General features: G+C 48.2%; 10 protein-coding genes across 26 annotated transcripts in view; 3 read left to right on the forward strand and 7 right to left on the reverse strand.

Annotated features, from left to right (window-relative positions):
• Nucleotides 1-27563, reverse strand: part of LOC120955325 (putative polypeptide N-acetylgalactosaminyltransferase 9) — a 63348-nt gene extending 35785 nt beyond the window's left edge. For 4 of the 7 annotated variants that reach the window (XM_040376136.2, XM_040376131.2, XM_049608469.1 and 1 more), the window contains exons 1-2: nucleotides 27425-27563; nucleotides 24214-24360 (exon numbers count right to left, since the gene is read on the reverse strand). The gene's annotated coding sequence lies outside the window, so the exon portion shown is untranslated. Of the gene's footprint in view, nucleotides 1-16616; nucleotides 16638-16701; nucleotides 16857-24213; nucleotides 24361-27424 lie in introns of those variants that run through there. The other 3 variants (XM_040376135.2, XM_049608470.1, XM_049608471.1) reach the window with 3 other exon arrangements.
• A 1657-nt stretch (nucleotides 27564-29220) lies between these two features.
• LOC120957972 (neuroglobin-like) lies at nucleotides 29221-35545 on the forward strand. Of its 4 annotated transcripts, none has more exons than XM_049609811.1 (4): nucleotides 29221-29367; nucleotides 31507-32062; nucleotides 34082-34313; nucleotides 34604-35545. In XM_049609811.1, exons 2-4 carry the CDS (start codon nucleotides 31860-31862, stop codon nucleotides 34814-34816), a joined length of 648 nt encoding a protein of 215 aa, XP_049465768.1. In that variant the 5' UTR covers nucleotides 29221-29367; nucleotides 31507-31859; the 3' UTR covers nucleotides 34817-35545. The 4 variants fall into 4 exon arrangements, with proteins under 4 accessions (XP_049465768.1, XP_049465767.1, XP_049465769.1 ...); XM_049609810.1 differs by lacking the exon at nucleotides 29221-29367 and adding an exon at nucleotides 29396-29863; XM_049609812.1 differs by lacking the exon at nucleotides 29221-29367 and adding an exon at nucleotides 29396-29813.
• Nucleotides 35546-41977: 6432 nt separating this feature from the next.
• On the forward strand, nucleotides 41978-46465 carry LOC120958911 (lysophospholipid acyltransferase 5). 3 transcript variants are annotated; one of them, XM_040381982.2, is made up of 6 exons: nucleotides 41978-42083; nucleotides 43003-43219; nucleotides 43855-44079; nucleotides 44152-44646; nucleotides 44713-45017; nucleotides 45096-46465. In XM_040381982.2, exons 2-6 carry the CDS (start codon nucleotides 43138-43140, stop codon nucleotides 45429-45431), a joined length of 1443 nt encoding a protein of 480 aa, XP_040237916.2. In that variant the 5' UTR covers nucleotides 41978-42083; nucleotides 43003-43137; the 3' UTR covers nucleotides 45432-46465. The 3 variants fall into 3 exon arrangements, with proteins under 3 accessions (XP_040237916.2, XP_040237914.2, XP_040237915.2); XM_040381980.2 differs by lacking the exon at nucleotides 41978-42083 and adding an exon at nucleotides 42090-42695; XM_040381981.2 differs by lacking the exon at nucleotides 41978-42083 and adding an exon at nucleotides 42090-42354.
• LOC120958910 (box A-binding factor-like) lies at nucleotides 46329-58084 on the reverse strand. 4 transcript variants are annotated; one of them, XM_040381978.2, is made up of 10 exons: nucleotides 57692-58083; nucleotides 52788-56704; nucleotides 52619-52718; nucleotides 49475-49683; nucleotides 49281-49401; nucleotides 48352-48716; nucleotides 48147-48287; nucleotides 47792-48083; nucleotides 47225-47703; nucleotides 46329-47144 (listed from the first exon to the last, which is right to left on the reverse strand). In XM_040381978.2, the coding sequence occupies exons 2-10, from the start codon at nucleotides 56505-56507 to the stop codon at nucleotides 47061-47063; spliced, it is 5511 nt and encodes a 1836-aa protein (XP_040237912.2). In that variant the 5' UTR covers nucleotides 56508-56704; nucleotides 57692-58083; the 3' UTR covers nucleotides 46329-47060. The 4 variants fall into 4 exon arrangements, with proteins under 4 accessions (XP_040237912.2, XP_040237910.2, XP_040237911.2 ...); XM_040381976.2 differs by having other exon boundaries at nucleotides 52619-56704; nucleotides 57899-58084; XM_040381977.2 differs by having other exon boundaries at nucleotides 48352-48704; nucleotides 52619-56704; nucleotides 57692-58084.
• Nucleotides 58085-58468: 384 nt separating this feature from the next.
• On the reverse strand, nucleotides 58469-60325 carry LOC120958913 (UDP-glucose 4-epimerase). The gene is made up of 4 exons (XM_040381985.2): nucleotides 59969-60325; nucleotides 59759-59884; nucleotides 59147-59685; nucleotides 58469-58985 (listed from the first exon to the last, which is right to left on the reverse strand). Exons 1-4 carry the CDS (start codon nucleotides 60206-60208, stop codon nucleotides 58841-58843), a joined length of 1050 nt encoding a protein of 349 aa, XP_040237919.1. The 5' UTR covers nucleotides 60209-60325; the 3' UTR covers nucleotides 58469-58840.
• A 333-nt stretch (nucleotides 60326-60658) lies between these two features.
• On the reverse strand, nucleotides 60659-62868 carry LOC120958912 (uncharacterized). The gene is made up of 3 exons (XM_040381984.2): nucleotides 62425-62868; nucleotides 61700-62361; nucleotides 60659-61582 (listed from the first exon to the last, which is right to left on the reverse strand). The coding sequence occupies exons 1-3, from the start codon at nucleotides 62864-62866 to the stop codon at nucleotides 61295-61297; spliced, it is 1392 nt and encodes a 463-aa protein (XP_040237918.2). The 5' UTR covers nucleotides 62867-62868; the 3' UTR covers nucleotides 60659-61294.
• Nucleotides 62869-63624: 756 nt separating this feature from the next.
• Nucleotides 63625-71588, reverse strand: LOC120956324 (uncharacterized). The gene is made up of 9 exons (XM_049609031.1): nucleotides 71388-71588; nucleotides 70173-70879; nucleotides 68513-68733; nucleotides 67357-68440; nucleotides 66722-66745; nucleotides 65075-65707; nucleotides 64783-65003; nucleotides 63891-64708; nucleotides 63625-63828 (listed from the first exon to the last, which is right to left on the reverse strand). Exons 2-9 carry the CDS (start codon nucleotides 70814-70816, stop codon nucleotides 63628-63630), a joined length of 3846 nt encoding a protein of 1281 aa, XP_049464988.1. The 5' UTR covers nucleotides 70817-70879; nucleotides 71388-71588; the 3' UTR covers nucleotides 63625-63627.
• A 493-nt stretch (nucleotides 71589-72081) lies between these two features.
• LOC120957927 (calpain-11-like) lies at nucleotides 72082-110388 on the reverse strand. Of its 3 annotated transcripts, none has more exons than XM_040380391.2 (11): nucleotides 110168-110388; nucleotides 103110-103962; nucleotides 78344-78376; nucleotides 77847-78085; nucleotides 77560-77762; nucleotides 74396-74536; nucleotides 74161-74314; nucleotides 73203-74084; nucleotides 72664-73126; nucleotides 72544-72599; nucleotides 72082-72473 (listed from the first exon to the last, which is right to left on the reverse strand). In XM_040380391.2, the coding sequence occupies exons 2-11, from the start codon at nucleotides 103165-103167 to the stop codon at nucleotides 72447-72449; spliced, it is 2256 nt and encodes a 751-aa protein (XP_040236325.1). In that variant the 5' UTR covers nucleotides 103168-103962; nucleotides 110168-110388; the 3' UTR covers nucleotides 72082-72446. The 3 variants fall into 3 exon arrangements, with proteins under 3 accessions (XP_040236325.1, XP_040236326.1, XP_049465467.1); XM_040380392.2 differs by lacking the exon at nucleotides 110168-110388 and adding an exon at nucleotides 109836-110114; XM_049609510.1 differs by lacking the exon at nucleotides 78344-78376.
• On the forward strand, nucleotides 74543-77288 carry LOC120957928 (glycoprotein-N-acetylgalactosamine 3-beta-galactosyltransferase 1-like). Its single transcript, XM_040380393.2, has 2 exons — nucleotides 74543-76730; nucleotides 76795-77288. Exons 1-2 carry the CDS (start codon nucleotides 76064-76066, stop codon nucleotides 77214-77216), a joined length of 1089 nt encoding a protein of 362 aa, XP_040236327.2. The 5' UTR covers nucleotides 74543-76063; the 3' UTR covers nucleotides 77217-77288.
• A 15642-nt stretch (nucleotides 110389-126030) lies between the features above and the next one.
• LOC120958308 (somatostatin receptor type 3-like) overlaps nucleotides 126031-140043 on the reverse strand; it is a 14669-nt gene continuing 656 nt past the window's right edge. Inside the window, exons 1-2 of the mRNA XM_040381013.2 lie at nucleotides 136996-140043; nucleotides 126031-127531 (exon numbers count right to left, since the gene is read on the reverse strand). The exon at nucleotides 136996-140043 is cut by the window's right edge and continues 656 nt beyond it. Of these exons, the coding sequence (XP_040236947.2) occupies nucleotides 137088-139064 (1977 nt within the window). The 5' untranslated portion in view covers nucleotides 139065-140043 and the 3' untranslated portion in view covers nucleotides 126031-127531; nucleotides 136996-137087. The remainder of the gene's footprint in view (nucleotides 127532-136995) is intronic.

Below are 140043 nucleotides of genomic sequence, written 5' to 3' on the forward strand. Positions count from 1 at the left end.
TAAAGTGCATCTCATTGTTTCTGCTGGAACGACGCGGCTAAAAATAATAACTCACTTTATGGTGCGATATTCTCGTTCTACCTGAGCCATTTGCTCACGTTTCGATAACTCATTCCCCCTTGTCGACCGCCTAACCGATTCAACAGTATATGTACAGTCCATGTTAGCATCTTCCAATCAATCACAAAGACGAGCACGGGCCAAACGAGCTGTCTAATGCCGGACTCATCAAAGTACTACCGAAGGCGAAACCGGTTCTACTTGGAACCGTTGCGTTCGACCCGTAACCAAATGTAGCGCGCACCGTTTACGCTAATAGTCCGAGATTCGTGTACCGGGACGGCATGACACGCATGTTGATGATGTTTCATGCTCTTCATGCGGTCCGTGCTCTTTCTTTATGTTTGCTTACCCGGCATGAATCGAAGCGTCATCATGCAGCATCGTGTGTCCTCATTAGCGCCAGCAACCTTCAACATCCGAACCTCTAATGGAGTTCCCATTTGAAGAGAGCTCCGGTGCTCGGTGTGGCACCGGTTCTACCACCGGAGCAACGGTGCGAACGGATATGACGACAATGATGTTAATTACGAACTATCGGTGGAAGACTTTCCGATGAAACCTTTCACTATCGCACCTTGGGCACGTCGTCTGGGTTGCAAGAAAAGGGAGATAACTCTCCCATTTCTACACGCCGGCCCATCAACAGGGTGGTCTGGAGCAGAGAGGTACATCATACAACATCTTTAATCTAATCACGGAGATTACTAGAGAAATTGCTTGCTGTTGATGGAAATCTTTTCCCTAGATACTGAACCTTGCTGAAGTGCTTAGATGACTTCATTTACCGAGATTGGTATTTGGTACTGATTCGTATTCCAGGCTGGTGCCGATGATCATTATAGCACACAATTTATGAGCCTTTTATGCCCAAAACGTTAGATACAAACATTGATGTAAACATCTGAAGTTCTTTCGGAGCTCAAACATTGACCCATTGTGTCTCAATATCTGATGCGATCTGAGCAGATACGATTAGATTCAATGTAAGGCTCGCAAGCACGTTAGGTCACGATCATGCTGAATTTGTTTTCTGATCCAAAATACTGAGCTTGTGCCTTGAATTCAGAAAGAATCCTCAGCATGCAATTCCAGCGTCGCTTGTCTGTACGCTCTCCGAAACCAGTTCCCTGCACAAAACCATCCCCGAGAAGGCCCAACGGCCAGTCCCACTAATGACTTCTCTTTCAACTCCCTTCCAAAGCTATCGGTTGTTCTCATCGTCCAAGGGAACTCTCCTATCTCTGCATGTGGATAAATTGGACCGGAATTTCACTCTTCCCTCCGCCGAAGACTCACCCCCTCAAAACACACACCCTTAGGCACCATTTTGATATTCGCGTTCACTGTCCAGTATAGTCCACACACACACAAAGCTTTCCGGTAAGAAGGGAACTCCCCGGACCGATCGAACTCAGGCTGCAATGGCCTTAACTCTCAAGTTCAAGCAAATAGACTGTCAACGTGTCTCGCTCTTTCTCTCTCTCTCTCAGCTTCTCCTCTCGAGCCGATTTCGAGGCCAACATAGAATGCATCTGAACGTGTACCACATGGACTGTCGTCCACAGTATCGGCCGATGTATCAAAAGCCGGTACCTCAAGTCCAAACCGGATGATCGAACGCAGCTTTTGCTCGGAGCTCCCAGCAGGGAATCAACGATCTCCGGACGATCGGGGCTCACCATCGTCACCATCGTGCTAATTTTATACCTAGCAAACGATGGCGTATTTTTATCCGTACTCCCTTTTTCGACCACCGGGTATGATCGCGTCTCCTCCCGCTTCTCTCTTTCTCTCGCACTAAGCGCACCACCAGCGAAAAAGAGGTGGCATAGTTTAGCGATGACGATGTTTGATTAATCGCACAAGCGCGGCTTTCGATGGGCATTCGGTTGGTGACGGTGGCATAGAGACCCAGCTGCGTCGCTCGACAACACAACACTCGAACGTTCCACGATCGTGTGTTGTGTGTTCATGCTGCTGTCGTCTGCAGCGCAGCAGCTTAGCGGTACACGACCGTCGCGCACCTTCTTCGATTGGCAGTTTGGAACCGTCGGAAAACGTGACTTTTTTCAACAAATAATCTGTGCTTTGCTGTCTTGTACCTTCTTGCTGTCTGCTCTCTTCGGGGGTGTTGCTTTCGTAGGGACAAAGAGGCACTGCTAACAAGCGATTGAAAACATTCTTCCGATCATGCACGGCCGCCCTGTGGAAGGGTTTCTTTCTGCGGGCGTACTTCAGCATTCTGCATGCGTACTGCACTTCCCAGACGTTTAATTTAAAGCTCTTTCACTATTATGCTTCAATTCATGCACAGGAATAAATATCAAATTTAATTTAACTCCTACTCCAGCTGCTAAATTTTGCAACATTCCAAATTACAAACAGGCCGAAACTCATAAATTCTATTTCACACGTTGTAATACCCATACGAAAGGGGGAAATTGCGCAGAAGCGAGAACTTCGCCTTCATTTCACAGCTGTTATCAGATTAAATTTCAATCTACTCCCCACTCCCAATGGAATGGGAAGCTTTCGGTGCTAGATCAAATCTCGTTCGTCCGAGTTTTTAGCAGCAGCAACAGCAGCTTCCGCTTCATCGGCTGATTATTCCTGCGAGAGCCGCCGCGAGATTGTTTCTGGACAACGGTGGAACTAATCAAAACTGTTCTATTACCACCATCACCACCAGCTGGAGGAAGGGGGTTAACCTTTCCTATTCTCTTTCGGCATGTCGGCACTCAGAGATACGGGGATCTCCTGCTGCTGTTCTAGCGGGAGGGTTCTAGCGTAGATTCGCCGATAATCCAATCACTTCACCAAATGCCCACGTGTGTTGATTATCTACATACGGCAAAGCACAAGTGAAGCCTTCCCCATGTTCCCACCTGGAGAACGCTACCACTTTTATCCATGCTCGCGAAATCATGCTTCACCTTTTCTCCCCGCTGTTTGATCCTCCCGCAGCCAATTTGATTATTTCTATCGAACACATTTCCCTATTTAACAGCTCCATCCTAACGGAAGCACTTTGTTAATCTGCTCTTTGTTCTCTCTTCGTGAGCTTTCCCAGCCTGTTCCGTGTCGTTTTTCCATTCCTGAAATTGCTTCTTTTTTACGTCAGCTTTTGCGATGTTTGCTCCACTTATGCGATCAGAGCTGGACACAGCTGGGCGCAGACAAACAAACCCCAAACAAGAAATCCATCAACAGAAGGTTGGCTGCAATAAACCAACAAAAATTTACAGTAATTTTGGCGCAAGTGTGCACAACAAACGATCAAGTTCATTATCAGCAATGGCAACCTAAAAAAAAGCAACGCAACATATGCTTCAACATTGCAAAACGAACAAGGTACAGACGAAAAAAACACACATGAAAAGTGGCATAGAAATCAACGAAAAAGAAGCAAAAGCAATTCGAAATAGAGAGGAAGAGAGTGAGAGAGAGGTAAAAACCAACACCATGATTTCAAACTCATGATAATAGAATGAAAAATTAGACCATCCGATACAGAAGAAATAACAGAATGAACAAATCGGCGTAACGCGACGAACCCCCCCATCCGGCGGTGGCTCAAACGAGGGGAAGAAATAGTGCGGCCGACAAAATGACCACCAAAAGTTAATGTATGAGGTTAGGAAAAAACGGAAAAGCGTGACGAATGTGGTTGAGCAACATTTCGCCCTCTCCCATCCTCTCCATCGACCCATGGAATAACATGGAACATGGGCCGCACTTGGGGCGCACAAGAATGCGCTTAGAACTACTCGGGGGGACGGGGCAGGCCGGGAGAGGTCAATTAACCGTTTCGAGTTGTGTTCCGCTTTTCCGCTGGGGTGGTGGCTCAGTCGTCTGCCTGGTTTTCACCCTGCACCCCCGTTAAAGCGTGTGGCGCGGTCAATTAATTTCGATTTTCCCGATGTCCGATGCACGCCAACCGGTACGCCGCCGTTATGGTCAGGTGTACACCATCGTAGTTGCGCGTAGTTTAGTTTCGACATTTCGGTGCTTCTTCTATGTGTGTGTGTGTAATGCTATTTGCCCCCACTTGTGTTATGCTTCGGCTATGGGCTTATTGTCTCCGGCCTCGAGAATGTGTGTGGTACGAGGGGAAATTCCCAAAGAACAAAGCACGTGTGTACGTGCGCAACGGAAAAGCTTCACGTTCTAATTGCTTACCGGTGGCATAGATTTCTATCCGACACCATTATCGTTAGCCCGCGCGGTGGGGGAGTCGTAAGCACGGCGGTCAGTCTGTTCATACATTCTCTATTGTGCCCACTGGCAGTTGGATGCAGTGGGTCAAAGTTTATTTTTAGAACATTTTTATTGATTAAAATTATTAAACCATTAAGTAGCAGCCATGTTTACAGGGACCAAATGACCAGGGCGAGAGACACTTTTCCGCTTTTATTTGAGTTTCTACTTTCAGCCCAAAACAACAAGCTACAATCGAATGAAAATGTTTGCCCGATTCGAACACGGGGAAAACTTTTACTATCCTCTCACCCAAAACCGGTTGCACGCGCTTGTGTTCGACCACTCACATATGACACCGTTTTACCCTCCCCTCCCCATTCCGTTTTTCATCACGTTTTCTCCCGCGCTTGAACGGAGCTTTGTACCGCTAGCTACACACTTTTTGCTGCTGTTTGGGAATTTATAATACCCCACGCTTTCCCGAGTCCCCGTAGGCGCCAATCCCATCCATCGAATGTGCCGTTGGCTCTACCCAAATTGCTGACCCGAACGGAGGTTGAGTGAGTGAACGAGCGAGCGAATGATGGTCTATGGCCGCTATAGATAGAGGATAGTTCGGTATAGCCTCCCGCGGGAGCTACCGCAAAATGTGCCATTTTATCATCGGCTTCGGCACGTCGTTCGCGTATCGTACCACTTTTTCAAACACTTTGGCCAGCCTGGCCACACTTCCGTGCATTATAGCCGTGCTAACGGAACTATGACACCTTCTTTACGAGAGCGAGAGAGAGAGAGGTTTGGGGGATTTTTCTTTATTTATTTGTTTTCGTTGCCTCCCTATGCGACGGAGAATAGTTTTTCGGACCATCCAACCGACCTCGAGGCTTATGGAAACTGGATAGCAGAGGAGGACGAGCACACGGTGCACTTGACCGCGAGGAACGAACCTTCGCAGCCTGTGTAGGCTCTCGCCCCTCAACACGAATCTCGAGAGAGTTTTGCACCTTTTTGACACAATGACTTTTCGGTACAGTATGTGGCGCTGCTTGACACTTGACTTGGTTTAAATTATTTACAGTGACAAAGGTTCGCAGCGTCTGCTTTGTTGCTAACAAGAACGTTTTCAATGTATAACTTTTCGGTCTGGTTCGTTGGAAAGATTCTTCAAAAACGATGAACAGTGAAACATTAAAAGAATTCTTAAATTTCATTCAAGATAAAACATATCAATTTAAATCTCCCTCCAAGCATTGAAGGGAAAACCCTTTTTACCTTTTAGTTGAGATCGTCACACACATAAGCATGCTTTTCACATTTATTTCTTTTAGCAAAGCCCTCGCTGCAATTATGGCAACAGATTCAAATGCAATAAAACTCCTGGGTTTTTCCTGCCGACCGCAATACAACGGGATTCGGCTATGAATTTCTGCTGACTGACAGCAAATGATTTTCCTTTTCCAGCTTGGTCCGCTCTCATTTGCAATTCGAGACCACTCGCCCCCCACACACACACACACACACACAGACAGCATCCCCTGTAGCACATAGTAAGGGCCTCGACGTAAAAACGCCCCCAAGGGTTACGGAGGAAACCCCGGGAAAATCCAAACACCGAAATGAAGCTTAATTCTATTAGTCCTTCGTCTCCATTTGTGTTTTTCGCACGAGCTGTCTCGCCTTGCCTTGCCCACCGTTTGCCCTTCCCCTTTGCGCCAGCAACAGCAGCAGCAGCAGCTGGTACAGCTATTTCCGGTTTTGATTACTTCGTCCCGGTGCCGGTATGCGGTAGAATTTGAAATTAGAACGCCCGGCGCTTGCTCGTGAAAAGCCCGGCAAAGGGGTGTGTTGCCATTTTCTTTCCTTCTTGCCCGAGGTTTATAAATCCTGCATTGCATTCCACTAAAGCGGTAGTGTGTGGTGTGTCCCTGCAGACGCTTTTAGAGGATAAAAAGACCCAAACACACACACACACACATTTAATCACGAATAGAGAATCAACCTAGCACGGAACGAAAAGTCGATGAGGAAAGATCGCCGTTCACTTCAAACCATCAGTATAAACATTAGCAGAGCAGTTTGTAATAAAAAAGGAAAACTTACTAAATTGAAACTCATCCCGCCTTCTTCATTTCGAGCGAACGTTTTCCCCACAACACACACACACAAGGTTCCGGGTCTTCCATTCTCACGCCGAGACTCCGGGCACAGGAAACGGGAAATGCCACTCACTGAGCACGTGCTCAATAAAGCGAGCTGCTGCCCGGTAAGCAGCCACCCTCAATCCCACTTCCGGTGGCAAGAAAATGCAAGAAAAATTACTTCCCATCGATCGGTGACGCTTCAGGCAAGGACGGGAGTTGCAGAAGGCAAGCATGGGGACGTTCCTGTGTGACGCTTAGCATTTCATAATAACAGAGCATTCAAAACTGCAAAAAATCAACACCCACTATTGCTGACAGTGACAACAGCAACAAAAAATGCTTTTAACAGCAAACGACGGGCAAAAGAAGTGAAAACTTTCCTCGGAAAAGCTATCCGGAAAACGCAAACAAAGAAAAGCATGGAGCCAAGGATGGAGGACGAACAGGCCGCTGCCGGCGCCATATTAAAGGACACTTCAAGTAGCCGGCAGGGTGGAACGCGGGTGGAAAAAAATATGAAAACTCTTAGCATCAAAAGTTTCCACCATTTCCCCCCCATTTTTCTTCCTCTCGTGGCTTTTTGTGTCGCCAGAAAGCGAGGTGCCCTGCATCCCTATACTATCGTTACTTCCTGACGTCCTGGTGGGAGGGTTTTACATTTTCTCAGCTTGCCGTTTGCAACATTCCCGTTCACATTTCCTTAAGATTTCTGTCCCCTTGTACGCCGCGCGTCCCTGTCAATGTTTCCTTTTCAATTTTCTTTCCACTTCTTTTTTTTCACCATTTGCATCTCGCTTCGCAACGCACTTTTCTTGTAAGAACAGCTTTTTTTCAATAGATGTGAAAATCACACCAGACTGGAACCACTCCAGGGTTTGCTCCAGGGCTAGCCTTCCGGTTGGTTTTTCCCGCCCTCTACCTCTTTTTCTACCGTAAGATGGATGTCGAATGAAAGAGCCTGCTTAAAAAAGGCTGTTGCTATGGTTGAGTTGCCCTTGGTTCCTTGGAAAAAAGAGACGCACACACACACACCTTTATGCTTTCATGTAAGCGCATTATTGAATGTGTGTCATTCTTCGATGTAGTCATAGCCGAGCTGCATGGAAAATTGTGCACTCTTACCCATCCCCTTGGCGACATCCTTTGCCACGGTTCGTGTGAAAACTTGTGTGACCTTCCCGCCACTGTTTAGGGTACAAAAACGGGCTAGTGTGCGAGAATGATTTTCACCCCCCACCCCGAACCCTTAACCGAGGCCTAATCATTCTCAAGGATGCAGAACGACAACGACGACGACGACGATGGCGTCCTTGACGATAAGTGGGCAAGCAGAAGTGCAATCGGTGCATTTGCGATGCGCTTTGGAAAATTCTCGCTACCAGTGCGCGGTGAAAAATCGCATTAGAACATGAGACACACCGACGCAATGACATCCCGGGTGCCCGGGAAGATCCCACCCGACCTGGGCTGGGGCTTGTCTTTGGAAGCGTTTTACGAGCTAGCGGCGCGAAAAACGAATCCAACCAGGCAGTGCACTTGATGTCGCTTTCGAGCGGGAAATTTTAACGACCTAATGGGGGGGGGGGGGGGGGGGATACGGGAATGAACGAAGCAGAAACAACCCGGTGCAATAGAAGGCGTCAGTGGTAATAAAAACCCCCTTTAATGTGAGTAATTTTAGCGTGCTCTAGTATGCTGTTTGCATTTAATGTACTTTTGATTATACACTGCGAGTGAAAAAGTGTTCTAAATGGTGTCCAAAGATGTAGATTTGACGAGGATGGGTGGCAAGATGTTTCTTATTGGATGATAATTACTGCCACGAAGGGCTGCTTGAGGAAATAACTTCTTATCTAGAAGTTATCTTCAGTACAAGGAGCATCAACAGTTCAAAATTAGAATTTAACAAAATTACGGCATGATTTCAACCTGCTCCTGAAGCATTAGAAGCGGGCTATTTTCATTTTGCAATTTATTATTCTTCCCCCTCAAAAACCGAAAACGAAAACAAACATCATAATTAACACCCTTTGGCTTCTGGCGTAATCACTTTTCCTGCTTTTCCGCTCCAAAAAAAAAAGCAGAGCACGAGAGCAGGTTCTGGCGTTCGTGTTGCTGTGAGGCGAGCACGGAAATTTACCTTCACTTGCACCGTCACGAAACCAACGCGTGAAGCGTGAGTCTCACCTTGCTCACCCCAACCTATTTTCCCGCGCCATGACACGTAATCAAATAAAAAAGACGAAATTATTTTACACCTCGACGGTGCGTGAGCGGTCCCCCATCGCTGCTTTTACTGATCTAAGTGATTTTCCATACTACGCACACACACACACAGGGGGAAGAAACGTAACGTTTATGTGTATATACAACAACACGCTTTTCATCCCAGCGCACGGGCGCGCGCACCCGGGAGTGGAATTTTCTTCCGGCAATTGAATTATCAAAATAATGGTGCAGCAATCGGCGTACGCTTTTCTTTTTCACTTACACTTACATCCACACACCTACACGGGGAAGACGAGCGGACGGCCACGGGGCGGTGGAGGAAAAATGAAATTAATTAAACGAGAGTGAAATTCGCACAACCAGCTTTGACACCCCGGGTCACGCTAACGAGCGCCAAGCGCCGCCATAAAGATAGGGAAAACTGTTACATTATTTGACTGCTTTTTCGCCCCTATTCCCTTACGCCCGGCCGGTCTCGTTTTCGCTCCGCCCTACAGGAAGCTAAGAAAATGAGCCCAGCACGGGCCTGATGCTCGACAGCAATCTCGACAAATCTGCGCGACCTCGCGACTGTCTCACTGGGGCAAGGCTCGGGCAAAGACGCGCTGATTTCGCAAAGCGCAGCGGGCTGGCTCTCGGCGGGATGGAAAGTGCAAAAGGTTATTGCGGCCATTAATTTGTTTTGCCTGCAAGCTTCTTCTTTTTCTTTGCTCGTTGGTTCTTCTTCTTCCTGGGAAGAAGTCATTTGGTGGTTCGTTGCATCGCGCGGCAATTTAAATATTTCTTCCCTGCTTGCGCGGCGGTTGCTTCAATATTACTTTCGGTTTTATTTTACGCTTCACCGAGGCTCACGGGTGAAACGAGATTTGGCCCGGGACCCCCTGTTTGGGAAAAGAACTGATCTCCCGTGTGGGAGAAGAGGGTGGTGAACTGTATAATTGATACCCTTCTGCTGGGTGGTTGGATTATTTTTATGTTTCCGCTGTTGCACGGGCGGCCCACCCCACAATCTGTTGCTGCCAGTTGCTGGTTCCTCCAACTAACGGGGGAGGTGAATCTAGCTTTCCAGAGCGGAAGGGCGAGGAAAACTCAGTCTAATTTGGGAGTTTTAATAAAGGCACAAAAATTATTACCCCCGTGTGGGCGATGTAAGCACAGCGGAGAGTGAGAGAATGAGCTCGGTTTGTCGCAAACAGGATTTCCTTGTTACGATTTATCCGAGGGCTTTGCGTTGAGCTTATGATTTTTAATTACCAACGGAGGTTAAATTAGATTTTTCTATTCGATTACATCCAAAATTTTGGCAACAGTAGCATGAGAAAAATACATATTGGCTTGCTTGTGCGATCAGAAGACACTTTAAATGCAAAGTCGAATTAAAGCAAGCGTCTTGTGTACCGGTTACACTCCACTTCCACTTCCAAGCACCGTCAAGACTGATCGAAACATCGCGAACAGCAACGCAAACCTTCAACGATTTAACATAACCGAACGTTGCCCCAAAACCTGCCTTCCAAAACAGTGCAAAAAGGTAACCTCGTTCGGTTGATTTATCTCCAACCAGCCCGCGACTTCTTTCCGCTAACAAGCTTTCCTCGCCGTTGGCCTATCGATGCCGACAAGCTGGAGAGCTTTTTCTTGTCCGTCAGCAAAACAGCACCATTTATCTAGCCTTTTTTTCCTGCCCATCACTAGAGAACCCTGGCGCAAGTTCATGTAAAATTTGATTACAGCACACGCGGCCCCGGCCTCGTGAACTTATCAAACTCCGAACCGAAGTATTCTTTTTTTAAAACCGCGTGGCGCAATCGTCACCATCAGCTTCTCGATTCAGCAGTTGGCACAGTTGGCATTTTGGGCTTCTTCATTTCGGTTGGCATTCAGTGTGGCATCCCTGCTTTGCGAACACCGCCTGGCATCGTCCCCGTGCCATACCGTCGATCTGAATTTCGTGAGGTGTGATCGCACGACACGGATGTGGGCGAAGCTTACCACGAAAAGCTCGCCAGCAGAATATGGTTTGTTTGAGCAGCTGGTTTGATCGAGGCCATCGAAGAACGTCGGGAGAAGAACATCTTCGCGTGGCGGGCCAGCGCTATTGAGGTCGCACAGACGTTTCGAGCACATTCGCATTATGTAGTGCTTGTTTGTTTCATTTCAACTCGTAACCAACCCCGTGCCAGAGGTGAAGATGCAACTCCGAGCACGGATAGCTGACAAACAGCACAAATGTACCAAACCTCGGTTGTCGATTTGCATCCCGAGCCGTCGCGTGTGCATGACTTTTAACCACACCGGCTGTATCTGTTCGCCAGAAGTACATCTCATCGTGCAGCAGCCTGGGAACTGAAAGACCCAACCCCCAATGAGAAGACCTCCCGGTGCGAAAAGCGAACAAAAGCTTCATCACTCCCCAACCAGTCACCGACGCGGGCACTCCAGCTTACTGTTTTAGTCGGTGATTACGTGACATCGAAACCATCGCATCATCATCGCAGGAAGGGTGTGAATATTACGTTTGAAGAACATCTGTAAATCATGACGCAAAAAGTGCGCCAGACGCCTTCATCTCATCACTGTTCTCACCTCATTTACTGGTCCACTTACTGCCCCGGTATTATCACAGATGGTTGTGTATCTTTCACAAAACTGTTGAACCAAGTGCTGCTGAATTTCAAACACTCCAAAGCCAAGCTGTCCCACATTCTTACCCACTGCCTCCGCAACCCCCGAGGGGTGCATTGTTCCTGCCACCGCTCATCCTGCACCCCATCATTCTTCGGCGTCGCGTCAAACCGATCTGATTACAACACCGATCGATTCGGTGCACACCACTCGCGATGCCCACGGTTAATACAATTGAATCGCCCACGCGGCACAAAACCCTTTTCGTTTCGAAACCGAAACCGATTGTTTAGCTCCGGAGTTCATCGGAGCTCCGGAGTTGGCGGTGTGCGGTGGCTTCCGGTTGCCGGTTAGCTCAATCCATTCATCCCACCCACCGCCGACTCAATCCGACTGCGAGTACCGAGAGCGGTTAAGATGATCCACCGACTGCGGCACGGAGGGCTCCCCTGCCGGTGTGTGCTTTTTGTGCCAATTTCCTTAGCGTGGCCCTTTGTGCCTACCGGGCTGCCCGAGCGAAATTTGCGCAATCGCGTAATCAATGAAAGTGAAAGGAACCACTAGCGAAGGGAAACGAAACTAACGAACGAGGATGAGTCGAACGATCTGCCACGATCTACGGCTTCTGGCATTGTTTAGTTCGCAGCGGTTGGCAAATTATAGGTCTTACTGGCTTTTTTTTGTAGATTCCTAATGAATGCGAAGCTTCTCAATTGGTGCATGAGGGAGATTTCATCAGATGCAAATATAGTTGCACTTTGTTTTTTGGAAGGTTGGATCTAACAGTCGCTGCTCGGATGGCACAACAAGCCGGATGACGCTCGGTGTATGTGCTAGAAATCATTCCATTGGATTTCTGGGTCGTGCTCGAAGCAACTGAAACCCTGCTTGGCCCTGCAAACTAGCTGCATAACAAACCGCCAGCACTGATTCCATCCCATCAGCAGGAGATTTTATCGGCACCGAACCCAATGTTACTAATTAATGAAAAAAGTTTTCGGAACAACCACGCTCCATTTTTAACAAGCACACTGGCAACTGACAACCGTCCGAGCCATTACATTTTCCCAGAAATATCTATTACATTGCCAATACTATCACCACAAGCTACACCTCCTACGCGTCCTTTGAAGAGCTTTTTCCCTTATTGATCGCTATCAGCGAACGAAAGTTTCCTATCGAAACCCAAACATATTAGCAGCGGCAACCAAATCAACTGTCAACCCTGGGACGTCGAAACTCCGGGTCATCCGACAGCTCCACCGAGGAGCACCGTCCTCGGGTGTTTGGGAACGCTCGGGCGGCAGCAGAAACAGAACTAATTAAAATCAGTTCCTTTCCCGCAAAACATAAGGGTGTCCTAATTAACTGCTGCCGAAAGTTCGCCCAACAACCACCACGAGAGGACCACCACACACGCGCCTTCAGGAGTAGTGCCATCTGCTCGAGCACGAAGGTAATTTTAACGTGTCCTGTTCGGTGCATTCCTTTCGGTAGCTTCCTTGCTTCGGTGGCGTCACCGCAATACCATTACGTAATGTGTTGCAGGGAAGGAGGCACTCATACCCCGCGGTATGGCACATGAGAGTGTCATAAATTTGGGGAACCTTCCTCTGTTTAGCAGCTTCACACACGCGCGCGCCCGCTGGCTGGAGGGTCCCGTGGGGAGTTCATCATTACGCTAGCTGTTAAAATTTTCCAAAAGTTTCCCTTTCACCGCATCGGAGTACGAACCGAAGGGCAAAACATACACACACACAGATGAAGATTATGGTGAGGCAGATATTGCACCTTATGGAAAGTGTACTTCAGGGCATAGCTTCTGCGTTTTTTTTTTGAGAGTGCTCTTCTGGCGCTTCCAAAAATTTGCACACTTTAAGCGGTCCGTTTTGGCTGCACATATTTTCAACATACAAAAAGGTACCGATACATGAAGTGTACAGGAAGCAGAAAAGGCAAGGCTCAGTGCATTTTGTTTCCCATCTCGTAGCAGATGGTAAATCATCCTCTAACTTCCGATTAAATACCGTACAGACTGCTTCAAGCGGTAAGTTTTCTCTCATTCCCTACTGTCTTCAGTACGGGTAAGGGTCAAACAATCTCACAACCAATACGGTCCAAAGGGAAAGTTTCACCACTAGATAAACACTATGGCTGCTGCTGCTGTGCTGCAAAAACGGAAAACAAAACGGCAAACATACACGGCGAATGAAGAAAATAAACTGTGTGTATAATGATTTCCTGTCCATTACGATTGAATCGAGTTTTGATGGTGGTGATAATCGATTAGCGACGACGATTGCTCGGCGGAGGAGATGGGAGCACACAAGCAATTTTCATCGTGTTACGGTTTTTTCCACTAGAGTATGTTATTTCATAATGTCAAATAATTGTGTAATTTCAGTGTGTGCAGTACAAAACGATGCCATTTTCAACGCAACTGCAAAAGGTAATTTGCACTGCTTTGTGGCGTCAGCCGCAATTTGAATCGTTAACCTTGAATGTTGTGTTTGTAAACAAGCTGTGGGATTTTAGTTTTCTTTTGCGAGTTGTAAAATTGACCCTCATAGTGGCAAAAACATGATTTGCTAGGCATTTTAAAATAGAAAAACAAATGCTTTACAAACAAGCATCAACTAGAGGCTGTATGCTTATCAATCACCTCTGTTTTAGCTACAAAAAAACGATCATTTTGTGAAAACTCTGCCATCGACCCTCAAAGAAAGCCACTGAACAGAACCAGTGTGGATTACAGACAAACAGTAAGACGCCCAAAGGAACTGCCCACTGGAATGTTGTAGCAACATGCGCGTACAGATCGAACAACGACCGTCTGCAGTGTGTGAGCCTTCTTCATCAGTCGATCGAGCGAAAATCAAACAATTTTATGTGCGCATTCGCTTTGCCTGTCCACAGCGCCGGCTGCTGGTGCAGTTTAGAAAGTGAGCGCAGTTTTCACGTTTCCGGTCCAACTGCAATTCGACCACACACACACACCTTCACACGTCCTAGTACCACCACCTAGCGGCCTGGCGATCGATCGAAACCCGTGCGTACGACGATGATGTCGTGGAAATCGTACTAACTCAAGTGGAAAAACGCAAATTCCCCTTCATCCGAATCGAATTCTTTCCCACCCCGTTTGCCATAAAACCATGAAACCGCTAGCAAATAAACAGCAACGAAAAAAAAAACCCTTGGAACAAGGGAGGAGGTTTTGGCTTTCATTTGCTTTACTTTCGCGCTCGAACCAAAAGTGGGCAACACTAACACCACGCTGCGGTAGCACGATAATGCTTGTGCTCATAAATTATAAGCGGGAGGATGGATGAGCTTCGCCGCAGTACGTGATGGATGGCAAAAGCTCTTCACTATTAGTCGGTAATGTTGCAATTCGTCACTTTGATGGTTGATCTGTATACCAATCTTGATGTCGAAAGGATGAAGTCGTATTCTTACATCTCCACGTAACTCCAACCTTATCTAAGAGATTGTACCATACTTTATCTCACATTTAAGCTACCAACTCAGAATCATGTCAAGTGCCTCCGTGATGTAGACTATCGATTGCTTTCCTATAGTAATTTCTCCCATAAATTACACCATCGACTGCTGGTCGTAATCATACATCAGTAAAAACAGACACCTTGTGTTGCGGTTTTGAAAGTTTAGTTTCGTTTTCACACCTTACCAAAGGACGGCTCTCCTTGCCTGTCGTCTACTCTCCCGCACGCGGTTAACCACTTCCACCAATTAAGATGACAACTGTGACAAGTGTTGTGCCTGAAGTGGTGTCCCCATCGATCTACCCACAATGTAATGGGTTTCCTTCGTTCGATAAACATCAATACTGCATCCAGCCTGGGAAGTGCGTTCGCAAATCATTCGCACCTTCTTTTACATCTCGTAAGCCCCGCTCGCAATCAGAAATTAAGCACGCGAGAAAGTTTCCCTTTTTTTCGAGAGAGAGAGAGAAAAGAAACCACCGGCAATCTGTCAACCGCAGAGCAAATCATTAGGCCGTCGATTAGGTCCACGGGGCCCTAACGAAGCAATAAAAGCCATCGTACTGCCCAAATCTGACCCTTATTGAGTTGTGGTTTGTGCTGGGTTGTTGGAAAGCGCTCGCTTATCGCTCGCAGATACAACCCGTACTCGTTCCGTTTCCGATAGCCGAACCAATTAGACACCTTGCCCAATTACGCACCATTACGATGGGACAGTGTTCTTGCACGATTGCTAACAGCTAGCAGATCCAAGAGACACACCCAAAAACCACGTCGACGTGGAGCCGACAGAGCCATCTGTCACCGTTATCAGAGCATTACATCGTTACAAAAACACCCGTCCCGTGCAGCGATCGGAACAAGCGATAAAGCCCGACCAGACACGACCAATGTCGCCCAGACATTGTCCTCGAAAAAAAACGCCAAAATTCGTAACAAAATTCGTTTGTTTTCCTTTTTTTTATTTTCACTTCCCGGTACCGATTTCAAGGTAAGAAGGGAAAAGCACAACATGAATCGTGCCGAACACGACAAATTCAAGTGAAGCCAGCTAATGGACACATTATGATCGATCAAGGGAAGCTGTTGCTGTTGTCGTGTACTGTTTTAAACTTACAACAGCCCCCTCCTTGGTAATGCGAAACGAAACTAGAAGTAATGTCATTAGACACAGAGGGGCTGGCTCATGCTCGATTTCCGCCTCGTGTCGTTACTGTTGCAGATAGAGCTACGTTTGTTTTAGCACTCTGCAACGTGGAAGTGGCTAGAAGCGAGGGTTTATTATACTTTTTAAGTTTAAGTCACTTGCGTCATCGCCAAAGCCTATGCGAGATGTGTTCAGCCATGGAACTCCCAAGAATAGACAAAGCGTTTCGATTGATGATTTTACATTTGGATACTGAGAAGAGATGGTGGGAGCTATTTCGGTGGCAATTTTGATCCCTAATTAGACTGTATGAGCCCATCTTGCGCGTCATTTTCGATACAAACACGTGGAAAGTTTTGAAAACAAATGAGGTTTGCTTGACGAGCTGTGTGTTACACATTTACACATGTCTGATAAATGAACTCCAGGCGCCTTTTTGCATGTCCGAAGGAAAGCTACACCTTTCCAGAGGACACCTAATTGATGGACTTCCATCCACGTTGCATGGGCAACCGGTTATGCGCCACCAAATGACGCCATCGATAACTCCGGCCACGCAGACCTCCTAGGCCAGGGTAGATAAATGAACTAATTAATACCAGCACTGGGCAGCAACGCACACAGCTCTACGCCTTTGCTGTTATCACACCGGTCGGTAGCACGAACAGTGTACCCCGTAGAACCCCGTCATGCACTCACACTAACCTAAGTGCTGCCAGCGAAGTAATTTCTCTTCCAACCAAGGCACTCCACGTTGCTGGAGCCGTTGTTACACCAGCTGTTATCTTACCACGCTCGCTTACGAAGATGGCCTCTGTTCGCTATCACTCGCCGGGGCTCGAAGAAGCAAACTGGGTACACGTTCTATGGCGTGGAGAGTACACCACTGCTCCACGTTGTACACTCGTCACTAAACTAACAACGCTACTCCCCACGCGTCGCAAGTGTTTCGCTTGCATTGCGTCCCATCCTCCCGCACATGGAACCGCGTAGACTAGCGACTAGCCTGGTTGCTGATAACGATAACAGACACACACACACACACGCATACGAAACAGGCTGTCGCCGAGACAAATGCGTTTTTACTGTTCCGAGAGCTCCGGGAGAGCCTCATTTACCACTTGCAATGGCAGTCGATAGGCGACCGGACGGCCTCCGGCAAGGTACAGACATTCCAAGGAGTTACTGCCCCGTCCAGAACCGTCCCTAATGGGGTCTGTCTTGTACCATTTCAAATGCCGTAAAACATCGTCGTCGACCTGTTGTGCTGTGTGTTACGGTCATCATGGAGCGAGCAGGCTACGCAAAAGCTCGCACGAAACCAACAATTAGTTCTTATCACGCACGCAGGCTGGCCTTGTTTAGCTGCAGACAACTGTTCACCAACAACAAGTTACCTACCCCTACCCGACAAGTGCTGTATCATCTCGGTACCGAGGAGACCAGGAATACCACCACCGTGAATGTCACTGGGGATTATGGCTTCGCGTGATTGATGCGGTTCGATAAACCTGTGCACCTCACCATCGCCACCTTCTCAGGCGGACAAGCTGTTTTGTACTTATGCAGCAGGAAAAGGATCTAAATTGACACCCACACCGGCAGGATTATGCGGAAGGAATCGAGCTCATATCCGGTAGGGCGTTGTCGTTAGAGACATGCATAAGCTACCGGGTTGCTGGCTTACTGCAAGTGACATGGAGAAGTGGGCGAGGCACGAAAGCACAATTTCCTACGAACAGCCGGAGCAAAAGGAGATAAATCGTGTCTCATATTTACGATGGATAAGCCGAGCGATTGGTAATAAGCGGTATCCGATACTGGCAGCAGATTGAGGCCTCCCATCGTTACAGCACGGCTCGCTCGGGAGAGAAGAACGAGATAAAAATCCAAGATGTCACAGCCACTGATTACACTCAGACTCCACGCCCCCCTGAGCCGGAGCCCATTTCTGAACTTCCAAGAACAGCGCCCAAAGGACCAAAGCCAACAACAGAAAAGTTGATGCGCCTATAACAAGATGGAGATGGCTTTCGCATTCCTCTTCCCCGGATGTGAAGAGAAAATCAAATCAACTGCGACCTTCCTTCGTGGCCGCGGGTTCCGATCATCGACGTGGTCGTGATTGACGAAATTATCAGCGATTGCTGCTGCCCCAAAAGCCCCTCATCGCATTGCCAAAGGAATGATGAAGCATTTAACATCTTCGCCGCCACTTCGCAGCCCCGCCTATAGCCTCGCGCGGAGCAGGATTCTTGATTACCCTTCATAAATCGCGTGGCGATTGGAAAATTATGCAAACAATTTAACGAAATTATGTCGATCGGCACCAACCCGGCACCGGAAGCTGTCGTTTTTTTTTTCTTCTGGTGACTGTGACGGTGTGCGTTATTTCTATTTATTTATTCGGGGAAGAGAATGTCAAGATGGCACCAGCAAAGGGCGTATGCTTTTAATATTTATTCGCTTCCACGCTGTGTTCCCCGGGCGGCTTTATTCGGGGGAATGGGCGATTTTGGGGACGAGCGAAATGATAGACTTTGACTATGCCATTATCCGTTAAATAAGGCGTGAAAATGTATAACCTGTTCCGAGCAGCCCTGTGCTCTGCCGGGCTATTCGTAACTGCCTAGATTATGGCGTCAATATTGACCCTAATAAAACATTAGCTGAAACAACAGCAGCGGCGGCGGCTATACGGTGACTGTCCACGCAGATATCGATAAGATAATGTCTCATTTCTGACACGTTTCTATTTGCTTGGGTATTGTGCAGATTCCGATACAGTCAAATAAAGATGTGGAATTAAATAAATTGTCCCAGTGTCCGAACCTTCGCCTCTGCAAAATACTATTATACGTCGTTATCTCGCATGATAGCTATCGCTATATCCCAGCGCATTTCGATATGGTGATGTAGCGAATATTCCCGACCCAGGTCTGCACCATGGGGGAGGACATCGACATCGGGATGGTTCCGGAATTTAAATCTCCTGGGGAAAATCTAGTTTCCTGAGTATGTCCTAAACCAATTCCGTTTTTTCCAGATTCCTAGAAACACATCCCAATTTCATTCCAAAATACCCCAGAGACTTGAACAGCGGATCTTTCGATCTTCTTTTATCTACACAATGTAAGCCTGTGGAGAACACACTCCAAACCCCAGGCCCCCGTGTGTCGTTTCACCTTGGCGCAGCAACTCCGCTGCGCTTGCGGAGGGATTAAATGTGACGAAGCAGCACGAGACTCATGGCGGGAATCGTTTAATCGGATATGAGAAATTGAACCATTCAAACGATGGAACTGACGGCGAAAAAGCTCCGCCAATAAAGCAGAAACAGTTTCTGGGGAGTTTGTCGCATCATCCTCTGCTGGTGCGTGTAATGCGAAGCGCCGAACTGAATCCGATAGCGCCAACCGAGCGCGTTCGGCGTTCGATGTTTGACGCTTGTTTGCGCTTATCTACTTTGCGCGCGTCCCGTCTTAGTGTTGTCCTCAGTTGATTGCATTCCTTTCGAAAAAGGGAAATAAATCTTGCAGATTAGAAGCCCGTCTCCGTCTGTGTGACATTGTGCAGACAGGTTAAACGTAGACGCTTGGTCGATAATATCACCCCTTCTAATCAGCAGCCGTTTTATTTCCACCTCGTCCCATGCTCTGCAATCCTTTGCTCATCCTTCCTCTGCACCGGGTGCGACGATAAATAAATTACGCTAGCTTTTCCCATATTTTCACCCCAGCAGCCTGCAGGCAGCTAATCTCGAAAAGTGCACGGTGAAACAGATTATATTGAAAAACTTTTTCGGAAGCGCTCGTCGTACACGGCGTCGCCGTTCAACATACTTTCCGGAGCAACTAACCGCCGCACCTACTGTGAGCGAAGAGCGAACGACGACCAGGAAAAACGACGAGAAAGTCGGGAGAAAATGTGAAATAAATTTCAATTGGCGCTTCAGCATTTTGAACTCGAAACAAGCAACAAAACAACAAAAAACACATGCAAGTCGTCCTACAGCCTCGAGCCGGGATGCTGGGTCACACGTCAAATTAATGTCGCCCTTTCCACCACCGGCTTATCGGTGTTTTAGAAAATCACTTTAACCTTGGTTGGGAGAGGAAAAAAATGAGGATATTCATCCTACCGAAAATCCTGATCGATCGATTTTCTTCCCAAGCAGAGCCTTTTGGTTCGGAAGGTGAGGAGTGCAGGAACAATATTTTATGCCATTCTACGAAAAAGCAGAAAAAAGTAACTTCTCTTCACGGACCGGAAAGAACATTTCCATGTGATTCTTTTAGCGTTTGTAGAGCGTTACACAAGAAGGGAAAGTGGCGTGGAAACACGATAACAGAGAAAATACATTTGTAACTTTTCACTCCGAGTTAACATCATCCGTGGAGGGACTGACAAGCTTAAAGCTTTAGGCAAGTTTTTGGATTTCAGAAATTCCTCCCTACCTGTATGAATTTAGAATTAAAAGGAAATTTAGATGTTTAAAACGTTTTGGACAAAACAAAACGCCACTAAACCGTTTTCTCCACAAACATCTCCCTCGAGTAAGTATCCTATTTTGCATCGCACTTTTCCCTATCGACCCCCGTTTGGTAAATGTGATGAACATCGAGAGCAAAGTCATCAAAAACTGCCGTACGAATAACGAGAAATTGCCAACAAAAATGGCGTCTATTACATATTTGCCACTTTCCATCCGGACACTTGCCAGACGTTTCACCTTCGATGTACGTCAAGCAGCGGCAAAATCCCTTTAGCATCCGTCCCCAGCGCTCACTGTGACACGTCGCGGGCGTGTGTCGGCCATACCGAAGGAACCAATCCCGCACCAGCCCCAGCCCGGGAAGCCTTTCCCATTCGGGCAGGTAATGGGTTTTGGTGAGCTTTTTTCTCGTCCCAAAAATGCCGAAATTCGTTTCCACCTGCGACGAGCCAAGCGAACCGTGGCCCGCACAAATGAAGTCGCAATAAAACTTGACAGCTGTCACCCACCAGCGCCACAACCGGCCGGCAACGTCCCAAGACGTCTCCCGACAGTAAAAGTGCCAGGCAACGTGGGGCAATGTCCCCATTACAGTAGGGCTTTCCATGGCTGCTCTCGGTAAACAAATCACGTACGCGACCAGAACGACACCAGGACGACTTTGCGAGGCCCCGACATCGAACACGAAATTTCACATTTACGCGTGCAAAGCGAAGATGCGCTGAATTTTATATTCGTTTACATTTTATTTTCCCCCCGGTAGGCCATTTTCTGCCACCCTGCACGGTGGCGTTCGCGTTTCCGTGTCGTAGGCCCGAGATTTGCATTCCAAGGCAATTTCTCCGCGGTTGCAAACAGCACACAAAAAAGAGTAAAAGTAAGTGTGCTGTCGCTGTGTGTGTGTGTGTGTGTGTGTGTCCCACATTTGTGCTCTACAACGCTGCCGATGTCCCAGGGAAATGGCAAATCCTTGAACCACTGGAGAGGTGCAAAGGGCGCAAAAAGAAAACACAACTTCACTCGGGCAGAAGGTGTAATTTCCTTGATGCAACAAAGTGAAAGAATGGCCACGGCAGCAAGGGTAAATTATGTTGCCTGCGTACTCACCTGAGTTGTGGGATACCCTACGCCATAAGCACCTACACCATATATCGCTCAAGTACGTTGAACCGAGTCCTGCTACGGTGGTTGGTATGGAGATATTTTAGCACTCGGCTACGGAGCTCGGTACAGCTAAAAGTACTCAACGGCAACGGTCTAATGCCAATGTTCTGCCATCTCCAGAGTGCTGCTGCTGCTGCTTCAATCGAGGCAAGTTTTACGCCCGACATGAAATTTTCTCACCGCTTAATAATTCAGCGTCTTCCAGTCCTTTGCCCCGTACATTCGTCCATAGACAGCAAAAGCACAGCGCAGCACACGGAAGAGTCGCCCCAAAAACTGTATCTTTGTTGCACAGTAGTGGTTTTACTGGTGGCACGAGAAGGAACCCCTATCCGTTGCTTATTTGAAACCTTGACGTATCGCCACCAATCGACCGGTTAACCCTTGAGCTGACGGGAGCTTGCACATAAGAGCAAATTTCCACACAACCATCTGATGCTGTTGCCTTCAAACTTCAAGTCTTCCTTCCCTGGCTACCTGTGCTACTCGAAAAATCGATGACCATCCTCTTATTCTACTCGACTCGACACACTCACTCCAATACGGTTGTGGTACGGTCCGAGGGAAAACTTTTCGCCCTGCTTGCCTATTCATAACCGATCACTCAGCCCGAATTCCAGCAGATGCTTCAGGTCGCGCCCGCCGCCCAGCAATGCAAAACTTTTCACGAATGTGCTGAGAACCGAGCAGCTGCGCAACTATTATTGGAGGACTGCTGTGCTCTGTTAGAATTCCTGTTCTGGTTGTGCAATTATAACTCATACATGGGAGGTTCAGCAGGGATGGGCCGCACGTGTGGAGTGTCAAGTGGAGTTTCGCGAATATGTTGGGTTGCATTCCGCGGAGGATTGATTGTTTCAGCCACTGTAGCGCTGTATGAAAGCGAACCCTTATCAACTGGTCGATGAAAGCTTTCTTTTTACAGCAAAAAAACAAACCCCTTTTGCCCATTAATTACTCAACGTGCCCAAACATCAGAAGTTCGCGGCGATAACATGAGTCCAGTCCCGGAAAAATTCCACTCCCATTCCACCGAAAAACCACTGAAGTACGTTGGGGTGTACGTGCCGAAAACTGTACCTACTGCAAGGCTTTTTGCCAGCTCCTAGGGTCAGCCGATCGACGAATTCGAATACGCGGTTCGGCAGGAGAGGAACTCTACCTTCGGAACGACTTAAATCGCCAGGTCAGGTTCTCGATCGAAAGGCCCCGATAAGTCACGTCCGTACCAGACCGGGCAGACCCCGAGCGAACAACCAGACACGTACCGGGTTTTGATAGATAGACGGCCGCCGTTCGCTATTTGCTTCCCGGCCACTGCTCCAAATCTTCTCCGGGTGCGCGCGTGTGTGAGGAAAGTCCGAAAGCGCATGACATTCACATTTCGCTATTTTGTGCACGTTTTTTCACGCTTCTCTCTCGCCCTCTAAGGTCGATATACATCGCTTCGATGGCCTACCCTTACCCATTTCCCGACCCGACAGCATCGCTGGTGCCGTGGAACAAGCAACTCACAACACCGAGCGATTTGTTCGGCCGAGCACACGGTCTACAATAATCGCTCCAATGACGGATAAATGTGATTCCTGCACGTTCTAGCCCTTCGGGTGAACAAAAATATATATTCGAAGCGTTAAGAGGGGGCGGTGTGAGGTCGTGACAAGTTAGTCGGAACACCAAAATGCATGCCAAACACGAGATTTTACCGCTAGCCCTCACGACTCCCAACCATCCCCCAGCAGTGCCTGGGTTGAAGATGGGAAAACATCTTGAGCTAACGGCGGCAAACATGTACACGCCTACGAACAGATAAAATCAAATCCCAACAACATTGCCCAAGACGGTACACAAAGGGGGAGTACACACACTTCCCCGTCGAAACAATCCTTTTGGTGCTCGTGGGTATGTTTCACCCGCGAAAAGGAGGTAACCATCTCCAAGTCCAGCAATGATAACATGAAATTGCTTAACATAATCGCCTACAGGGCGATCACAGGCGAGGGTGGTGGCACGTGGGCAAATTTGATTGACAAGCAGACGACGATGACGACGACGTCGAGCTTTCTGACATTGGGTTCATCGTGGGCTCTGTATATGCTCTCCATCTTCTACTACAAGTACTTGTAATACAGCGGCCGAAAAGTGAGCGGGTACCATTGCCAACGGGCACGACTAACCTGTTCAAGAAGGGTCACCCGATGATTGCCAACAATTCGGCAAAAGGAAAGTTGCTCTTTGCCGAGGGCATACGACAGTTCCAAATTGGAAAAGAATGTCGAAGTTCTCTACCCCAAAAAAAAAACAAGTCGCATCCACCTTTCACAACGGTACTTTTTGGGGTATTCTGAAGCATATGTGGTAGAGATGGACTTTCTAAAAGCCATTCTCGAATGTGATTGTGCACCAGATTAATGGCTGCGTTCGCAGAACCTTTCACTTAACGGTTCTGATCAGCATTGTAATGTGCAAATCGAAGGGATGGTGAAAGTTCAAATGCACCAAAAATGGATACGAAAAATTGTGTTCTTGCTTTATTGCTTTCTTCTCCATTTTCCATTTGACATCTTTAAGGTGGGAGTTGATAGCATCTAGCAATCGCGATGCCCATTCTACAACTAATTCAATTTGGCGACATACACTTACCTCTTATCAGTGCCGCAAACTACCGCGCAGGATGCTTTCCTCCTTTGCCCGGAACACACCGATCTTCGACACCGCTACCTGCTTGGCCACTTGTCACACGTTATCTGTCACCTCTCGGCACACACACACGCTCTGATGGTTTGCTTCCTATTACACACGATAATACCGTTGGGATTAAATATGATATGATACTACGGGGGAGGGGATTTTTCTGTTGTTACTGTTGCTACTCCTGCCTACCATCAGCCATCGAGCTTTTATTGGAGGTGAATCGCTTCTTCACCGCTAGGCTAGAGCCTCCCTATTCCTACCACACACACAACCTACAAACACTAAGTGGCGACCTTTCTGAGGCTATGTCAAGCTGTTGCCCACACACACACACGAGCGACTCGCTGAGCAACCGGTTTCTCTTTCACTTTACACTTTTGCACACAAATCGCTCTCGTCAGTGCTGCAACCTTTTGACATTTTTGCCGTCATAGCGAAACGGAACCGACTAGACCCAGGGTGTGTTGTGATGAGGGTGAGATCTTCAACTTTGAAATGGGTGGTGCAGCTAAGGCGCGAGACGCAAGAGACGAGACTTTGATCGCAACAAAAGGTGTCTCGTGGATGTTGGGATGCCTCCACTGTCGGTTGGAGTCGTCTTTAGTCTTCTGCTGTGTTTTTTTCGTGTGTCATTGCTGTGTTCTTGGCTATCCAATTCATTATTGACTGCAGGTGGTATCTGACACCGCTCTGGGGCGTCCTAGAGACGGTGGTTCACCTTTGCAATAAGATATCGCTTGGGTAGAATTCTATCATTGACATCAACCCAACTGTGTCAGAACATTGCTCAATCTCTTGTGTACCGTTGAAGATGTAACCTGCGGCATATCTTAGGCTACCTTCAACTCCTCCCATCTAAACATTCTCAAATTAAAATTTCTTTGAATTTCTTAGAACTGTCGCTGTCTCTTCCATCTCAAAACTCCAAGGATGAGCAAGCAAAAAATACCCAGAAAGCTGTTGTTTTACACGATCTCCAGACAAGGTCCCGCGGGAATACTGAAAGGAATCAAAACTTTCAAGACGACGGTTGTAAAGCAAGCACACAGTGTACACACAACACGAAGACTACCACCTTTACCAGGAAAGCACAAGCTAAATCTTTCCCTGCCCGAGACAATCTTCGCCTTCGCCGAATGTCGCCAACCGAGATCTTGGAAGATGCTTCGCAGGGCACGCAAATTTCGGTTCCCAGGAACAAACGTTCAACTTCCCGCAAACTTCCCGTGCGTGCCTTGTGGGGGAAACCCATGTACATAACATGTTCCAGTACGGTACATGCAAAGCGTAGTAGTAAGTGCTGCACGGTTCCACCGTTCACTTCACCGACTCTCCAGAACTCCGGCCAACACAATGTTTGTGCTTTTTTTGTTGAGGGGAAACCGCCACTTAATGTTCCTTGTATCCTTCGCAAACAACACGTGTAGTGGGAAAAGATGTAGAAATTTGGGATGTAACTGGGACGATGGGAGTTCCACAAAACCAGGTACGCACACACCTACTCGCGCAAAGAAGGTCATACGCAAACAACGGCAATAATACACGGCCTGCGAACCGCCAAACCAAAGCAGGCCTCGCAACTAACCGTCCAAAAATTATCGATTACTTCCCGCACGAAGCCCTCTCCGTTACCGTTTCCTTCCCCTTTGGCTTCACCTGTTTGTGCGAAGAATTGTGAGGCAACGTGTTACGTTGCGTTTTTGGGGTTGGCGCGTGTTCGGGCCATGCTCCCTCTACAGAGAACAACCTGCAAAAAGCGAACCAATAAATTGGGAATAGATAACGGGTTCCGCCGCAGTGAAGAACGGCGCAAGAAGCGCTCGGGGAGTTCTTCATTGCCCCGGCAATGAATCGGCCTGCGCTTAAAGGCCCCATCATCATCAACGTTGAGAGAGGGTGAAACGTCAGAATTACAGAGTTACAGTAGGTCGCGTGGTGTTTTTGACCATCACAGTAGGCCTCATCTGTGCCTCATCTCTCTTGGGGAAGACATTCTTCTGTATCCTTGGCAACAGAACAGAAGCTTCAACAAAGTATAGTGGGTCACCGCCGAGGGAGCATCACACGAAGTGATTCCCCGTGATTCGCACTGCCTTCTTATTAGGTCACAACTCTGGAACAGCAATCGTAATCCAAGACTGCCCAAGTCTGCCCAAGACTGCCGCCGACAGCTTTCCAAAATCCGGGGAACTATCGCGAAGCATCCCTCACTGCAAGGAATGCTGCAGAGAAAGCAAGGCCAATTCCCTTCTCGTTTTGAGGCTTCATCGCACACACACACAGCCGACCAAGGCAAGAAAAAACAACACATTTTGCTCCTGGCCGAACACGCTCATTCACCTGCAATCACACCTGACGCATTATATCGCTCTCCGTTCTCCGTTCTCTCGGTGTGTTTGTCTTTCTCTCTTCTTGAACGGCCAATCTCTTCCTTCCAAAACGCCACGGCCTCTGCTGCTCTGCTGAAGCTTACACACGCACAATCACGACCGGTGTTCGCATTCACCCCAACACACAACAAACCATCAAACTGGTTCCTTTTCTGGTGGAATGTGTGTTTGGATTGTTTGCGTGTGCGGACGTGGTTAGGATGTTTGACATTTTGGGTTTTGTTTTGTCTTCCTGGGGGGTGTGTGTGTGAAGGATATTGGGCTTTGGCGCTAGCAACAAACTAGTAGACAGCCTACTATATCCTGGCAAACACAGTGGCACAAACAAAAGGTTACATCAATCACTCAGAGACACTCACACACGCACACCCATACACCAAGGAGCAAGTTTGGTCAAACAAACACACAGCAGGATGTCATTTCGCATACAGTTCTCGGCTGGTGGAGAGCAAATCCCGGAAAATCCTAGCCTCCGGAACAAGCCAGAGTTTGTTGCCTGGTGTCAATCGACAACCACCGACCGGAAGGCACACTTACACACCGTTCAAACACCCACACACACAAACACACACACACACTGAACGGTGAAGCCACACTTTGTTTTGAAATTGACGAAACGCGAACACCGAAACGCGCACGTATGTTTACTTTTACATTACATTCTACATTACACCGTACCGAAAGGGCGAAACAAAAGCGTGCCCTTTCGCCCGTTTGTTGTGGTTAAACGGGTTTGTGGTTACGATGCTAGTAACTCTGCTGCTTTGTACCTTTGCGTAACGTAGAATTTAACACCCGAAAAAACCCAAGAGCAAGCGTTGTAAGCGCGGACGCAGCAACGACACCGCACGCACGCACTGTGCACGTCCGTTCGCTTCGAGTGATGAGAGAGAACTTCGTGCGAGCAGCCAGTCGACGTTTCTCGTGAGCACCAAGCGCGTTCGCTGCCTGCTCTGCTGCTTCATGCGCCCATTGGTGGTTTTGTTGTTGTTTTTCCCTTTTCTCCCCCTTCGCTTCTATGCTGCGCTATGCTGCGCGCACTGTGGGTTAGAGACGCGGCGACGCGTTGGCTAAAAAGCAACAGCGTTTGATGCAACAAATGAGTTATTTTGTCATTTTAGTTAGCATTTAAGCAGGCAGATTTTCTATTTCAAGCAAAAACTATTTCTATTTTACGCTACAACGCGATATAAATGGAAAATCCAGCCATTTCGCTCGGATACTTTCGGTTTGCGTTTAACGAAACATACGTCACCTTGCTGCGTTTGTTTAACGAAGCTTCATTTGCAGGGGTTGCTGTAGCTTTCGGAAATAGAAACATTTCAATATTTTTTTTTTCAAATTATATAGTGAGGTATGCGACTTTCTGGTATTAAAACGAAAAATACTCTGCATTTCTTATGATCTTACATACTCCACTTCTTATTATATATTTTTCTTCTCCTCACATCCTTCTTTTTATATTCTTCTTCTTCTCGTTATCTATCACATTCTTCTTCTTTTTTTTGTAACAAAACACTTAGTTGGTCTATACCCTTCAAAGTTACTTTTATGCTTACTAATTAAAAAATAAGATTAGTTTGTTAGATTCAATAACATTGGACTACGATTAAAATTTTTCTAATCCAACATTAACACGTGACCAACGGAAAAACCCGGATCATTTCAATATTTCAAATTCAAACCTCTATAGATACATTTTACGGCTTAAACTAAAAAATACAAGGATTCGAATGAAATATAACATAATCTGCTAATAAACAAAGCATTTAAGATCACTTGATCGCTGAAACAAACAACTCAAATAATCCTTCAATGTCTTTTTTAATATAATATAATTTTTACCTCGAATTTTTACAACGCATATGTTTGAATAAAGTCTTAGGCAATCTGCTGCTAAAGCATAAGGATCTACCTCAAGTCGATCATTGCTTTTTTTAATAAATACATTCCATATTTCCCGATTTACTAAAACAAGTATAATGCCATTGTCAGACGAAATAATAAACCAAAAATATCACGTGCTAACGATTTTGTAACAAATTTCCGTCGATTCGTCCTCCTTCATTATTACCGTTCTAAGTAAAAGGGGGCAGTGCCCTGGGTACTCCCCAGCGATTAGTTTCCATGATCAAATAGGTTACAAATATGTTTTTCCAAACTGCCGGTAATCATCAGTTTTTTTTCTCTGTAGTGTTTCATTCTCTCTCTCTCTCTCGCTCTCCCCGAACTTAACGATAACCCTTGTTTGCACAAAGTCCATTAAGACGAAGTGCGAGTGGTGGAGCAAAGCAAAGCAAAAAGAAACGCACATGAGTCTCGGATGTGTATGTGTGGCTCGCGCACGCTTCTAGATGTGTGTGAGCGGTGAGCAAAAGCTTCAAAAATCAATACTCCCAGTTTTTCCACCTAGCGGGAAAAACTGCTGCTGCTGCTCGTGAATGAATCCCTGCCCCTGTTGGGGATGGGTAAGGTAGCGGTAGGTAAGGTGAGCGTAACGGCCAGCCGAGAGCCAGCCAGTAAGGTAAACGTTCCACTGCTGGGGAGCGCAAGAGAGAGAGCGAGAGAGCGCGCCAAGTGAGCGCGAATCTTCGAACATGCGCCCTCAGTGTCGCCTAGGATTTTTCCTCCACCGTAACACACATTGAATAACAAAACCCGCTGGTGTGCAGTGGTGGCCGTGCCGTCGTCTATTCGGCCCTCCCTGTGTTTGGTGAGTGTGGCCAGGGCCTCCCTCCCATTCTTCCCCCCTCCCTCCTCGGTTTTATATAGACAGCTCCCGGAGTGGTGTGTTTCCTTCGGCTGGTTCGGGTTTTCCCTGCTGGAAGAGACAAGACAGACGCGCACACACACACACAGAGAGGTTCGCGCGCGCATCCAACACGACGACACTGGCCTGGCCTGTGTGAGCAGTGTGTTGCAAGCGAAACCTCCCGGAGTCAGCCTGGAAGGCAGCAGCAGCAGCAGCAACGGCAGAACCAAACACGCCACGGGCCACAGCAGAGGCCGTTGCGCCCCAGAGGGTATAGTGTGCACCAGTGAATTGATTTCTGCGTCGTCCAGTGCGCGATCCATGCCACCGTGGCCTTCCCATCCGTGCAGCAGGAGCTCGTTTGTCAGTGGATTGGTCAGTGGGAGGAAGAAAATCTCAGTGCTCAGGTTGGAAAATTCTGTAACAGCGTGCGGTTTGCTCCCAGCAGTGAGGAAAGGTGGGTTGTGCGACACTGTGCAATAGCTGTGCCTGTTCTGGTGCTGGTGGGAGTTATCGTTCTCGTGTGAAACGGTCGTTAAAAAGCGTTGTCGATGGTGAAACGGGGCCTGGGAGCTCAGGACCTCCGCGTGTGAAATCCTTGAAGCGAGGAGGAGAGAGACGAATCCTTTACCGACCTGCAAGTGGCACATAAAGTACTCCCTCAAATCCCTCCTCCCTACTTAGTTCCAAGTAACCAGGGCACAAGTAATGTTCTCTTAATCCAGGGGAAAGGCTTTAAGACCGAGCAACCGCTCCAGGATAGCCAGGAATTGGACGCGTAGAATTACTACCGCTGGGCACGCGCTCGCTCTCTCTCTCTCTCTCAGAGGGTTATCACGGCGGGTGGTGGGGTTGAGGTTTCGGGCTTCGAAGGACCACACACATAACAAAAAAAACGGGAACATGGATGGCTACACAGCAACATCGAGCAAACGCAGATAAGACCCCTCAAGTAGGAAACCTCCCACCAACCCCACGGTTCAAAGTTGGTTTTTTTATTACAGTTGCAGAGTGTGTCCTAGAAAAAACGTGTCACACTTATATGTCGCAAGCCACTCGCAGTGAGTGGGTGGGCCTGTGTCCCTGTGTGTGTGTGTGTGTGCATAATTATGTGGATGGGTGGATAGGCAGGCAATCAGATAAAGGTAGCTAAGTGTATTACATCAAAACTCGTGCTCCAGGACCCTTGAAGCGCTTGTCCAACCCCGACGAGCTCAAGTGGCCGCGCACACTGTGTCTCTGTGTGTGTTTGTGTGTGCATGTGTGTTTATAGCGAGCGTGTGTTGTTGTAGTGTACCGAAGCAGCAAATGTCCTGCAGGCCTGGATGGTTGCTTCTCCCCTTTTTTCCCCGTTTTCACATCCCTTTCCTCCCTATCTGAGGATGAGTGCTTTATTTTTTGTGCTCGTTTCTTCCTTCTTTGTGCATCCTTTTTGTTACCACTTCTTAGTTCGTTGTCCAGCTCCCCCCCTCCCCAACCACCCCCCGTATATTGGCTCCATTTGGTGAGCACACCAAGGATAATAGTGCCCGTAAATTCCCTTTCTGCTCACCTTTGCAAACAGCATTTACATCACGTTAGGCAACGGTTTTGTGTCGAAGCCGAAGAGTGGGGCAACCGAACGAACTACTGTGTGTGTTAGTGGCTCTCTGCAAGTGTGTTAGTGTACCTAAGAAGAGAGAGAGAGAGAACGGAAGAGAGAGAGAGATACATAGAGCAAATCGCGGGATTCTGCAATGCATCCGGGAGGAAGCGAAAATAATAAACCCCGAACGAACCGAAGCGAAAAGTGCTCCCGGCTGGCAAGAGTGCAAAACAACGTGGTTGAAACAATAGTGCTGCTGGCTGTTGTTCGAGGTTGTTGGAGCGCTTGTTGTTTAGTGGTGGTAGTAGGGGATCGGTGGTTCGGGGGGCTATAGTTGATCCACATATGTACGGGTGTGCTCTTGTTGGCGGTGCCATTTCATCATTTGTTCGGGGAGGAAAAATGGTGGAAAAAGCCGGTCTGTGGTTGGGATCAAAACCTGATTGTGTTTTAGTGATTTAGAGAAAAAAAATGGGGAACGGAAAGTACCATGCTAATAAAATTGTTTGTTACAGCTTGTACACTGAAGAAAAAACAGTGAAAAAGTGAAATAAAACAGGAATTAAAAAAATTTGGTAAAAGCAGTGTAAAAAAGTGAAAAAAGGCAATAAAAAACCCAAAAAGAAAGCAAGAGAGTTGCAAAAAGTAAGAAAAAAGTGAAGAAGTAAAAAATGGTAACCAGAATGCGATAACTACTCATCCCTCCGCGGTTCACCCCGTTTGGGTGGTTTGGGAAACGAACGCACAAAAGCGAGCAACAAAGTTGCACAACAAGACCAATACAAAACAGTTGCAAAAAAAAAAAACAGACACATTCACACTTACACACAGACTTCACAAACAGATAGAACCAAAAAAAAAAAACGCCATGGGTTGTGAGCTAACGAAGCTGGCCAGCAGTAGCAACGGGGGCAACTCCAAGTCGAACAATCTCCCGAGCCTGGACGCTTGCGGGCCCCCGCCAGTGGACAGCCGGTTGCCGCTCACCGCCAAGCAGAAGTACACGATGGTGGCCTCGTGGAAGGGCATCAGCCGAGCGATGGAGACGACCGGGATCACCATGTTCATCAAGTGAGTCCTCCCCTCCCCCCTGCCTTCCCAAATGTACCAATGTCCTTCCTGCACGTTTCACGCCAGTCCTTCCGGCACAGGCAAATCGAGTGAGATCGATTCCTTTTTTCCATCGCATCCCCATCCCATCCCTCTTGTGTGTGTGTGTGTAATAAGCACCGATATTGGACAGGGCAGGAGGAGAGAGAGTGAGTGAGGGAAGGGAGGGAAAAATGTTCGCTTCGACCACAGGGCCGGGGCGTATTAGTTCCGGCCAGCACCCATCCATCTAGCCGAATGGCGCTCGATGATGTTTTATTTCATCGGTTTTATGTTTCCGTTCCGGAGACCCGCCCTGGGGTTTCCGCACCCCCCCCATAAACAAGGATGGTCCTGCCGCCGCTGCAGGTCCTCCAATAAATCAAGCCGCCCGGCGTTGGTGGAAGCCCCCTGGTTATGGTTCGGTTCGGTGGGTGCCGGTGAAAAATTAGCATGTAATCAATAAGCCTGCTCATCGGCTGTGGTGGGCTTTGAATGGCGAGACGGCTGAGACCGTCCTCCGTCCAAGTGGTGTGGCGTGTTGTTGGCGCATCTTTTCTCTCTTTTTTTACCGTGTCCAATACCCCATAACCACCTTACAAAAATAAAAACGAGCGAAGCAAAAAGGTAAGGACACACACGATGGATGGCCACGCGAAGGAATATCTCTCCCGGTGGACCGACGTCATCGGGTCAGCAGCAGCAGCAGCAGCAGCACCGTCGTCGCCGGGTGTCATAAACAAAATTGATTTACTATAATTCGACTACGGGCTCTCCCGCGAGGGGTCACCGGAAGGAGCCGTTTCGTGCGAAAGAAGGAACCGCCAAGCCGAGGAAGACAAAAACAAAAAGGCAGCAGGAGCAGCAGCAGCACGAACCGTGACGGGGGTCCTCTTTTTACTCCTTGCGCTCTGCTTTATGAGAGGGCCGCTTCGTCCTCTTTTCATAGGGGGGAGGGGAGGTGGTGGAGGGTAAGGGAGGCTTTATTTTTTTGTTTTATCTGCACTTGCGTTCGCCGGTATTCCCTCGTCAGTGGCTACGTGAAAAGGACCTTTTCCGACGCTGGTGGGCGCCCATCCGTACGATGGGAGGTCTTGTTCGTGAATATGTCCACACGTTGGTCGGGAAAGGGGATGTCTATTTTTATTTCTCTGCTCTGGCCTGCTTTAGAGGCTGTCGGCCTGCTGCTGCTGCTGCTGCCTGGTTTGTGGCCTGAAGCATTACGGACAGGAAACGGAGGCCGAAAGATGACGTACGAGAAAACTCAATCTCTGCCCGGCCGTTTGTTCTAGCAATCGTTGAGGAAGCGGAGAGAGAGAGAGAGAAGGGAGGGAACTTTTTTACACTTTTACCCCTGCTGTCCCTCCCCCCTTCTTTACCGGATCAAATGACAGCAAAGGAAGCAACGAAATCTGTTCAATTTGTTACTGAAAAGAAACTTCCTTGTTGTCTTGTTTTGTTTTTTGCCTCTCCATCCCGATAGTAAATGGAACTGATTTATGCATTTCAACCTGTGCTTCTGTCAAACAAGTTCAACTTTTGTGGAGTTTTTTTTTTTGTTTTGTTTTGGAAGCCCCAGGTAGCAATTGGTAGTTGCCCTCGTAATAAACACCCGTTCGCTGTGAGCCGAGCCCAACAAAACGCCTAAAACTATGCAATCGGCGTAACAGCACTTTCGCATTTAGAATGAGCTCGTAACATGCAACCGTTACACAAATAGCTCATCATGTTGTGTGTGTATTTCCAAAGTGGGAAACTTGTGCCTTTGGTGCTTTCTGTCAATTTCCTCCCCTTAAACCCCCGCCCAACCCTGCCCTCTGCTGCTTTCCCCCCCTGCTTTTTCTATCCATCATCCATCAACCTAGATATACACGCGCTCGGTGCTGATAAAATATTCACAAATCCTTTTTGGCACCTGTTTCGACACCCCTCTCCCTCTGTACTCATACTCTCTGTTTTTCACACCCTCCCACCCCCCTTCCACTACATTTCTGATTCCAGATTGTTCGAGGAGCATGCGGACCTGTTGAACATGTTCGCCAAATTCAAGGAGCTGAAGACGAAGGAGGAGCAGGCCACGTCCGAGGAGCTGCAGGAGCACGCGAACAAGGTGATGAACACGCTGGACGAGGGCATCCGGGGGCTGGACGATTTGGATACGTTCTTCGAGTTCATCCACCAGGTCGGTGCGTCCCACCGGCGCATACCCGGCTTCAAGCAGGAGTATTTTTGGGTAATTGCATTACAAACACACGCACAGACACCACCATCCGAATGGAGGGGGGGGACAAAAGTGGTGTGAAAGCTTTCAGACAGCATACGACAAAAAAAAAACCCACCAAAAAGGACTTCTCTGTGAAGGGGACTCTTTTTTGCTTGAATTTGTCGGATCGATCGCTAATTGAATCATGGGCGTTGAATTTTCCTTTCGCTCCATCTAATTTCCTGGCGTCTAATTTCGTTACTAATTGTTGACCCACGGGTTTCTTTCTGTATTCCACCGCAACCTGCCCGGCACAACAGCGCATCGAGGAACCGTTCCTGTCCGCCGTCTCGACCACGCTGGGCGATCGGTACACGCAGAACGTGGAGGGAATCTACAAGCTCACCATCAAGTTCATCATCGAAACGCTGGTAGCGGGCTACGAAGCAAGTGCCAACAACAATGTCGACAACACCACCTCCAGCAGTACGCCCGCCACCAAGCTGAGCGACGAACCGAACCGGGCGTCCTGAGCGCCCACCTAGACGCAGGGGCACCTCCTAGATGGCTAAGGGCTATAGTCACCACACACACACACACACACACACACACCAACCCACACAACAGTGTCGCCTAGTTTTACGTGGGCGAGATGATGATGATGGGACACATCAGCGGAGTCCTCCATTAAAGCTTCTCCATTGCGCATCCCTGCCTGCCAATGTGCAGGTCCTTGGTAGGGGACGTGGACCCAACTCCCGACACAGCAGTCACTCCAAAACCCTCTTCTGCTGACCAGCGTGCGCGCACGTGTGTGTGTGTGTGTGAGTGTGGTATATGCATACATATACATTATCGAAATCGTCGTCGTCGTTGTCGTCGTTAGACAAAAAGAGCGCCATTTGTAGAGTTAGCGTGTGGTGGGTAGAACTAATCCCGCCGTGGAGGATAGCCACGGCAACCTGTTAGAAAGAAGCAGAAAGGAGCTACAATGTCCCTGGGACAGCTGAACAGCAGTATTAAGCAGGGGCGAGAGGCAAAATATCATTTTATAGTGAGAACATACCAAATCGGAGGTCGGAGGCTGTCTCCAGCTCCCTCTCCTCAAGCGGGAAACCTATTATCCCACAACCGCTCCCCGTTCTTCTGGAGGCCGGGCAGGTGAGTTTAAGGTATTTACATCCAAAGAGTGTCCGGCGAGCAGATGGGACGATGGTGCGCAGGATATTGGGAGCCTATTAACGGTGTTTTGTTGGGGGGGGGGGGGGGGGTTTCGACGAAGCCGTTCTGAAATTTCGATAAAATATTCAAACACGATAAACTAGCCGAGACTAATTGCAAGCTGAACTCGACTACCATCGTGCTCAGCGTGTGATGATGCGAAGAGTGGACTCCTAAGAATTGATCGTACGACCAGGCAGCCTTAAAGTGAAAACACAAAATGGAAGGAGAAAAGAATGTCTCATAATAATGTATTATGATTAAAGTAATAATAGTGCAACCTAGTGGTAGTGATGCAGTGTAGTAAACGAGAGCAAAGGAAGTAAATCCCAACCGAAGAGATGCATTAGTAGATGCGTTTGCCATAGCCCCCATTCGATCGAGAACGGAGAACTCATTGTTGACATTGGCGGGAAGAAACTGCTCGAAAGACGACGAACAGTTGCATGGAGAAGCTTGTAAGAGGGTAATTTTGTCATGCGAATGGTATACCTTTAGGCGTATTGACGGTGCAGTACAATTCGTGGCACAGAATTACCAAGCCAAAGACGAACCCATCATCTGTTCAGCATCTTTTCCGACTCCAGTTTCACCCTGATCAGACAGGCAGAGTAAATCCACCAAGCTTTTAGGCTTTTTTCCCCGGAGGCCGGATTCGAGACTAGAGTGATAGTGGATTTGCTTCCAAAGAAGTCGTGCATTCCGTAACGCTCGAAAAGTGATTTGAAGTGAGTTGGCTGCTTTTAGTTTAGATGTACCCTGTGTTGGATTGGAGGGAAGGAGGCGCAAGCAAAGGAGGCCATTACCATTACATAATCAGAAATACTAAGTGATCCTTGTCTGCTTAAGTAGCTTTATGATCGGTTTTATTCGGCCGCTCGGTGATGTTGAGCGCAACAGCGCAACAGAAAAGGGTCAAGTCAAAAGTACTTGGCATTTGTTTTCCTCCCCCAAATGTATTGGCAGCTTGAGAAGCGGAAGAGCAAACGTTTCGGTTTCATTGCAATTGGTCAAAGCGAAATACACGTGACTGTCCGTGTGCGTTAAAAGGTATTCATCTTGTTTGTTCACAACTGTTCGAAATTGTTATGCAAAAAGGAAAACACAAGACAAGAAAATACACACCCAATCGCACACAGGCACACGCACAAAAACACAAAAACACACATCGGAGAAACAAGTTACGAGTGAGTGTAGTTGATCCTTTTATATTCGCGTAGTGCAAATTGTCCAGTTTCCGAGCGCTTCTAACCCCAAAAAAACACGACGGTCTCGTAGTGCAAAAAGCGACAGTTAAACGTACTAGTAACAGTAAGTGTTGAATGGGGAGGATTGTAGGAATTAGAAGCAAAGAAAAGGGGAAGCCCTCCCCCACTAGATCCGTGCTAACCCTTAAAAACTATTTCATGATCATGGCGGAAGGTCTTGCCGGAGAAAGGGAGTAAGCCAGTTGTTAGCCGATGCTTCGGGGAACCTTTCTCACACAAACCGCCTAACGGTATGCAACCCGTATGACAAATTGATCTTCCTGCCACATTTGGAGGGCAATTTGGATGCTCCCCTTTCATAAATCAGGCCTTCCCGGTTCCATCAATCATCATCCATGTTGCGAAGGGGCAGGCATACTAAGTAGTTAAATCGATCATCTAAACAAAACGATACCCTGCAGAAAAGAAAGATCGGAGCAGCGCGAAACAAGACATTGATCTTAGCGCCCTCGTGTCGTGTCAGCTTTAGTGTAGGGGACGTGAGTGATCGCGTCACTGCATCAGAACAAACGGTAGGGTTATTCGTTACCCGTAGTGCAAACAAATACATGAATCTTTGTAGTGTTCGATCCAGCGGCGCTAAACACGGTGTTAGAGCAATTTGCGATCAGAAGCAGCTGAGGAAGAAGAAAAAAAAACTCGTGCGTAGAAAAGTAGCGAAAGAATCATACTAAAGAAATATTGTTCCAGATGGTTCGGAGAAAAGGAAAAGAGAAGAAGTAGTACAGTGCGGCGTACAGTGACGAATCAAAAGCAAAAAAGAAATATTATACATAGCAAACAGGTAGAAACAGTACTGTAAACTGTAGTGAGACAACCATTGTGAAGCTGAGGGATGAATGTTGAACCATTTTTATACACACAAAAATACCCCCCACAATGGCAGCAAATTCACAACAAGAACAAGCACAAGAAGAAGAACGCATCAAGGGTACACGGGGGTTTGTTTGGGCGCTCCATGTTGGGCGAGATGGTAAGATTAAGCGATCAATTGATCAATCTCAATCTCTTCCCGATCGTTCCGTTGATCGATGGGCGCGCTCTCGTTTGAGTGTTTTTGGGGTGGTATGATTGTACAATAAGCAAAACAAAACAAAAAAAAGGGGGGAGGGCGATGGACAAAAAAAATGCAACGGCAGACAACCGATGAGGCAAACATTAAATGAAAACCGTTTTCCATTTTTATAGCGAGACGAGCTTCGAGACGAGTAACACAAATTGGCAATAATAATTAAAAAGAAAAGAAAATCATCACTTTTTTGTTGGATTTTCCTTTAGGAAAATGGCGAGTCGTCGTACGCGCGTGTTTGGAAATGTTTAGAGAAGCGATAGCCGCGTGGCAGCATAAAAAAAGAGGAAAATATTCATCTAAAAAGAAAACACACAAAGAGAGACAGAGAGAGAGGGGAGATACACAGTAAAACAAAAGTAGCACAACTAGTGATGCCCGTTTTAGTGATATGAGTTAAAGCTGTGTGGGTTTATTCGTTTTGTTAGTGTATTACCTCTCGATACAGAATCACAATCAATCAGCAAGCAGCACAAAACCAAAAGTGGAAACCAAACTGCGCCGAACAAAACGTAGCAGCAGCAACAAGGCAGACAAATCACACAAACAAAACCTACACCGAAACCGAACACTGCAGCGATCAAGGCGGCGACCAATTTTGCGCCAAAAGTTTGCGAACGATCAGGAACACACGGAACAAAATCCCGCAAATGGACACAACAAACATCAAGGCTGACGTTCACTTTCCTTGCCATTTTTTGTGAAGGAAGTGATCATCTTCAAATCGAACCTCAACTACTATTTTCGATTTTCGATTTTACTTTCTACCAGGCGTCCCCATATGCCCTGATTGTAAAGCAACAATGGAGCACATCCAACTCCGCACAAAAACACTCTACCGTTAAGACAAATCTCGCACCCCTCCCCCTTTTTGGTAGTTGGACACCGTATTTCCGTTTCGATCTTTTTACCAAAAACGCTTCAAATCAAACCCAAACATATAATAAGGTCAATTAGATGGTATAACTATAGCCCGATGAGCATGATCGTACACAGGGACGATCGCTGATCGTTCCGGGATTGCCTGGACCTTCGAGGGCCCACTAATCTCCCGCTATTCTCCTCTTTCCCCACTAGTAGTACTACGATCCTCTTACGATCCACACCAACCAAGAAACAAAAAGTAATGGCACAACCCAGCAGATATACACACTCTTTGCGTATTTAACTCTCCAGCAAAACTAGAGGCTACACACACGTACAAAGGAAAAAGAAAGAGAGAGAGAGAGAGAAATAAAAACAAGGGTTACGCCGGCTGAGGTGCGGAAGTCGCGGTGGGGAGAGATCAGACAGTGGACAGTAAACACTCGGACCACCAACATACAGTATTCCATGGTTTCCGGAAGTGGCGAACAAACAAACAAACAAACAAAATGCGCATAATCCGATTGCATTACCAGAAACAAAGAAAACGAAGGAGAGACAGAGCAACAACCGCGCAAAAGAACAGGTTTTGGGTCGCCGAGAACAAATATTGACACTTGACGCATGAAATATTGTACCGATTAAAGCAAAACAAAACAGAAGAAGAAAAAGAAAACATGAAAACAAAACGGAAAAGAAGAAAAAAATGATATTGTATTGTACAAGAGTATAGTAATAAAAATATTTCGTAAATGTGCTTTAAACCACTGGGCGTCCGCTTTGCGTTTTTCTTGGCGTGCAACACGTGATTAGTAGTGAGAACAATTCAAACAAAGCCAATGCAAACTATGTATCTAAAACTCACTAACCGAATTAGTTGGACTTCTTTTCGCCTAAAGAACCTTCTAGATTGGGTCAGGACAGATTCGTAGATGGATACATGACTTGCCCTAGCCATTATTTGCTGCTGGTATTTTGTTTTATTGTAATTAATCTCAAATCTCACCAGCATCTACATCACCGAAAGAAATTAGAATGATGTTAATAAGTTGTTTTTAGAAAATAATTGTATAATTTCAGAATACGAGGCAAAGACCAAGCAGATGATGGCAACATCAGCGGCTCTACCAATAAATAATCCAAATCTACGGAGGCGTGATGTACAGATAGGTGAACGCACTTTTGAAGTCGTCCCAGTCTCATACGCCTTTGAGACATGGCAACAGTTCAGTCCTGACGAAAACCTCTTCGTCAACTCGTAAGACTTAATAACAACATGACCGTCAAGGGTTTAAGCCTCAACTGGACCAAGCTTCCATGCATAGGACTGACTATACTGCTAAGGGTAATCAATGAGTCACTGAAAGCCAAGCCCACTAGTGATACAGGCAGTCCTTGACCGACCTCACTGTTATTATGCCATAGAAGAAAAAGATATAAAGAAAAATACATTAAGCTCGCCAGGTTCCGGTGGGCTGGCGATGTTGTACGAATGGAAACGGACGAAACCAGTCCGTAAAATCTTTTTAGGCCGTCTACAAGGACAGAGGAGGCATGGTAGGCCCAAATTGAGGTGGCAAGATGCCGTGGAGGCGGGATAACGGATTGGCAGACGAAGGCGCGAGACCGTGATTCCTGAGACAAGCCACGACCGTAAAGCGGGTGTAACGCCGGATAAGTAAGTAAGCCAGTAAGTCTCGATGCAAAGTCACGAAAACAATCATTTACATTGTGATTGTTACAAAAGTCATGCACACCACTGTAAAATACCGTTCATCCAAGGTGGATTTAAAAATATCAGGTGGTGGACTCTAGTGCATTTTGACAATTCGTCACTTGACGTAAGGTCCCCAGGATTCAAACTTTGTTTACATTTATTAAATTTGTTCATTAAATTTATCTACCCAATTTTTTCGATTAAATATTCTTAAAAAATATATTTTGGACTTTGCGAGTTCTTATTAAACATTAAAACATGGATTAAAGTGTGTTATTTTGTTTTATTCCGTGAATTTATTCTATAATTCATTGTGTTTTCGACATTTTTGGAGATAAAAATTAAGAAAACCATTATTTTTTCAATTTCCACATTGATTCCTTATTATCGACGAGCCGCATGGACAATTTACGCGAGATTAGAACTCTTACTCACATGATTTTAAATTTCGTACATAAACAAATCATCAAATCTTTTGTTAATATATCTAATTTTTTCGATAAAACCAATAGACACACAAAAATACACATAATAACAAAGAAATCTGTTCTATTTGCTAAGCTTTGTGTGCGGAAACCAATGGTTAACGGTTCAAAAATGACGTAAAGTCCCTCAACTATGGCGACCCCCCAAAGGCCCTAATCCACCACCTGATATTTTTAATCCACCTTGCGTTCATCTCAAACAACTGTCACTCCCGTGAAACTGAACGTTTGACAGTTGATGTGTCATTTGCCGCATGTTGCACAACTTTGGCCACAGCTTAACCATCGCGCACTCACGAAAATGTAATTTTCCAACTTCGGTTGCACAAAATTACAATTATGAGCTACATAAACACATCATTTTTCTTCTTTTAACAAGAAACTACCGTTTTCTGGTGTCTAAAAGCCATATTTGTATTCCATTCGTACCTGCACCGTATCCGACACCTTCACGCTTTCATGTGGCCACGGCTTCGATTGTTTCGTTTTTGCAACACGCATTCTGTCGATTACCAGAGTGACCAGAAATACCGATTTACCTGTATTCCCATCGATTCACAGAAGACCACTCTAAAACTACCGATTTTTCATTTATCCATCGCCACAACTACTTAAAAAACCATCGCCAAATGCTCGTAATCGGTGCGATTTTCCCTCGCTGGCGACGTTTTTTTTTTAAGTAGTTGTGATGGTTTTTGACGTTTCGAGCGAGGGCTTTTGAAGGGTGGCCGCCCAAGGACCGTAAAGATATCAGGTCAAGTTATAAGCCCGTTTTGACAGCTAGGTGGAAGAAGAATCGACGAAGAAAACTGACAGTTAGTTTTCCGCTTTTGACGAACGCTTCAAGTTCTCGAAGAAAAATTTCCATTTTAAATCACGGACTGTGTTCTAATAAACTAAAATATTCACCCAAATTGATCTCCACCAAATATTGACCATGCACAACGTAAACAATCCATCAATACATATACAAGCGGAAAACCATCTGTCAAAATCGGAGCCCAGGGGGGGGATCGCCAAAAGCGCTATAACTACACCTCATTATACATTCCACCTTGGTGGCCGCCAGAATGCTCGCCTTGCCCTGCGGGCAGAGTGGCTCCTCCTTGGTGCTCCTACCGAAATCTGCCAAAATAATCTGGCCACACTGTTGATTACCACCGACGAGTTGTATTCGTAAGTGTTCCTCCTCCGGAGCTGTGAGGGGGTCTTTTTCGGGCAAATTTGTAACCTTTTTCGCGAATTTGTACCACTCGCATCCGTACATCGAACCCCCGCTGGCCGCGGCGGGAAGCGGAATTTGCATTGCAAAAACACAGCAAAACCTGGGACTGACTAGTGCAGGTGCAAGTGGTGCTACCTTAATTCGATTAGTTTGTCGATTTTTCCACCGTGTGCAGTACCGCAGAGAGGGGGACCAGTTTTATGAATGAACCAAGTGTGAAAAGTACGTTTTGTGGCCGGAAAAGTGTGTTCCACGCGTTCGTGAAGGTTCCATTTGTTTAGCTGTTTACTGTCGGTGCCGTTCAAAACACAGGAGAAAAGTGTGTGTGTGTTCGTTGCGAGGCCTTGTTTTGCATCTTGTGTGCCATCTCCCTTCTCCTTTGGCTGGCCTCGCATCTAGGAGCCGTTTTACTACTACGCCGATTTTACGCTAGCCCCGTCGCACACAGCCACACACAGCATCATCAGTCAGTCGTGTTTGTGGTGCGATAGCGCACGCTGCGTGTTGATCGAGCCCGAGCGCGCGTCCGCGTTTTGGAAACTGTGTCAAACCCCGAGCGCTCTGTAAGAAAAACATTACAGCACGTCGCAATAACTGCAAGCCACGGTTGAAGAAGGGTCAGGCCGTGAAGGCGAAGGCCATCTCGCAGGCTCGCACACACATACAAACACACTCTCTATCGAAGGATTAAGGGTTGGAAAGTTTAATCCAAGGCCTCCTTGTTGTTGAACTGTGTTTGTTGTTGAGGCATGCGTTGCACTCCCTCGCTCCCCTCGCTCCGTGCTGCTGCCACTGCTGCAGTGCGATAAACTACATAAATTATATAATTTTTTGTTTTGTTTGCTCGTCTCTCTTTTGGGTGTAAATCAGGTTGACGGCGCCGCAAGTACAACACCTAAAGGCCCGCGTGAACGTGGCATTTAACGGCCGAGAAGAAGCAGTGGCGCCCATCGCCGGGGGAAAATCGTTGACTTTTACCGCAACCGGCCAGGAGCACGCAGCAACATGATCAACCCGGTGGAAGCCCTTGCGAGTGCGAGCGGTGCATCCGTACCCGCCATTCGGCTCATTCTTTCCGTTCTCTTTGGTAAGCGTTTTTGTGTTTTTCTTTTTCGGTGCAAAAGACACGTGTGCGTACCGCACACACACGCGCGTAGCAGATACGCAACAACATTGCTAATTCACCATCATGTGTGCAAGGGAGGGCAGCCTCTGTCCGCGTTACGAAAAGCCCCTCATTCGATAAGCCGTGATATAACTGCGGGCTGGCTGGCTGGCCGGCCACACTTGCAACATAGCGCACGGCAACATTAGGGGTGGGGTGGCGAATCCCACAAATTGCATGCACACACCACAAGGGCCTTTCGCCATTTCGCGTAATGATGGAGTGTGTGGTGGTGGTGGTGGTGATGAGGGAAGAAAGCAGGTGGCGGCCTATACCGGTCTATCGATTGAATGTAGTGGGCCGGCCCCACGCGGAACGAGGAGACGTGGGGGGGGGGGGGGGGGGGCATATATTTTTAGCCGTTTTATATTTAACGTCTGCTAACATTTATGTTTTCTTTCTCGCTTTTCACTCTGCACTTTCCTTCGCGCGCGCGGGAATGAACAAAAAACGCTCCACCACCAACGACCACGCCGCCGCCGCCGCCAATGAATCCCTACAATCATGTTGATGATGATGATGATTGCGTTGTGCCCCCGCGCGCACACACACAACAGCCTATCCGATCGGGTCGGTCTATCGACAGCTCAAGGGTGGCGCGACGCAGCGCAATCTCTACATTGCCTTCACCGGCCTATCGATCGTGGCGTTCAACTATGGCACCGACATCTACCACAGCCTGCTGGCCGTTGCGGTTAGCTTCCTGTGCAACACCTTCCTGGGCACGAGCAGGCTGCTGGTGCCGGTGAGCTTCACCTACCATATGGGGTACTTATTAATTGGTATGTAGCCATCAAAAAATCATCCAATTTCTCTTGTGCATGTGCTAACAATATTCCCCCTTTCTTGCACAGGCTATTATTACACGACGAGCGATACGTACGACATCAAATGGACCATGCCGCACTGCGTGCTCGTGCTGCGGCTGATCGGGCTCGCGTTCGACCTGTCCGACAGCAGGAAGAAGGAGGCGGACGGCAAACCGGACGCCAAGTGCATTCCCGCCCCGTCGCTGCTCGAGCTGATTGCATTTACCTACTTCCCGGCCACCGTGCTCGTGGGGCCCCAGTTTAGCTTCCTGCGCTATCAGCGCTTCATTGCCGGTGCGTACGAGTCGCACACGCAGAACGCGCCGGCCTACGCGACGAAGAAGTTCCTGCAGGGCGTGTTCTATCTGGTGGTGAACCAGGTCGGCACGCAGTACGTCTCCGACGCGTACCTGATGTCGAGCGAGTTCGAGCAGGAGTCGCTCTTCATGAAGCACATCTATCTCGGGTGCTGGGGACGCATTACGCTGTACAAGTACATCTCGATTTGGCTGCTGGCGGAGGGAGCGGCCGTCATTTACGGTGAGTTTCGGGAATTGGGGGAGATAATTCAATTAGCCGGTGGATGCTAATCACACCTCGTCACAGGTCTCACGTACATCGATGCAAAGCCGGGCGATCGGGAGTACTGCTCGGACGAGCTGTCCGGCTGCAGCAACATCCGCGTGGGCGTGTTCGAAAACACCAGCAAGTACGGCCACTACGTCGAGTCATTCAACGTGCAGACGAACACGTGGGTCGCCAACTACGTGTACAAGCGCTTGCGCTTCCTGAACAACCGCATGCTGTCGCATCTGGGCGCACTGTTCTTCCTCGCGATCTGGCACGGTTTCCACAGCGGCTACTACATTACATTCCTGCTCGAGTTCATGGTCATCCGGATGGAGAAGGAGGTATTTTAGGCTTTGGTGGTCGTTGGGGAAAAGTGCCGTTTTTTTCATCACGTTTCCCATTTTCCCTTCTTTGCGCAGGTTGAGCCAATCTTTGCGCGGAACGAAAAGCTACAGCAACTGCTTCAGCAGCAGCCGCTGCTGCGCGCGCTCGTGTTTGTCGCGCTCAAGTACTACACCATCGTCTGGGCCGGCTGGTGCTTGGTGCCGTTCGTGTTTCTCAGCTTCCACAAATGGTGGCACATCTACACGGTGGTGCGCTTCTCCGGCTTCATTCTCTTCATCAGTGGCAACATCTTCCTCGCTCCGATCCTGCGTGCCGTTCTACCGCGTTCTTCCTCCACCGCCAAGGGCAAGACCGAGGCAGCTGCAGCCGGTGCTCCCGCCGCCACTGCGGAAGTGAAGAAAGACAACTAAACACAAACACAGACACACCATTAAACCTAGCACTAACGTACTCTAGCGCGCCTGTTTTTTTTTTTTGCGCGACCGTGACGCGAGATCTCGTTTTTTAAGAAAGCGAAAATAGGCGGCCTCTGCTCCAACACAAACACACACAGAGAGACACCACAAAATTGCAAAGCCTCCACCACAACATTGTTTTTTTTTCTCCAATTTTATATGTAAAAACAAAATCAGATGCAAATACGCTAGAACGCGCGCGCAACGAAAAGTAATGCTCCAAGCGGCCGCACCTCTTAACAAACACACACAAGTATATTCGAAGCCATCCCTGTTTCTTCTTGCACGTTGAAATACGCATAGTTTATCGACACAAACACACGTTTCACGCACACACACACACGCGGCTAGCCTATTAACTATACTTATAGAAATGCGCTCATACACTGTGTTGCTTATCGAGATCGAGACCGAGAAGTGCGGCCGAAGAAGACAACAACGATGATGATGAAGATCATCGCACGGGGCGCCGCGATAAAGACAAATTTTGCACCCCCCCTCTCCGGGGGAGTTACTGCTTTAATGCTCCTCCTCTAAAAACTATACTCCTCCTCCTAGCTATCCTTATCTAATAACACTTATTCTGCCTCGTTATCATCTTCCAGCGTTTAAAGAAAGCGAAACCCTTCGGTGTGAGCGAATATTTACCGAAAACAATGTTGTGTACTCCAGAGAGCGAACTCACACTATATTTACCCACTGTTTTCCGACCTATTCAAGCTCGCGTTCAAGCCCACAAAGCTAACCGAAGAAGAATAGCGGCACAGGAGAGAAAGCAGTTGCGCACCAAACCCGTCTTACAAATTCTTAAAGTTGATGAGCTTTTTTAACAAAAAAAACTACAATTAATAGACACACACATCCGGCCGAGGGGATGTTAGAGGAGAACACGTCGTTCGAGATTTGGGGATAGAGGGGAAAAGGGAGTTAATTTTAGAATCCACGATACCCTTAGAATAAAGCAGTACTAGTCATATTCTTCAATTCGAGAGACATGATACAAGTTAAAAAAGAGAGAATTAAAACGAAACAAATTAAACCAAAAAACAAACAACCTGCTGCTCGATTGGCTCCTGCTCCTTTAGGTAGAAATATCACCGTTATTTTCAGGTTATTCTTTTTGTCAACCACTAGAACTTCATTTGGGAAGCTTGTATGATTTATTTCCGTGTTTTCTTAAGTTATATGTCATTTACGTGTGTAGTTAATGTTTGCCCCGTACAGCACGCTTTACACTCGCTTCACACATCGAGAATGTACATTGGGAACGCCTCTCTTATTCGAAATGCAACCTACGAGACAAAGTGCCCTATAATAGAGGTGTACGTTCCACATGATAAAGGGGCCCCGGAAAACAACGAACAAAGATTATAACGACGGTTAAAGGGAGTAACGAAACAAAACGATCCACAAGTAAACTTAGCTAATAAACGGAAAACGAATGGAACGAAGGTGTGCACGTTTTACCCGTCCAAAAAAGAAGTAAAAATGAAGTAATGCTCTACTCCGAGTGGCCGACTGAAGGGCCAAAACAGATTGGCAGTGCCGCCCTAGAAGTAGTGAAGCATCTGTCACACAGGCTCTCTACTGAGAGCCAGCCGTTTGCAGGCGTTGCTGTTGCTCCAGCAGCTCTATTTCCGCCCAGATGGTGCGCACCTCTTTGAAGAGCTGTCCGGGGGGTGGGAAGAGAGTAACAAAAATGACGTATTACTTACAGCGCTCGTTTGCTTCTTCCGCATGCTTCTTACCATCGACAGCCAGTGTTCGTCGGCGAGCAGCTCGTTCAGCACGACCGTGGCCGGCCGGTTGGACTCGTTCGCAATCTGCTGGTTGACGCGCTTGGCACATTCGACGAACATCATGTACTTCTGGTGGCAGATCTTGTGCAGCAGCTCGAACCGCGTCGCACAGCGGCGGCACAGCTGGAAGTGTTTGTCGTACTGCTGGTCGTTGGGCGCCGCCGTCGTCGTTGCCAGCGTGGCACTGTTGTAGGTGCTGCCCTGCAGCGCGATCCGGGCGGCAAAGCCGGGCTGATGGCAGGCGACACAGTGCTGGTGGTGCAGCGGCACCATCGTCGACGGGCCGAGATCGTTCATGATGTCGTACGCCGGGAAGGTGGCCAGCGAGTTGAGTATGTTGCGCGGCCAGGGCGTGATCTGGACGAGCCGCCGTTTGCGATCCTCGGTGATGCTTTCGATCGTCTTTACCCGCGACAGGAAGTATTGATCTAAAGAAGCAACAGCAATAAACAGGACACAAAAGGATAAAGGTGGTGTAATGTCAATCCATCTAGCTAGAGATTTTCCCTCTCTTACCTTGTTCCTGGAAAATCTCCTTCAAAAAGTTCGGATCCAGCGCTTGCGATATCAGCGTCTGTATGTACACCTCGAACACATCCTGGTACATCTTGGTGTCTTCCATGAACTTCTCCATCAGCTGATTCTGGTTGGTCGTCGCCATGCCATCGTCTCGGAGTGTGCTGTTGCCACTGGCTGTGGTAATTTCATTGCGCAGCAACTCCACGATCGAGTCCATCTGGTTGTGCACGCGAAAGCGAACCGGAACACGAACGTATTTCTTTTTCGACTCTTCATTCCATGCCGAATACTGCAAAAAGGTTCACAATCATGTATTTTAGTATAAGAAAACGAATTACTCAAGCAGTCTTACCGTCGTAACGTGTCGGTAAAGAACCTTGCCGCTCTGATCGTCAAACGGTTCGTACTTCTGGAGCAACATTTTGTCATCAACGCGCCATATCGGTGGCCAATCCTGCGCAAGGTCCGTCCGTTCCGCTACAAACTCACCCAACTTGATAAGAGAAGAGAGAAAAGTGTTATCTTTAATTGCTTAGAATATAATAAGACTTTCTTACCTGAAAATTAGCATCATTGTTTGCCTGAATGCTGATGGCCGCCGATGTGTTTGTTGTGTTGTACGTTTGCTGTTGTTGTTGTGGCTGCATATTGTACTGCTGTGCGGACGGTTGTTGCTGCTGACCGTACATCACCATAGGCTGTTGCTGCTGGGGCATCGTCTGAGCATGCATTAGGGGCGTTTGATGCAGCTGTGCTTGTGGCGTAGTTGCAGTATTTGAGTTCTGTTGCTGTTGCATTCCGATCATTGTATTAGGTGTAAATGTATTTCCTATTGATGAATTACCGCCACCGTTGTTCGCACTGGCGGCATCCTCCTCACTGCCGTAATCGAAATCGGCTATTCCAGCACCTGCGGCCGCAACTAAAAGAAAGCAAAACTTGTCGTGAATCTTCTCTTTCCGGATCGAACACCACTTTCACGCCTTTTTACAGCTCATTTATCTCATTTTAGGAAATTAAACAGATCAATTACCATTAGCGACAGGATACGCGAGTTAGTAGTTGTTGCACACAGCGATAGAACGAAGGTGTGGTTTGGACGGTGGATTAGTTTAAAGGTGAGCAACATACGCACGTATGATGAGAGGTTGTGAGCAACAGTTAGAACGCGGTACGAAAGGAAAACAACAGTAAGATGTGAATGACAAAATGAATGTGTAATATGTGTGTGTGTTATTGCAATTATCATCTCGGAAGGTAAAGAAGAAGTCTCAGACGAAGCTCAAAGAGCAACAAAGCATAAGTTAAGCAAATAAATTAAATTGAAACCCCCGAGTGTGAAAATTGCGTAAAACGAGCATGAAATAATGATCATGATGCAAAAGGGAATCTAAACGCCCCACAGCAAATATACACTACACCCTCCCCCATGCACCAGCAGAGAATTATGCAGCAAACGCCATCCCAAATTCAAACGGATACGGACCTGAAAGGATATTCGAACGTGCCTGCTGAGTTTTGCTGCTGGCCGACCGATCCATGCCGAACGTGTTTTTGCCCTTTTTGGACTTTCTTTTGCTGCCGGATCCTTCCTCCTCATCGTCATCCTGTGCGAGAGAGAGAGTCACAGGGAGAATTAAAGAATTAAAATTTAACTTACAAAAAAGTGATTCCACATACCTTATTGCCCTCGGGTGTCCATGCTGGGTCAGAGTCGGAATCGTTCGCAAACTCTGCTGGTTCTTCGATATCGTCCGAAGGGTGATGGCGGGAGCCGTGCTGCGTCTGCAGTCCCTGGCTGCCGATAATGATTTCCTGCTGCAGCTGTACCGCTTTCGATTTCGCCCGTCGGTTGGACATTTCACGCCGCTGGGGAACGACCAGTGGATCTTTTTTTGTGTGTGAAGAGAAAAATGGTTAAAAAAGCACAACGCAGGCTAACATTGAGCAACCGGAAGTCATCCTTCAGCAACAACACCTTGATGGAGATCCTTCCTTCTGAACGCTGCTTCTTCGTCAATCGATCGATACATTACCATGATCGTGAGCGCTTCTTTGCATGCGTTAAAGTTCTCAAATGTTCGGATCGAACGTAACAGATGTAGCAACACGTGGAAGAATGGGAAAGAGCGGGGAAAAATGGGGAGGGTAATATACTGTTTCACGGGATTTGTGTTTGTTGGGATGTTGGGCCATTTTTGCTGTGTGCTGGGAGGAAGGGGACGATCATGACACGCTCCAAACCCCACGTATACATTATTTTTCATACAACGACGAAAAACGCAGGAGTTCTGTATGTTTTCAGTATGTTTGATCGTGGTGGTGGGGTATATGAGGGGGATTCGATAACGAAAATTAAAAGCATTTTTTGTTCCATTCCTCCGCCCGGGGTGCTGCTACCTCTGTTACGCTTGTCACACACACACACCCGCACACCGTTTTGTATCATATAAAGTCAAAGGCTTTGCTTATATTCTCTTTTCATAATTTCACCCATTCATATCCTGCCTCTCTCGCTCGCAGTAAATCCACTATACAGCACCTTCATTCTCGTTAAACCGAACTCCACCCAGAAGGGGGAGGGCGTTTGTGTTTTGTACAAACATGCACGCATTGTGACGCGCATGCTTTTTTTCTTCTTTTTTTAAACACTACAGCACGCTGTTTACGCAAATAACTTGGCTTTACTCTACACGCCTGCCGAAGGCCGGTTTTACAACTCCGGTTTCGTTCCGCACAGTAGCTGCTTGATTTCTTCTGATTTTCTTCATCTGTGTGTGTGTGTAAACATGATTTTCCGGTGATCTTTAAATGATAGAAAACTTTGTAGAGCAAAAGTAAAAATATTGCTGAACATTTCTGTGCCCGTCGGCCGCGTCTCGGTGCTTGCTCTTATCACCTAAATACTTTCTATACTCAACACTTCGTTCCAAAAACGTCCTCCTCGATTGTGATCGTCATAATATGGCATACACGTGTTTGTTAGTGCTGGAACGAATGGATTAGTGTGGAGGGTTGGTCGATTCCGGTTAGACCAGGGGTCCCACCAACCAACTCCAAACTAGTCCAAAGTTCCGTTCATCCTGTCGATTAACATATTGTCCCATTGTGTTAATGGCGTTTAGTTCCTATGCTCTTGGCGCTCCACGCACCAACAGAGAAATACTTTCATTTACCCTCCTTTACGAACCTCGTTCTGTTTAGAGCGTGTGCTTCTGAAAGCAAATAAATTCCTGCCTTTTGATCACTGGGCTTTTTACGTTAAAAAGGAGACTGGCTATCACCCTACACCTGGCCATCTATGTACAGTGCGCGCGAACTCTCGATTCCTCAAACTAATAATAATCGCAACCTAACTTTGCTGACTGCGTAGAGAAAGTGCAAAGGAGACTGCTCAATTTACGAAACATATACTGATGTGCCCTCGTTGGGTACGCATAATGCAAAAGAGAGAAAGAGAGCTAGCAGCAACAACATAAACAGAAACTCTAATCAAACACACAAGAAGTGTTCGCCCTAAACCAGCTAGAGAGCCACACACACACATACCGCACCGAGATTGGGGTTGTGTTACAACAACGATTCTTTTCAAACGTGAAAAAAGCAATTTCGTTCTACATGTACATATCACAGCGATCAGCGAATCAATGTGTCTTTGAGTATTTTTTTGTGTTTGTCAAACAGATTTTTCACGATTTAAGCACACAGAACCATTTTAAATGCCTTCACTTGCGGCACCACACTTTCTGCTTCGATTCGACAGAGCAAAGACAAGGAGAAGAGGAACATAAAAAGAGGGGGAGAGAGAGAGAGCGAGAGAGTAGTGAGGACAAAAAGCACTTTCGTGTCATTAAAATGCGGTGCGATTCGGTAAAAGCGACTTGCAACTCTGGTAGCACACCCCGGCGGCGGTTGGAGACGGTTTGGAGGAAATAAAAAAAAGTTTCAGACACGCACACAACAAGAACAACGAGGAACGCGGCATCGGCATCCCATTGGAGGTCACTCCCGTCGACGCAGCACTCCTGCTCAGCAGCAACAATGGCACACAAACCCGCGTATAACAGAGAGGATTTGGGAAAGGGAGGATGAGAAGGACAAAGGAGGCACTGTAGCGTTCACCCAACAACAGCATCATCATCATCATCAGCACCATTGACAACCGCCGCAGCAGCAACAACGCAGCGCTCTACCATCGCTGTCTTCGCAGATGCAAATCGTACAGATTGAATGCAGCCGCTTCGTCCGATTGTTGCTGTTGCTGCTGCTGCTGCTGCTGTTGCAAATGTTGCTGCAGGTGAGCATTCTGATGAAGAGCGAGCTGCTGTTGTTGCTGCTGTTGTTGCTGCTGCTGTTGCTGCAGTTGCTGAGCCTGGTGATGATGATGGTGATGAGGATGGTAGTACGTTTGTTGCATCATCACGTGTTGCTGCTGCTGTTGCTGTTGCGTTAGTTGCTGATGTCCAGTTAAGGGCAAAAGCCCAATGCCGGAAGACATCAGCATGTGCTGCTGCGGCTGTTGTAGCTGATGTGTGCCCGCTCCCGTAGGGGACGATAGCATTAGATTGCTTTCGGACGGTGAAGCAGCACTTCCGGAAGGATCTCCCGCACCACCAACAACCACACTTTGCGGTTGCTGCTGTTGTAGATGTTGTTGCTGAAGGTAGCGCGCTTTTCTCGGTATACTGATGATTGGTGTTGTTTCCTCAGCGGACGCAAGCTTTTTGCTCGTGTCCGTTGAGAATTCTTGCTGCCCAATAGCACCACCAGCACCGGCATTGTCCACCGTGCCCGATGCATAGGTTGTCCCCGGTGGAGCGTTACCTTCGTGATTGCTTCCGGCGGGTGATACTGGCGCGTTGTACTTTCGTTTCCTGTTTGTGTTAGTCTGCTGCTGCTGAGATGTCGCCACCGGTTTGGGAGTCTGCAGAGCGGGAATACTGTAATTAGCGGATTGGTTCTCACTCTCTAAAGCCGGGATACCGTTACTAACGTCGTGCGATTTGCCCGTCGCCCCGGCTGGCGACGCGTCCGTCTGGGTGTTATTGTACTGTGAAGTTGCTCCCTTCGGGCCGGCGGCGCTCGGAGTAGCTGCGTTCGCTACCGGCGTGCCTTTGCTGTTCGAGGCTCCCCCGGACGGTGGTGTGGTGACGGTGGGTTTGGACCAGCTCGTCTTACGACCGGACCGCATCACCGGCGGCGGAGAACCTTCCCGTTCGCCCTGTAGGAACTTCAGATAGCTCGCCATGAAGCCCTTGTTCATGCTTTCCGGTATGTTGAGCTTCTTCGGTGCGGATGAGACCATTCCCGGCGTACCGTTGCTAGCGTCCGTGCCATGACCGAGCGTTCCGCTGGTGGTGCCTCTGGAAGGTGTCGGCTTACTAGCCGCTGCTGTTGCTGTTGCTGCTGCTGCTGCCTGGGGTCGCGGACTGCTGCCATTGTGTTCTGCAAGAAAGCCAAGTTCTTCCTCTATATTGGGCACGACTACCTTGTCGTGCGCTTGCGACTGTGCCGTCGCCGCCAGTCGGTGCCGTTCGTCTTCGCTCCTAGCCGCCTCGTGGTGACCCCCGGGGAGCTGCGGTACGTTCAGGAGTGTCGTATACTGGGAAGAGGAAGAGGAGGTCGCGCTACCCACCGGCTGGGAAGCACCTCCACTGTGAAGATGGTGACTGGTGGAGGGAGTAAGTGGAGTCAAGGACGTCCCTAGAGGATGGTGATGATGATGGTGAGGATAGTACAGATGATGAGAGTGGGGCGAAGTGGGAAAGAAAGCGGAAGAAACCGTCGAGGAAGAAGAGGGCGAGCTAGTGGGAACCGAAAAGCTGACACTACCATCGTGGGACGACGCTCCATAGTGCCATCGCTGGTCGGGACCGTCGGACGCGTCATGTTCACTCTTGATCGAGACACGATCATTCCGCTGAAGATCGTGCTGCGAAGATGCCGCAGTTGCTTCCTGTTCCGCTTGAGTCAGTTGATCCATTCCGTTCACTTTCAGCCCGCTTTGCCGAGTGGGCGAGGAAGGTATTTCATTCTTTTTCCGTCTCGATTTGTTTGTATTGGTGGTGCGAGAGTTTTTGGAAGATTTCGATAGCTCTGCAGGTTCTTTACTGGCAGCCTGGGATTCCTCTAACATAGGCCGTTGTAGGTTCTTTACCATTGCCATCGGATCGTGTTTAGTTTCCGCGGACGACTCCCACTGACCTTCCAGCGATTGGTGTGCGGTTGGAAGAGATTGTTGCGTTCGAGTGATTACAGAAGGGTACGCAATTTGCTGCTGCTGCTGCTGCTGTTGACTGTGCGCGTCACTCTTCGATTGATCCAACGTAAAAGAGTGTTGCTGCTGATGGTGTTGTTGCAACGCACTAGCCCCACCCGGTAGCGACAGATAGATGGAACCATACCCTGGCTGCGTCCCTACACCGGGTGAACCTTTCCTGGGAGGATTACTATTGCACGACGAAGGCGAGGAATAGTCGGAAGAAACACCGGACGAAGTGGACGAGGTAGATCCGGCAGCTGGCGAGGAGGACGGAACGCGCGAAAGTGCCGACGCACCGGTGGAGGAAGAGATGCCCATCCCGTTCGCATTCGTGGCGGCAGCAGCGGCAGCGGCAGCAGCAGCCGCAGCCATCGCCAGCATGTGATACGGTCCGTGAGGATGCACATGCGGATGATGGTACGATTGTTGCTGCTGCTGCTGTTGCTGCTGTAGGGACTGTTGTTGGTGGTGGCTGGCTTCTCCTCCTGCACCGAGCGCGGCATGGACCACCCCGGGACTGGTCGACTCTCCCAAGCTCCCTACCCCATAGCTACCCGACCCTGCCGAAGCGGAAGAAGAGGAAGTGGTGGACCTATAGCTAAGTGAGGCACTGGTTCTGTTCTGCTGGTAGGAAGCTTGTTGCTGCTGCTGCTGTTGCGATGCCGATTGAGACTGCGCGCTCGTATTGCTATTGCTACTATTCGTGCTACTATTATTATTGCTACTACTATTACTGCTAGACCCGGTTCCGTTTATACGGTTTAGTTTCGTCTGCTGCTGCTGCTGCTGCTGTAGATTGTTGTCCGTCATCGAGTAGCTAATCGGTGAGGATTGTGGCTGCTGGCTCAGTATCACTTGGGAGGCCGTTTTGCCTCCCCCGTACGAGGGAGAACCTAACGAGGGGGACGATCGTACCTTGCTGCCTCCGAACTGGAGGATCGACGTTGGCGAATGGTCCGCTGTCGTCGACCGGGGCATACTAAAGTGGTTTAGTGGGTGATGCTGAAAGGGCAGGTGCTGCTGCTGCTGTTGTTGCTGCTGTTGCTGCTGCTGCGGATGGTGCTGCAATACACCGGGCGAATTGTGTTGCCTTCCCTTGAGGGTCGCGTCTGCATTCGATGCACGGGACGAAGCGTAGAGCGCCGTGCTCGCTTCAACCGTGGCCGACGAAGACAGGGACAATGGGGAGGAGAGAACGGACGCGAACTTGTAGTCGGCCACCGCTGTACGGGTGGATGCAGCTGCACCCGAGCCGGCTGACAGGAGCGAAGACGAATCGCGACCAACACCGTCGCTGGGTGGAGGACAAGACTTACTTGTAGCACCGACGCCGCTGCTTCCCTGGGCCGCAGAGTAGGTGGACGATGATCCGCCGCTCGATTGGTGTGCAGCTTCGTACGGGTTGGTGCTGCTGGTGTTGCTGGTGCCACCGTGCGACGGAAAGTAGCCAGCCGTGGCATGGTTCGATGGCGGTTGTCCAACCGGTTTCGTCACCACATTTACCACCGGGGATGCGGATCGTGCGGAGGATGTACTGGCCGCTACTTTCCCCACAATGGACACCAACTGCTGCTGCTGCTGCTGCTGCTGTTGTTGTTGTTGCTGCTGCTGCTGCTGCTGCTGGTGATGCTGCAGTGTATTGTTGTAGTGGCTGCCGAACGTTTCGTACTTCGTCGCTGCCGTCGTGCCTCCACTCACTGCATTGGCATTGGCCGACGGGCTCGACGGTAGCACGTTCTCGTGCGGCATAATGCCAAACGGACTGGGCAGCTGGTTGTTGTTGCCCTGCCAGGTGCTCGCAGCCACCGTCGTGTTCGGCCCATTGCTGAGCGTGCTGGTGTGGGAGGCGGCCGCCTGCTGCTCGAAAAATGTCACCAAATTCTGCTGATGCTGTGCGGCCACTGCCACCGCCGCCGTCGTCGACGCGTAATTGTCGCGCAAGCTTTCCGTGTGCTGCTTGGATGCGGCGTTGGCAGCTGCGGCAGCTGCCGCTATCGCCGCTCCGGGTGTCTGCGCCTGTATCAGCACCTGCCGGTGGGGTGTGTTCAATCCGCCGCTGCTTCCGACCGAGACACTGTTACCGGCCACACCACCGCTGGTCGTGCTGTAGTGGGCCGGTTTTGGATTGCCGGCCGCCGCCGCGTGGTGAAACAGGGGCGAAAACACGGCATCGTACCCTGCCACGCCGGTCGGCGTTAGGAAGCCGGTCGGGTTGAACGGTCCACTAGTGGAGCCGAGGGAGGTCGTGTGGGCGGCTTGCAGCAACAGCTGGGACGTGGTGGAGGGTACACCGACCGTGCCGGTGCCGGCCGCGTTGTGATGCACGGCCGCCGTCAGTCCGGCCGTTCCGCTGGCGGCAGCCGCTGCGGTCGCAAGATGATGATGGAACTCGCCACCCGTTGCGCCCGGTATTCGATTGTACGAGTACGACCACGGTCCAACGGGATCCATCACGGGCACGTTGCACTAGCGTTGGGGTAGAGTATGTTTGGTTGGGGGGGAGTACTGCTACTCGCTACTGGGCGGTTGTTTCTCCTTCTCTTCGCTTTTGTTTGGGTTCACTGTGATTGCTCTGTTTGGCGCGAAGCACTTTTACGCCTCTTTTACCATCGCACGCATCGTGCGGCGCTGCCGGGAGCATTCGTAATCTGCAAAGGAGAGAAACTAATGTCAGTGTTGTAAGGAGAGAGATGAAATGTATCATTAAAAACTATGAATTTGCCCTAAACTAAATATCAACGTTTGAGGGAGCCTGAAGTATAAAACAACTTCTTGGAAAATGTAGTGCGTTTTAAAAATATTTTTCTCTGAAATTAGTTTCTTCTGTTTGCCTGCTATTGCCCGCGCACGCACACAGGCATCGCGCAAATGGTGCGACAGTGTGTATACGTATACGCATAAGTGGTTCTTCTGTTTCGCTTCGCACACGCACGCATGCATTACACATACGCGAGAATGTTGTAACGGGCAAAAGAGAAGAACGGAACCACAAAAAAACCGCGCGTCAACTGTCGCTGTTTTGTGGGCGCATGAAGTAGTGAGACAGAACGAGAGAGAGAATGTATGCTTTTCCCTCTCACTCATTGCACTCGTCGCAAATTGCACTGTCCACCACCGCCACCTCTACAACCTGCACAACATTTATCTGTACAATCACAGCATCCCTCTCGGCTGAAGGGATAGGCGAAAGGGAAAATAAGCGAGGGGGATGATTTTGACTTTTCGCACATGAAGCGTTGCCTCGCAATGATGCCTCAGCAGAAGGGAAGCAATAGCAGGAAAAAAGGCACATACTGCGTGACAGCTTTCTTCTTCCTATTTTTCCTCTTCCCTCACCACACGGAGGGATGGGTGGCTGCACTTTTCCACGGTAACACGCCAATAACCTGCTGCTCCAGACACTATCACTGACAATCGATAGATGTGATGCAGGGCCGGGGGTTTTCCAACCAGTTATCATCCCCCCTCGCACGACACACACCATCCGCACGTCTATGCAATTGCTTTCCCTGTATCAACCCTTCTTCCCGCCCGCTCCTGTCACACACAGCAGCACTACGGTTCCGGGAAGGGGAGGACGTTTTCAGCCAATTTCTATGCTTCCACCCGTACATAAATTCCCGAATTCTGCACACCTGCTAATGGCACCTTGCTCCTCGATCTTCCCGGGGAAGGGCACCGACAGACACACCAGCCGAGCTTCTTCCTCCCCCTGCTTGCGAACACTCTTGTTCAAGGAGATCCAGCCGCGAGGGGCTTGGGAGGATGTGTTTTTTTCTTGCTTCCTTGCGCGTTCCTTTAATCACAGATTCTAGTTCCCGCACCACCCGCACTGTACGCACCAAAACACGTCTATCGTTCCGTTTCACTGTGAAGTAGGTTGCACGCCATCCGAACCGCACCGAAAACGCGCTTAGTTGTTCATTTTTTTGGCATTATTTTCACTGAAACGAAAATAAAGCCTCCTTCTCAAAATGTCCGCCGCTTTTCAACAAGGTGACTGCAGGGCGAGGTACTGCCGCTTTGACGTTTCGCGATTTGACATACTGCTGACAGCAGCTCGGTCGGGGTTTGTTTATGTGCTTTTTTAACGAAAATAATCTGTTTTTTAATTAAAATTTCATTAGAATGAATTATTTACTATTTCCGTATAATCAAAAATTAAACCAGAAGCGACAGAACCCAGATGAAGCGTTCAAAACTTAATTGCTCAGATTTTAATCGAAGATGATGTGCACGGTCCATTTATGCACCTTGTTATTCGTTAAAATTTAAAAAAATGTCCGTTAAAATTAGAAGATTTTTGCACATTTTTACAAAATAATCCTAATTTAAGGCTGAAAACGACTACATTTTCTTTCTCAGTTCAGATTTCCTACCGATTTTTATATAATAACGGTTACCGATACATGTGAAGGTCATTCACACGAATTGTGAACATTATTCTTTATTTTGCTATCCAATCACACTACGCAACATGCAAAATCAGCTATTGTCCACCGTGCAAATGCGGTGCTTAGTGTAATCAGCTACAAAATGCAATCTACTTCATTGATTTAAGCTTAACTAACTACATTGTTGCTCTAAAAAGCGTTATGAACAGAAGGGGAAAATGCAACTAAAAGCATAGGGTTACAACAAAGCGTGTTAGAAGGCGAAAGGAAAGGAGTGTTTTGGTTAGCTATTAGTGCTGCAAAATGCAACGCAAAACTTTGGTGCAGTTAGTGACGTATCCCGTGTATTATCGTGGTTCCACACTCTCTCGCCCCCCGCCGCATCTTCATCTATCCAGCAAAGCCGTTGGGATTGTTCTTCTGCCAGTTCCAGGTGTCCTCGCACATCTCCTCCAGTCCGCGCTTCGCCGTCCATCCGAGCTCTTGGGCGGCAAGTGACACGTCCGCGTAGCTGGCCGCAACATCTCCAGCACGTCTAGAAGGGAAGGGATACACAAATGTACGGGTGTACGTGTGTACGTGTGTTACACAAGATTACACAAATTTACAAGTGTGGGTGTGGGTTCGTTAAAAGTGGGTAGCGGTGGATGTTTGTTTGATGTTAGGTGCACAACAAGATAGGGGAACGGTTATTACCTATCTACAATTTCATACTTCACCTCCCTGCCGGAAGCGTTCGAGAAGGCTTTAACTACTTCCAACACCGAGTACCCGCGACCAGTGCCCAGATTATAAACACGGAACCCACTTATCGTGCCGCCCGCCAGCTTGTCGATCGCTTTCACGTGCCCCTCGGCCAGATCGACGATGTGGATGTAGTCGCGCACGCCCGTCCCGTCCGGCGTGTCGTAGTTGTTGCCGAACACGCGCAAACACTCGCGCCGCCCAACGGCCACCTGCGAGATGTATGGCATCAGATTGTTGGGCTCGCCGTTCGGGTCCTCCCCGATTCGGCCCGACTTGTGCGCCCCGACCGGGTTGAAGTAGCGCAGGGACACCACCGTCCAGCGTGGGTCCGATTCGCACAGATCCTTCATGATTTCTTCGGTAAAGTATTTGCTCTTGCCGTAAGGGTTAGTGCAGCTGCCCGTCGGGTGGCTCTCCGTCAGAGGGAGCTTCTGCGGCTCGCCGTAAACGGTGGCACTCGAGCTGTATACAATTTTAAACACACCAGCCTTGAATGAGAGGTTAAAGAAAATATTTTCATTTGCATGAAGGCTTTCTCTGCCGTCTTCACCTGGCACTTACCTCCGCCATCACTTCCAGCAAAATGCTCGTCCCGGTAATGTTGTTTTGATAGTACTGCAGCGGAATGCGGCATGATTCACCGACGGCCTTCAGTGCGGCAAAATGCACCACACAATCAATTTTATGCTGTCGAAAGAGAAATAAAAACACCATTAGCACCCACGGATGTACAGTGGAGCACATCTGTGCAAATAGAACAGCAGCACAAACCTTGTTGAAAACGCTTCGCAGCTCATCCCGCTCCCGAATGTCCACGTCATAGAACGTTACACTGGCACCCGTAATTTCCTGCACCCGCCTCAGCGATTCCGGCAGCTTCGAGCCACCGCCGCCGTAAGCATTGCAAAGGTTATCCACACAGATGACCGCGTGGCCCGCGCTCAGCAGCTCCAGCACGGTGTGCGACCCGACGAATCCGGCCCCTCCGGTGACGAGAATGTTCAGCGCCATGACTAGGTTCTGCTACACTAGGTTCGTTCTGTCGTTGGTGTGTCACACGTCGATTGCCACGCAAATGTTCACTATGATCCGCACCGCACCGCACGGTCGCTACAGCTCATCTGAACGAGCGGCACACTCCAGCCGAGAACGAAGAACGCCTTTGTACGACACACACGCACATCGTCTGATTACAGCGCGTGCTGCTCCTCCGCCTGTCTGGATGCCCTTATCAAGCCACCGGCGGCGGCCGTCGCTTGTGAGTTGTACAGGCACTGCCTGGGCTTGTTGATGACAAAATTGTTTTCACTCCATTCATTCACCAGCAAGAGCGGAAAAAAGGAAGGCAGCCAGCAAGCGAACGAGCGAGCGAGGTTTCCGAAGCGTACGGGACACCACCGAATGTAAACAAACAACGAGCAAACTGACGTACACCAGTTTGACATTGCACCAACACTACCAAAGCAGGCGGCTTTAAATGCCCGCTTGTGGATGAGTTGAAAAGTTCCCCTCTAAGTTGTTTGTGGAAAATGTTTGTGTGAAGCGAGAAATTTGGCGAAAGAGTTTCTGAAACATGTTGAAAAACACTCTCTTTGTTGCTTTGAGCTTCGTCGAGGGTAATTCTCTTATCTGTTCTTACTGTAAAACAGCCTCAATGGCTTTGTTATCAGTGTATCGAAGCGCTGCAGCATTATCGCCTCTAACTACCGAAGCTACGAAAAAAAGAAAGGAAGAAAAGCGCTCAACATCTGAATCGAGCCCGAGGATAGAAACATCACTGTATTGGAGAATCCGTTCCGACACGTGGCAAGTATATGGTATTCATGATCGAAGGTCCATACGAGCTCGGATAGATATTAAAGTAGTTCTTTGTTTGCTGTTGCTGATAAATGTAAGTAATTCATGTAATTTTTTACACTGAAATGTATTTTACTTGAGGTTCATAAACAACACGACGTATCCATTGTGGATGTCTTACTTGCGAGCTCATTGATTATGATACCTGACACCGATAGGCGTCCTATCAGTAAATTGAGCATCTATTATCGTACCTTACAGAAGAATTACACACTAACAGGCACTTATCTACACGCTTATCTAATGTCTCGATGGGATACTTCCAATGGCCTTCAATCGTTCCTTCAGCTTGTCCAGCAGCGCATCCATCGAGGGAAGGTTCAACTGTCCCAAGTCGCGACTCACAATCCCCATCCGGGTCGTGTATTCGCGCGCAATCTTTCTCGGCGAGAATATCCGTTTCCACCAATGCTCCAGAAACGGTGACGTTAGGCCAAAGGGAAGTAACCGAAGCTTCCGAGAACTTTTCAGCCGAAAGTCTTCCGTAAGATGGTCCAACTCGGGCAGGGAGGCACTCACAGGCGTGTCCTACCGTGGATACAAAAGAAGAAACCAAAAACAAAAAATCATAAAACGAAACGAAAGGTCACATGGGGTACGGCGAGGGACAATGGCTGGGCGCGGTTTCAGGTACAAGTTCATTACCTCCTCACGGTTGTAAGCGGTGGTCAGCGTATAGTTTACAAAACACAGCACGCTCTCCGGCTGGTCCGGTGGGCAACTGTGTTTGGCCGAAGCTGGTGGCTGGTGCGGTTGTAGCGAAAGGCCCAGCTGCTGAAACGTTTGACTTGTTCCTATTTTCATACATTCGTCGATGGTGTCCGCTAGTACCTTATATACTGTAGCCGGGTCGTTCAGTTCCGTTGCTGTCTCTTGGTAGATGACGGAAGGGTTAAATCCTATCCAACGATCCGGTGCCCGTTCGTTGACGATTATGTTCACTTTCGCGTTCGGTTGTATGCCTTCTTTGGAGGCAGTGGTTTGATTGGTTTGGGATTTTGATAATGTCTCGATGAAGAGTTCTGTCGCCAGAAGACAGTAAGGCTGCTTATTCGGTTCGATCGTATGGTTGAACGTTGGAGTAGCATTCATGCGAAATATTGGAGCAATGATGGGACTTTTCAGAGCAATCTCTAGCGGTATATTACTAAGGAGCTTGCTCAACAAATCCCACGGAAGTATATCAACTTGAGAGATAAGTTTATAGTCCTCCAAACATCTCCCCGCTATTATCAGCTCCTCGGTAGCAAATATGTACTGCGATTCATAGTTGATGCTTACTTCCACTCCAAGCGCCGTTGAGGATGCTGCAACAATGTGAAAATAATAATCATTTTTATCTTCTGAAAGCAAACCCTTCTTCTTCTTACCTTTGTTGTAGATGATCCTTTGAGGTCTGGCATCGATCAACATTTTCAAATTAGGATCGACCGCGTAGAGCTGCTGTGCAGGTGGAATAAAACTTGCAGTTTGATTGGTAAACGCAATGCCCGGCTTAGAACCGTGCAGAAACGGATCGATAAACTCGTAGCCGAGATAGTGGGCACTCTCAGCAAAGAGGTACGACACCTCCAGCCACATCTTCGACGGTTCGGATGGTTCTAGCACATCATTACACCGGCTACCTTTAAGTACTAGCACCGTTTTATTCGTGTCCCGGGCAGCGAGATACCGTCCCACGCTTTCCGCCACGTGATCCCCACCCACCACAACGTAATGAAAGTGACTGTCTAGAACAATTTTGGACGATGCATCTGCAGCAGAGATTCTCAGTAGCACAGCTAGTATCACGAATAGACGCACTTTCCCCATCGTAGTAGATATGCGCCAGCTTACACTGTTTGCTAGGAACTAATGGTGCCTGCGTGGTGCCACCCGTGGATAAGGCATGGTAGCCACTCACAATGGAATAGTGTCTTCTTCAGACATAGTTTACATTTACGAATGTTTTCGGAACTGCTCGCGTAAAGTTTAAAACAACCACCGACAGTGTCTTATTGTCTCGGCACCGGTTGGCGGGGTTCGTTGCTTGCAGCTCGTTTTGTGCAACATGATCATGGACTGTCGTTGCGTTCGCTACATTGGAATGTGGCTGGGGCTAAAAATAGATCCTCACACCGTTCAATGTGGATCAATAACGCTGAACTTTCAAACAAAAATGTAACTGACTCCACCTTTATAGCGGTAATGATCTTCATTAGTTGAATATTTCCATCAGTCATCGTTTAGCTTGTCGCTTCTATCCGTCCGTTGCATCGTTCGGTTGCGTGTGTGCGTGTGTGGTGTGAGGTAACGGATAATTAATTTCATTCATCTCCGGCCCACCATCATCTTCACGGTGGGGAGCCCACCCCAAAAACTGAGGTCGCGTCAGATTGACGGCTCTGCTCGGCATCTTTGGTAACCGCGTTTTAGCCTTTTTTGCTCAAGCTCTTCCAAAACATTTCAATGCCACTAATCGTATGGAAACTTATGTTTGGTGCAACCTATATGAAGCCTTCCTCTCACTGTGTGCTTGCTGTGTCACTAATTTGCTTCTAAAATTGCTGAAACAGTTATGGAAGTTAGCACGTTTAGTGAAGTCGATGATCTTCTTTGATTAGATCAGCCGCTTTTTCCCCGATAAGAAAGCTGTGCGCACAGGTATGACCGGTTGGTGCCTCCGGAATGATACCAACGTCGGCCACCCGCAATCCTTTGATGCCGTACACCCGCAGACGGCTATCGACGACCGCTTCGGGGTCTTGGGGAGGACCCATCTTGCAGGTGGCCACCTAGAAGTAAAATGCATACAAATTAATTCTTTACACACCTAAGAGCACATTGTCCAATCTACCTGATGCTGGAATGTCGCCGTCAGGTGGCGCACGTGACACCTCCAATAGTCGATCGTATTGAACGCCATATACTGACAACCGGGCACTTTGCGGGTGTACAGCTCGACGCCAAACCTTCGCAACGGTGCCTTGGTGCTGATGCGTATCACCTCCTTGATCGCGTACACCAGCGCATCAACATCACGCTCATCCTCAAAGTATTGGTATCGGAACATCGGATGGTTGAATGGGTTGGACGACTTCAGCTCGACCCGTCCCACCGCCCGTGGCTTGAGCAACATTGGCAGAAACATAAAGTTTCTCGTGTTTGCCAACGGCCGGAAATACTCGTTGTACATCCGATCGGTGAGATAGTAAGCGCTACGCGATCCCGGCGAAGTGTCAAAGCTGAACGATGTGAACGCTTGCATTACCTCCACGTCCGGATAGTCTGGGTCGGGATCTTCGGCAAATGGCGACTTTACGTAGAGCAGGCTCTCCACCGAGTTTGTTGTCAGTGGTCCGGAACCGTTGCGGAAGCGAAGAAACTCTCCAGCGTTTGCCAGTTGTTCGAAGCTCACCAGATTGTCGGAGGGCTCGCGAACGATGAAGATCGGTCCAAAGACGCCACCGTGCTCGTACACCTTGCGACCGACGGGCAGATCGCTGACGAGCTTGATGCCATGCTCTCGCAGATGCTTGGCAGGTCCTATTCCCGAAAGCATCAGAAGCTTGGGACTTTCGAATGCTCCCGCCGAGAGTATAACTTCACGTTCAGCGTCCACCTCGTGATACTGGCGGTTATGGAGTAGCCGTACTCCGGTGGCTGTCTTCGTATCTGTAAGAAAAAGCATCCTCCATCCAGTGATACTGAGGCCACATCGCACATAAATTCACAACAAAATTGATTACCAGGATCAATCAGGATCTTGGTGACCCAGGCCCGTGTAACGATATGAAGATTCGGGCGATCCACTATGTCCCGCAGGTAGCTGTTACCGCCCGTTGCTCGCCGTCCATTGCGAGTGTGCGCTTGCAGGAACGATACACCCAAGTTATCGCCCGCATTATAGTCCAGATAGCGGTAGCCTGCGGACTCGGCACTCTTAACAAACGCCCTTGCGATATCCGACCTGCACAATGGAATGGATCATCCGTAAACATGGCATCATTGGTAGCCTGCTTTCCTCATGCGACAACTCACCTGAACGGACAATCTTCCACCGACAGCCGACCTCTGGTACCGTGGAATCCATTATCACCAAAGTCACGAATGTTGGCCGTCTCGATGCGCTTAAACAGTGGCAACACATCGTTCCAACTCCAACCCTCATTGCCCGCTCGAGCCCACGAATCGTAATCCCGCCGGTTACCGCGCGTGTAAATCACATTGTTAATGATGGACGATCCGCCAACGCCACGACCGTGCGCCCAACTGCAACGACCACCGCGAAGTCCGAGACATCCATACCGTTGCTTCTCCGTTTCATACCCAAAATTGTAATCCGTTGCGGCTAGAATCGGCCCAACCAGTGGGGAGTCAGTGAATAGCGGGATCTCACCTTTGCCAATCTCAAGCAGCAACACCGAGACTGCCGGATCCTCCGTCAGTCGATTAGCCAGTACACATCCTGCCGGTCCAGCACCCACTATGATGAAGTCGTACGAGTCCAGCAGCGTGTGGTGACCGTAGTTGATCTCTTTCGCATCGTAGATAAGACTCGTAATGTTGCTAAGACTAATAAGCGCACGGGAAGGTATCACAGCACCTCCCAAGATCAGGAACAACAAACCAATCACAGCACTTAAAGATTGAGCCATGTTTCGATCAGGCATTCACACTCTTTATCACTGACACCTTCTCACATAGCCGCACTAATAATTAAGTTAATTGATGATGCGCGCGATAGCCGTGAATTCTTCGACACCACCAGCAGCAGCAGCAATCCGATCGCGTCACACTTCTTCGCACCGCATCGTACGACGGTTCGCTGCGATCTGAGCGTCCGATATAGACAAAAATGCTTCTTTCATACGCCTGCAGCGTAATGTTAGCCGCGCGTCTGCCGCATACCGAACCGACTCGAACGCCCGAACGCCGTTTGTGGCGGGAGGCACGGCCGTTACGCACTTCTGGCGCTTACCTTGCCACTACATTTTGCATTCGTCACGAACCGCTTGTGTGGGGATGCATATGTGCATATGCATCGATGGGCAACACCGTGGTGCCGAGGTGTTAGGCTTCGCGTGCTTACGTTTCTCTTGGGCTGGGGTCGGAAAAACGGGACCAACGTCGTCGTAGCCTTGCCTTGTGTTACAGTTCTTCATGTACACAACTCCTAATCAATCAATTGCTAATGGTAAGCGGTGTCTGATGTCTGAGGTGATTTGAATAAATTGAAAATCATTTTAATTGCTGTTTTAATCGATAGGTTAGATGGTTTATTTACATTTTTTTATTAGTGTGTCCTTACTATTAAATTCCTGTACCGTTCATTGTCTGCTAACTTACTAACTAAATGCAATCCTTTTTGTGAATATGCACACGATTATTTGCCCTTGTCTAAATTGAGTGTAATTAAAATTGCATATCGTTGGTAGTCGTTGTACTTGTAAATCTTTAAATAACAACAAAGACATTATAATTGAAAACAAACTTCAAACAACACTAAATGGCAGTAAAGAGAACTTGTAATAAAAGTAAAATGAAAATATTACTTAAATCAAAACTGAAACACTTAACGCTAACTTGAACACAAAAACCCTGAAGCACCTCCAATGCCAATTCCAATCGCTCTACCATCGGGGGCTCATGGGTGGATCGCTCAAACGTGTTGTAGATTAGTCAAACCCGTGTTGACGCCTGCTGCCCGAGCTGCCCCAATAGCGTAGCAAAAACACAACTCGTACGAAGATTGTCGTCAAGTGGCCGCTGCAGGGCATCGCTTGCTGGCCGAGCATAATGCTGCCCAAAACCTATCTGCTCCCCTCCGCTTGCCGATCGCTTTAATGCTTCGGTACATTTATACGCCCTAGAGCCGTCTGCCTGCTCGGTCCACCTCACTGAGCGTGTGTGTGTGTGTGTGTGTGAGTAGTGGTGTATGTGGTGTGGATTTTTTACATTACCGCGCGAGCACATGAAGATTGTAACATAATTTTTGATCGCATTACGAAACCGCAAAACGAATGGGCACACTAGGGCTGCGGGATCGGTTCACGGCGAAACAGCAGCGGACAGAAGCAAATTGTATTTTACGCACAACAATAAAAAAGGTTTCGAAAGATTTATCGAGCTTGCTGGAACCGGCACGGGGTCAGTGTTAATCGGGCCAAAAATTTATGGGGCTGCCACTTTCTCGACGACCTTTCGCCGGCGGATGGCTTTATTTATCGTGGATGCGGGATGAATGACGCTTCCTAAAGTGGTGAAAAGGGCTCCGGGCAAAAGGTCACCAGCATCCTTCTTTGTTTGTTTATTTGAATGGCCATTCAAACGGAGACCAGCTCGCCGACTGCACCGGCAAGGATGAGTGCTTTTCGCGAACTCTGTAGTCCTCCTTGCGGGCCGCATCCCGCACCAGATCGGCTGCCTTCTCGCCGATCACGAACGCGACGGCCGCCGTGTGTGCGGTCGGTGGGAAGGGAACCACGCCGATATCGACGACCCGCAGCCTCCGCATACCGTACACCCGCAGCTCGTGATCGACCACCGCTTCCGGATCGCTCGGTGGACCCATCTTGCAGGTCGCGACCTGATGGTGGAACGTCGCCGTCAGCGTCATGACGTGGCAGCGCCAGTACTGGTGCGTGCCGAACGGGTGCTGCTCACATCCCGGCACCTGCTTGCGGTACAGCTCCACGCCCAACCGACGGAACGGTTCCTGCGAGGTGACCCGAATCGCCTCCTGCATGCCGTACACCAGCGCCTCAATGTCGCGATCATCCTCGAAGTAGCGATACTGGAACAGCGGATGGTTGAACGGATTAGTGGACCGTAGCCGCAGCTTGCCCTTCGTGTACGGCTTCATCAGCATCGGTAGATACTGGAAGGAGCGCAGGTTCATGATCGGTCGGAAGTATCCGTCGTAGGTCGCATTGGTGAGCCGGAATGCACGTGGCGTACCCGTACCCGTGTCGAAGTCGATCGACGAGAACGCTTGCATAATTTCCACGTCCGGCAGCCCCGGATCGGGACTTTCCGCGACCGGCGACTTTACGTACATCAAGCTCTCCACCGAGTTGGTCGTAAACACGCCGCGTCCCTTCAGATACTGCACGATGTTGCTAAAGTTGATGCTCTCATCCAAGCTGACGTAGTTATCGATCGGCTGGCGCACGATAAACACAGGCCCAAACACGCCCGGATGCTCGTACAGCAGCTCGCCGACCGGCAGATTCTGCACCACCGGAATGCGGAACGATGCCAGATGGTCCGCCGGACCTACGCCCGACAGCATCAGCAGCTTGGCGCTCTCGAAAGCGCCCGCCGACAGGATGACCTCCTTGCGCGCGGTGACCGATTGCGTTTTGCCGTCGCGCACAAACACCACGCCGGTAGCTTCTTTGGTCGCTGCGGGCAAAATGGGTGAAGTAATCGATGCAATGAATTACCATTGTGGATCCAGCTCAAGGTGAGACTTACCTTTATTGATGAGCACCCTGGTTACCCAAGCACTGGTCAGGATGTGTAGATTGGGACGCTTCCGGGCTGGGTAAAGGTACGCGTTGCCGCTGGTGACGCGCCGGCCCTGCAGCGTGTTTGCCTGCAGGAAGGACACACCGAGCTGGTCGCCGGCATTATAGTCAAGGTAAGGGTAGCCCGCCCGCTGTGCACTCTCCACGAAGGTGGTGGCTATTTTTGACCTGAGGAAGGCATGGGAGGAGGAAAGTTTTGCGTGTAAAAAGAAACCGTTAAAACCTGAGACGAAGCTGTTTAATTCAATACAGCGCATTGCATATCTCGCAGGCGCAAAGTGTTCGAACGCCAAGCAGGCAAGCAGACTCTGCCTTCTCTTTGCTCCTTTTTCTGTTCCAGACCCTTTAATTATGTCGTTATTTAACGTGTTTTACCGCTTCATTATCTGTCGCCAGGTATTCACAATCCACATGACTTTTACTTTATAATTACATAGTTCGTTTGTGGTACTATCTCTTCGCGATCATGACCAGGAGTGCCCGAAATGACTCTTTTAACGCCTTGTTAACATGAAGTTGCTTATTCATCACGATAAACCGAATGTATGCACTTGATTTCAAGCACCAAAACTACCATTGAAATATAGACAATTGTGTGTCCAAACAACCTATCCCGTATAATTCAAATTATCACGAGGTTTAAATGAAGCAAACGTGTTTAGAGATACTTGGTTTCCTGGCACCAGAGAAACCCTGTACCGTATGACACACACCCGAAATAGATCATAAAAGCATCCCCGATCAACGATTACAAAACATGATTTTGATAATGAAATGTGTACTCTCTCCACTACATTTGGGTGTGCTTGAGTGATTGTCGTCAGGTGAAGGTCAACCGTACCGGTTGGGGTGGGGCGTACAACTTTTGGCGGGAAATGGAGCAGACTGACTGAAAATGGGCGCAGAAGAACATTACTGCAAGCACCAGATTTTGGAACCTGGAAGACACGCAACGTACTGTTTAAGGTAAACGGAAAGTGAAAGGACGCCAGTAAAGAGAGTTGCGTATTTTAAGAAAAGCAAAAGAAAATAAAAACAGTGCAAACAGTTGACGCAAACCGGTACAATGGTGAAAAGTATGTCAGTGGAAGGTAATAAAAAGCACACAAAACCAAACAGGTTATGAAACAGATGATTGAAATCGTATTCTTAAATCGATTTTATGTTAAAAATAGCTGATTCAGTTTTTAGATTAGTATGGTAAAATAATGTTTCAGCACATGTGAGAAAGTTTCGGTCAGTTTTCTTAACCGCACACGCTGTACGTAATTGCCGCAAAATGCAAATCTAACGCATGCGACCGGTTTCGATTGCACCATGCTGCACTGCACTTGACTGGTGACGGTCAATCAAACATCCAAACACCTCCACAAATTGTGTCTGTGAAAGCACTGGCGGTGGTTTACCGGTCTGCAAACCAGCTCATAAAGAAGCGTGCGTTTGCACCTGTGTGCACCTTTTTAATGAGCATCGTAAACATACGCACCCGCAGCGCCGTCAAAGCGACGTCAATGTAGCGCAGAAAGTGCAATCGCGCTCGCAGACACATGCACACACACACATTCCGATCAGACTTGGGGTCACGGCACTGCACTACAATTACCCACCTAAACGGACAGTCTTCTACCGACAGCGGTCCGCTGCGACCGTGGAATCCGTTCCGATCAAAGTCTCGAACGTTCGCGCGTTCCGAGCGGATGTGGTACGGCAGCATCTCGTCCCAGCTCCAGCCCGGGTTTCCGGCCGCGGCCCACGCATCGTAGTCGCGGCGATTGCCGCGCGTGTAGATCATGTAGTTGATGATGGACGAACCGCCGATACCGCGCCCGTGCGGCCAGCTACACTTGCGATCCCACAGCCCCAAGCAGCCACGTGTCTGCGGTTCCGATTCGTACGCAAAGTTGTAGTCCGTCGACTGCAGGTTCGGAGCTGCCAGCGGTACGTCGGACACTAGCGGGATCTCGGCCCGGCCAGCCTCTAGCAGCAGCACCGTTACGGCCGGATCTTCGGTCAGTCGAGCCGCCAGGACACTGCCCGCCGGTCCGGCTCCGACTATCACGTAGTCGTAGCGTCGGCGGAGTGTCGGACGACCGTAATCGATGCCCAACAGTTGGGTGAAATCGATAAAGTTGCCAATGGTTAGATTGCTGTTATCCGTTGGAGAGTTTTTATGGAAGATGGCCTGAACGGTGGAGGCGACCAGCAAGAGGAAAAGGACACTGAAGACACACATCGTGGAGTATCGGGACATTTTGCACTTTCAAAATTGTGATCATACAACAAACGAACACCAGAAGAGCTGAAGGGGAAGAAACTGTGTGAAAAAAATGCGAAAAATGATGTAACTATCACTGTCACGGAGGTATCTCAATTTAACATCGATTAAACCACATTATGTAACGTTTTCGAGACAATATTTCACCACTTTCCAACGTTGCACTGTAAAAAGACGTTCCATTTCACTGATCCGGAGCGCACTAAACAGAAGATGGAACGTCCTTACTCTATTTATTTTTGAAAGCACGTGGGCATTATTGAGCCTGTTAAGGACAATTTTACTATTAAGGAGGACCTTTCCCTTTCATTTTTTGAAAACACATCAAGACGATGACGACCCTGTTAATCTCGCACCACGTAAATATCGATCGATTTCAAAAATTGTAATTATAAAATCACTCTGGCAAACGTGTGCGCACACAAACGCTGCCGCCAAATTACGTAAGGAAAGCTATCCCGCACCACGAGTTGGACGACTTTTCGCAATGAGTGTGTGTACGTTCTGGTCTGTCCACGCGGGCTAAACATTATCAATTTCACCGTACCGCAAACTCCTAAACCAAACGCCCGCAGGTTCGATCGATGTTTTCGCCGTCCGTACGAACGCACCGCGACCACCGCCCTACACTTTCGGAGAGTAATCTGCAACTGTGCGGCTGCACTTTTGCTGCAGCCCAAATTGCATCGTTTGCTGGTGCAAGCGCGCTTGGACGTTGTCGATCTGGTTTCGCATTCGCCACACAGACACACGCAGTGGGGATGATGGGAAGCCGGGCTGGGGTGCATAGAATCTCGTGCGATCACCCCGCCGTGTTGTTGCATGCAAGTGAGCAGCTGCACTGCAACGATGCATTTGTGCAACAAGTGAGTGAGGGTTTTTGTTTTTTCTTTCGAACGGACACTTTATTTCGTACAATATTTCATGCTACGATGCACGCTGCTGCGCTGGGCGTTCGGGTTGTGGTTTATGTTTTATTCATTCATGTTGAAACAAATGCAGCTATTATTGATTTGGGACGCCGAGATTGGGTGATTGTATGCACATTTGTTTTTCGCTATTTGCTTGGGAAAAATGTTACTTGTCTCTGGTTAAACTGAGTGGTGAGAAAATCAAAAATGCATTTCAAGCAATCGTGTGAAACTCATGGTTTTATGCATAAGTGTCATTTAATGTTCGGATGGTTTTAAACGCACATATTCCAGGGGTCAAAAAACACCAGCTGAACCATGGGTCCTATATAACGAGTCTCATAAATATTCATTTATTTAATTATCAGTCTATTTAACTTAATATTGCATTTATGTTGGATGGATTCGCTGCATCGTTTTGGCCACACTTGCTTCCCGAATTTCCAATTGGAATCGCTCAATACGTGCCAGCCAGCTAATGTGTGTTGGAGTTTCGTTCTGGGCCCTTCTACTGTCTACACAACCGCACGCAGGTCACGAACAAACAAAAGTAAACAATATTGGTCATGATTCGGATGTGTGCCCTTCCAGGTGTGTGCTTGTGTGCTGTGTCTTGTCTCTTTGGTGATGAAGATGCTTTTTAAACCTTCATTTTGCGTCGACGTTTGCTATTGGCTTTGCTATTGTTTACAACCTCACGAGTAGATGGTCATTAGAATCATCTGTGGGAGAAAGAGGCGAAACGATTGAAATAAAACTCTTTTGACGACTTTCAAGAAGACAAGAATTTACCTCCTCCAACGATAGGGGACTCGCCTTTGCTTTTGCATCCAAACTGTGATATCGTTCTGTAACAGAAAAGGTGTGATTAGTACCACTTGAAAGCGTCCTCCATCTCCCAAACCCACTCACCATGTGCCAAATGCAACCGTGCCATCGATAGCAGGTATCCCTCGAGCGTGATCTGTCGGTTGCGCGTAAATCGGCTCACGAGCGCTTCCAGCACTTTGTTGCTCGCCGTCGCTCCACCGGCCCACAGCAACCCGCGCAAACAGTAGGAAGACACCTTCGACGCCCAGATGCCCCGGCTCAGTGTTGCCGTACCGGAGGAGGAAGGTCCGCAGCGCCGGAAAGCCGCCTTCCAGAAGCGCATCAGCCCAATCAACGCCGGCACGTGCTCGATCGAAAGCCGTCCACCCAGTGCCGGGTCTCGCAAGGCCAACATTCCGCGGCAAAGCTCCAGCGAAGGACCACAGTTGATGCCGCCCAGCCCCCGGAACCCTCGGTTGTTGCCCCCGTGTGCTTTCAGGATGGCTTGCAGCTGGGTGGCATCGATTTCGTGCGGATAGCGCGCGCGCAGTTTGTAGAGGATGCGCTGAAAACGAGAAAAAAATGCACGTTTTGTTTTACAAATTGCATACTTTTAGGGCTCTAGCGCTTCTCTAGCTTACCGCATCGATCGTGCGCTCGTCACAAAACTCCGCCGCAATGTTGTGTATCACCAGGTTTTCCTCGTTCACCTCCCACACGTCCGTGTGCTGGTCGGCAAAGATGCGCAGCAGGAACCGACCCTCGCGGTGCTGCGCCGCGTGCGGCATCACCACAAAATCGCCCGCCGGCAGCGCAAAAAACGTCGCGATCTCGCGCAAATTCGACAGCGGCGCAAAGTCGAGCGGCATCTGCTCGCTCACGTACTGCGGGGTGACGCGCTGCATCCCGGGCGGCACCTCGTAGATGGTGAAGCCAATCTCCTCGTCCTCGTAGTTGCGGCTGCGGTAGCATTCGTACTTTTGCGCCACCGCCACCACCACGTGCGCCTTGGACGGATGGCCCGGCGGGACGCGGATGCGGAACTGCGGATTGGTGGCGGTCGTATCGATGAACTTGTGCGGCCCGCCGGCATTAAAGCCCCCGCGCCACTGCCGCACGGCCAGTGCGGCCCGCCAGGGGGCGCGTGTGTGCAGCCCTGGCTCGAGCGCCCAATCGTCCGGCCCGATGTGCGCGAGCCAGATGACGACGAACCGGGTTAGAAACTCGTTCACGGACATCCAGAACTCACAGTCGTTGGAGGAGCGCGAGGAGAGCAGCTCGCGGTCCCGTTCGTTCAGGGCGTTCCACTCCCAGCTCCGTTCGGACCAGGCACCGCACCAAACACCGCCCCACTCGCCACCGATCCATGGGCTGCGCAGGCGGATCAGGCTCGTGTCGCCGCCGGAAGAACCGCTGCCGTGGGTGGCGGAGTCGTTCGAGTTTGCACGCACCCGGGCAAGTCCTGTTACGCAGTACGGGTGTTCCGTGAGCAGACCTGAGCGGCGCCGTTTAGTCTCTTTTTCCTGGGGAAAGTGTTGGAGATGGAAAACCAATTATAATGTGCGATGACTTCATTGGGTAAGGGTGATGAAGACTTACCAATCCACTGATGGCGATCAAAAGTGTAGATCTTGGTACGGCTCCTCCAAGAAGCGGTCCACTGGGAGGCACACTCTGGACCACCGCTCCTGTTAGATCCTGTAAGGCACGGCCTACTGTTCCATACTTCAAGAAGGTGTATCCTCCGTACAATCTAAACAAGAAGAAATGAGCTCAATCAACACGATTCGTCTCTGAGATCCTTTTGAGCAACCCAGAGATCTCCCAAACTTACTTGGCGTATGCTTTCTCCAGCAGTGCCGCCCAGAAGATGTCCGGCTGGGCGCAATGCATGTGGGCTGGACGATCGCCCCGTGTCGGCAGCCGATCGTCCACACGAACCTCGATCCATTTGCCCCACTGCCAGAAGCGGAATCTGCAGAAAGAAAAGAACATCATAGAAAATGTCAACAAACAAACGCAGACCAACTTGTGGATCAACCCAAACGTAAATATCACACCAACATTGCGGTGTGTAAATATTGGCTCATAACAGCAATGCCAATAAAGCATCGCGCTGCGTGAATCTTTTCCACCAAAAGGCATTTAAATACGGTACGATCGATCAGCAAACGGCTGTCACGGCTTCCTTCGTTTAATTATGCTACAAGTACTTTGCTTTCTTCTTCCAACGTCAGGCATTTCAAGTGTAGCCAGCTCTGACTGTTGTGCTTGCCTTACCTCAACATAACCAATTGTCGGAGGTGACAAATTGCAAGCGAAGTAAACAGCATTGGCACCCAACAACAACCAATGCCGAGGCTCGGCGTGTGTGTGTGCATCAACCCCCACTGCTACCGATTACTTAATCGTGAATCGATGGTGGGATAGATCTGTGTTTGGACATACGCCGTTTGTTTGTGCGCAAACATAAACCCATCGACTCCAATTTGCGCTGACATTGACGCATCGTGTCCCAGTACATCGCGCTATGCTGTGCACCGAAAATGCCGAACCGGCGGACAGGTTTGTTGGCCTAATGACCTGATGTGGGGCCATAAAAATAAAGCCACTGATGCGATCGAATCCTGTCCGAACAGCGGGCTTCGCTTGAACTCATCTTGAAGACAATTAAACTTCTATCAAACGCGGATCTAACGGCGAGCGCACGCAAGCTTGCGATGAAGTTTGTAAAATATTCCAAGGCTAACCGGTATTTCCATAGTACGATCCTCCGACGTCCGGAACTCCTCGGCTCGGGCGTTCTGTGACATCTTCTAAAAGGGAGAAATCCCAATGTCTGTCTGTGTGTGTTGCTGTGTCGTGTGAAGCCTCATCTATCTCCCAAGTCTCCTCCTCCCCGGCTCCAAGAACATAGTATCGTTCCACCACTTTACGACTCACTCTGATGGGGCGCGTTAGCCACCTCGCGGGACTACCGGCTGCCTCCCTACGGTTGACTTGTGTGACCTCTTCACTTTCGCTGCCGCCAGGCCGCGCTTGGCGCTTGTTTGGTGTGAGCCGTTCGTGACTTGTCGCGGGATGCGCCACGGAGGATATCGTCAGCTTATATCATTCGCGTACGGTGCCGTGTGTCGTGCAGTTCATCTCGCCGAGCGCTCGACGGTGCGGGAATTAATTAATCAAATACGGCATCGAATCGAACGTTTGTTGTGGATTGGTGTGTCGGTCAAGGAGTCAATTGGAATTAAACAAAAAGGGGGCGAGATAGAGCTTTGTTCGCCTTCTTTGTGCGGTAAATGATAGCGAAGAATGGTTCGATTCGTTTGTGTGATGAACCAGTGACAAGAGTGTTTTTTAAGTGTTAATTAAAACTATAATTAAGAAGGGTAATTTAATCATTTAAGGATTTATAGGACACTCTTTTAAAATGATTAAACTGATGCTCAAAAGTAAGTGGCGTGTAATGATAGTTCAAACCTCCTTCACCTAAATAGTTTAAATGTTAAATGGCTACGAACTAATTGCAGGACCTTCTGCGATCAGTCCTCGCTATGGCAACTTTCTGTTCGGACTCTTATGCGGATGGATTTTCTCAAGAGCGATCCATGTTTGGACAACTTCTGGATGGATTACTGCTCCCAACGCACAAAACAATTCCCCTGCCTTCAACATAACCGAAAGTGTTCGTGTGCTCTGCTGGGTAATGACCACACCGGATAACCACCAGGAAAAGGTGATCCACATTCAAGCTACCTGGGGAGCTCGGTGCAACAAACTGCTGATCATGAGCTCCGTTGCTGATCCGTCGATCGGAAGCATCGCTCTACCGGTCGAGGAAGGCCGGAAGAGTCTGTGGAATAAGACGCGAGAAGCATTTCGGTACATCTACGACCATCATCTCGAGGAGTACGATTGGTTCTTCAAGGCGGACGACGACACGTACGTTGTGGTGGAGAATCTGCGTTACTTCCTGTATCCGTATTCACCGCAGCTGCCGATCTATTTCGGGAGCAAGTTCCGCTATCCGGAGTATGTGAAGCAAGGATACTTTTCTGGTGGTGCTGGTTATGTGCTGAGCAGGGAGGCAGTGAGACGTTTCAACGAACAAGCACTCGGGGATGTGCAGCACTGTTCGGCGGCCTACGACACGGAGGATCTTGAAATGGGTAAAACAAGTCATTGAAGGATGATGGTAGAAGTCTTCATTAAACCAATCTCTTGCATCCTCAGGAAAATGCATGGAAAGTGTGAATGTAACGGCCGGTGATTCCAGGGACAGCTTAGGCCGAAAGCGATTTCTTCCGATGGAACCTGTGTTTCATCTCACCAGCTCGGTGACAGAGGATCCTGACTTTTGGTACAACCAATACTCGTACTATGAGCCCTTTTACGGTAAGAACTGTTGCTCGGATCTGGCTATCAGCTTCCATTACGTTCCCGGGAAGCATATGCACATGATGGACTATCTGATTTACGATCTACACGCGTGGGGCAGGAGCTACCAAGACGCACCACTTGCCAAAGCAAAAACACTCCAAGAAGCGATGGCCGTTGCTGGACCATATCCGATCAGTACTTTACGGCCAAAAACTGAGATGAGTGTAGTATCCACCGTAGGTATAGAGGAAGTCTCTTCTACGATAAAACCTTAGTGGAATAGTGAAGCTGAATTGTTCAACTAGTCACCTGTACATGATTGTAGAATTAATGTTGTTTTTCTTGAATAAATTTGATGAATTCAAAAGTAACTTCTTTTAAATTGTTTTTTTTTTTTCTTTTTTGAAGCAGAATTGCACATCTCCAGCATGGTATGACAGTTGTATGACAGTAGAACAAGAAACGCTTCACGAAACCAACCCATTGCATACCTTCAGGCGCAGTTCATCGTCGTGAAGCGTTTCGTTTGAAATCAAATTCTCTTTCAGGCTAATTTTAGCCTCAATGATTCGCTTTAAAGCTGTTGATGACAATTGGTCGTATACATTTTACACCTACTTGAACATGCCGCAGTACCCGTTGGCCGTGTCGAATGTCTGCTCCGGCGGGACGACACGCTCCAGCAGTCTCGGCAGCTGCGATAAGCATCCAAGCGCCGCCAGCAAGCTGGGGTCACCGGGTCCCACCGGTTCTGGCAGCTCCCTGGCGGTGAGGGGCGTCCCTGGTGGGGCAATACGAAACTGTGGCCTTGCGCACATGTCCTGGGGGATGCAGTAAAGGGATGCATACACAAAGCGTTTCAGTGTTAAGGGAATTCCATCGCACCGCACACTCAATCCACTTACGTGAGGTCGCATCCAGACGATTTGCTTCTTCTTGGACAGTGTGCGGGGCGTCGGTGGGAACTCCAGGTCCTCGTGCAGCCCTCCCGGGCCGCGCGTAAGCACACCGTTCATGTGCCGACCGTTTGGCAGTGTGCCATTACCGTTCGCCGTGATGACCTCGGCCGATCGGGGTCGCGACAGTGTGGACTGATGATCTTGCATCCCACCATTCGTCCAGCCCCGTAGCTTTGGTCCACCATCTAAACAGAGTGAGTGTGAGAGAAAGGGAAAGAAAAGCGTAAATTGATCCGTTTCATCCGTTACAGTGAGAGTGCAAGGCACCGCGATTTGCGCCAAAAATTTGCGCGCGATTTGCGCCGCGACCGGCAAGTAGTGTGCCCCTCCAATAAAGAAGAGTGATGGATTGGAGGAAAGTTATTTGAACAGTCCAACACAGCCATTGAGCCAATCAATCACACGGTCGCGGAAGGGGGGCTAGCGGAAAGAGGGCTACTTACTTGTGTAATACTTATCCGTGGCAGTGAACTCGCCTGCGAAAGAGAGAGGAAGCAAAGTAGAAGGAGAACATATGAGCATGCGACATGGGGCTGCGCGTTTATGAGCGACCGTTTACGATCGACAAGGGGAAGGAAAGTCAATTGAGGCTAGTGAAAAGTTGGTTTTTTGTTGTTGAGAAATTATCGCTTTCTCATGTGTGTGTGTGTCTTTTTGGGCAGCAGTAGCAGGAAGCAGGAAATGGGGAAATGACACCGAGTAGCTCATTCTTTGGCTGCCAACCGCAAAACACTTGATCTCGATTTATCTCGAGTGCCGGCCGGTGTGGTGCGGAGCGGTAGGGCACGATCGTTAAACACACCTTAGCACAGTACTGTCAGGTACTTTGGCTTTGGCCTAGAAAAAGAGGTACATTACTTTCTCTGACTGGAGATTCATTTTTCCGAACGGGGCTATTCGAGCTTCTGTATTTCGAGCGACTGTGGGTCAGTGTCAATCGTTTCCGGGGAATTGAGGGCAATTAATGTACATGCTTCTTGGAATTAACCCGAATTTGATGCACTCAGCCATGGAACAGCTCGTTAAATGACTCATCAACTGAGATGAATGCAAAATCAGCACTGAAAGATGCTGTTCCAGATTCCAGCAGCGCCAACCACACACGGGTTCGCAAACCGGGTGACAGTCCGGACAACTACTGTCACAACTGTGATTTGACATGAATTATTCAGCGAAATTAGTCACACGATAAGCGTATGCACGGGGCAGCACACGTGTCTGTTTCGTGCATTCGGGAGGTCGCTCCGTTAGAGTTAGGGTTAGGTAAGCACCATCGGAACAAGATTCCAAGCACTGCAAGCAACGGAGCAACAGACTCGAGGAGAAACAGTTCTGCTCTCGTACGAGTTTTCCTCGTCTTCGAATCACCCCAAAAGCAAGCGCATGACTAACCCATGGCGCATGGGAAAATGTCAACTCCCGGCCCCGTAGAGCCCGTCGAGCCCACTCCCGTGCCATGGGAGCCATAAAATGGGCATGAATCATTGGGCGCAAGACGGTGCCGTCTGGCAAAGTGGGGGATTAGTAGCAAACTGCATATACACCGCTTCACCTTCACCGGGTAAGGTTTGCGTGGTTTTCCAAAAACATCCCTCCCGGTGGTGCAGCTACTACTACCCGACCGGTCAGAGGGGGAGCTTTTATTTGCCTCGTTTAGCAAAGCCGACCGCAGCGCGGTGTAATGGCGCAGGGCCCTAACCGCTCGTGAGCAATAAAAGTGTATCAATTTCTGCTCATTAGCCCTGCGGGACAACGCCAAAGACGCTGACGACGACGACGTGGACGAAGATGATCCGTACACGGTTGACGTTCTTCCTCTGCCCGCTGGTGGCCGGTCCGGCAAACCTTCTTTTTTTCTTTTCCTGTTTTTGTGCACAAACGATGTAGGACAAGCTGTAACGGCTGCGATTTACTTGACCGATCCGATCCGGGAGCCCGCACAGTTGGAACAGTCCATTTTGTGTGTCACGGTATGCGGGGACAACGACGAGGGGAGGCAAACAAATTGGCGATGTTTATCGATGGCCCGTGCGGGCCAGGGGATTGGTTTTTCTACCTCCGCCGGCCGAGCGTCCTCCGCATTTGCAAATTAAATCAATCGGAAAGAAAGCGGATCCCGTGACGGGAAGCGTGATCACGCAGCGTCCTTAACAAGGGTGAATTTATTTAAGTAGTTAGAAAGCAGAAGCGCATGGACGTAGTTTTATGCGACTGAAATGAAGACATAATGGGGAGTTTGGCAAACGAATTTTCATTTAAATGTCTTTAAATACTGGTCGTCGCTAAGAAAAGGTGCATTTTCTTACACATGTGTGTGGAACGAGCGTGAGAAATCATTCCATGTGCGTTTTAAACCGTTCTGCGCTTTTAAAATCACCGTTTTACGGCACCATCAAGGACCATGACATCCGTCAGTCGAAATAGACACAAACGCTTACCCGCCCAAAGACTGTGACGACACTGGAGCAGCACCGATGTGATTACGGATAGTCGGCGGGTAATTGATTTAAGGTGACGTTTACTCGCCCAAACTGAAAATCTGGTCCAAAATGCGTAAAATCAGAATAACGGAGGAGGTGATTTTCCCGCCGCATTCTAATCACCGTGTCTCCCACGGAAGGTAAGCCCTTCGGTCATGCCCAATGACCCTGTTGGGGAGGAGCTTAAACGGGTAGAAATTAGCATTAGACTGTGGAAGCGCAGCCGACGTACTAATCACAAAAAACAAACGACTTAAACGATGGTTAATGAAGTGTCCAAGGCGGCGAACCTTTTTTGACATAATTTTGAGAAGGAAGTGCTCTTCACCAGGCATTAGAGGGCTTGTGACAACCAAGGGGGGAGGCTGGCTCGATCGCGTGGTTAGATAATTGTAATTCCAAATCGCAGTCATGGAATGGACTTTTTGTGTGGAATGATGCAGATAATTGTTGAACCGGAAAAAGCATTTTCTTGTTTGCTTCCCTTCTCATGCATCATACGAATTATTATTTTAACAAAAAAACTTCATGGACGCTTCATTTCCTGCTCTATCGCTGGCTGAAAACGCTTGCCATACAATTTATCGTGCGAGGTCATTAAACGAGCTCAACGCCGGCCGCGCGAATAAGCGTTTCGAGGAACCGATTACCTAGGATTGATTGATGAATGGAAGCAAAAAAAAATCCCTTTCAGCAGCTTCCTGCTGCAGCTGCACCGATCGATCGGGTTGCATTATTTATGCACCGACCCCAAAAGGAAAATGGACCTCCCAGCGTGCAACAAAGTAACACTCCCTTGTCCCCGTTAGTATGGCAAGACCTAGAGCAAAACCGAGAGAGAGACAGAGAGAAAGAGGGTGGACTGAGTGATCGATGGATGTTGTGCCTGCTCCGACAGAAGCCGTATCTCGGTCTGTATCGAGCTTCCCGCGACCTACCCGGTCGCTTCTAGTGCGGAATGGGTGAGTCAGCTGTCAGTGTTTCGTAATCGAGTCCGTGGCACGAAGGAAAGGATACCCCATTGGAGGGTGTGTTCCTATTATTAGATCATGTCAGCGTGGTTGGTACCCCGAAGGGGACGCGTTCCAACCGACTTGACGTGTTTAATCAAACAAGCGCCCGGATTGCCGCCGGCCACGACCGTAAAGGTGTTGAGCACCGAAACAGCGGGCCAGTGGAAGAGAGTCACATTTTTTCAATAATGCTCAATCTTATTACCATACACTCATATCTCATACTTCTTCATACGCGCAGCGAAAAGTGCTGCAAAGAGGCAAACCCGTGCGGGAACAGGTTCTGGAACTCCCGGGGCCCAACCCAAACGCGACGACCGGCTCACCGTTAGTCACCAGTAATCGAATTGATTTCAATTCCAGAACCGCAAGCCCTTTTTACTGCCGCACGCGGTGGAATCCGGCTCCAATTCCATGAACCCATGTTTTAGCGCCATTCGCTAGCTCGTTCGACCGTTCGGCAGAAGGTTGAACGCAGACTTTGACCTCTGGCGAAGGTTCGGCTGTTTGGTTGCTGGCTTCTGGAAGGTGCATTCTAACCCCCTCCCCCATAAGCGAGTGAGGCGGAGGAGTGGCTCGTAAGGAAGAGGAGAAGTTATGTAACCGTCAGCTCTCGTTTATCTGCCCGAAGGTATCGACAAGCAAGCGGTTCCCTTCCCAAGCCAAGCGACGATGCACCGCGCTTGCACCAACCGAGAAAACGAGTGGGGGAGGGCTGCGACGGCAGCACCTTCCTTAACCCGCGTGTGCTTTACGAGCTTATCGTGGCTTGTTATCGGCGGGCACTTGTACAAATGACATCGACACTTCGACGTTCATTAAACGTTGCACTTGCGACGGTGGGAGGAGAAGAGGGAGCGGCGTGCAATGGTGGAAGAACAAAATTGTACTCACTCGCTCGATACAAATCTAACAAGGGCGAACGGAATCGTACGGTGAAGTAACACACAAGGGTTCGTCGCTTAACTGCTCGCGCTCGGTTTTTTCGTTCTTTTTTCTCTGCCCCGTTCCTTATGGGATCACTATGGAAGGCACGGATTAACGAGCTAGCGAGCGAACGAGTTCTGAATGAAAATTCTCTTGCAAGCTTGCTTAACCGTCCACACACACACACACACACACACACACACACACACACACACACACACACAAACACTGGCAGCGATTTGCTACGGGAAAGGAGAAAAAGGGAAAACTCTGCTGCTGGTGCTGCTGCTGTTGCGAGTCCGCGAGCTTTAATCATCAACCGTTCCCTTTCTGGAGCAGGTTCCGTGCACGACGGTGCTGCTGGAGGTTAATATATCTTTTAATGCTCTAGCCCTGACTGGGCGACCCTTGCCACTTCCCCAATCTTCTACTACGTCCCCAAAGCAGCAACGGTTGCCTTATTCGGCGGCATTCTCCGACTCCGGAGAAGTTTGGTTTGGCGCAGTGCAGACATTTTTGCAACCAATGAAAAAGAGGAACAAAGAGAGCGAGAGAACGGTTGAAAGAACGAAAGACAAACATAGACGCAGTGCGTGCCTGGATGCATAAATGTTCCGCTTTGCTGCTGCTTGCTGCTGCTGCTGCTGCTGCCATAATTGGGATGTTTCTTTGTTCTCGCTCGCCCGCTGCTGAAACGTGCAGGACTTTACTCCCGTTGTCAATCTGCGTAAAGTGTTTTCAAATTAAAGAAACGTTTCATAATAACGTCCAAGCAAGCAAGGGACCATATTTTCTTCATCCGTAACATTCCGATTATCATAAATTATATTTATTTACTAGCTTACTCAACGCATAATAGCAACCCCATAGCATAACATTTTTGGGCTAAAAACAGTTCGTTTGCCCATTTTCCTGTGGCCCTTGCTTTCCCTCCGTGCAGGTGCAAATAGAAAAAAAAACTGCATCAATCCGTCCTCGGTTATGCAAACGTAGAAATTAATCTAACGCTAACGCGGCACCACAACACAATCTCATCGACTGGTAAAGGTCGTACGACTTCTCTTACACCCGGCGCAACATACGCCGAGGGAGCATGATGCAACGCCTGGGAAAATAATAGCAATCAAGATCCAATTATCTGATTATCGATGACGCTAGATCGAGATGTGGGATGGTGAAACGGCTTCGATGTTTTGCTTCTTTTCTGCTTCACAACCCACGAAAAAAAAAAACACCCGCGAAACATTCATCACGTTAATGTTTTAACCTTTCTTTCCGTTTCGTTTGCTGTGCGTGTTGTTTCGAACTGCTGGAAAAATGCAACCAACTTTGTTTTCCCTGCTCAGGGCCCATAATGGTGTGCAAATAATTCCGCAACCAATGTGTTCTCCTTCATCCTCTTCTTGTCGTAGCCAAACTGTTTTGTGGCACCTTTTTGGCAAACGCATCGCTTTCTTTTATTGTGCAGGAAACGGCGTCGTCTTCTCGCAATCAAAAAGTGAAAAAGCAGAACATGGCCCCGCAAGCACCAACAGCATCGGCACAACGTAAAACGGAAGCTCGCGGAGCGTGATTCCACTTTCCACTTCCACGCCCGTTTTGTTTTGCTGAACTATTGAACTCGAAAGTGGCCACTTCCACGCCGGGCTTTCCGCTTTTCCGAAACGCCGGTCCGCGCACTAAATGAACCGAACGAACCCATGAATCGACCAAAGCGCCCGTTTAGGAATTGAGGTTTATTGGCATTTGATTCAGCCAATTGGAGCCGCTCCGGAGCTGTTTCACTGAGCCATGTTATTGTGTTTTTTTGTGTTTCTTCTGGTGCAACCGGCTACAAAGATGTAAGCGCGTCCGAATTAACCTCGATCAGTGATGGGGTGCGGATTTTTGCAGCATCGCATTGGTGGCAAAAAGGGTAAAATAACAGTGCTCTTTAGGAGCCTAGGCGCTTGTGTGTGTGTTGTTGGTTGTAATTATGCTGTGGGAGCTTGACCGGACCGTCTGAGTCTTATGGTTTTCCACCACGGCCCCCAAAAACATCTGTCGGGTTGGGTGATTTTGATACGGAAATAGAAAGGGAAAAACGCCCGAGGCATGTAATGAAAAATGATGAAACACACATTTTCACTACCATTTTCCCACCCTTTCTGGAGTGGGCGAGGGCCAGCGTGTTTTCGTGCCCATCCAGAACTGCCAGGGCCTGCCTTTCTTAATTAAAAACTAAGAAAAAACATGCGCACATCAAGCTTCAGCTTCAAGCTAAAATGGTCGATTTTGTTCTCGTAATTAACCGGTGGCATATGAAGCGTTGGCTTCCTCCAGTGGCTACGAAGTGGTTTATGTACAGTTAGCTGACTACATCGCCACCAGCAGCCATAAACACACTAAGCACGAAGATTGCATTTTAATTATTTGCGTTCGCCGTCTGCAAACGTCTGCCAATGCTAAGCGATAGCGATCAGATGAAATGATAATTCATTATTTAAATGGAATTCAATTACGTCTAAATCGAATGTTTTCAAAGTAAATGCTGATATGTTGCTGAAAGGCTTCCTCCGTCCGTACAAGCGATCGAGATCGAAATGAAAACATAACCCGCTGCGGGACAATAAACATTCCATGCTGCCCATGCTTGGTGGCTCGCCAGCACGCAAACCCACCCAGGAGGCAGTTAAATAACTGCTGATAAGCTGTTGGAACGTTGTTTTTCCCCGCTCTCGCGGCAAAGAGCAACAGATTAGGTCATACGCTTCTGCTGTAGTTTGGAAGAGCAAACGGATTTTTCCTATTCTTTCCGTTGCGTTGGCACGCGTTCCTCGCTTGTGGTATCGTTGAAATTTCCGCTAAATTTGATTCCATTTAGCCCGGTTCCCGGAGTGCGCCGGAAAACAACGCATTGCCACACACGCATCGCCACTGTTCGGCGTGTGCGTTCGAGCGGTAGAACTATGTTTTATCTTCCCCGTTGGTTGCTTTATTCTCAGAGGCGAGCTTAGGTAGAACGATTGGAATTCGAGCAAAGTACGAAGAGAAAAGTCACTGCCGCACTCCCGCAATCGAATTGAAATTCCATTTCCATTTCTGGCACGCACCGGTCGAGGTTAGTTCGGTCGAGAGATTCGGATCAGCAGCAATCTCAACGCAGGGTGCGGCTGCCACCGCGCAAGAATAGGGAGAAGAAGCATTGCGTGCACCGCTTTATTGCGTGGTGTGTCATTTTCTTTCTTTTTTTTGCTTCCTACCCTCGCCCATTCGGGTTTGTTCTGCCGCTTCCGGAATTGCGTGCTGCAATTGCACCAGCCCACCACTGCCGGCATGCAAGAGAGCGCCAGTAATTTGGCTAAAGCGTTTAAATCTGCGGGCGAGCACCACCGCAAATGGTAAACAATGCAGCGGGACAACTTGTCAAACCTGCAAATGTCATTATTGACGGGATGTGACTGTGGAGGGCTTTGCGGACCAGGCACCACCATGTGTGTGTGTGTGGTTGCGTTTTTGTCTCACTGTGCAGCCAACAGCACACCTCTTTAAGGGAAGTGTGTTGGAGTCGGCTTTCAAAATAAAGTCTAAATATCGTCGCAACTGACATGGGAGTCGGGCTGTAACGGGCCGGGCCCCGTAATTAGATAGCAATAGGATCTGCCATGCGCCCGTCGAAGCAGAACCAGCGAGCGCGCACGAAGGCGGCGGGCGGCGCGCCGAGCGGGTGTTTGGGTGTCAGATTCTACTAAACAAAAGTACGTACACATAACTGGCTGGGGTGAACTTTGCCGCTCCGGGATTTCGTTACCGATGGGGAGGAAACGCGTTGCGAAATGTGCATTTTCTTAAACACTCCCCACGGCACTTGGCACCGCGCGTTGTGAACCGTGCTGCACGGGTCATACATGTCTGAATGAAAGACAGATTTTAGGGCTAGTCAAAGCAGAAGTAAAACGAGCGAGAGAGCGAAGGAAATTTGATGTACGTTTAAGCGAATTGTTATAACTATCCGAAATTAATCTTCCCCATTTAGTAGATACTCGATCTAGTAATGAGTGTAAATTTAATGGTCTGTTATGTTGCGTTCTCCAAAGCAAGCTGTAATTATTTTACTCCACATTTTGTACGGAGCAGCAGCAAAAAAGAACACTTTATCTAATGAGCAAAAGAGCTTCTAATGCTTCGCGTGATGATGGACCAGAAGAAAAAAAAACATCGTACACAACAAACGAGAAAGAAAGAGCCCGTGCGGTGGAAGGTGAAGTAGAAAAAGAAACCCGTTTTTTCTCTCCCACCATTTCCCGGTACACACACACACACGCGAGCGCGTCAAACACTTTTCGTTCTACGGGTGCGTCTTAGCGATCTCTTGGAGAGTTTCCTTTCACTTTCCCGCCCCACCGTTGCCGTTACAATGCTGGACGTGCGCATCGAATCATAGAATGCGCAGCGAGCCGCTCGCGCTGCTGCCCTGCCTTAGAACAGAGCAACGAACAAGAAGAAGAAGAAAAAGAAACGACAAGAAACGGCCCCAACCTAGGCAAAAGTCATTGATCAAAAATGTCCGGGCATCGAGATCTTGTTGAACAAGGCACGAAAAGGTCGTATTTTAAATAGCAAAACGATGTGTGAAAAGACTACCTTGCTTCCTTGTGAAGCGGCAAGGGTCAGGTGTGAAGCAAACTGCTGATGGCTACATACACACTCCACCGTTTGCTATATTTATGATAGAGGGTGCGCAAATACGAAAAACACGCCACTTGCGAAATGGATCGTAACCATGCGATAAGTGGAGCTTGGCTGCGTTCCCGGGGGAGGTGTTAGTGATTGAGTTGTGAATTGCTGCCCGTGCAATCATTAATATTGTTCCCCCCCCTCCCCCTTCCCGTTTCCCCGTTCTAATTGGCGGGTGAGCAAGCTGCGTACGACGCGGGATTTCCCACGCGTTTACATGCGATTGAGGTGTTTTTGTAGCGCATTTTTTGTAAACAAAATTTAGAAAGACTTCAACGCACCAGCAAGTGACGAACCTCGGTGTGAATGGAATTTGTTTTAGAGTGGGAGAAAAAAGCTGGATAGAATGATGTTTTGAAAACTGTTTTGACCATGAAACATGATTTATTTATTTATTTATTTATTTTTATTTTATTAATTGCTCGGCCACGTTGGGTTACAGCAATAGTGCTTACTGACTATAGTATACAATTATTCACGAAGGAGTAGGAAGGAGTTTATGGTACGGAAAAGGAGCGAAGACGGGATCGGTAGACAGGATAGGAGAGGACAGCAGGAAGGGAAGGCGGAAGTGATTACATTAGTAAACGCTGCTACAGCTTGATTTATGTCATCATCAGTAAAGCACCAATCGGTACCGGCTAAAATATGATGAAGCTTTTGGTAGTCCAGTTTCCTAAAATTGAACATACGAGCCGTAGGTATTCGTTGAGAGGATGCAGGGCGAGAGTGCGTAAGGAGCACACTTGTCTCATGAGCAGGATGATGATTGTCTAGCGCGACGAGTGGAACAGGTGAAGCTATGACGGGGGAGCAGCGCTCCAAGAAGGCATAGCATTGGCAGCATTGGCAAATAGAAGGTCCAATTGACTTCCGCGTATATTTTTTAAGCCAGATAATTGCGGCAAACCGTTTACCGACATTCCATCAAGCAGAGAAACATTTTCACGAGATACACCAGTAGGGATGAAGTGATTAACGCACAATGCAAACACATCCATATCAAGCTCAGATAGACAGAGAGGCGTAACTCATCTAGTTTTGTGCGCAATCCTCATACTTTTTGATAGTAGATGTTTAGTTGATCGATCGAAGGGATGAGAGAGCGAGATGCGCCGGGAGTGCTCTCGCTGCAAGTTATTAACGGCGAAAGAGAGTCGGACGGATTATGTGTATTAGATGCAGGGTTAGCTTCCATCAATTCGGGTAAAGTCGGTAGTTCATGAGAATCTTCAGCCGGATCAGCCGGTTTACGCTTGCTGAAAGTACTGCGTATAAGGCAAGCTCATAGGGCCATGATCTGGCGAAATAGTGAAATCAGCGTTTCGCAGTTGTGTCGTGTGGTTGATAGAAGGTGGTGAGGAAGGATGATCCGATTCACGATTAATAGGCGCAGAAGGTGCAAGGGATGCTACAGTAGTGGGTCGCCAAACATTGACGGAGCGGGGATTTAGGTCGATGAACTCCTTAAAAGAGATCCCGCGAGGCCAGGTTGAAGCAGCCAAAGCAATAACCCGGTGCGAATCCGGTACACCAATTTTAAAAGATACGTAGGAGAGCGTAGAAAGATCCCGGCCGCGTCGTACAAGGCTATATACCAAGATGTCGTCTGTCCCTATGTTGGAACAGGCCATTTCACGGATCGCTTCAATCGGAGTATCAGGAGCAATACGGGAGATAAAGACCCAAGTACGGGGTGGGCGTTCAGGAACGGTCGTAATATTATTGCAGGACAACCCTGTGCCCGATGAAAGCATAGCGCGTGTAACGGTATTGGTAGGCGATGGGTCGGGAGAGCGATCCAACAATCGACGTTTAGCAGGATTCTCACCAACAGCTTGATGGGTGAGCTTAGAGGCCGCAACTGGAATCGTGGTCGTTGAGTGCGTAGCAGGAATCGCAGAATGGTGAGCACACGATGTAGTGGTATGCGTGGCAAGATGAGAGTTGAGCTTGTTCATTAGTGAGTTGAAGGAAGTGAGAAGCTCACGGTGCATGAGATCAAGCTCCTTGATGCCATGCTTAACTTCATCAAGCGTTGTGAGTAGTGGAGCCTGTGAGTAGTTGCGTTCCATTGAGTGAGAAGCAGTAAGTGAGTCGATGAAATCTTTCACGGAACGAATTGACGATGCTGATTCCTGTTTCATCAAAGCTATCTCGTTTCTAAAACAATCCAGTGAAGAGGAAAGTTCAAGTCGCAAGCCAGCTGATGCCGCCTGCACAGAACGTGAGGAATCGCGGAAATCGGACTGCAACGATTCCAACAGGTAGGCAGCGTCACGAGAAAGGCCGTGCGAGAAGCGTAAAGTGTCAACGGCCCGCAAACGCTGAGCACAATCCGCGCAAGCCCAGAATAAATTTTGTGACTTCTTAAAATCACGCATGAGCGGGGTTGAAAGTCCAATGCACTTATCATGGTAATAGTGTTCACAAAGACCGAAGCACGGAATTGGATCGTTGCTAATAGCACCTTCACATTTCTTACAGATCACAGACGCCATCGCAAAATAGACCAAAGTTCGACTGGCCAGTGAGTGATCACAACAACCGCAGGCGGATTGCAATGTTTATATGTTGAACCGTACAATTCACAGGTGCCGCACAAATTTGTGATACGTGAACGCGCGAGTGTAAATTAACCGAACTAAAACAATTCAAGCCTTAATCAACAAGAAAATCGCGGTAAAAAATCAACTTGGAAATAGGAGAGTGAGAGAGCACAACCAGCCGCTTTGAGTGACAAGTGACAAAATGATGTTTGATGCACCCCTTTTTTCACAACACTCAATGACACAAGTGCAACAAACGTGTGCTTCCGTACTGTACTGCAGTCACGTGCGAACAACCATCAATCAAGATGAATAGTCTCTTTTCCCGCTCTATCTCTCTCACTCTCTTGCTGTCTGTTATCAAGTCCATCACATCACAATCACACGCATCACACACCCAAACACACACACACACACATACAGGAAGTAAGTTATCATTCCGCACGAATGCAATGAAACAAGAGGCAGACACATGCACTTACAACCGCGTGTGCACACGGTGGATTCATTGCAATTGTTACCACCGTAACATCTGCTGATATGCAGATAAGCTGAGTGGCAAAAAGAACAACACTCTACACTCTCCTGCTCGTTTGCTCTGTTTGCCCCATTAAGCGAGCTATCACCAGCCGAGTCGAGCTTAAATCAAAATAAACCATCGCTAATGACAGCGACACTGGTGGGACGCAGCGTGGCTACGTGCGCTGCACTCGGTGCATTCGGCTGCGCTCGGTGCCATTGTCCCGCGTCTGTGTGCGCGTATGGTTGCGGTTTCCATTAACACTTGACCCAGTTGAAGGTTGTTGTGACCGCGGGCGTTTTTTTTTTTTTTTTGGTTTGGTGCCAACCCTACGACGCGACGTCATTTAGTCTTGTGTCTTCCACCGTGTTTTCGTGAAGGAGCAGCAAACGCCTCCATCCGATAACGAACGCCGCGTGTGAAAATGTGTTCCATTGTTCTGGGATGTTATTGTTGATTTTTTTCGGATCTATACGTTTCCGTCCGGATCCGGAATCGGTGTGTGTGTGTCTTCCTTGAAAGTGGCACAAGAAAAGCGCGTGCCTCCAAATGAGCTTTACCGGCCGATTGGCCCAATTCTGTCCGCCTCGGTGCCCGGGAATTGGACTCAAATTGTTCAGTAGGTCAAACATGTTTTAATGCGGATTAATAACGCCCCCTCCCCCTTCCCAAAAGTCTATTGCGTTTCGGATTATATAAGCATCTGTTTTTGTTTCAAGCGTTTTCTAACCATTTTTTTTTCATTGTGTCTCTGGCTCAAGCGAGATGATTTACAGTGTGACCGCCCTCCCGCTTGGAGGGAAATTATTATGAATTCATTCTTGGCCTCCCATTTGTTTCATTCCACTCAAATCGGTGGATGGAGTGTTTTTCCCCAAGCTTTTTTCCCCTCCTGTTGTGTGTGGGAGACTTTAGCATTGCTCAGGTTCAGATTTTTGGAATGATTGTGTGTTTCGTGATTATTGTTTTATCGCTGAGGTAGAGATCCCCAAATTCCCCCCCGAAAAACGAGAGAACGACAGCCTATCGCAGCCTCATCTGATGCTGCTGGTTCGTCTGATTGTAAATGGTACCAGCGGAAAGCAGTCGTTTGACAAGAGGTGATAAATTACTGGGTGCTGGTGGATACCATTTCACAAAACTAGGTCCTCTCTCCCCGGGGTAAATTGGTGGATGGGTTTTTTTGTAATAATTGGGTTAAGTGACACGGCTGAGGCAAAAGAGAATGATTTATTCTTGCGCCAGAAGATCGTTAAGCAGATAATGATGGTTTTATTAGCGAAAGGTATTTACTGTCAATTCATTGCTTCATACACCGATACAACGAGCCAGGACGGTTCGAAGTTGGAAGCAAAAACACACTAAAACTTTACTCATTACGACTAGCCTTCACACCTTGACCCTTTGCCGGGACGCGTTTTTAATTGCGCTCATCATCTGCAATCGCCCACAGACGCCCACACTCCCCTCCGCCCAACTCTAATGAGCAAAACACCCCGCAAAATGCAAAATCGATCGAGCGAGAATGACACAATAGTCGGGCTTGCGTTGCTTCTTACCGCACATTGCTGTAAACAGCCACACTTTATGCTGGCAATTGCAGTGCCTTCGATTTGCCTTTGTCGGCCTTTGCCGCCCATCTCAAGCGCGCAAAGATGCAGCTAGGGCGTTTGATTGCACAACCAGCAAGTGTGTTCGTTCTTGCCGATCGAATCCAACCCACGGTAAGCGAACCGCACAGACACACAAATTGGGAAGAGGAGCAGGAAGAGGCCATGAAAAATCGACACTAATTGTGCGAGTGCACACTTTTGTCATACAATTATGAGATATTTTTCCTGCCCTAACGTGGTCATAAAAGTGGAAGACTTCGGTCGGTGAGTTCGTCTTTTTTTCGCGTTCGTTTGCTTCCTCGTGCTGCTCTTTTGCTTTTGCGATGAGCTAAACACAGGTTTGCTTTTATTTGCAAGCGGGGTTTCCTCGGGGCGAGAGGCGGCTGCACAGTTTTAGCAGCTTTACCAAAGGTGTTAAAGTGTTGTGCGGTTACGGAACGGGGTTGTGATTTTGCAGAGAGAGAGGCACAAGAGGTCATTTGTCACCATAAAGTTAAAAGCCACAGATGGCACAGCGGAACAGGCGGAAACGAGCGAATGCGAATGATTGTTTTACGTTTCGGGCACACTCTGGCCACAAATGTCACACAAACACACACACACAGTGCTTGATGAGTGGTAATGATTGCTAATAAATTGATAGTTTATTTATATGGCCGAGAGGAGAAGACAAAAATCATGAATGAGCTTGAGTGTCGAAAATGGATGCTTCAAACTCGTTAATTTGCACGTTTTGGTTAGTATCTTTTGAATGGTTGGCGTTTGGACATTCCTTTCACCCACTTTGCACTCTTATCTGAACCTGCAATCGTAGTATTTTACTGCTCGCTGTATTTTGCTTGCCTTTTCCTGTGTTGCGTGAACAAAAAAAAATTGCCAACCAACGATGTCTTTTAGTCCATAAAATTACCACTTAAACCCATTTACCAACTCAAACACCTTCACATTCTAGACGCAATACACAATACGGTACAGTTTTTTCGAACTCCCATTACTCCGCCTTTTTCACATGCTCTACACAAGCTTACGTGAGTAAACGGTGCCGGAAAACGGCTGCGTTTTCTGCCTTACAAAACCAAGCCGCTTGATGTGCCGCCACCTATTACTCCATTGACTCCAGCTTGCCTGGGTGACTTTCTTTACCGCTGGAGCCGTTCCCCCCCCGCCCCCCGTTCCCCCTCGGCAGGTGGGACAAAATTATACACACAAATAAATAAATCCGTCCCGTACCGGTCCCGGAAAGGAAGCAACCACCGATAAGCCTAGCTAGCAACAACTAGATGAAGCGATGAGAGGCAGAAGAAGAAGAAGAAGAAGCGTAGAAAAAACTACAAACAAACAAGCAACTACCAAACACAGCCACGGGTCGAGTAATCTGTCGAGTGCATAAATCAGAGAAGGCGAGCTGGCGATGGAAGTTGTGTATGTTTCGGGATTTCTAGTCACCTGGGGCCACCCCCCTCGTGCACGTCCGCTCTACCCCATCCACACAAGTAAAAACGGTGGCGGTTCGTCGCCTGCCGCGCCTGAAGACGCCGTCTGCGCTGAAAGCACTTTGGTGAGTCGCTAGAAATTCGCGAATGTATCATTTACACCTACTCGCTCGGTTCCCCCCAACGCAAGAGCAGAGACGATCACCTTTCCCTTCCATACTGTGCTAGTGTGGCTGTGTGTGTGTGTGTGTGGACAAGTGGAGGACGATGTGGGTGAGCGATCGCTGTTGACAATGTGTGGTGTTGTTCTGGTCGCCCAACCACTCCAGGTCCGACCGCCACTCGAGCTCATCAAGCGGTTCCCATCTGAATTCCGCACATCTCCGACGAGTGGCTGCGTGGCCGTGTAGGCCGTGACGAGTGACAGACGGACTTCTGGAGGCACACACACACACACACACACACACTCGACGCTGCCACGTTGGAGGCAGCGAAGACGATCCCGCGGCGCACTTCCAACCCGCTGCAGTGGCCCAAAAATGGACACGCGCGGATAGAGCCGCCCCGGCCCCGGTCCGTACTTGGGCAGCGTTTGATTATTTATCTGAAATGAACCAAAGTCAACGAACGATAATATCGCTAAGGGGTGCGGGAAGTTTTCAGTTTCGCTCTTGCGGCTGCGCGAGGCGAAAAGACATTAAATTTGTGCCTCCAGGCTCCGGTCACGGTTGACTTTGATGTAAAACGGTCGCGGGCGCGTTCTCCCGTGTTGTCACCAGTGGGGAATAAAGATGGAAAGTGATCCTTTGCGAACGCATTTGGACGGACGAGTTGGATGCTTTTGGATCGGATTTGGTCTATTGAAATAGGGAAATAATTAAGCAATTTGTAAGCGGTAAGCTCAGCGTAAAGCGTGCAGTATTCCTTTCTTTGGTGGATCGTATATTTTTGAATTGCTCATTCCGATGACATTTAGCTGAGTGGTATAGGCCGGCTACGGAAGCAGTGTAAAGTCCGTTTCATGTCTCACGCCAAACCATTTTTCGATTTTTTAATGCACAGAATGATCGTTACTGTTGTGCGATATGATTTATGGGACGATCTTATCGGTTTAAAAATGAAGGTAAGATTACTCTATTCTATCTGATTCAAAATATAGCTCAAACTACCTCTCAAAAACCTCTTTAGTTTGCAAATAAAATCCATTAAAGCACATACACACGATCATAAATTAGTCTTTCCTGTTTCCAATTCAACCATACGAGCGTATTATTTCACACATGCAAATAGTAACGAGCCAAAGCTCACCTTAAGCGTGTAACCTTCGACTTCATCTCGGTTAAAATATTGCACTGCTAGCGATTGTTTTACTTCAAAAATCAATTTAAATATTCCCATCGTCACCGTCATCACCCATCCCATCCCCTTGAGTAGGGTGGGCTGGCAAATCAAAATGATTTATCGTCGAACACGAGCCACAACCACAAATAACGTTTAAAGTACACCCAAAACAAATCGTGCGAAATACGATCATCATGCCAAACACCTTCCGAGTGTATAATGAGCATGAAACAGAGAAAGACGCACACACATACACATTTTAATGCTTCCGCATCAGACAGTCACACATCCGAGTCGTATTGCGATGAAATTGCGCACTCCGCATCAAGATATCGCACCGCTGATAAGAAACGGAGAATGGAAAAAAAGTACACAGCCACCCAGGGTGATGAGTTTTGCAAAGAAAGGAAAATTAAATCTTTCTCTCTCTCTCTCTGCTTCCCATACAAAAAAGCTGCCTCCAGCAGATGCGGTGGAAGCGATAAGGGAAAACTCCTCCCCTCTGCTTTCCTTCTCCTCAGGCTCGCCTTATCGTGGCGGTGCAGCCGGCGATGGCCCTGATTGTGGCATGAATATTCAGCGGGCGATAAATAACCGTTCTTTCTTGCGCGGGGCCGCCGCTCTAATATGGCATAATTTTGCTGCCCTTTCTTGGGGCTGACACACTCCTCCTCCTCCTGCTGGCCGGGCAGGCGGGTGGTGGAATTGTTGCACAAATTGTGCATTAGGTGCGGGTAGCACGCCGGCAAAAAAGAGACGTCCAGAGAAGGAAAGCGACTGCAGCGATGGCTTTGGAAAACTGCAAGCAAAGGGAAAAGGGACTTTGGAATCGAAAGAAGCAAATTAGTGTGCATCGCGGCGGGTGGAGGCGGTGGTGTTGCACAAAAGGAACTACTGGAATGATGGAACCGGGACAAGCTGAAGGAAAAACAAGCATCAGAAGACGCGAAAGAGAAAGAAAGGGAGCAATAGAGGGAGCACAAAACGAGGAAAGAAAAATGGGACAACAACTCGACGCCGCGCATCACGGCAATGCATTTTTTACATCCACACACACACACATACTCGCTCAATGCATTGCACTTGCACTACATACCGATCGGTGGAGAAAGAGTGTGAAACGCACGCGAGAGGAACGCGCCAAAGTTGAATCGAGCACAAAAGCGCATTGTTCTAGCTGCACGCTGTGTGGGGAAGGCTTTCGTTTCGTTTCCGACGGGAGCTCCCTGCTCCCTGGTGTGTGTGTGTGTGTGCCATTTTCACTCTTCATTGAGTTTCCCGGCCGCGCGGGCGCTTTCCACACGTGTTCCAGATGGTCGCTGTGGAAAGCAGAAAGCTGACCTCCAATCGGCAAGCCAGCTGTCTGCAAGTTGCCTGCCGACAATGAGGTTGCAGCAAGACGATAAGGGAGAGAGAAGGGAGAGGGCTGAAGAATTTCAGTTTGATTGACAATCACGTCACCAATCCCCCTCCCAAAGGAGTGAATGATGCAGATCGGCTGCCCTCACTGTAACGTTGATGAAGTGCAAATCGATCGAGAGTGAACGAAAGGGGGTTCGTCGCTTGCGTTCAAGTCGTTTGTTTTGCGTCGCATTTTTAGCGCACCAGGCGGCCTTTCGTTTCACTGTTTTTTTTTTTAATCTTTATAAAACGACACGATTACTAAATAGCTTAAATGCCTCTGCGCTGTTTGATTTCTCGATCAATCGCGGCTCATTAATTGCGATCCGCCGGAAATTACGATCAAAATCGCAAGCCCGGACGGAAACGGTGCGCAAATAAGGCGATTCGCATCGCCTCGTTCGTGACAAATTTGTGTCATCCCGTTCGAAAATTTCGTATTAGACTGTTTGTTTTGCTGTTGTCTGTTCATTTTTTTGCACACACATGCTCACGCATTCCTGCCCCGCCACAAGTTGCCATTTGGAGACGGGGGATAGGCTCACAACCGGCAGGGTGATTATTATTTATCAATTAGCGCCAAGGTGCAGCCGCGCCCCTTTCCACCTAGATCTGACCTACAGGCCGTGATGGCGAGAAAGAAAGAAAAAAAAACGACACAAACGCTTAAATGAGCCGTTAAAGGTAAAGGCGTTCGGCTTCACTTCACGGTGGCCCATATCCGCCACCCGCTGGTGACGGAGAAGAAAGGAACCACGGGGACACGGGCGATACACAGTACTAAATCTATTAATTATCGGATTTTTCTTCCACCCCTTTGGAGCTTTGGAGCTTTCAGTCTCTCGGTGTCGCTTTCTTGAGAGGCTGAAACCCTGTCCCAGAAGCAAAAAAGCCCCCCATTCATCCCTTCAGGGTGTCTAGAGGGAGAGCCTCTAGAAAAAAAAGGGAACGCAGGTGTAAATGGGTTGGTATAAATTTCTCCCCAAGAACCCCTACACCAACATGAATGTGTGGCTTTACAGTTTGCTTCCCCGGGTTTGCCCTTTTCTGAACGAATTTTTCCCCTAATTTAGAAGCTACCTAACCATTCTCCCCCCGCGTCGCGGTGAAGGGAATTGTTTATGAGTTACACAACGACACCAAGTAGGCCAAATGAAGCGCACTCTCTTGGGGCTGGCGCACTGCGAAGATGCAAAGCTGGGCGGGCTCGGCTTGTGAATGGAAAAATTGGCCTCGAAAGTATGACCTACTTTTGTTCCGTCTCGCTCGCCACCGTACGAAAACGTTGTCCCCGAGCGTGAAGGGAACTGAAGGGGCTTAGAATCATTAGCCCAGAATAATCTCGCACTTCACTTGGCGGTGAACGTGATTTTTGGGGCTTGGAAAATGGGGCCAAAGCTGTCGCACGGGTGGTGTGCGTGTCGTTCAAGCGGCGCAACCATTTCCTCACTGGTAGGGACAAATTATTATCGTTCCCCCCCCCCCCCCCCCCCCCCCCCCGAACTGAACCGATTGGCGTTTCGAAAGCGTTTCTCGTTCCAAAGAGTTTAGCATTATTATTGCTCACCATAGTGCTTGTGGCTCGTTATCTGACCCACGGTTCAAATTGTTATGTGGTGCGTTAGATAATGGATTTAATAATCTTCTGCGTTATGCATCGTGGACAGTTTTGTAAGTTAAGCTTTTGTTTTATGCACGATTCGACAGGAAAGGAATGCTTACGATAAGAAGTTGAAAGTAGTTTGTTTTGCATTATTAAATATTTTCATTTAAATTCATTTTTAATCAAAAATATTGCCGAGATTGACCAAATGACCTATTTGTGTAATGAAAAAGGCTCTTTGGATAAGAGAACTGTGCATTGGAGGTAAATTGAGAGTAAAAACACTGTTCATATTCCTTTAATCATTCAAAACTTTCAAAACCGTTTCGAATTGGCCTTTAGAGCTTATTCTTCACTCAAAAGTGTCAAAAATGTCGAAAGCCTCTTCCAAAAATAGCCTCGCCGAGGAAGGTTGGCCCAAACGATGATACTCTCTCGTCGACCTGAATAGTGACCGGAAAAAGCGCATCGAAGCACCATTAACCCTAGCCCCGAAGCGATGCCTGCCCATTTAAGGCTGGTGCTTCAAATTTTCACACGCTAAGCAGGCGTCCCTCGAGCGCCCCATCGAACGCCACCGATCGATCGCCAACGACCACGACAACGACACCGTCATCTTCAGCGGCGTGAAAAAGGTCACTCAACGAACCCGGGGCCCGTGTCTCTGGGGGGGCCAGACATTCGGGGTCGCCGTTGTAGTTGCCCGTGGAGAAAACTGGATCAGCCTGGCTCGACATCGTTCGAATAGTGCGTCGCGACCACCAATGCGGGTCGCTAACCTGCGTCCCGCTCCCGGCACGGGCGAGGTCACAACTTTCCACTTTCGCCTCAGCACGGGTACGGCTGTTCACCCAGCGATTAAGATGCACACCCGAGCCCGATGTCCCGAGCGTGTTGCTGTTGGCGACAAAAGAAAGAAAGAGTGATCACGCGATTTACGAGATGATAACCGGACGACATCCGGACAGCGTGGAGAAAATGTAAATAAAAAAAAAAAACTGCTCCACTCAGCCATGTAAATGCGGCACGATAACAGGCCCGTACACCGAGGCCCGTCGACAAGTTCCACAGGGCTCGAGCCGATTGAGATTGAACGGGATTGAGCGAGTTTAAGCGTCCATAAAATCAGTTTTCATCTATAAACGACGCGGCTTAATAAATAAAGTAACATATTCCATTAAGCATAAGCGTCAAAATACGAGGTAACTTTTGGCTCACCCCTTTTCCCACCGCTGTCAACTCGCGGACGCTCCGTGTTTACAAACACACCGCAACATGCATGTTTCTGGGCCGGTGTTACATTTCTTTTTTTTTCTCCTCACACACTCCCATCGCACACTAATTTGCATACATTAGACACATATATGCGCTTCCTTCCGTTTCTGGCTCTTTACCTCCGCGAGACCCAACGGGGACCGACTGCGGGGACTGACTGTCAGCGCAACATATCGCATGGCAGCATAATTTGCATATTTTCTCCTCATCAACAAGTCGATCGGTGGTGCTTTTAGCGGTGATTTCGAAATAGAAAACGGATCGACACACGCAGAACACGCTGCCGCTGATCTGCATCACGCGCGCAGCATGAGGAAAGGTGCGGCACAGCGCAAGGCACGAACTTCCTCACGCAAGGCCACACTGCGAGGAGGATGCGCCCCAGTCGGCACGACATCGCCGGGGACGGTCGTGCGGTGCTGTTGTCGCCCAGCGGAAAATTGTACTTTGTGCAGAAAACACAACAAAACAACAGAGCTGCTGCCGTTTGGTTGGTCCGGTGGGTTCTTTCTTTTTTTTTGCCGCACGCCAAACCGGAATTGATCACGAAATTGACCGACAGCACACGACGCGTCGGTTGTCCCCGGGGCAAGACGAGCCGTTCTTCAGCTCCGAATTCTTTCCCTCGGGCACAAGGGTTGAACGGTACGTCTTTAGTGACAATTAAGCGGTGGAAGAAGATAAAAGAAAGTGCTCCATCTTCTCGCCGGAGGGTTTGTTTCCCTTTTCCTCAGGGAGAGGAGCGCATGCGACGAGGAAAGTGATAATTATCTGCGTCCATTACACGGTGGCGCGTCAACGTCATCGGCGGAATTCAATCACAACCGTCCGATCCTCCGAGGCGCTTCAGATCATACACTCACACACTCACACACACACACGTGATCTCTCGCGTGGAGGTCATTTACGACTCGCGGTTTATGTCTTTCGCGATCATAAAAACCCTTCTTTTTACGATACCCGAGCGCCCTTTCGAACTGGAAGGAAGATGCATTCGCCCATTCGCATGCCGGTGTTGATTGTTTTTTTTTTTCTACCAGATGGGTGAGTGGATGGGAAAGACATTCCGCGGTAGGACTGCAAGGTGCACCTGTGGGAAAGGTAATGGAAAGCAAATGGAATGTCCCAAGCGCATCTGCCGGCGCTTGAGTGAATATGGAAATTTAAATATTAAAAACAGTGAGCGAGATCGAGTTTTGCTGGATGCTGATTACATTATCTCTTAATGCGTTAACGGCGGGGGAAAAGATAAAAGTCAATGCACACCTCGAATTATGAATGTAAATAAAGTTTGATTATTAAATAATCGTAAAGTAATAATTACCTTTTGCGCAAGCAAAACGAAACCAGCAATAAAGGTCGGCAGATCAAGTGTTTGAATAAAATATGAATAAACAAGATCTCTAATCTAATCTTATCTGCTCATCTTGGTACACTAAATTTTTACTAAAGCATACTTCCTTAATCGACAAACTCTCGACCACTCGCCAGATGAAGATAAATAACACGACAATAAACAAGACAAATCAATGAGACATTCCAGTGCGTGTCAGCCTTTCGCCGCCACAATTGACGTTTTCCTCATTTTTGTGCTCCATTTTTGGACCGGGCGAGCGAGCGCGCGCGTCGAATCCGTTTCCTTCTTCCCATCCTATGGTTAACAATGGTTAAGAAATATGACAAATTTGCGTGTAATTATGATGCGGCATTTAAGCGCGCGAGGCGCGTTTTGTGGTTTCGCTTGGGCTGGGGCGACGCCGCACCGCAATTTCCCAAACGCTTCGGGCGGTCCGGCCACATTCGGAGTGAGCGCGCGCGGCCGCACGCCCGCGTGCCTAGCCAGCGTGACAATGACCTTCGATTTTGTGTGTTGTCTTTTCTCTCCCATTCCCCGGCGATGCGAGTCACTGGCCCAAAGGCGAAGCACACACAAAGTAATACAACTCCCAAAACAGCCCCCCAACCGTGCTCCGTGCAATCATTGTCGCGCGGGAACTGTTCGGGCGGAGCGGTTTCGATTTCGGGGCGCTACGGGACGGTTTGTTGGATTGGGGGAGGTACTCCTTGTTTGGGAATTTGTGCGGGCATACACACAACACGCACCACAAAAAAAAAGAGACCGAAAAAAACTGCTCCCTTAATAACATAATTGTGCCGCGCGCGGTCGGTGTGTAGGTTATTTTTGATTTTATATCCATACGGCAATTAATTTTGCATTTCATGTGCGATTTCAACGCGCGAAATATTCAATCGAATCCGCGGCCGAGTGGGGGTTTTTTGTCTGCCCAGAATTTGTTTGCCTTTTGGTGACTCCACCCTCCCCTGGGGGGAATGCATTCACCCGTCTGGCAGGACGAGAAGAGAACGTTTGTTGAATTAATAATAGATCGCTCACCATCACGAATCGTGGATTCGTGGAAGCATTTCGGTTACACCGCTGTTCGGCTTCGCTGTTTGGATGGGGCCGGGTGAAACAGTACTCCGCGCATGTCATGCGCCGCGTCCCATTGAATTACGTTTGATTAATTGATTTCATCCAAACCCGTCTGGCGGTCTGAAGGTGACCGCAGCGCCGGGGCACGCAGCTCATCATAATCGGCAAAGCAAATCGGCGCATTAAACTTATGACAATCCGCGGGCGAGGTTGAGCTTTATTTTGGGAGTGATTTACTACAAAGTTATTCGTTTGTAAAAGTCAAGGAATAGAGGAAATCGAGGAAAAAGGGTTGAATTGGGAAAACATCTTGTTCGCTCTGTAGCCGGCAGAAGAAATTAAGTCATTTTATTGCATGCTCTGGAAACTGGCGAGACAACTCACCAGGAAGTCGATCAGCTACGATCGAAAGAAAGTCTGTAACATGTACAGCGTCGGCGGGAAGCCTTTGCGCACCGCGTCTGAAACTACCGTCTTGGCTCCGGCGGAAGATCGGTTTCGGTCCGGTGGCAACAGGCGTGTTCGATTGCGCAAGACGCAAAGCTTTGCGTATCCTTTCCCCCCCCGTAAAACCTCGGCCCAGGCGAGAGAAATCGGCGAACGAGGCTTATAATATTGATCGATTTCCTCCCTGCCCACCGTACTTAGTATATCTGGCCGAGATCGTAGATCGAAAAGATCAGCTGCTACCATCCCAAACGGGCGGGGGTCGATCGGCACACGGTAACAACATTAGCAGCAAGCAGAGCAGCCGCCCTGCGGGAGAGAACGAATAATTATAGAAATTATCTCCGCTGATGGCAAAACATGGGGGACAGAATCTCACACCGATCAGATCGTTTTACCCGTTGCGATACTAATCGTGACGGGTGGGTTTTTTGTTGCTCCTTCGAATTCCTCACTGCGACACATCGAACGAACCTTCCGTGCGATTGCCACCAGAGAGTGAATGCGAGCGAGCGCGCGCGCGCGCGAATGATGGATGAGGTTGAAATGGATCCGCAGATCCCTTGTGGCGGGCCAGGCTGACCAGCTGATCGGTGTGCGGGACCACTGTGAGCCTCAATGCTCACAAAATAAACTGAGTCATCACAGAGGGGATGGGCTGAGCGATCTTTGTGACACAGGAATTCCACAGTTCCACCACAAAAAAAAGCCAATCCATTCCAATGCCCGTAGAGGCCAAGGTTAACCAGCGTCACCAGCCCGGAAAGGTGGTATGCGATGCGGTGCGATAACATATTCCGCCTAATATTTTTGGACCCGAGCCCCGCCGACCGGGCAGAAAATCGTGCCATCGTGTGTCGTCGTAAAAATCTTAATTTTATTTCTTCACACGTGGTCTCGTCGGTCGGGGTCGCCACTAGCAGCAGCAGCACTCGATGCCGAAACGTTTATCTCCGAAACGAATGCAAAGCGTTTGGACGGGGATTTGAAATTATCACAACCGAATCATCACCTCAATCATCGTGACGGGGCTAATACACCTTGCAGGCGCGCCAAACATCGCAAACATAAGGCGACATCACGGGGCACGGGCCCGTAATCCGAACGGAGACTGAGCGAATTCTCTGCCGTGCTTCCTTGTGCGCTCTTTTCGCATGCTTATAAAATATTTAAATGATCCTCATTTGTAAAACCATCGTTCTGTCCCTGGGAGCGATGAAAACAGCAGCCGTCTGTTTTACTGGTTTATAGCATAGGGGTATTTTTTGTTTTGTTTTTTCGGGTTTGTTTGTTGTGAGTGAGAAATATCGAGGAACAAAGATCGCTTGTGCATTATGTAAATACAGTGTTTAAGCTGTTTGATTGTTACTACAGCTCTCCTAGGCTTTATGCAGGGATGAAAAACGTAAGAAAAAGCGAATCAATCGGGGCTAAAAAAAGAACTTCTTTCTACTTACTAATGTGTCCATTCCCCGGGTGTGGTATATGACCATTTGCTCTATAACCGGCAGGCATTGTTGCAGGAACCGCTTCTCTCTTCTTGCGGCAAAAGCGAAAAAACAAACCGGCCACAAACACTCGCCTTCGCACCTTTCGCGTTGCGATATGATTATGCTTTATCGGTAATGCTTTACCGCAACAGATGCCGCCCGCCGTAATCGATGCCTCGAAGTACTACACTACGCACCCACCATGAGGCATGCTAATTCTCTCTCTCTTCTTCTCCGGTTTTGCGTTTCACTTTTACCTCGGCACTAACAACGAACGTCGCACATCAGTACACTTTGCGCTCCACTTCTAGATGCGGCCGGATCCGGAACAACATGTTCGGCACTGATTTTTCCCTCCCACACACACCAACACACATACACACATACAACTATTCACACATACACATGAAACTACGATTCTCGAATGGACGGAAGGGATCCGTGCGGTAACTGCAGGCACGCACGCCCTGCAACACTCCTCGAACACAATCTGGAGCGCACTTGCTGTCCACCGGGATGGGCCGATAAAGGAGGAAGGGTACGGAGCGAGGGAAAATTGATTTCTCGTACTAAAATGCCGTTGCTTGTGTTGTCCGGCACCAGGCTTCGTGTTTCGTAATGGGGATGATGTGAGTGTTGCGCACCCACCTTATAGCTTCATCTTTCCAGTTTAGTCAATTGAGTTGGTTAGGGGGGACGAGCAGGGCAATAGCCGAGACGAGGAGGGGTAGAAGACGATGAAGGTCAATATTGAGGATTTGTTTAGCACTGGTACACTCACAGGAACGGTAATCGAGCACGAACGCGATCGTTGGTTTAGCTGTAGAGAAATAAAAGTGTAGAAAATAATAATTAGTATCCTGGTCACGGCACCGGGAGCTTGATGCTATGCATTTAAATTTAAATCGTTTAAAGTAATCATAATTAAAATTTATTATTCTTCATCAATAAAAGAAAACTCAAATTAAGTTTTAAAAATGATTGCTGCTTAAAATTTACATTTTATATGTTTCAAATAATAGTATTCTCCATCTCCATACGGGTTGGTGTATCGCAGATCGATTCCTCCAAAAACAAAGGGCCATCAATCAATCAACCCTAACGAACGAGCGCGGTAGAATCGATAGGATGTCGTAACGATAGGCCCGTATCATAAATTCCACTTACAAGACGCAGAAAACAGATCATCCCACGGAGGAAACTGAGCTAACATGGCCAAAAAACAAACAAACAAAAAAACTGTAAAACATCGTCCATTAATGAAGGGAAGACACGATCGCCACACCGCGCGCCGATAAGCAAATGAACCGTTCCGGCACGTGTTATGGTGGGTGGAATGGGATGGGGATTGGTTATGTTTTCATAAGCCTCTGCACGATCTGCAAACACACCAGCGGGCACACACACACATGGTTGTGTGTTTCATCGTGACTTTTCTATTACGTGGGGAGAAGCGGGGAAGGACGCTTTCGGTTTCTCATCAAAATTCGCTCCCTCCCGAAGATGATGATACACCGAAAATTGGCGATTGCGCAACACGCAACACACGCTGGTCAGCATAAGCCATCAAGCTCTTTTGTTTCTAAATTTATGATGTTTCCGTTTCACGAATACACATGCACACACACACAGCCACGAAATACGACCGAGAAGAAAGTGTAATGTATCGATAGCGAGCGCGCGCGCGTTCGCTGCACGTCCATAAACATGGGACCGCCAGTTTTGGGCAGGAACCCGTATCCCTGTTTTTTTCACTCCTCCCATTGGCTGATTTCCGCCGGCCTTTTGTTTCACATCCATTGGATGCTTTGCATTTTGTATGTGCTGCGTTCCGCATCATTTTTTCTCCCAACCGTTTGGTGGCCAATTATTCATCCCCCTGCGGGGCGCGAGAAGCCCTGTTAGTCTCGCGTGGTGTGGTGGCCGAAAAATTGATTGCAATTATTTCCCGATACCTGGGTGATGGGCAAAATGCCCAAAAGGTGGTGGGGTAGGGGTTTAGCGATAAGAAGCATCCATTACATGCGCAGCATCACGTTACAACATAATGACGGGCGCCCTGATGGGGCTGTCCGTTAAAGCTTAAACGTTTTGTGCTGTGTGTGTGTTTAATATTTGAAACATTTTCCCACGTGAGAAGCAATCGACCAAAAGTGACACCTTTTTTTCCTCACCAATGTTTATAGGGTAGGAAAAAAGGGAATTACACAACTGTTAACGACTCTATCTCCATTGCAGAATGCAGGAAATTAATGCCAATTCGGCCGAAACTGTAGTTCGTTCCGCAGCATTATCATTACAAATGTTGTGAAGCGCGCGCTGCATGTTTCGGATTTTATGGTGCGCGCGCGCGTTTTGTCTAAGTCATCATCAAGCTTTAGAGCATCATAAACCCCCCCTCTTCCCCCCGCTCATTACCCTCATGCCGGACAGAAATGTGGTCCATTCTGTGGCGTCCCCAATACTGTCTCCCAGTGGGACAGGTGCATTAACCCGCCGCTTTCGGTGGAAAAGCGGGCACGTAGCACAAAAATGGTTTGAATTTGCGAGCGAACCCATTCAGCCGTGCGCTGGTTCATGGGCTTTTTTTATGGACTTTCTAGGTCACGAGATCTTGGCATTGAGGTGTGAGATTTTGATTAGCATTTTGCCCCGCATTTCCCATGCGAGCCCGCCGCTCACGAAACCCGAGGGAGTGTCATGTCAGGCTGGTTGGCTTACTTTTCTCGCGGGCTAGCGTCCCAGTATGACGTCCTGGGTGATGCGTTCGTGTGCGGTTGATTAAGTGAAATGGAGAAGGAAAGGTGCTAGGCACCCCCTGCCTTCGGAGCGAATCAGGCGGACCAGATTGCTTGCATTATTAGCCACCCGCGCCTAAAACCCGCGGAGCGCGGGAAGAAAAGGAATGCGCAAAAAAAGAGACAAGAAACCAACATGCGCATTCTTGGTGATGCGAATAATCACAATCAAAAAAAGAGAACAAGATACAGGCACGCACACTGATCGTGGCAATGGTTCATAATTTAAAAAAAGCAAAGAAAGGCAACCAACCAACCGGGCGCGGGCACACATTCCAGCAAACCACACAGGATGAAGCACGGCAGCACGATAAAACGGTAAAGTATCGAAATTCTTTCCGCTATCCCCGGTAGGCTGCCAAAAACGATCGGAAGCAGAGTTTGAAAAATAGAGCTCAAAATCGAGCAGAGCGTGCGTAATGGAAACGACGAGCGAAGGAAAAGCAATAATAATGAAAGCACAAACACTTCAGATAAGATGAAAAATGAATGAACGGAACGGTGAAGAAACGGGAGGAATCGTTGTTCCAGCCCTTCGATCACCCTTCATTGATCATTCTCGTGCCCAGATCTATAATTGTCGAGCTTTATCCGTGGAAGCGCTGACCACCACAATCTTCTCCCCCCTGTAAACCGTTTACATCATCGATCATAACAAGGCGGGCGTAGCCTGAAGGAAGGTATCAAAGCAACCGCGGAGGGAGACAGATTTTGAGCAGTGAGAGAGAAAAACATGGGAAGAAAATTAACCGATCAACCGCTAAACCCCAACTTATCAATGTTGCTTGTCAATGACTCAATGCATTGTAAAGAACAGGAGTAGAAAGAGAGGGAGAGACTGAGAACAACAAAAAAGGCGGAAAGACACGAACCCCATTCTTTTCCGCATTTGAATGGATTTTAGCAACGCCTATTCGGGCACAACAATTGGGAAATCGAGTGTCGCAGAAAAAGGGTGGTGTTGGGGGGGGGGGCTGGGTATCAGGTAATGCACGATCACTTGTTGCCCGCCCGCCGCCCGTCCGCGCCCACTGTATGTAAATGTGTTGTTTTGGCTATTGATAGGTTTTGTTCTCGAATGTTACGGTCCCACTGTTATTCTGTTGGGTGTTGGGGGTGAATGGGGGAGCACAATAAAGCATAGCAAAAACGATGCCGTTGCTTCTACTGGTTCATTTGGTTCATCCAGATCCGCTCGCCCGTAGCGGTTCGTCGATTTTCAACACTTACACATGATTAATGAACCGTTTCCCTGTGCCTTTCTTTGCGGCGCAGCGTTCTTTGCCAGAAGAATGCAAATCCGATCCGATCGTGTTCGAAATAGAGACAAACTCTGTCGTTCACTGTGCACGGAGTGCTACAATGAAGCACACGGAGTGGGATTTTCTCAATTTTCCGGATGTACGGTGTACGGTGGCGGTGGGATGGTAGGGAGGAAATGAGCCCAAAGGGTGAAGCTAATTATTTATTCACGCTGGCGATAGAATCGATTGAGTGTTGACTACCCTGGCCCGACGATCGAACAATGACTTGTCTAAACACACTGCGACGGATGCACTGAGAGAGAGACCACAACAGTCAGCTGTTGATGGATTAAGTGAAATCATTTGCAAGCTCCGCTCAAAGACTCACAGAAAACACAAAACGGAAAACTGTTCGCCAGGAAAGGAAAATCCACTTGGAAAACAGGGGGGGGAAACAAGGTACGAACGGGAACCGGAGTCCGCTTCTGGCAACTGGAACTGGTTCGATCAGCCGGAAAAACGGTAACACACCTCCCACGGGCAGCGAGGGCGGAAAGCCGGAAAGCAGAATTCGCACAAATCGGTCACGCGGCTAGCAAGCTTGCAGCATCGAACAAGGAAAAAGCTTTCTCGTGTAGTTTTCACGGTCGCGGAGGCGAACGAACGGCTAAAGATGTCCCTTCTGCTCACGGTACGGCAGAAGTGGGAAGCAAGGGGGGGAAAAAAGGTAAATGAGAGCTCTTTCGCTTGCTCGCTTTTCTTTCTCACACTTGTTTCGCGCCTGCACTTGTTCCGGATGCTTCAAAGCAGGGCGAACGATCGCTGGTTGCACATGGGAAATGCAGCTTATAGTGCATTATCGTGCTTTACATATTATGATCTTCTAACTGCGCTGTCTTTGTTCAGCTTGAAAACTTGCCAAAGTAATGCTTTTGAACATTTTATATTAATTTTTGGAGTCAATTACCATTCTCAATTAAAAGTGTTTCATTCTTGAATGTTTAGATTAAAAAAACAGCCATAAAATGCAACGTAAATATCATTAAAAATTTAACAATTCAATTAATAGCCAATGAAATAAATGCAACCGCTCAATTAAACCATCAAATCAATTCCTTCCCACCTCGTCAACGCTCGGCGCACAGTTATGACGTTATGACTTTCGAATACTGATGCGACGCGGTCGAATGCATTCACACACAAAAAGTACATTGTTCGCCAGATTTTTTGTTTGTCCCCATAAGCAATAACAAAAGCAAAGGAAAAGCTTCTGCCACCATTTCGATCGTGTGCTTCCCTTTGGGACCTTCTCGCAACGACATAGCGGTTCATTGGGTGCTAGAAAGCACCGTTCTGTCAACCCTTTGGCTCCCCATCCTCCCCCCTCCCCCCCCCTTCCCCGAAATCGCTCCTTTCCTTCCCTTCGGACATTCAATGCACTGTCCCGCGCTTGCCCATTGAAGGGACAAAACAATAAAACATAATCATTGCGCACTGCCAGCATAACTCGACGGGAGTAGTGTAGGACAGCCGATTACGTTTACGCAGATGGTGATGAAAAAGTTTATAGCTTTCGTGTCATCGGCAAGAAGCGGGTGTAAAAAGCGGGAGGGAGTGCAACATAGAAGCACATCCTCTTCCGTATGGGCCGCGTAGAATCCCTCTCCAGCTCCTGCTCAGCTTGCGACCGCCGCCCGTGCATCGTGAACATATGTTTTATGTGTGCTGTTGCGTCGAAGGGGTGGAGGAGGCGTGAGTTTGCTTTGGTTGGTTCCCTTTGCCGCCTTCTGGGTCTTGGGTACGTTCTTAAACGCTCTGAGTATGTCTGTGTGTGTGTGTGTGTGTTTTGTTTTAATGCGTCAGTACATCCGTGCCGACCAACCTGACCAACGGGCGGTGTAAGCGCACCCTCCCAGCCCGGCGCTTAACATATGCGGGCTCGGCTTTATTCGCTGCCTGTATTTCAGCCTGTTTTCTTGATGGTGCGATTTTGTTTTTTTTTTGTTCGGCTCTTCCCTATCTTATTCTCTCTCTTTCTCTCTCTCTCTCTCTCTGTCTTCTAGCTGGGCTGTGTCTATTTAACATTCCACCCGCCCGTTTGGAGCCCTTTTTTGTTTCGCAGCCGCGATCGAACACACTCGTCGCCGAGGTTTGCGGCCGCGATCGATCGGAGCAAAAACGAACGAGCCCGGCGAAGGGCCCTTCGAGGCGATGCCGGCCGATCGTTGCATAAAAAGTACACACAAATCTAACCACAAAACACAACGCCAAGCATGCATTTACACACAGAAACACACTGACAACACAGGCACACGGTTACACCGGCGGCCAGTCCGGCGGGCGCGTAAATTCTTTTCCTTCTCCCCCAAAGACGATCGCCGGGGCGGGAAAGGGAGTGTGCGGATGAAAGGACGGCATGCCTTTTTAAATGGTGCCGAGATTTATCCCAAATTTATGTTTTAATGCGTTATACAGTGTTTCATGTTCATTGCATTCCCGTGTTCCATTCCCCGTGGACGCTATGGAACGATTTGGTTCGGTTGCGTGGCGGCGGCGGCGGCTCGAGCTGTTTATCTTCATGTGTATTTTCACTTAGCAGCAATAACTTACGGCTAACGATACACGCACACACACACACATACACACACTACCTCTTTCGCTGTCTCTTGGGTCGATGTTTTGTTGGACAGCGTGAAGTGGATGGAGTGTGGCACCCCGTTTAATGTCGCTCAGTCCGCTCTGTGCTATGCACTGTGATCGGTTTGTTCTGTTTGTGTTTGACCCATGGAAAGGCTTACACCGGCGCGCATCGGCGCACTGTCAAACAAAAGGTGTCTTGTTGCGCTCCATGCTCCACTATCTTGATCGACATTAGCTCAATCTTTTGTTTGAAACTATTTAGTACACACTTGTGCTTCACAAAAACCCACAACTGTCAGCTGATTGCCCTAACCAATCGATCGAAGAGGACAAATTCACTCACTTCGGTTGGTTGGTTCGTCTTCACTTTTATCACGTAGTCCACTGTTTTTTTTTTCTTCCTATTCCTTCAGTCCACTGGGTTTGCACGACACTTTCCACAGCGTTTTGTTGTCTTTTCCGCGCGAGAGTCAACGGCGAACTACGGTGTACCGTTTGAAAGAAGCGGACGCGAGCCGTGCATTCATCTTCGTTCGTCAAACGCTCCGGCGAGACTAACGAGCAGCCGCAGCAGCTTCTCTTCATGCGGCTCAGGCACGACTCGGGAGAGCAAGAGAGAAAGAGAGAGAGAGAGAGAGAGAGTGTCTGTGTGTTGTTGAATATAAAACACATGATCAATGAAGTGTAGCTGGAACTGGAGAATGAAGATCAGACTTTAAGGCGTTAGAAAATGTTTGGCCTGTCCAGCTGAGAGCAAGGGATGCTGTACCGCGCAGTAATAGAAGAGTTTGGTACGCAATCTATTTAAAAAGAGACCAATTGTTACTCAATCGTTTCAGTCACTTATGATGCTGATATAGTAGTCTTATTGAACAGTTAATAATGAAAAATTAGCATACTTCACATGAAAATATTCAACGTTATCATTCTTTAAAAAAGCCTTGCAAGAAGTATTCAAAGCAATCTATTTAATTTAAGAGGAATTTCATATTTTTTCCAATTACTTTGTATGTTTTACTACAGTTTGTTTTACAAGTGTTACAAAATGCGTTACATAGCGTTACATGTACTTGATTTCATTCGATGGTGTGTAACTTTCCATACAACAACAAAGCGAGTTCAGTTGCATGAAAGCTTGCGCGCAATCGTTTCATGCCAAGTGCGGAGCTTTACAACTGCAGCGAAAGCTCTATTTCCGTTCCATGAAAACACTTCAAAAGGGCTTTGCATAATATTCCCAACATGATGAATGAAAGCGCGTTGAAAAGAAATTGACAAAAAAGACACAAAAGATCACAAAAAGACCAAGAAAAAAGAAAAAAAATCGTAACAATCAGTTGTGCGTTTGTGAGTGTGCATGAGGAAACCATCGTTCATCATTATTATCTGCACGGCAATGTGTCTCGCTAAGCGTCATAATGGGGCTCTGCTATTATCGACAGTAAACATTTACTTTACGCTCTTTTTTTTTACTTTTGTTGTACCTTAATAACATAGCTGTTAACGATAACAACGATTGCGAAATGAATTGCTGCGAATTGAAACATTGAGCCAGCGAGCTTCACTTGCGGTGCACTTAATTTCAAGTGGAAATGTTTAATCTCCAATTACCAGCAACCCTCATACACTAATCATGTTGTTGGTAGAATGTTTCAATATGCAGTGTAGTGCAGGCCACTCCGCACTACTGCCTGTACGGCTGTGGTCACTTTTAAAACAAACAAAAAGCAATCCACTCCCTGCAATTCGCCCAAAACCAACCACCGGCCCACTGTTAGTTATGCCGGGGGGAAACTTTAATTAAAGGATAAATTGTGCTATCGATGCACTTGCTCCCGGTGCCGAGCAACTCGCAATAAATAGCGTACAATTAAACGCTTCATTAGCGGCCACCGTGATACGCAAATGTGTTTTTTGGGAGGGTGCTGGTTGGTTTTGGCACGATCGAACGTGCCAATTACCAGCAAAATCGTGTGCCGCTAAGGTGTGCACGCGTACGGAGAAGTACGCCTCCAAGCGTAGACCAATATTTTGCCAATAGCACGGTATTCATGGGTGTTTTTGTTTACGGGATTCGTACGGGCGTTCGCAACACGCAGCCCAAAAAACGGGCCTCGGTAGGTCGGAAAATGAAATACCTGCCACACGCTCCCGGTGCTGGCGTTGGCTGAGGTTTATTTTCGGTTCGGAAAATGGCCTAATGGATGGTCGGCAGGCGGTAACAATGAAATAAAAATATGTCCGTCATTTTTGCGGTTTCATCCCGGGACGGTGGGAGGTTTTTATTTTGTGCCCGAAACCACACACATACTTTGCGGTGGCGTTGATGGGGGTGGCTGTATTTTTTAAACACTTTTCCATCCGATTGCTAGCTGGATCGGTCAGTGAAAAGTTCAGCAAAAAGTGTCATCCGCTTCGGCCGCAAATAAAAAAGAGACACGCTCTCCGATTGAAATCAACCAACAACCGCAAAACCATCGCACAATTAGGGTTCGTCACCAGTGCAAGCCCAGAAGGATTAAGCGAAAAGCGCCTGCAAATGCATGCCATCCACGTGGCCGCTTTTGTGTTTGCTACTTTGCTGGTCGTTTGCGATGGAAACGGCGGTTTTTGATGGTGGAAAAATAAATTGGGCGTCTTTGTTGGTGCAGTCAGTGCGATGGCAAGACAATTGCGCCTACATGTATGCCTCTTTGTGCAAGAGTCTACGTCGGATATTTGCAAACGAAGCTGTTAAAATTTTATACATGCTTTTAAAGCAACCCGTAAATCAAGCGCACGGTTTCCACCCATTCCGCACGCTTAATCCGCACGCGCTATCGTGCACTGTACGGGACTCCATAGGCGCGGCGAGAACTCCGGTTTCGATGAAACATCAAATTAGATCATAATCCTCCGTAACGACAAGCGCAGAAAAGTACGGCTTTGCGAGAGCACAATCCTTACGCTCGCCACGGTCGCATGGCTTCCGCGGCTGTCACGCCTCGCCGGCCATAGATTATCGCTCCCGAGGCTCGGATTTAAAGGACCCCAAGGATAAGTTGGCCCGGTGTTCGGTGTCGGGTGCGTTTCGAATCCTGCAAGCCAAGCGGCATCGTTGCCGATCGGCCCAAGTGCGAGAGCCGGACGCGGGTGGAAATGAATCGACAAACCATTAGTTAAGACCGGTGGAAAACATGAACCGCAACATATCCACGGTACAAGGCGCGGTGCGCATGTTTCGCCGTGTGTACGGCCATGTGCTGCTTGGCCACGGTCGGTGTACGGTGGATTCACTAGAAAGCCTGCCCTTCCAGCGGGACGATGTTATGCACGAAGGGATGACTGATGCTACTCATTAATTTTGGGCTTTGCAATTTGTTTTACCACATAATCGTGCAGCTCGGTGCATAATCTATCTCGAAGAAGCTGCTGTTCGGAGATTGGTGAAGAGTCGCTATTCTGTCGGTTGCAATGTGTTCACGTTTGAAAGAGTTGATCTAGTGCAGTAAATACAACAAATTGCATACAGTTAGGCGTTTTTCGAATTCTTTTCCGTCAACAAGCTCGCCTACACGTATGCAATCTACACCACAGCCTGTTTATCCATCCGAATAACGAAGTAAGGCACGTCGTTACAAGATTCGCGTGAAACCCACACGCTCACATACATGCTTTGTATCTATTCGGTAATCAGCATCAAGGTATGGTAGATTTTCTGCACTTCATTACTCACAGCATCGAGAGTCAAAAGTCCCATTCTTGTGTGTATGAGTGAGCTGCTCGCTTCCGGGTAATTTATAACGAAACATTTCATTCGAATTCATCCAATCAGCAAACCCTCTGAACAAACGGGCTGAAGCTTTTAAATAGAGCACACGATATTTTCCACGAATGCCTCACATAGTGTCTAGTCAACTTTCCTAATATTTTGCAGAATTGTTTTTCAACCAAATACATTCCAATTTCAGTGTCTGTATTTCCACTTACTGTGAGGTATGATTGGCTTTGAAGGCGGGATAGCACGCTTCGAGTAGACCTTGTTAGTTGTACATGTATTTTTTGTTTCAGTTTATTTCAATTTAAACGAAAAACAAGTGCACATTCAACGTTCTGTGCAGGGCGTATCATAGGCTCAAAAACGGTAAACAGAACAAAAACTTTCACAAACAATCATAAATAACTTGGAGGAACGTTTATTTTGGAATCTTTTTTTTTCTCGTCCCTTCGAAGCCGATGAATTTAGAACAACAGAAGATAAATTCTCCTCCCCACCCTATTAGCACTTTCAATGGGCCCGGGGCTGTTTTTCTTTGTTCATGATCGAATGGAAATTTTCGCCAGAGAAAACACCGGCCGACCCCCGCAGGCGTGAACCGGCAGACGCGAAGTGATAAACGATGGAATGCCAATCAGAAACCGACCAACGGATAAGTGTTTGTGTTGTTCTTTGAAATAGAAACAGAGAGAGAGAGAGAGAGAGAGAGAGAGAGAGAGAGAGAGAGAAAGAGACAGCGAGAGAGCAACATCACTCCAGACGCAAAAAAGCAACCGTGAAGCTCCCCCGTCTGGATGGAAAGCTCTGAAAACTGGCGATCATTAATGAAGACATTTTCACGCTTAATGGAAAGTTTGCTTTCCTTTGAACCCTCCCCACATGGCTGTGTACTGTGGAATTTTGCCACAGTTGCTGGCAGGAACGGTGGTTGTCAAAGCATTTAATTACCTTTCTGGTTGGCATGACAAAAGTGTGCGCGATGAAGAATGCTTGTGAAACATTCGGGCCCGAGTGTGAAGCGCGGTGAAAGTCAAATTAGCTTCAATGTGCGTGGCGAAAGCCTCTGCTGGATGGTTTTAGATACCCACTGGTGTTTATCTGACTGATCTGATCCTACCCCCAGGGAGAGCATGTTTCAAAATACACGATTCATGTCGACGTAAGCTAATTAGAACGTTGCTCTTCGATTTCTTTGTCTACTGTATCTAAACTTTTCCCCCGAAGCTTGCAATATTGTCCTGCCCAGTGTCATTCCGAGAATTCTAAAATGATCTGCGCCCGCCTGCCCTGCCGTTGAGGTCCAGTTTTTCACGCTCGCTCACTAACGGATGACGGTTATCAATTCCCAAAAGGTTTTAAAAGTCAATAAAGCGTTACTTTCTGTCCACGGTCGTTGAAGGAGATCCATCAAGACGGGGTGCCCACGAACACCACTACAACTCCACTGTGCTGCTAGGACTTTGTGTGTGTGTGTGTGTGTGTGTGTGTGTGTGTGTGTGTGTGTGTGTGAGTGTGAAAAGCTCTTTAAGGGATTGTTGATGAGGCGGGTCGCTTGAACCGGTTGCTTCCGGAAGAAATTGTGGGTGTAAAATGACGCTTTTGATGAGTTTGAAAGCAATTAAAATCGATGTAAATAACGCTCGGCTGGGACAAAGTTCGTGTTCACGATACGACGATAAAGTGTATGTGTGTGTGTTTTTGTAGAAGAGATGCTTGTAATTTCGTTCGTAAAATGTTGAAGCGTTGAACAGATTTTGTTGTATTTTCGGTGTAAATATATACCGACATGATTACAATGTTGTATCATCGATTGATCCGAGGTAAAACTCATAAGCATGATGCTTTTTGTTAATTAGCATCATCCATCAAATGCAAGTTTTGGTGGAAATTTTCCTAAATTAAAATCATTGAACGGATGAAAACATGGCAGAACACGTATTTTGTGAATTTATGTTAAATTGTATTTAAAAATGGAATTGGAATTTATGCGTTTGGCTGTAGCGTTTCCATACTCCGAATCGCTGGCTAAATTTCGCCTAAATGTATGCAATTTGCGAAACAACACTGATAGTATCATTGGAGCCAGCTTTTAGCGTCAAATTAATGATGAATTGCTTATTACGAGTCAAATTGCATGTGAAATTACCTTTATTTTCGTTCAAAATATCAAACAGATAAATTTAGAACCAATTTAGTGCAAAGCACAAACCATGAAAGACACCCCAAAAAGACGTCTACGGCCATTCATCCTGCGCGCTCAAAATACTCTCATTAACCGGTGGTTGAAACTTTCCCACTTTGAAGACAGTACTTCAACTCACCCCCCCCCCCCCCCCTTGCTATACACACTATAAAAATAACCATCATCTGTCGCGCAATGAAGAGTTCGACGGAAACCATCGAAATTAGTGCTTTATTAGCTCCGCTTCAAACTCATCTCATGCTGCGAGGAAGCGCCATGCAGCCCTCGAGTGAGATCAACGAAAGAAAAATATTGCCACGGCAAAACTCGGTGCAAAATTTAATAACCCAAATTTGGCAGCGGAAGGAAGCAAGAAAGTTATTGCTCACTTGGCGCGCGAAAAGGACGATAATCTCGCTTAAATTAATCCTTATCGTGATGCGACGCGTCGACCACCGGTTTTACCCGTTTCGGTTTGGTTCCGTGCCGCTGGCACCAATCACAACCAACCACAGACAGTCTTCGCCTCTCTCTCCCTCCCCCTCCCCCCCTTTTCCACGCTCAAAAAGGGATCGAAAAATCATCATCTTCCCGTCCGGTGGCCAACGAAATGGTTGCGTATTTATTAGCCATTACCATACATAAAGCTGTCGCACTAAAAACCACACACCAACCGGACGAGCTGGCCAGACGGAAGTTTTTCGACCGCCTTTTTTTTTTGGGGTTGGCAGCTACACTTTTTCGACCCTTTGCTGGCAAGCGAAGAAGCACATCCGTGTATGCCCCGAAACCCGTTCAAACATTCAATGTCTTCGGATTTGGGCATTCTTTTGGCGCTTCCCGACGGTGGTAAGAAATTAAGTGTCCTTCTCTCGGGTGTGCCCATTCTACTACCACTGCGCTTGTAGCCTTCGCTGTCGTCAACGATAATCTGATATGATAAATCTTTTTTATGAATCTCTTCCGTCTTTTTCCCCACTCCCCCCGGGGCCATGGCGCAGCGTGGCAACCATAAGGACATCACGATGGCATATCCATTTGCCATTGTTGTTGCGGTTGTTGTTGTTGATGGTCGAGTCGTTCGATCAACACCGCTGGGACCGCTCCTCTCTCTCTCTCTCTCTCCGTCATCCATCTCTCCTTCCACTGACCTGATTTCCGTGGAACATCCGTGCCACAAAAACACAGTAAACAAGGAAACAAGATAGGAAGACCCCAAACCCCTCCGCCGTGGCCAGCTTATTCCCGGCGGCGTAGTAATGATTTTCCAAATTGTACTTTTATTGTTCACCAATCATGGTCCATCGCCCTTACCTTATCACACTCACACATGAAACCCACACATGAAAACTTGCTCGCGGGCAAAGCGAACCGAAAATAAATCGACCACTAAGCGGGGGCAGCAGCAGCAGCAACAGTAGAAGAAAGCATCATTGCCACTTACGGCGAAGAAAATCGCCTAGGTGGGGTACAAATGCATACGAAACAGAAAACCACTTGTCGACCACACACACACACACACAGGGGGCACAGGATTGCCACAAGAAAGAGCGTGCCCTGGCGCCGTGGAAAAGAAAAAGTGTCCCCTAATTTCCCGGCGTGTTGGCGGAAAAGATTGATGAATGTTAATAACGCCAGCGTGCAGGCGTCCACCGGCGGGAGCACGGGCGGTCGATTGTCTTGAATGTTTTATCTGAAGAAACGACGCTCCCTCTGGCATCAGCTCCCAGCGCTCCGATGCTTCATTCTTAATAGTAAGACGGATGTGTACACCGAGAAAGACGAACCGGCGAAGCTAAAAAGCTAGCTCCAATTTCTTCTCGCTTTCTCATGCATTTTTTTTGTCTCTTCCTCCACAGTTTCCTCCCAGAAGGGAGTTGTGGTGAAGCACGGTACTGTTACTACATCCCCCTTAGACGGGTGCAGAAAAACAGAGAAGAGCCGTGGCGTGGATCGTGAGAATGCTTTCAATTTCCTTTTTCCTGTGCAAATATTTTCTTCCTGTCGTCGAGGCATCGTCCGCCTCTCCCTTTTCTTTTGGCGCGCTTGGGCGAACGATTAAGTGCGATTTTATTGCGATGCGCGCGCGACGAACGGGAGCTTTCCCCGCGTGTGTGTGTGTGGCGCGTGTTTATTGTGGCAGTCCGTCTGGCTCGCTGCTGTGTTCGCCGGTTCATCATTAGCCCCTTTTTGTCGCAGCGCGCACGAGCCTGACGGGACTTATTTAATGGTAGGGTTGATGAATCTTCTTTCTCTTCCATGGCTGCTCCCTTTTCTTCCACCTCTCACCCAGCTCATTCATCTTGCGGGGAGCAGGAAGCCATCAAAGCGTAACCCGACGAACGATGGCCGGTTGTTTAGATGACAAATGGACACAAAACAGTGGCGCGGCGAAGAGTGCGCCGAGCGTGCCGGGGGGAGGAAAGCACAGGAAGTGGGAGAATGTAATAGACTTACGATAGAATTTACCGCGAAACCTCCCACCCGCTTTCTCAGCCACCATCCTCTTCGGGCAATCGTCGCTCGCTACAGCAATTGTCGTCGTGGTTGAATTAAAACCAATCACCCCGACCGGGGCGTCAGTTTTGTGGCCTTGTGTTTGGGGCGATGTAAAGACGCTTTCCGTCCGTCCCTCCGTCCGTCTGTCTGCCCGTTTGTGCCGATATAAATAATACCTCTTTTCCAAGTACGTTCATAAATCTTTCGCCCCCCTTCCTTAATGGCGCCCAGCACTTGCCAGGCTTTCCCGAACTTTGGTGAAAACCACACAAACACATGTGAGTGGAAAAAGCTTGCCTCCGTCGATGGGCTGTCAAAACCGCGCGCACGGGAGTGTCGCTTCCGGCACCCTTTCTCACAGCCCAGTGCGTACGGATGGCACAGCCCGATTGCTGTGTGGGTAGACCTGGAATGCCTCAAGCGGGGGGGGAGGTGAAGCATGTGTGTGCGTGCGAGATATAATATATTTGCATTCATTGAGCAACGTTGTTTTCTTCGCTGTCGAACCGTTTACTGCCTCGCCTTTCCCTTTTCTCCCCCTCCTAAAAGGGACAGGCAAACTTATCATGTCGAAAGCGGAATCGGCCCTAAGGGTGGTGGTAGAACTGTGCAACGCAAGAGTTACAGAAAATATGCGATCTCATAAAGCATGAGATTTGCTCCTGAAGCAGCACCTAGAACATCCGTGGCGTTTCGGCGTGCGGGAAAGCAAAACACTGCCGATGATGGTTGATAAATTAGTGGCGTGCTCTTTATGGATGCCAACTTCTTCACCTTGGAGCGGTGTGGGCCCGCAAAGGGCGTGGTGTAATGGAGCTTTAAGAATGCCTACTGCCGGGGGGACATGAAGAAAACATTTTTTGCTGACTACATGCATGTAGGAGTGGCACCTTTTTGTGTATGTTTGGTATGTTTTCGGTCAAGGTTATAAATTACTATTCCCAGCGAGAGGTGAGTGTCGTGTGCGACAGACGACCACCGCCGGTAAAACTAACATCCCCAAAGATAGTTGTTTAAATTGACGCACGGAAAGCATCGTGATTTATTCGTGTGTTTAGTAAAGGTCAGCGTGGAGTAAAGGTTTACAAACGTAGCTTCAACAAAATCTCATTATGAAACGCTAATACAGTTAAATTATGAGCAAACTACCGGATTGGTAACGTTTTGTAGTTAACATTGCATACCTTAAGGCGCGTTCGTACTCGTTTGCGTAGTGAGGATAATCTACATTTAGGCGCTTTTTCCAGATTGCGATAGATCGCGAACATATCTTTAGGTTGATTACAACATTATGTTTGTCGCTGGAAATGTGTGATATTTTTCACTTACACCAAACCACAGCTGAAAGAAAAACGAACAATCCAATCCCACGCGTGAGATGTGTGCTCTTGTCATCATCTCATACCGGGTAAAAAAAAGCAAGTAAGAAATGACCCACATAAACATGTTCCAGTGCGGTGCGATTTCCCAAACGGCATCATCGACGTCGTCGGCCCACTCAGACACGGTGTCCTTCGGTCAAAACATGTGCCTCAGACACCGCCGGCTTCAACTTCGCAATCGCAAGTCTGACAAACAACTTCCGATCAGTCAATCGCACCGCAGCAACAATACAAAACCGACGAAGAACGGCCGGCTGGCGGTGGTAGAGCGAACAGTGTGCAGGTGTGATTGAAATCGCACGAATTAATCAATATCACCCAATGGGAATGTGAATGTGAAGCCTCCCCTCCCCCGCACACGCACGAACAGTGACTGATCACATGCCAAAAACCAATCAGCACACGTGTTGGATTCAAAATAATCGGGTGGGAGTGGAGATTATTTTTACATCAAAATAAAAAACACTCCTACCAGCGTAGCGTAAACATTGCGCAATTGCGTGCAGCTCGTGCAGCAGTGCGTAAATCCCGTACGACCTCGAAGCATGGTGTATGATTTCGTGCCATTTCTGAGCCATATTTATGCGCGATTGATTGTGAAACCATCGGGAGCTTTTTTGTTTGTATTGGGTTTACTCTGAAAAAAGGGTAAATAAACGTAGCGAGGGAAAGAGCATGTAAAGCTTTATCAAAATTCATGTAATACATTCGTGGGAAGACAAAGAAGAAGCTGTATTGAATGAGAAATACTTAACCTTTTGGTGATATTTGATACGATCCTAGAAAATAAGCATTTTATTTAAAATATATCTCAATCCACGCAAATGTATTGTCTTTTTTCACTCGCTCTGCTGCCTGCCGAAGGAATGCCTTTATTCCTTGTGATGCTGTGCCGCCGAAAGGAATGAAAAGCCCCTTTTGAATTCAACCCTCTGGCCTGCTAGTGTAAATAAATAAACTACCAAACCTCCCCTTAAGTCTGCGATGATAATTGTATTGTGAATTTTATTAATATGTTTGGCCGCTTTGCACAGCTGGGACAAAGGCATAGCCACGGCCACAGCGAGGGCCTTTTTCCCAGGCCACCCATTTTCAGGCTTGGCGACTTGATCCTTTCAGATATTTGCTCTCCGAGAAAAATAAAAAGCGACGCCCTGTGAAAATGGACGCCAGCTCCATGCTCCTCTGCAAACGAATGGGATTTAAAGTGTCAGGCTTAAATGGAGGTTCGACTTTTCGTCACCATCGTTTTGTTAGGACAGCGGGTGACATTAAAGAAAAAGGCTCGGGGGGTGGTGGTGAAAAGCAGCGGCACTCGTTTTCTCGGATTTACTGCTCGAACTGTCTCCGGGAAAGTGTTTCGGCAGCGGGAATATCCTCAACCCCTGGAATGTTCATTTATCTCCATTTAGCTGTCCGTCTGCAAACGAGCCGGACTGATTGGTCGCGCGAGGCAGCAGGCGGCGAGGTGAGGAAGTATAAGAGGATTGGATTACTGGCCGAAAAGGATCTTGTTGGCGGCAGTCGCCAGCCTTGAACCGGGGCTGTTGGCGAGGAACCCGGGTTTGGTCAGTTGATGAATGGCGCCCGGTTGTTGCCGCGCTGCCGGGCAGTGAGCAGGGCTGAGGACAAGCTTTTCATTTTTCAGCGTATTTCATTGTGCAGCAGGAAACGCACACACACACACGCACCGACAGCACCATCTGTCAGACGCTTATCGAGCTCCAACCAAGTCCCTTTCCCTTTATTTCACATCCAATCGTTTTTTGACGATAGTTTACTTTATTATGGTTTATTTCCAACCCGGGCGGCGCTTCTTCGTGCTTGCAATAATCGAACGTGGAAGCTTTTCCCTGGCCTCGGATATCCTTTCCGTCTTAGCGTGAGTCTCAGCTGCCAAGCAAGACGCAACACAGCACAACACAGAAGCAATGAGAAGGAAACGGCAAAGAATGAAGCGAAACCGAATCGTAAGGATTCGCACTACGCACGTCCTGTCGATGACCCCGTTAATGATGTAACGATGATAACTCATTTCTTAACGCATCACGCACGGCCGAATGGAGGTCTCGAATTTCTTCGGTCCTTCTTGTTTGGCACCGTTCGAGGCCACACACGCACACAGCTCGCTTGTCTGCTTCAGAAAAAAGGTTTGGGATTCCAACGGGTGTTTTTTTTTCTTTTTTGCGGTTGCCGTGGATCAAGAAGAGAAAGCAGGGAGGGAAGATATGGGAGAGGATTGTGCTCGAGTTCGAGTTTCGGATGTGTGTGGGATGATAGAATGAGTCGATGCGGTGAAGTTTGTGGTCGGGCCAATTGCTGGCAGAGGCCCAAATACCGACGACCCGAGGCGATTCCGTGTGTTATTTGGTTCTGGAGCGCATCAGCACTTAAAGGCAAATACAGTGCTGGACATTCATGTGAGTGAAAGGGTGGAGAACTAAATGAAAGTTCTGTAAAACAGATTCGAAATGATCTTACAGTGGAGGTTTTCAATACTTTTTTTGACAATCAGATCAGATCAGAGTCTTATCAGAATCTTATTATTTGTTTAATTTAATTGGAAACTCTCGTTACATCCAGCTTTAAAGCTTTTCGCTGACATGGTATAATCTAGGAACTATTTCTAGCCACTAGCCACAAATAAAAAAATTCAACCTTTTCGCTACCATACCACCAGTATCAAAGCTCTCTCCCTAGAGTGGAGATTCCGCTTGATCGATGGAAAAGTCAAGTGCTATAACAAAACCATTAGATAGTGTTCAACAATCGTTTCGATTCGCTGCGTGCCTGACATGTAGAGAACGTTGAAGGCTTCATACTTTTTTCCCCCATACACAAGTGACACGTTGTAGGCCAATGTAGCCAATCTCCCTGGAGCGTTTTTGTTGTCTGTTAACTACAAAACCTCACCGGGCAGTTGGACCAATTTGGCAAACTCACTCTCTCAGGCCAATTTACTTTCCTGCTATCCGTATTTTTTTACTTTTTGTTCCTGACTGACAAACTGACGATTGGCTTACATTCAGAGGATTTTTCTCCTTTTTTTTTTTTTGGTTGTTGTTTGACCGAGCTTTTCACATCATCCTTCACAACAGTCGCTAGTCGACGGCCCAACACATAAAACTTCACACTCCGAAACACACGGATGACAGATGACTTCACCAAAAACTCTGACGCGCGTGTGTGTGGGTGTTTGGTTGGGTGGCGGTAGTGCTCTGGATGGAATCCAGCGGAACCACACGGTCGAACGACCACCGAGGACTGCTCATGGGCGCATTTGACGCACCACGACACAGGTTGGGTCTTTTTTGGAGCTAACGCAGTGTCGAGTGTACGAAGCGAGCGAAGCGGGGACTGGAAAAACAACCTCCCACCAGGCTGCGGGCTGGTGTGGAAAATAAACAAACCGGAAGAAAATGTTCGATGACGCTAAGCGAAACATAAGCGAAAAGCTCCCCCCCACCAACACATACTCGTTTTTGTAGCTGAACACTCTGTTTCTCTGTCTCTCTGGTTTGGGGTCCTATTTTTAGGCAGAGTCCGGGTGGTCGTCCGTGGAGGATACACGGCGATCGGAAGGTGCCGATTTGCAAAAGCATGATTGATGACGAGCCGGCCGAGGTTCCGCAGTTGGTCGATACTTTTTCTTTTTCTTTTATTTCCCTGTTTTGAGGTTCCTCTACTGATGAGCTTCGCCGTTGTCGCTGGCGGTAGTTTGCGGTAAGAGTGGTGTTTTTGCGTGTATGCGGCAGCATTCACATCGATTGCCGGCCGTTAACGCCGCCGTCATTGTCGGCCTAGTTATCTCGGGGAGGGCCTCTCTCACCCCCTTGCTGCCCAGTGTGGTATTCGGTTTTCCTTGAAGGAATGTGGAGGCATTAAGATCAAAATGGTGAAAATCGATGCGAAATCGGACGTTCTGTCACTTTCGCGTTTCGACACGCCTAAAAGTAGGCAATCAGGCTTACAGATTGATACGTCAGCTCGTATTAGTGCTGACCGGAGCAAGGGGAAGCTTTTGGGTAAAAGTAAGGCTCAGCCCTCTACGTTACATTGGAGAAGCGTTACATCCCTTAAAATATTCCCAAGCAGCATTTTTACTACAGTTTTGTCATCCAGGCGACCGACCAGTGTACATTATTTGAATAAAAAATATTTTAAATTGAGATGAAAAAAAAGTTAATTGCTGTAAGATGAACCGATTTCAAGGAGATTTAATTTTTAAATAACAATTAAATAACAGGTTTAATATTTTTCATTGTTGCATTATGATTAATGAAAAAAAGTCTGAAAGAAGGAAGCTCATGAACACCCCAAAAGCTTTCAATTGGAGTAACATTTTCTATGATTAGAAAACATAAAATATTAAAATATTTTTAATTAAATTATATATATGAAATATAACTATTACCTTTTCAATCTATGTTTCTGGCCATTTTGAATAAAAATTACTTTAGATGCAAGGGCTCTTTTTAAAATGAGGTTAATGAAGTTAATAAATACTTGTAGGTATTTCATTATACTACTTTATCAATAACTGGGTAAATAAATAAATAATCATTTTTTTTTATTATTTACATCTTTTATTTATAAGATTCTTAAAATTATAATTCTTGAAGTTGTGACAACTTTTCTAATTATCAACAAAGCTTTTCTAATTATCATATAAAAGTAAACAATAATAAGACATGATTATCTATTAAATTGCTCATCCACGGCGGTTAAAACAAACGTTCAAAAATGTTGCTTGGGTTTGTGATTAACAGGCGTTACGCGTAACGCTAGCGTAACGTAGAGGGCTGAGCCTTACTTTTACCAGCTTTTGCATGGGAAAATGTTTCGTTCAGCTTAAGATATTTGAAAAAAAGAAACAAAAAATAGAAATTCAAACAAAATGATGGATATTTTACACCAACTAGTGAGAACTGAACAAAGCACGTTACTAACGGACAACTTCATTCTAACCAGCAATCAATCCATCGGTAATATTTCACAAACCCCGAGATACAATACTACACAAAGCCGTACATCGATTCAGTATCCAGGAAAATCCCCTTACCGTGTGAACCATGATTTGAATTTGCTGTAGTTTTTTTTTTTTTTTTTGTTTGCTCTCAGCGTTCCCTTGGTTCCAGTTTTCGGCTTAACGACGTGATCCCGGCTCATTGGCTTTCACGTTGGATCAATCCATCAATCAATCTGGTTGAAATTTCGCTGTCCCGTTGCCCCAAGCGATCGTCGTCACTAGTCACGTGTGGATTTCTTTTTTCCAGTTTTGTTGCTTGTGTTTGCAGACACTGTCCCTTCAGTTCTCAGTTGACAATTGCCAACGAGGGTGTGCGTTCCCGTTCGATGAGCTTTCATTATGCCGTTGGGAATATTGTGCTGGTAAGGATTTTTTGTTGCTGTTTGTTTATTTACACTTTCAGCAAAACCAGCACGGAGAACTCTCTAACTATGGCTGAAACCGTCCAGCAAACGGCCTGGTGTGACAGATGAAACTTTCGTTCGCTCATGTCTGTTTTGGTTGTACGGTTTGTCGCGAGGAAAAAAACGGAAAAAAAGCGAAATCGTTAGAAGTTTTGTCAAATGTCAAAAGTTGTGCTCTACATACGGACAGTTTTTTGAGTCCTTTGGGAAGGGGCCCTTTTTTGGATCAATTCCGTTGCTAAGCCAACGTGAAAATGTGTCAGCAAAAACTAGTTTTACCCACAGTGCCTATTGTTTGTCTGCTTTTTAGCCATTTCTCATCAAATGCTCGTATGGTTTCCCAACAGAGTAGGAGCAAGCGCTTTCCGTAAAGTGGTCAATCATAGTCAACTGTATTGAAACTCGATTTCAAATTGTGGGTTTTTCCTCGACCCATGCTAGGACTAACGTTAGGTTTACGTTCGTACTCGAATCTAATTTCCAACATGGGCATCCAATGATTGGAATGCTTGCTCATCCGGAAACGTGAAATTCCACCGGTTCAAATTATTATCTAATCAGCTATGCTAAATACCTGCAAAGGCTTTACGGCCTCGCGCGCACGGCAGATGGTCCATTGCGCTACAGCGCGAACTGATTTACATTCCGCGAATAGTGCAGCTGGTGCGCCAACTTTAATGCTTCTTTTATTTTTTGCACTCTCTCGGCACAGATCGGAAACAGTTTCTGCCACATAGTGTGCTAGGCTTCATAGGGAATGTTCCACGACCCCACGTTCCAGTGATTTGTGGGCCAATGGTTTTACGCCAATCGAAGCGTTCCGTTTCTTTCTCTTTTCGTGCAATAGGAAAACTAACCGCAGCGTGACAGTGCTTCAATAAATCATGCAAACATAAAATACGAAACATCCTACCAAACACCATGTCCAGGGAATAATCGTAAAAATAAAAGAAATAAAAGCTTTATCCATTGTTTTATCAGTAACAGTTTTTCGATTTATTATTCACCCTTTTTCGTTTTTATTGGTGTACTCAACTTTAGAAGAATAATTCACCTGCTTGTCGCGTTTTGCCCCTGGCTGATTCCTAGAAGTTGTGCGCAATTTGAAAGTGGTTGCAAGAGTAGCGTAATGGCGCCCCGACACTATGGCGCCCAGTTCCTACAAGTTTTAAGGATTGTTAAAGTGAAATATAGTTGCGTTTGTGGCGAATTTTTGTTTTAAAACTATACAATTATCACTTCGTTCGTAGTCTAATGTTGTTTTGTTACTCGTATCATTCCTTCGTTACGAACCACGGCCACTTTCGGTTCAAACCTTTGCGTTTGCTCCCACACAAATAACCCCTTTCCCCCTTTTCCCCCCATAGCTTCCGTATAACCTACGCCCTAGATTGAATAAGAATTATGTTCTTCGTAAAGATAATTACTTTAAATTGACGATGAAAGAGTTAGTTTCATCGGAACGGATGGTTGTATACCTTGCCAAAACATGCCTCTGGCTCACTTTCCTTTCCTGCTACAGCCCAACAGGCCTGTAACACCCTACCCTTCCCACCCTACCCGAAAGCGCTACACTAAACAGGGCTCTCAATTTAGTGTGGCCCTTTTTACCGGGAGCGGGTTTTCCTGCTTGCGGCACAGGCTTTAAGCCGTCAGCTTTAAGCTTCCTTCCATGAACCGTCTGTATAGGAACCAATCGGAAAGCTCCACTACAAGATGGCCGCAAACCGTTAGCGAACGAGATCTCTTAACCGTGCAGTGGTGCTGTGCAGTTTGCATGATTATAGGCGCAAATATCCCACGTGATAGGAGCGACTAAAATCGAGCAGGCAATTCTAATTCGTGTGTAGTAGAGTAAGTTTAATCAGATCTCGTTAGCTACCATTTTTGCAACACCTTGTCGCAAGGCTTTACTTACGCACCGTTGTCTGTCCTACTGTGTTTCAATCTTGTTTAATGTTTTTTTTCTGGAACGGAATTATGGACTCAACGTTAGTTTCTGGATGGGCTTGCCATGCTGGATGCAGTTCGATTCTGGCGAGCTATCTCGCACGTTTGGTTTGTTTTTCTTTGGTAGCTGTTTGATTATGTTTTGATTTTAGTTTTTTAGCCTACCTGAAGCCTTCACACGCATTAGCTTAAGATAAAACCATTGCCCTTCACTGGCGCTTCAAATGGGCTCAAGATGCCTTAACGCTATCTATAAGTGTTTGATATTTGTGTTTGTTTTCTCGTAGCATGACCCTCGGCAACCCCTCGTCCTTAATGACTTACTCGCTCCACCCATGTTCAATCAGCCCTTTTTTGTCAGTTCGTATGTACACAAATCACTTCCGTTCGTCTCTCCTGATTCTCCTGCTGCTGCTGCTTATGATCCATTTCCATCCCGATGAAGGGGCTTGATCCGTCGCGTTCGGTTGTACTGCACTCGTCGTAGCAGGAGAGGGAAAAAATCTGTAAACGATACAAAACAGCACGTAAAAGAAAAACATCACATCAGATAAATGTCGTCAATTAAGCACGTGATAGGTCGCATGATTCTCGTCCGCTTAGTAGATCGGGCGGATGGGGAACCGGATGTCAACATACGCATCACACGAGGGGTTACGCACAGAAGGCTCCAATTAGTGTCAATATGTCCATTAAAAATTAATTTATCCACATTTCCCGTTCCGGAGCACACACGAGTGTGCGGTGCGTGCATGTGACACGGTCTGATGCAAACGATAATTGATGCAAACAGGAAACGACGCGATGATGGTGAAAAGCAGAGCGTTTCATAAGTCCAATTACCAGGAACAAAACGGTCCGCTGCTCCAACGTTAAATGTCATACCATTTTTGGCACGTTTTTCGTCTTGTGCGAAGAACAATATTTTGAAACCTAGCCACAACGATACAAAACAGATGAAACGTGAGCCTCGTAATTGATTCCATCATTCCAGAACGTGTCGCTATTTTCGTACCAGTCTGTACTTCACTGTCCACCCCGTTCTGGTCAAATTTATGGCATAAATTAATCATTCATTTCCGGCGCGCATTTTGCATTAATGAGGCGGCAAAGCGGAACTCATTCAATCTTGCCTTGACCTTTCGGCCAAACTTACACAAACATAGCTTCTCTAAGGCTAGAATAATCATAGTTTTTTTAAAAAAAAGCGCTTTGTGCAACTTAAGATACAGCTCCGCACCCACTCGCTCCAAGTATTTATCCTTTGCACGCTTTTCCACTGGAAAAGCACTCGATGCTAATTTATGTTGGCCCGTGCCCGACCTGCCACAATCTCGTTTGCACTTGTAGCGATGCTTGCAGTGAATGTGTTCGGTGCGCGAACGTGCAGGGAATGAATTATTTTCGGCAACTGAATTCAATTTGGCTCATGCATTGCACCTGACACCGGTGAGGGAATCGGTGGAAATGGGGGAAAAGTTATTCGAGTGAAGTTTTGCCGCAAGCAGAACAAGCAGATGACAGACCGAGCAATTGACCGTTCTGACAGGGTGAATAGAGTCAGGTTCGCTTCGTTTATGATTCAAACAATTCCATTTGCATGGTAAAGCGCCTTAAGTTATGCAATCAGCATGGCAAAACTGCGTTAAAGTGGTTTCGAAATAAATATCGCTGCAGAATTAATCACCAAAACCACAAACACTACCCACAAACATTAACCCTCCTCGGTGTCTTTCCACCCGCTTCGAGCATTCACCTCACGCCGCCCTCTCCTGGCTTACTTTCATCTGCAAGCCGGCTAGAAGATAATGCACTTATTTTCACAATTCCAGGACCTGTCACCGACAGACACTACCGATCAGTGAAGTGAGATGACAGCACCGCTTGCACGATGATACTAGACACGAATGGGCATGGCCCGGCATGCGGGCGGTTAGTTCATTATAAATGTTTAAAACAAGTTTGAGTTGGTTAGCAAAGTTATTACTTCCTGTTGTCGGTTGCCATGAAACTCGTGTGCGTTGGCATGCGGCGACAAACGCCACCACAAACGAGCCAACTTTGCCGAAGCACCAATATCGCGCCGATGTGTCGGTACGGTCGTTGTTGCGTAAGGACATTGGAGAGCATCCTTGGGACAGATCCTTGCGTCGTTGCCCTGCCAGACAACGGTTGCGATTATTTCGCGTGGCGTACCACGCTTGCAGCTACATTCACTAAAGCACGCGGCGAAAGCATGCCTCCTACTGCTTATTGTTGTGCTATTCTTGCGTTCGTGAAAGTTGCCAAGATGGAAGGATATTTAATATTCCCTTCACACGTTCGCTCACGTGCGATTTCGCTTCGAAACTAACACACACACGCACACACAGGGATCAATAAAGGATCAACGGGATCAGAGCGCTTTGCGCTCTCGATTATGCATGCTGACGTTAGGGCGATTTAATAAATGATACCCCTTTTTGGAGAAATCCGTTCGAGCAACTTTTTCATCTCCTTTCGCTACGTTGGGAACGACGAAAGGGAAAGAAAGAGCATAAGATAGTTGTATAAAAAGACACACAATCTTCCCTGCCTCAGGGTATCTCTGTCATGGTCATGGCTTTTCGCTTGTTTTACCGCTTTTCCATCACAGAGCAACAACCCAACGAAATACAGAGGTTGATTAAATCAAAGCCTTGCACGGGGTGAGCGCTCACTAATAAGAGACAGTCAGTTCAACGCCAACTCGACAGCTTAATCCCGGTGACCTGTGATGGCCCGGCGGGTGGTTGCTTGGCGTAGGCCCAAATTGTTCGCTTATCGATTCCTGCAAAGTCCTCCATCCAGTCCAGTGGAATGCCAAGAAATAGCGGGAGTGGACCAAAAAAAAAAGATTCCCAAAGGACGTTAAAGTGTGGGCGCTTTTTCATTCCATCGTTTCCGCTGATTTCGTTTGCTAGTGGAACGTGATTTACCGCATGGTCGCCACAGGGAAGGTGATTGTGATAATGTGGGGTTTGCTTTCTGCCGATTATAGCGACTGACCGCCGTGGTGTGGACATCAGCTTCATTTCGGAAGCAATTCCGAAGCCATTCCTGGCAGGCATCGTCTTGTAAGCCGATACCGGGACCGCTTGCTTTACAACGTGACCTGGCAGAAGATCACCGTGCGGACATGAAACGGGGGAAGGTCGCAAACTTTTGCCGATAATCTACAATGTAATAAGCCAGAAGACGCTTGTAACCCCGGGTATCACGATACCAGAAATAGCTTATCGAACCACAATCAAATCAGCGCGATCGGTTATGTCATTTCGGGGGCCATATTTTGTACATTCTTCTTGCTCATCATTCTTGGAATATATGCATCACACGGTTTTGTCCTCCCTCTATATCAAATGCCAAGACTTCTGGGGCCAACAGCCTTCGACTTCTGCACAAATTAACTTACTCCGGACGCTTGGAGCAAAACTTCTGTCTTTCCCCCATCACGAGCGATGGCATCAAAGGAGAAGGCGATAGCTTCGTGTGCCCACATCAAGACGAAAGATTATGAACCCGGTGGGCTGTGCACGGATGAACCAACGTTCCTGGGCTCAACTGCGGGCGGGGAAATGTGGAATGCGCCCGCTTTGCCGTTTCCGGTGCAATTCGATGTCGAGCGCCATTGGATCAACGTCACGAGCGCTTCGGAATGCAATCAGATAACGTTGCCGACGTCGCCTACATCATCGAACCGGGTCGCATCAGCAGGCATGTAGGCATGTAGACCCCGGATCAAAGCCAAAAACCATCCAAGAACAATTTGCAACTGACACAAACATAGCTCGGGAATGGGATGGGACGTAGGCTTTGACTTTGTGGTTTACCCAAAGATGCGTACGTCCGTACGCGTACACACTTCCCTCACCGTCACATTCGGCACTATGTTTGTGTCCTCAATTTTACTGCCACTATTAAGAGGAGAGTTTGGTCTGCGGTTTCAAGGTTGTTTGCGGTTTATTTGTGTGTGTGTAGTTGGGACGATTAGAGAAGTTTTATCGCCGAGCAATTGCTCTATATGGCTTAGAAGCTCAGAGCGTTCGTTGTCGATTGTGTCATATCGATCATGGCACGAAAGTTTTGTCACTGGAATAAATTAGTTGAAAGAGGCAATGTTCCGCTTGAAGAATAAGACATTTCTCTGCAAAGATTGATGCCTATTTGCAGGAGATAAATGTAGGGTTTCATGATTTGGCAATAACTCTTCCTTCGTTGTCCATTAAGTTTATCCTTTCTTTCCCTTGCTCTGCACGTACAAATAATCTCTCAAACTGCCTACACAAAACAATAATTCTTCATTGCAAACTTGTCTTCCAAAACAAAAAAAGGCAAGACATTTCTCAACCTGCACGGCAACAAAAGAAACATTTCCGGGCAGCAATTTCGGTGTGACCAATACCACTTAACTGCCGCAGATAATCTTCCCACTGCAGGTCACGGAGCATCCCGGTACTTTTCCTAGAACACGAAGCAGAACAAAACAACAGCCAACAACAACAAAAAAACACGCTTTTAAAACTGCCTTAACTGCCTTAATGGGTAGAAAGAATAAACGAGGGTAAACAAGTTTCTATTTAATTGTTGCTGCCCTTCTCTCTCTCTGCCCACGGCCGGGGTTGAAGATGGGCTTCGCAGGTCGCACACAGGACGATGTACCCTTTTTGAGCTAGGAAGCAAACGAAAACAAAAAACAATACATAACAAGGAAGGTATAAACCGTTCGAAAGCAAAACAACAGCAAAATAACCTGGCCCGGCAGCACGTTCTACCAAGAACGAGCACCGGAGCGAGGTAGCACAGGGCAGTGGAAAAAACCACATTAAGATTAGCCAGCACAAGGGCCATTAAAAAACAGGTAGTTCCATGCCACAAGGGCTGCGACCGGGTACGGAGAAAAACAGCAGCGAGACAGGGACGTGGGGCGGTTTCGGGGAAAAGATCTTCGGTATATAAAATCCGACCCATCTCTTCCCAAACCACTCAGTATCGATTCAACGTTCAGCAAACAAACAACCGTACAATTTAGAGCTCCTCAATTTCAATCCTCCTTCAACCATGAAACCTGTTGTACTTTCGTGCATCTGCCTGGTGCTGCTGCTCTTGGGAACTGCATCCTTTGCCGCTCCGGCCTCGAAAAAGGGCACGGAAAGCTCCTCGGAATCGGTCGAATCGAACGAATCTAGCTCCAAGGAAACGACCGTCGAAGGCAACAATGCTGCCGAGGTGACGGAAGAAGATACCAACACAGCCCAGGAGGTGACGGTGCCAGAGAACAGCGTGAACGGCACGGTAAAGCTAGAGCCAACGGAAAACGTCGATCAAACAACGACCGTCGTTGCTAAGTCATCCGGTTCGACGAACGCTGCTCCGGTTCCGGAGTTGACGAAAGTTGACGAAAAGCCTGAAACGACCGTGGTAGAATCCGTGGAATTCGGCAGCGGCGTTGTTAAGGAAGATTCGGTGAAAGCTGTCGCCGTGGGGGCTGAAACAGCTCCGGAAACCTCCGTCAAGAAAGTTTCGGACGTGGAAGTTTCCACCGTAGCGAAGGAGGATGTCGTCACTCGTACGCTTGAAACGGAGGAACAGGTACGGCCAACCCAACCCAAGGTGGAAGTGACGGAGGTGACGCAGAAAGTGAACGATCTGCCTACCGTGGAGGTGACCGTCACGCTGGCAGAACGTGAGAGCGTTGACTTGCGCGTCGAAACTAACGAGCCGGTCCCGGTGACGACCGAAACCGACGTCGTTGCTACCGACTCCGTTGCTGCTGATGTGTAGTTGGAGATCAGAACCAGTTTGATGTGGTTTGTGGTGAAGCATATTGTACAGAATTCCAAAAAAATAAAGCCTATAACATGTAAAACATTAGCCATTTGCCGTTGTCTTCAAATTCTTGTTCGCTGTAGCTTCTTTGCAGCTTTTCAAGTGTTGCGAGATGAAACGGTCCCATCGATCTTTAGCAAATACCCGTGTATTGGTAAATAGTTTCATCGAACTTCGTTTGTTTTCAATCACGAGCGGGCAGGAATGTTTACCCGCCGGCAGTGCCAATCAATAGAGGCGAGCAGCGACGTGTAATAGGCAATCATCGCCACCGGTTTCCAGGAATTGTTTTCCAATAGAAGCACAAAATGTAACGCAGAGCAGAGAGAGAGAAAGAGATAGAGAATATATCGATTAGAAAGAAAGGAACCAAATTTAAAGCGGCAAACCAATTCCATGAAGCGCGCTTCAATTAAATGTAATTTAAATTTTTCGATAAGACTTTGTGCTTCAATCTCTCATTAGCAAAATCAAGGAAGCCAAAATGCCTAATGATTCCCGCTCTCTCTCTCTCTCTCGTTCGGGAAGCAATGTTTAAGCAATGTGTTTCCACAAACTAATTTGATTTGCTGTGCGGAATGTACCGAGCTGCAGTAAATTACACCGGCTAATGGGACGTGTGATGCAACCTCTTGCACCAGGCGTTAATCCCAGGCCTTGTATTAAGTTATGCCAGCTTCCCGGAAGAGCTCCGAATCTTCTGCACCGCTCCAAGGAACGTTATGGCAAGCACCTACTCTGCCAAAGTAAACAGCGAACATTGTGTGTGTGCAATAATCTTCCCACCTTCTTAATAATACACTGAGCTGATGCTTCACCGCAACAACCCAACTTCACTGGCGCCATCAACGTCAAGTGGTGTGGCGTGGCGGATGCGGCGAATGTTTGCAGCTTCAATGAACATTTCTCTTGTTTACGCACACACACACACGCGCACGCACGCACTGTACCGAAAAGATCCTTGAGTCCTTGAAGCATCAGCAAACCACCGAAAAACCCTTCACTTTGACCCCGAAAATCGACACCCGAACCCTGGCGTCGTGTGTAGGCAAAACCAGCCCACCCAGGGGCGCCCACACGCCACCGTCGTTGGCGGTGGCGTCGGCTGTGAATTGAAATGGAAAACTTGCTGTCTAATATTTGCGGCATGACATAACCCCTCCCCCCCCCCCCTGGCAACAGTTGGGTAAGGGTACATCACTGCCGACAGCCAGAAAGGAGCGTGGTGCGTGGTGAAATATAAGAAGTACTTCACACTTCGTTCGCACCGCTTCTTCGATCGACGTGTTGTTCGAGATGAGTTTCGCGTGAAACGAGCTGGCGATGATACCGTGTGCGCAGTGGAGGAGAAGGTTTGGGAATTACAGAGATGGAGAGAGCAAGATAGATCCTACTGGATACACAGTCAATCAAGCCGTCGCGGATCGGGCGGACCGAAATTGACGAGGATGCAATAAAACCCGCCACAACGAGCGCGTGGTACATTGGGGACTTTGGGAGAGCATTGCCACGTGTGAAGCCACAAGGAATGCGAAATGGGGAGAAGGGCAAAGTACCTAGTCGACCACGAACCACCACCAGGGACCTCACCAGCGCTAATGCACGTCAATTAAGATTCGGCAAACGATAGCGCACTGTTCGGCGAAATGGCAGACCCATATTAACCTAGCTTCTATGATACGGGGATACCGTCGAGACCAGAAATGGAAAACTTTGCAAAATGCTCCCGCTTTTTCCTTTCCACACAATCTCACACGCATATTCTTCTACCTTCTTCTGTGTAAGGATACTCCCAGAAACCTCGTTCGCTTCTCTCCGAAGCGATATCTTAATTAAGGATTTTTGGGCATGGGTTTTGTAAAAAGTTTTCCCGAACGTTTCAAAATCAACCCAGTGAACAGAAAACAAAAACACAACCCCTGGCCGCTGGCCGTTAGCGAGACTACCGCATACCGCATCCGAAGAATCCCGGGGTGGCAGATAATTGTAGAGTCATCGTCGTGCTACTCCGCCTCAAAGATACATCTCGAAATCGCCTAATTGGATGATAAATAATGTCGCTAAAGCTTCGGGCTTTGCTGCCTCGGCTCCGGCGAGCTGAACCAGAAGAGCCAGATTAAATTATCCCTTCCCGGACGCAAACTGCCGGGCTGCTTATAATTATTTCTGAAAGCATCGCTTTTTACGGATAATTACTTTGGGGTTATGGTACAGCGAGCGAGCGAGGTGCACGCGTCCACGAGGGTCGGACGCTGGAACGCCTGTGAAAGTGTGTCTAGAAAGTTGTCACCGAAATGGTGACCCCGCAAGCACAAGATGTCTATTTTCGTGAGGAAGAGTAGTGCGCGATCCGGATGTATGCCGGCTGGTCCCAATCCAATTTAACGAGCTCCAAGCGTCCAGCCATTTGGATGGTAGTAGTACCAGTAGTAGTAGTAGTAGTAGCTGGAGCGAAATATTTCACGCCACGTTTCATCAACGCACCCCTCCGGGAGGGGTGGGCAGGGCGCGGCCAACAGCACTTTGCCGCTTATTGGATCGGCATAAATAAATAAACAACATCCATCAGCGCGAAGCTCCACCGAAATAGGCAGGCAATCAACCGCCGCCACGATGCGATTGATTTCGATGCGCGTTAAATATTGATCTTTCCAGACATGGAGCGGGGGTAGACACAAACAGTAAACAATCGTGCTCAAAAGGAAAGAGAAAAATACAACGCTGAAAAGGAAAAACTGCACGTCCATCAAATTTTCTTCTAACTGTGGCTGCGTTTTTTGGACCGTTGGAAGATTGTCTTTGCGGATTGATTGAAACATCGTCTGCCCGTTACGGCATCCGGTCCATTCCCCCGTCGGTCCAGGAATGCCCTCCCGCAGCTACTATCTAAATTCTGATCGTCTGGGTGAAATATTTCATCGCCCCAAACAATCACCGCGTCATTATGGGGGAGTTGTGTGTCCGTGTGTGTGTGTCCGTTCTTGGGACAGTGGCAGGGTTAATCGGAGAGAAAATTCACCCCCCGATAACCGATTCCGAAATGTGCTTCCCCCCCTCCCCCCCTCCTTGTGGTTTCTTCTGCAAAAGCACACGCATCATTCCGACCGCAATCACGGGTTTACATGTCGCGTCGAGATTTGGTCCAACTGTCGTCTCGTTCGAGGAGAAAAAGCACACCACACAGCACAGTCGTTTCAGACCGGCGAGACCATGTTCAAGCAAATGGTGTGTAATCGAAGAAGAGACTACCGCCAGCAGGCCACCTCCTCCGTCCGGGCAAACACCGTTATCACACGCGTTTTCACTAAACGAACCATTAATTTGCCATCGTGTTGCACACTCGCGCCCGCAAAATCTTGCGCCAGCGCGCTCCGCGCACCGTAAAGAGCAATCGCCCGGGAAGGAAGTAAGTACGGCGAGACACGTCCAAATGGTGTGTCTTCAATCAGTGCCAGTGATTTGGAGAGGGGGGGGAGATTTTTTTCCATTCCACGGCACAATTTGCGCGAAGGGATTTTCTGCACGCTTGCGTGCGTGTTTCACACCGTCATCCAGGTGATCAGTTTCGCACACGGATTCCGTACGCTTGACGTAACCTACGTAAGCACGCAAGGGCGAGAAACAATACGGTACCAAGTAGGCATTGGATTTTTGGAGAGAGAGAGTGGGGGGAAGAGGGAGGGTTAGTACTGTCCACACGCTACCTTAGAGTTTGGGGAAAACTCAATCAACCGGCAAACAGCCGGCAATCACAAGGAAAACAATGACCCAGCGGGACGACCTGCCAAGCTGTCAAGGTGTCGTCGTCGCGATGGATGGAAATTGGTGACCGGCAGAGTGGACAGCAGGAGCCCCAATTGCCGTGCTGAAATGTTTGTCCGGGTTGTGGGGGTGAGCGAGAAGCAATTGGAACGGTAAACACACACATGCGGAACATCATCCCATACACACAAAGCGCCGGATGCACCCTGTGGAGCAATGGGAATTCATCGTCATCATCATTCCGTAGATCTACTGGGACGCCGATACATACGCACGGTGCCGTATGGCCGTATCATTGTTTTTTCTTATCTAGTTTTTGTTGTCACCCTCCCTCCCCTTCCCTCCCGTCTGCTACTTACAGCTATATCTCCCGGAAGGGCCCGGCTGGTCCACGCTCCGCTGGCTGTCCAATTCCAACTCCCAGTTCCCGAGTAAATCACCGTGCAACGCTCTACAGATCGGTGTGGAGTACCGGGGGCCGGCAGTAAGCGGGGTCGGAGACACCACCCGACCTATCATTGCCTCCCTCGACCACGCGGCTCGCTATTGGCGGAACGCCGCACTGGGACGACTGGATGGTCGTTACGCTCGTTGATGGGCCGCAGCCACGCACGATGGAGCTTTGATCCGAGCTCATCCCTCCACCACCGTACGGCATTGCGATGGAGGAGCCATTTTGCAAGCTGCCGCTGCCACCGTTGCCACCCTTCCCATTGACCGTGCTGGCCTGGGAGCTGTTGTTGTTCACATTACACACATTGTTGTTGTTGGCAAGGGTGTCGTTTGTCTGTTGGTGTGCCTGTTGCTGCTGTTGCTGCTGTTGCTGCTGCTGCTGCTGCTGCTGCTGATGGCCCCCGGCATCCGGCACCCGATTATTCCGGTTGTTCGACTGCAGCACCTTGGTGGAGTTGCCCCGCTCGGAGCCCCGGTTGCGCACGAACCGCGGGAAGAAGCTGTTCTCGATCTGCAGCTGGGCGTTGATTTCCTTCCCCTTCGCGCACGTGCACGCCTTCAGGAAGCTTTTCTTAAAGTTATCGCTCAGGAAGGCGTACAGGATCGGGTTCATCGCGCTGTTGCTGTAGCCGAGCCAGCTCACCAGCACGAACACGGTAATCTCCAGCCGCGACTTGCAGATGTCGGGCGGCGAGTTGATCAGCGCCACCTGCGAGATCCAGTACGGCAGCCAGCACAGCACGTACACGGTGATGACGGTCAGCACCAGCTTGGTCACCTTCCGGTGCGACCGCTTCTTCTCCTTCGACTTGGACTTTGGTCCGACGGTGCGCAGCTTGCGTATCACCAGATAGTAGAACATCAGGATCAGCGTGAGCGGGATCGCGAAGCCCAGTATGAGCGAGTAGAGCGTGAAGGTGGAGCCCGAGTTCGCGCCCGTCTCGGACGGCCACATGATGTTGCACGACATCTTGTCCTTTTCGCGCGCGATCGTGTTCGCGTACAGCATGACCGGCAGCATGATGAGGGCGGACGCCGTCCACGCGATCGCCGACACCACCTTCGACACGAGCGGCGTCCGGAAGCGGGGCGACGAGATCGGATGGCACACGGCAATGTACCGGTCGGCAGACATGATGAACAGAAAGATGGACGAGGTGAACTGCGTAATGGAGGTCGACACCATGTACGCCTTGCACATCGCGTTGCCGAACGTCCACTCGCCCAGGTGCATCGTCGTGATCAGGAACGGAATGCCAATCAGAAAGCACTGGTCGGCGATGGCCAGATTCAGGATGTACATGTTCGTGACGGTTTGCATTTTGGAAAAGCGCAGCACCACGTAAATGACGAGCGTGTTACCGAACAGCCCCACAATCGCGACCAGCGCGTACAGTATCATCGAAATCACATTCCCGACCGGCATCTGGATCGAGGGACAAATGTCCAGGGCGGAATCGTTGAAGAAGGTACTGAAGAACGGGTGGTGCGGAAATCGGCGCGAAAGGTTGGCGGTAAACTCGGCCGTGCTCGTACCGCTCGGGCCGCTCGTACCGCTGGTGCCACCGGTCGCAGCGGCCGCCGCCGATGCCGTCAACGCGCGCAGCGTAATGTTGCTGAGAAAGGTGGAAAAATTCGTTACACCCAGCGGAGGCATGGAGGCGGCGGCGGACGACGAGGACGAAGCGATTGTGGTGGTCTGCCGCAGGAAGGTGAGCAGCTCGGACGGAAACGGTATGCCGCCGTGGTAGTGGGCGGCGGACGCTATCGTTATGTCGCTCGCGGTCACTGTCATGCCGGTGCTGGTGGTGCTGCTGCTGGTGGTAGTTCCGTTCACTCCCGCTCCCGTCCCGTTGGTGGACAGGGCGAGCAGTTCCGTTGGCAGTTCCGTGCCGGGCGCTAGCGTCGATAGGGCAGCCGTGCCGGCAGACACGAGCAGATCGACCGTACCGCTCGTCGTACCGTTCCAGTCCATAGTTGGCGGAGGTCGGAGTTAGCTCGGTACAGATTTCCTAATTTATTCCACAACAGAAAGCATGTCCGCTTTTCCCCCTCCCAAACACACTCACACACGACTACGCTGTAAAAGTTGTCTGTTTGCTGGCTACAAAAGAGACCTGTGTTCCAGTTGCAGTGCTTTACACTCGTTCCGTCGCATCCAATGCTACGTTACTTTCGCAAATGTCGGGCACACAGTCACTTCCGATTAGAGGATGTGTTCACTTGCTCACACCGGATGGACACTTCATTTTCACAGGCCACTTTTTTTCTTCTTTATCTCTGACTAACTATCGCGTGTAACACTGTACTGTATCTCGGTATCTTCACTGCATGAGAGGCAGTTCGCATTCGCATTCCAATTTTCAGATTTCACCCTTGGGACGACAGCACAGCAAACGAGCCGTGTTCGTGTGCGCGCAACAAGAGTCTTACTTCTCTCCGGCCCACAACTCTGGGGCGTTAAATTTATTCAGAAAACTGTTCACTTTCCTGGGGTTTTTTCCTGTTCCACCCCAATGCCGGTGTTGCCGCTGGAGCTGGCTGACTCGTTTGCTCGTTGCGCTGTTTGCTAACTTGTCGCTGCATCGACTACGCATCGACACCAATTTTAACCGGTGAGCACCTCTACGTCCTGTTTAACAAAGTCAAGCTAAAATGTCCGATTGGAGGAAGCACGGGTGATGTTTGCGAATTATTTTTAGCACACCTCTCTAACACGACGCTGGCGGCGACGGAGACGGAGACAGACAGCAAGATGCTTCCGAATCTCATTAAAATGTCTTTCCAACGGTCCAATCGATGGCGGCGGGTGGTATCGATACAATGTGACCTCCCTTTTCCCCTGTTCCGCAACCTTACCGCCCCGAGCTGGAGCGAGACGTTGGGGTGAGATATTGAATCATTCGATATCTGCTTGGGAGCTACTCAGCAGCATGAATCTCACCACAAAACAC

This window comes from Anopheles coluzzii, chromosome 3 (genome assembly GCF_943734685.1).
Source record: "Anopheles coluzzii chromosome 3, AcolN3, whole genome shotgun sequence".
In the NCBI taxonomy this organism is placed as follows: domain Eukaryota; kingdom Metazoa; phylum Arthropoda; class Insecta; order Diptera; family Culicidae; genus Anopheles; species Anopheles coluzzii.

Excerpts from the sequence above, each read along its gene's own strand:
- LOC120957972 (XM_049609811.1), top strand. The coding sequence starts at position 31,860 with ATGGGTTGTGAGCTAACGAAGCTGGCCAGCAGTAGCAACGGGGGCAAC. Across the intron at positions 32,063-34,081 it reads GGGATCACCATGTTCATCAA|ATTGTTCGAGGAGCATGCGG; the intron begins GTGAGTCCTCCC and ends TTCTGATTCCAG. Across the intron at positions 34,314-34,603 it reads TCAAGCAGGAGTATTTTTGG|CGCATCGAGGAACCGTTCCT; the intron begins GTAATTGCATTA and ends CCGGCACAACAG.
- LOC120958911 (XM_040381982.2), top strand. The coding sequence starts at position 43,138 with ATGATCAACCCGGTGGAAGCCCTTGCGAGTGCGAGCGGTGCATCCGTA. Across the intron at positions 44,080-44,151 it reads TATGGGGTACTTATTAATTG|GCTATTATTACACGACGAGC; the intron begins GTATGTAGCCAT and ends TTTCTTGCACAG. Across the intron at positions 45,018-45,095 it reads TCATCCGGATGGAGAAGGAG|GTTGAGCCAATCTTTGCGCG; the intron begins GTATTTTAGGCT and ends TTCTTTGCGCAG.
- LOC120958910 (XM_040381976.2), bottom strand. The coding sequence starts at position 56,507 with ATGGATCCCGTTGGACCGTGGTCGTACTCGTACAATCGAATACCGGGC. Across the intron at positions 48,084-48,146 it reads TTTACCGACACGTTACGACG|TATTCGGCATGGAATGAAGA; the intron begins GTAAGACTGCTT and ends ACCTTTTTGCAG. Across the intron at positions 47,704-47,791 it reads GGAGATTTTCCAGGAACAAG|ATCAATACTTCCTGTCGCGG; the intron begins GTAAGAGAGGGA and ends TTGCTTCTTTAG.
- LOC120958913 (XM_040381985.2), bottom strand. The coding sequence starts at position 60,208 with ATGGCGCTGAACATTCTCGTCACCGGAGGGGCCGGATTCGTCGGGTCG. Across the intron at positions 59,885-59,968 it reads TGCGAAGCGTTTTCAACAAG|CATAAAATTGATTGTGTGGT; the intron begins GTTTGTGCTGCT and ends CTCTTTCGACAG. Across the intron at positions 58,986-59,146 it reads AAGTATGAAATTGTAGATAG|ACGTGCTGGAGATGTTGCGG; the intron begins GTAATAACCGTT and ends CTTCCCTTCTAG.
- LOC120958912 (XM_040381984.2), bottom strand. The coding sequence starts at position 62,866 with ATGGGGAAAGTGCGTCTATTCGTGATACTAGCTGTGCTACTGAGAATC. Across the intron at positions 62,362-62,424 it reads AAGGATCATCTACAACAAAG|CATCCTCAACGGCGCTTGGA; the intron begins GTAAGAAGAAGA and ends ACATTGTTGCAG. Across the intron at positions 61,583-61,699 it reads CCGCTTACAACCGTGAGGAG|GACACGCCTGTGAGTGCCTC; the intron begins GTAATGAACTTG and ends TATCCACGGTAG.
- LOC120956324 (XM_049609031.1), bottom strand. The coding sequence starts at position 70,816 with ATGTCCCGATACTCCACGATGTGTGTCTTCAGTGTCCTTTTCCTCTTG. Across the intron at positions 64,709-64,782 it reads CAAGATCCTGATTGATCCTG|ATACGAAGACAGCCACCGGA; the intron begins GTAATCAATTTT and ends TTTTTCTTACAG. Across the intron at positions 63,829-63,890 it reads CGGCGACATTCCAGCATCAG|GTGGCCACCTGCAAGATGGG; the intron begins GTAGATTGGACA and ends TTTTACTTCTAG.
- LOC120957928 (XM_040380393.2), top strand. The coding sequence starts at position 76,064 with ATGTTAAATGGCTACGAACTAATTGCAGGACCTTCTGCGATCAGTCCT. Across the intron at positions 76,731-76,794 it reads CACGGAGGATCTTGAAATGG|GAAAATGCATGGAAAGTGTG; the intron begins GTAAAACAAGTC and ends TTGCATCCTCAG.
- LOC120957927 (XM_040380391.2), bottom strand. The coding sequence starts at position 103,167 with ATGCCTGCCGGTTATAGAGCAAATGGTCATATACCACACCCGGGGAAT. Across the intron at positions 74,537-77,559 it reads GGGTACTGCGGCATGTTCAA|ATTCCGCTTCTGGCAGTGGG; the intron begins GTAGGTGTAAAA and ends TTCTTTCTGCAG. Across the intron at positions 72,600-72,663 it reads ACGGTTGCATTTGGCACATG|AACGATATCACAGTTTGGAT; the intron begins GTGAGTGGGTTT and ends TTTCTGTTACAG.